This window comes from Haliotis cracherodii, unplaced genomic scaffold, assembly GCF_022045235.1.
Source record: "Haliotis cracherodii isolate W230 unplaced genomic scaffold, xgHalCrac1.p SCAF_1, whole genome shotgun sequence".
Classification (NCBI taxonomy): domain Eukaryota; kingdom Metazoa; phylum Mollusca; class Gastropoda; order Lepetellida; family Haliotidae; genus Haliotis; species Haliotis cracherodii.
Genome location: NW_027266264.1, coordinates 21,858,094 through 22,002,272, shown reverse-complemented (window position 1 = coordinate 22,002,272; position 144,179 = coordinate 21,858,094). Strand labels below are relative to the sequence as shown.

Genomic DNA, 144,179 nt, shown 5'->3' with positions numbered 1-144,179 from the left:
TCAAGATCAATATATGCTCACGTGTGGTACCACGTGTATAATGCAGGCATGTTGTTGTAGGTTGTACAAGTAATGACTGAAATACAATGGGGCAGTTCTTAAGCAAAGCTCTCGGCACCATCAAACAATCAGGAAATCATGTCTCAGGGATTTCAGACAGTGGGCGTACGCGTGTAAGGGTCTATTTCCAAAGGAAAAGGTAACTGCTGTTGAGTTCCTCGTGGTCGACATCGAGTTCAAACTCTACCTGAATTCGTCTGCTTGTCATATGCACCCTTGACATTAGTGAATGTAAAGATATAAAATAATGGACTTTCGATAATCAGTACGTTTTGTCATTTTATTACAATTTAAACAATCGATAGTCTAACGTGATATCAATATCAGCTTTTGGCAATTTAATTTGTTCTTGAATTGCCATCCGATCATAGGCATTAAGAATGCATCGACAGTTCATCACACCCTTACATTTAATATTGTTGATTTTCCAGTTGCATGTGGCAACAGTTTATTTCAGTAGAACGTTGGCGTTGGGGTAGCCTCGTGGTTAAAGTGTTTTTTTCGTCATGCTGAAGGCCCGGGTCCCTACATGGGTACAATGTGTGAAGTCCATTATCTTGTTACCCAGCCGTGATATTGCTTGGACACTCACTCACTTACTCACCCACTCAGGAGCACGCATTCAAAAGGTGCATTCTTTGTCACAAAGAATAATGAAGAAAAAAGCGTGTGTGTTTTCTCGATGAAACATTGTTATATCATGACGTCATTTCTGGAAATTCGAATATACGCTCGCAACTTGATGACGTCGTAAATTGGACGACGTTATTCTTGAGAGGGAGTTGTTCCCCATAGATGTAGCTTGGCAACGTACATGAGCGCAGTAACCTACGATCACATCCAAAAGTGGGCAAGAGATGATAATCAGTATTGGGGGAAAAGGTACAGATAATCGACGTGAGAATTATGAAAATATGCTATAAATACCAAACGTAACTCCCCTGTTCTTAAAATGGACTTGTCCGACATTACCGAAGTTGGATTGTATTCAATGAGTTATCATTACTAAGATTCGGGTAAATATTTGTAAACCGTGTACATTTTATAAACATCCTTAAAGAGGATATACAAAATGTTGACCTCTCATGTAAGAAATTAACGACTCGTGGACATTGTTTCTTGTACAATAAATCACTGCGGAGACAATATATCACTGGTGGCTACGCGCCTCATGGTTTATTCTCCCTGCAGTTTTTTATTGTACGATAAACAAAGAACACGAGTCGTTTATTTCTTAATTCAACAAGAAACATTTATCGCTACCAGGTATTGTCATTAGAAACAAAATACACAAGGGTCAATGCAAGGCTATATGTCCTTTTGACGATGATGACGGGTGACGACACGTAAAGTGAGATGAAACCGTCAAGGATAGAGAATGTCTGTTGTTCGGATAACGAAACACAGAATTATAAAAAAATCAATGATAACCAATCACATAAATACAGCGTTGTGAACACGAAGATAAATAAAAAACCGAGGCGTGGAATCAACCAGATAACTGGTGGCGATCTGTCTGCTGTTTGCATTTTTACAATTAATTCTTATGACAGGAAATTGAACCCTTTTTGGCAACAGGTATACATATTCAGAGGTGTTTGTAAATATCAGGAAATACAGATGGGTTGTTATCGACTCACTCAATGCACGGGGCTCATGTTTTATTGAAGGTCAAGGAACGGCATATAGAAAATACAAATAGGTGTTGGAGGTACGATGTTAGCGATAAACCATGTGTGGCGAGCTATGTTCAAGGGTAGAGAAAGACTATAACTATATCCCTCTTAAAACTTGTAATATATCGGGCCAGGCCAGTGGAAGGCGCTTAACCATTGCAATAGGCATGTGTGAAAGGATCCGCTGATCGTTGGTTCGAATCCTGTATTCGTCCCAATTCTAGTTCTTTCTTTGTCACCATAATCCACACTTGTATCACTACAGCTCTTCCTCACGTGATACAACACACTCTGACAACTGAAATACCCCTGAGCTCAACTTATTTTTGACATTTGTCAACACAAATATATAAACAGAAGCAATGTTTCTAGACGTCACATTGTCATTTACTTTGTAGTTAACGGAAGCTTAAGCTTTGAATAGAATGTCAAATGTAATGTTTACATATTTCCTTGTGGGTTTACGAAATACGCTTTCAGATTCAGAATTTATAATTCCATTAAACCGTAACCTTTTCATATGAATGAATTTGAAGACATGGTTGAAAAAGTTATAAACGTGCAATTTGAGCAAAGAACATAAAACTAATTAATCTAAAACCTATTACTAAGTTTGCCGCAAAATACCTCATTTGTCAGCATATAATAAAACATTGTAAAACTCAACGAGAAATCCGGATTAATACGACGAAGCCTAATAACCCCAACTAGTACTATCAGTTGTTGAAATCTAAATGTCAAACCTATAGTCAGTTGGTCCGTGTGCCGTTACAGTAAATCAACATTCACAGTGTATTTTGTTATAACTGGAGAACTGCTTCGTGATGACATGGAATGCCCAGCGTGTAATTTAAGCCGCACACTGTATCGTCATCATCTATCCATTGATGCCATGATGCTGAATTGTCTGTTACCTGCTAGCAGGCAGGATATAGTTTCCTTCCTCACACGTCTCTTCGTTAAGGTACATCATAGATAACATGTCCTTTGCCATAAATACAGCTAGTGTACTGGGAATGACATGTACATGTAGCTAGACAGCATTGCATGAAGGATAGTTAACAGTTTGTCCAACAAACTGTGCATTCGCATATATTCACACGAAACTAGCACGGGTATAGGGGGTACTGGGTTGAATGAGGATAGGGGAATACTAAGACCCTGCAGATGAGGAGTTGACCCCATATATCCGTCGAGATGAGCAAACGCTTTAAGCTCTAGGCTCCCCCGTCCCGTTGTCCGTCTGAGTAATATGTTACAAATGTATATTTGGGATAACACTATCTCAGTAAAGTACAAATTCTAGTACTTTTTCCGGGATTCGAACCCTAACTGCCAGAAAGAGGCACCTAATCGCCAGCACACAAAGCCAGCGATGTAACCCACTCAGCCACCGAGGCTTCCACAAAATGAAAGTCCGACAAATGATAGTCCAGATCGCGAACTTTGGATGGACCTGTGTGTCAAAACCAGAAGCATGGCGAAGACGGTAATAAAAGGATCGAGCCACTCCATCATGTCGCTTAGGATACTGTGTTTGTGCCAAAGCTGGGATTCAAATGGCAAGGTGTTTGAGAGTTGCTTGAAATGCATTGCGTATTCTACACTTCATATTTATATTTTGATGCCAAATCTCACATTGACGGTTTCGAGTGGGAAGTGACTGGTCCTGAGCAGCAAACAGAACGCCTTCCGTTTCACTTTTCATGCCAACCTACTTCATTAAAGCGAAAGGATTGCTGATTCTCTCAACACACTGCATTGCTGATTCTCTCAACACATTGCACATAAACTCGTGTTCGTTCAGACAGGCTCTCCTTGAAAAACTGCGTCTGGGCCCATTTCATATGGCACATCGCTTGGTTAACACTCATTTCTGTACCGTACAGCAGTACAGAACCTTCATTAAAATCAACAATGACATTGAGATTATGTCCCTCATCCTTGGCTCGTTTACGACAACTATGGAATGCCTTGTTTTCGTCATGACATGAGGGACAAACAAATATGTGCAAAAGTGCACAAAACAATTCTATCATGAAGAGCCCCAACGTTAATCAAACCACTCCAGCTCATTATAATTGGCAAAAAGTGATTGAGGAAAGAGCGAGGATGGGCTCTGACATGATTCTTCGTGTTAGTTTGTCAATTCCCTGAATTTCTTGTTTCGTGCAGCAATAACAGTAAAGGAAAACGAAAGGACGGATACAGCATAAGTATTTGTGGCTCTGACTTTATTGCGAGCGTTCACCTCTGAAGTCGAGATTTTTTAAAGTGTACATTTCTACTCTGCCCAAAGTTTGTCTTTGATATGGACATTCTGGAGTTTGTCCCTAACCTGCATCCCTAAGTACGTATAGGCCTGACCTTCCACGAGATGGTCAATAACTCCTCCCCCCCCCCCCCCCCCCCCCCCCCACCCCACCCTCAAGTAAAGTGACTGATGATCCCTTTTCTACATTGCCTCGTTTCACATGTAGAATGTTGCATTTGTCCAGTCAAAAGGACAATATCATTAGAAAAGGATTAAAGCAAGTAGTCGCTCGGAGAGGTAAATACATTCCAGTGGTTTCAAAATCCATCAGAATCATAAGTCTTTCTTTAGTGTATCCAACACATTGAGACGGTACAGTGGTAAGTTTTAGACTCTTCAAGAATCATTTTTTAAACCAGCAATTGATCCTGACAACCCCAACATACCTTTCTTGCACCTTTCTGCTCCATGTAAATAATGTTTTGGAAGTATGATTACACAAGATCTGTCAGATACCCCATAAATATTTCGTACTGTGTATTCAGACAAGTAATAAGGAATTTTTGGGGACCAGTCAATCACCTTGATTGTTTGACCTTTGCACAACCACGGTGGTACAATCCCTGTACCCACAAGAGAATTTAAACATTGAAGTAATGGGGTTTGGAGACAAGGGTACAGTTAGGTTTTGACTTTTTTATTACCTTTTTTTAGGCAATGGGGTGTAATAAAACACAACAATAGTGACCCTATTTTGTCGTGTACAATATCATTGTAATCCTTTACCAATGGTTCCTCGAGGTTACAGTTGCCTGATATAGACCACGACTGTTTCAAAAACATTTCACTGGAATGCATGGTGAGTCTTTTCGTAATCACTGCCATTGGTTGCATTTAATTGACTGGAAAAATGTTTCTCATAATTAGTCTTGAACAGTTTATTTTGTTTTGTGAAATTATTTTTCTTGACCCATTTTCTTTTTCTTTCTGTCCAAACCTTTATCTTTGCCTTCAAGGAATAAAAAAATTCCCTTGTGTTGTTTCATACTTTGTTTTCAGTTATTTTTCAAATTGATTTTTGACGTTTTGGCATTGAATGCCCCGAGAAACATAATTTCAAGCATTGTTCTATCCAGGATATATCTTTCCTTGTGTCAGTTAGTTTAATTTGGAACAAGTTTTTCTTTTGATGATTTTGTTTTTTCCCACATTTTTGGTTCATTGTCGTTGTAAACTGTATGGAGTTCCTCCTGTGTTCGAGCAGCAGCATACACGCAACAGTTAATGACATGCAAAGAACAGTCCGCATTGAGAGTGACAGAAATAATGACATTTAATTTATCAAGTTGATTCTGTGGAAATGATTGGTTAAATTGTTTAAATGACCCGGTTTCTCAATCGATTAATCACAAACGTGTTTATAAAATGACATTAACAAAATTTACCATCAGACAGGAGAGGGGTCGGAATCGGTAGAGAACGCAAAATCTTAAAGGCCCACATCGGGGATTTCATTTTGTTAGCCCATGTGTGGGTCATCAGTGACGACTGCTTCAGTTAATTAATGGGGAGGAATGCGAACGTTCATTTGCAATTTCGGGTCTGCAAAGCTGTTGGAACTGAGGGATCATGCAAAGACGCCTGACGAGTTTAGCCGTAAGCTCACCAGGTTCACGACGCATGTACAGCTTTATATTAGTCGCCGGAGCTGGTCACGAATATTGTACTCTGTCAGATCTGCATACATTGGCATGGCTTTGTCCCAATTCTGCTTCAGAAATTAGCCATTAATTTGTGGTATTCCGGCCATACAGTTGCTTTCGCACACTCAAGAAATGAGGGACTTAAGCTGGTCCAGTGACCGCACCGTTCCCCCGCTTTAATTGTCTGGGTTCCGACACCGCTCGGGAAAGTCCGGCTGTCGTCGTTGCACAGTGTCATTGCATTCTGCGTTAGACAAATACTAACCCAACTATTTCATTCACTTGTGATTTAATCGCACACTCTTACCATGTATTGACTTGATGTATGTTATCTCCTATATGTTTGCTACCTTATTCATGTATTGAAAATGTTTTTGTAGCGAGAAATCTTCATGTATGGGCAGATATTTCTAATGTTGTTATGATCGTTTTTGCCTCCTCAGGCAATTGTACATAGGTTGTTGTAAATCTTTAATGACACCGTTGGAGAGCTTATGTTCAGCGCTTTATGTTGATGGTTACATCTTCTATATTGATGTCGCAGTTAGTTTGCTATTCGTGTTTTTCCCATTTTATTGTATTCCCTAGTTGTCCAGGAGAGATTGTCCCTTCTGAGTACCGCAAAGTGTGTCAGGATCTTGTGTATTTTCCCCCAGGCTTTGTTAGATCGTTTAAGTGTCCGCATGCTACTGGGTGGTTGCTCGAAACTCTGGTTTCGTTAAATACCGATTACGGGGCATTTTGATCAAGTTCTGACTTACTCTGGTTGTACTGAACTAAACTTAGCTACGGTTCTTCATACTTCGCTTTTCTAGTAATCTGTGGATAACCAACCTCCCTGTCTTGCTTTTGGGGGAATTTTAGAATGTCCTTTTCGCAGTCAGAGTGGCTGAATCTTTACACTATTAGACTAGTTTGACATTCAGACGTTCACGTCTATTTTATTGCCCAAGAGACTTATTTAGGGATAGGCCCTCAGTGTGTATTTCCCGCTATTTAACCTAGACGAGGTTATACACTTGTAAGGGTGTTGAGATAATTAACTCAGATGTTAATCGGTCGCAGCCGGCTTAGTTGTCTGTCTATGCATCTTGTCGGCATGTTGTCAAAGTGTTGTTTCAGCCCTCGCAATTTGTTACTGTAATACGGTTGCTCAGCTAAACCGCTTGTGTCATGGAGACCGCCTCCGTGGTCTTGTGGTAGAGCGTCCGCCCGGAGAGCGGAAGGTCCGGGGTTCGATCCCGGGCCGCGTCATACAAAAAGACGTTAAAAGATTGTACTTGTTGTTACCCTGTCTGGCGCTCGGCATTAAGGGGCTAAAACAAGGACTGGTCGGCTCGGAGTCAGTATACTGTGTCTGAGTGGGGTATTCATGTTAAACTGCGGCATGGTATCTCAGTGAGCTAGCACTATAAATCGGCATCAGTCCGGACTAGTACAAGCAGCCACACACACACATACACGTGCATGCACGTCGCTATATAAGTGCAATAATCTTGGACGCGACGTTAAACCCCATTTCACCTCACCTCACCTTGTGTCATGGAATTATGGGGATGTTTGGTTGGTTGGATGGTTTGTTGTTTTACATCGCACTCAGCAATATTCCAGCTATATGACGTCGGTCTGTAAATAATCGAGTCTGGACCAGACAATCCAGTGATTGATATCATGAGCATGGAAATGTGCAATGGGAAAATATACCACAGGAGGACAAAACATGTTTTAGCTGACTAGTATTACTATCTACGAATCTGTTCTTTTCCATATAACTTGCGTAAGTTATGTATTCAAAAGAAGTCTTTTACAAGACCTATTGCGATACTACTTGATATGTTACTAAATACGGAAAATTTATTAGAACAAAAAACACTAGCACAGCTTCTAAGAGAAATTCCTGAAGATCTTTAATTAAATGTATGAGTGTGTTGCAGTTACACGTATAGCTGCCTCCTTTTAATATAAATGTCTTGTGCATTTTCGGCAGTATTCAAGTGTCATGGAATTATGGGGATGTTTGGTTGGTTGGATGGTTTGTTGTTTTACACCGCACTCAGCAATATTCCAGCTATATGACGGCGGTGTGTAAATAATCGAGTGTGGACCAGACAATCCAGTGATTGATATCATGAGCATGACAATGTGCAATGGGAAAATATACCACAGGAGGACAAAACATGTTTTAGCTGACTAGTATTACTATCTACGAATTTGTTCTTTTCCATATAACTTGCGTAAGTTATGTATTCAAAAGAAGTATTTTACAAGACCTATTGCGATACTACTTGATATGTTACTAAATACGGAAAATTTATTAGAACAAAAAACACTAGCACAGCTTCTAAGAGAAATTCCTTAAGATCTTTAATTAAATGTATGAGTGTGTTGCAGTTACACGTATAGCTGCCTCCTTTTAATATAAATGTCTTGTGCATTTTCGGCAGCATTCAAGTGTCATGGAATTATGGGGATGTTTGGTTGGTTGGATGGTTTGTTGTTTTACACCGCACTCAGCAATATTCCAGCTATATGACGGCGGTCTGTAAATAATCGAGTCTGGACCAGACAATCCAGTGATTGATATCATGAGCATCGATCCACGTAATTGGGTTCGATGACATGCCTCAACCAAGTCAGCGAGCCTGACCACCCGATCCGGTTAGTCACCTTTTACGACAAGCATAGTCGCCTTTTACAGAAAGCATGGGTTGCTGAAGACCTATTCTACCCCGGATCTTCACGGGTCTATGGGGATGGACATCAGCAGGTCAGTTGATGGGGAGCATGTTAGATGAAACAGAGCTAGCTACGAGATCATATGATGAGATATTGGTAGACTGGAGAATAAATTAACTTGCTCTCTCTTGGAGTCTGTTGGAGTCTTTTGATGATCCAAATCTACTCGAACTATACATCAATTGGAAACAAATATGATTGTCCAGATACTCTCATAACATTCAAACAGATTATACAATTGTAAAACACCTCGAATCTATCAGTATATGTGGACGGAACGCTGTCAATACAATGTTTTAATATTTTGACTTACAATCACGAGCAACGTTTAACCAATGGCATTCCGCCTTATCTTAATTGTAGATGATATTTATTAAGATAAGAGTTCTGTTAGTTCTTCTCCGTAAAGTCGATGGGATGCTCAGCTGTAATGGAATGGATAAACAAGACAGTGTAACTCCGCTGAAATACGGCTTCAGATAGTTCCTGACATGGATGGTGGCGGATGGATGTGTCACACTACCAAAGATATTCCAATAAGGTACACACGTTTCGCCTACATGTAACCAGCTGTCAGCTTTTTCCGTCTACTTGAAGAATATCAGTCAAGAAATAATAAGTTCCAGGTAATCTCTTTATGCAAATAATGCATGCTAAAATTGACTTTCAAGCTCCCAATGACAACGTATTAAAGATGCACGTGCATTATGTCCTTTATTCCATAGTGATGGCAGTTCTAAGGAGGAAGGCTAGCTTAAAGAGCCAAAAATGGAAGCAGCTAAAATTGTGACTGGATTACGTTCACCCGATGCATTGAAGAAACGAAACCGGATTTCAACTTTTGAATGAGAGAAGAAAAATATGAAAACTTTCTAATACTGATATTGCAATTATTTATTATTAATATTTCTCTAAAAATATCGTAAACAGTGCCCCACTTAATACCTAAGTGATTTGATACCCGAGACTGTTGTAGCAAATATTAAATAAAATTAGGTAACACTGGAAATATTAAGCTAAAATATTTTCATGCAAGCATTATAGCATATATCTTCATGCATTAAAGTTGGGAATGATAATGAAATCGTGCGGCCGAATGCATCTTATTTACCCTCTCTGAGCAGAGAAGAATATATCCATATTCGATATTAAAGTTTCTTCGCCCATAGAATCTTACTTCTACGTCTTATTATTCTCATGGTATAAGAAAATGTAATATAATAAGTACATTAAGTGAGTTGGGTTTAACGCCGCTTTTAACAGTATTCCAGTTATATCACGGCGTGTCAGCTTAATGTGGGAGGAAAGCCCGAAGTGATGCAGGTCTCTGACGTTTACCTCTTCGGTGAAACCCACGAGCACGGGTATGGTGCTGACAAACCTAGAAACATAATTGGGGCGAACCGGGAGTCGAACCCACAATCATAGGTTTCTGGCGTGCCCAAGGGACGCAACTCTGCCCAGCGAATCGCGGCGCCTTAGACGACTAGGCCACCCGTGCCCGCATATAAGTACATTGAATTGTGAACATTTCTCTGATATGATAACTTGTGCCCCATTCACTTAATCAGTCAAAAAAGAAACGTTTCAACCAAATCAAACCAAACCAAATCAATGGTTACAAATACCCTATCCTTCTCCGTCAGGTTTGAGGAGTGTTCACGTAAATCTTTATTCAGTACTTTTTCATACGTTCATTTAAAAATTATGTAAAATTGTTTTTTTTTTTACAATGAATTCGTCCGTAAAGCACAGAAACAAGACAAATCAATTCACATTATCGTTTGTGGATATATGTTACTTTAACAAACACGTATACGGTAATCGCATGAGTAATTAATTAGAGACAGTCCTGGCTCCGGATATCTGAACATAGTGCAGTGTGAGTCAGAAAGGGTGTTTTTGTTTCAAGAGAAGACCTGCTGCAACAACGCCACCGACACAGCGACAAAGACAACTCATTGACAGTAATTGGAAAACAAACACTCAAATAGTGAACCCGATTGTTAACATAGAAACCAGGGAAAACGTTTCTGAATTCACTTCCATTAGGTTCTCGAGTCTGCAGTGAAAACTTTGCACGACTGAATATCGTGGACATGTATCAATTAGATAAACCACTGGAGACATAAATAACAAGACCATCATCTTTCTGTTGTCTGTTTCATGATTTTGTGATAGAATTGATTATGTTTGCATTACGATCAATCTATATTCACGTGTGTGCCACAGTGTAGCTTACATGTATGTTGTGGATATATGGTCGCTCTGTCTAACGGTACAAGTAGTGATCTTAATGCAATGTAGCCGCTTCAGGGGAATTCGCGGGACCATCAAACAATTATTAAGTCATGTCTCAGCGTTTTCAGACAGTGGGCGTACCGTGTGCAAGGTTGTGGTCCATTTCCAAAGAAAAGGGCACTGCGCTGGAGTGTGTTTCGGTGCACGTGGAGTTAAAAGTTTACGTGAAATCGCCAACTCACCATATGCAACGTAGATATTGACATTAACGAATTGATTGAAATGATTTGAAATAATGAACGCAGTACACAGTAAGTTTTGTCATTTTAATTCAATGGAAACAATCAATAGTCTATTGTGGTACTGATGTCAAGTTGCTGGCATTTTAACTTGTTCTTGAATTGCCATCCGGCTATGTGTCATCATCGATAGATCATAACACTCATACATTTAAGATTGTTAAGTTTCCTTTTTGATGTGGTTCATTCAGAAGCACGCAATCAGAAGGTGCATATTTGTTTCACAAGAAAACATTAATCGCTTCCTGGTGTTGTCATTAGAGTAAAAACACACAAGGGTCAGTGCAAGCGTGATCAGTTTAGAACGACGTCTTTGGTGAGATGAACCCGCCTACTGAATCGGATGCACAGGGCGCGTGTTCTATTACTGATCAAGGTACGGCATATAGCAAATACAAGTAGGTGTTGGAAATATATAGGTACAATATTAGCGATGGAAACATACGTGGGGATCAAGGATGGGGGAACATTATAGTTATACACTCCCCCCCCCCCCCCCCCCCCCACACACACACACCCTTTAAACAAACTTGTCACTATATGGAACCACTGTCAGTGGGAGACGTTGTTTTCCGCTTTACAATTGAATACGCAACTGTGACAGGATCCGCTGATCGTGAGTTCGAATCCTGTACGCGTTCCTTTGTCACCATATTCCCTTCTTGCGGTTTTTCACCAACATTCATCACCTGTGTCACTTCAGCTCTTCCCCAAGTGACACACCACACCCTGACAACTGAAATATCGTTAAGCCCAACTCGCTCTGATAGTGGGAAAGACATTTAACAACAAACACACATATAAATAGAAAGAATGTTTTGAGACGTCACGAGAGCCATTGTAATTAAATTCTGTAGCTTATGGCAGCTTAGAATACAACGCCTGATGCAATCATAAATTTACTTGTGGATAGACAAAGGTCATTGTTCAAATTACTAAACATCGACATTTTCATATGATAGAAATGGAAGCCATGGTTGTAAATGTTAAACACTTGCAAAACAAGTGTTTTTCATTTCTACGATGGCAGTAAAATATCTCATTTGTCAGCATACAATAAAATAATTGAAAAGTTCAAGGAGAAATCTGGATAAATAGGGAGAAGCCTAGTTTACTCAACTAACGGTGTTGAAATCACAACGTGAAACCTATAGTGAGTGTGTTTGGGATTCGTCTGTGTGCCATCTACGTTACACTACGAGGGCTAGTCGACTAACTTTCATCTATGGACCATGACAAAGTGAACTAGTCAATGAAGTACATTGTCTGAGTATTTAATTGCAAGTGTATTTAGTCTGTTGTGGCCGTTTGTATTTTAGTGATAGCCTGTTGAACGTGACAGGGGTCTAAATGAACACAGAAATGGAAAAGAACGAGCACAAAGCAGTCATCAAGTTTTTGACTTTAAAGGAAAGTACTCCCCACGAAATTCATGACCGCATGTCACAAATGCATGAAGGAAAGTGCCCTCGCTACTCCATTGTTAAACGTTGGGCATTTATGTTTAAGGTTGGGAGAACAAGCCTTGAGGATTACCCTAGATCTGGACGTCCCTCATCGTCCATCAATGTAGATTCAATCAAGGAGATAGAAAAACTTTATACAGTCAGATAGACGTATATATATTAGTCTTGCTAAACATTGAGGAAGACACAGGTGTAAGTCATATATTCATTGAAACTATTATTCATGAACATTTACAGATGATATCTGCTCTGCTCGTTGGGTGCCCTTGTTTGTAAATTCTGATCTGAGGGGAAAAAGAACTGACAATGCCAGAGAAAAGTTAGAGCTAATTTCGTCAAATTCAAAAAGAGATTAGTAACGGGTGTTGAACATGGGTCTACTACTAAGATCTCGAGTTCAAACCTCAGTCAGTTGAATGACAACATTCCACTTCTCCGGCATCAAAGACACTCAAGTCTTCAAGGTCAGTATAGAAAGTTATGGGATGCAAAGGGTGTGATCCTTGTTGACTACTTAGAAAGTCAAACGACGATTACCGGTCCTTCTATGCTGATTTGCTTCATCGCGGCGAGAAATGCTGACTGTTAGAGTTCTACTACTTCATGACAATGCCTTTTCTCACACCTCTCGATCTGCAAAGGCTGCTGTGCAACAATCTGGGTTCGAAGATCTCCCTTGTCTACCATACTCGCCTGACACCAAGTGATTTCCACCTGTTTCCGAGACAGAAAGAACACCATCGTGGAAAGCGCTATGACGAAAACGATGACCTCAAAGATGCCGTGAATGGGTATGTCAGGTTGGCTTTAGATTAATGACAGGAATTTGAAAAGCTTTGCTATCGATTTGAGATTGTATTGAAAAGCTGGGAGATTAATTTAAAAAATAAAATACAAATTAAAGACCAAATTCTTGGTTTTGTTTGTTAGGCTTCGTGATGACATGAATGCACAGTGTGTAATTTACGCTGCACACTGTGTCGTCATCATTAAAGAGGTTGAATGGTCTGTTACCTGGCTAGCATGCGGGATATAGTTCCCTTCCCTAGACTCCTCCTCGTTAAGGTGTATAATGAATGGTATGTAGCTGGACAAGCATTGCGAGAGTGGTCGTTAGACCAAAGCCAACAAACTGTGTGTTCTCATACATTCACACCAATTCAAGACGAAAACAGCATAGGTGTAGGGGGTGAGAATATGGGAATACTTAGAATTGGCAAACATTGGACCCAAGTGAAGAATTGAACACATGTATTCGGCGTGACGAGCAAAAGTTTCAAGCACTGGGCTACTCCGTCCCGTTGTTACGACAGGTGTATCTGTCTTGTTACTAGTGATTTATATATGAAAAGTACTAGGGAACGTCATCTTTGTTTCGTACATATCTAGGTCGTATTAAACTTTTCTTTTCCTTGTTGTGCCACACATTGTTTGAAGGGAAACCAGGTTATTAAACAATATACCGGTTAATGCAGTTGTCCACGGCGTTATTTAGGAGGTAAGCCTGTGACATTTAACACTTTGTGAAATCTATGAGCATGGATATGATGTTGAAAAAACATGGGTCATAATCACGGCGAATGCTGTCACTATCACTATCATCAATATTTGTCACTATTAGATTTGTAACTGTATCACCAGTAAAGATTATATGTTATAAGAATTACAAAGAAGTCCCAAACTTTTAAATGTATTAGGGTGCCTTTGGCCCACCGGCAGAAATCAATCTGAGATCGAAATACCACAATCGTTCATCCGCTATGAAGCGAGGGAAGGCTACAGTCACGGAAAGGAATCAGTGAACGTTACAGCGTTACAGTAGAAAATGTCCAATATTGAAAGAGACGTGAGAGAGATATACAATGTGTCGTTCATGCATAAAACGACTACCAAACCAATAAAGCATTCACTTCTATCCCTATGTTTCCTACCTCGGTATCTGTCTCTGTATGTATTTTGTCAAGGAAGTCACAGCACAGATGTAGTAAATGAACAAAGGCCTGCTGATTTACGAGAAACCACTGTGCTCAAATAGTTAGTGATGTTAAACCCAAACACGTGCATGAAAAAACAAATACATAAGCAGGGACGTGACGACATTGGTTGGTCATGAATTTCCCTTGTTATTGCGTGTTACTGAACATTAAATGCTGAAATGAGGAAACACATTATTTTTATGAATCTAAATGACATGCTGCAAAAACACGTAAACATATTGATGAAGGTAGTTTTTCGTTTTGATTAATAAGAGACGTGGATATTGTGGCGCAGTTGAAGCTATAATACCGTAGCGTGGGCAGCACTGAATTTGTCAAACTGACTAATACGGTTTACATGTGTAAAATAAGAACATATCGGTACACTAATGTTTTCCATTGAAATAATAGGGACCCTTTTCGAGATTGTAGCAAGTCTCTGAAGATATAACGCTGTTGATACGTACAACCACCTCGGCGTCTTCGCAGTAATCGGTAGACAGGAGCCCGGCTCCAACGTTGAATATTTCGGTCTTACATACAGCTATCATTGACACATTAATCCAAGTCGTCTTAGAATAGCGCTACGATCGGAAGTGGAATAAAATATAGCTATGGGGACAACTAAGTTGAATGTCAGATGCTCAGTAGAGATTTCTCATGATTATGGAAATGGTTTTTCGCTTTAACATTTTTATACTTCTGTAATTCCAGTGACACGTGAGATACTCATTGTGTGTATCTTGTTTCATATTGGTCACCCTCCCCTAATACGTGACATATGAGTGTGTTGCAGATGGCATTGAATAGATCTCTCGTTGAGTTTCAGAAGGTATGTGGAAATATTTCAATGATTCTGGTGATTTTATCTTTCTGTTATTTTGTTGGGGAAACGATCGTCCCTGTCTTTGTGGTCACATTCCAATATATGGTACACACGTAGATAGATTGTGACTTGCTCTCCATGCCTTAGAGGAAAATTTGTGTTCCAGACAATGAGGTAATATTTCGCATAAACTATCTTAAGTTTAACATTCTTGACCGCCATCTCATTTGATATTTCGTTTGAGCGGGTCTGATGGGTTTAGTGATGGCAATTGCTTCATCTTGTTTACATACTTACACAACTCTAAAAACAGGCTAATGATCCTAAATGCATGATGTTTTAGCTCGAAAATGTATTACGACGTTTTGTGAACGAATACTACGAAGTCTTATCCTCTAAATCAACACAGTTGAAACCGATTCTAGACCGTAAGGACACTCAGCAATCGGGTACTATAGATGTTATGAGAGAATCGATTAGCTTTACTTCGTCATCACGTTTCTTTTCAGATGTGTCATGACGTCCATTATACTATTCGAACCATGACTACATAAACATATATTCCTCGGTCCAACAAATGACGTAGTATTAATAATCTAGTCTTGCTCGGTTATCTCGGGTCTGCAGCAGCTGAGCCAGTTTCTGTGATTCATAAACACAAGCTCATGCCAGAGTTGTTATTGCACAGTGGATTTCTTATGATTATGGTAAGGGCTTTGTCGCTTTTAGTTCTACATTCAGTTAAGTTTACGTAAGACCTCTTATAAACACTCACACCAAAACCTTGACAGAAACGTCTCCCTGGCACATAGCCATGTTACACCGGCAAACATACACTCATGTCATTAAGTTTTAAAGGGATTAAAAACACAGAAAACGTTTCGGCAATTACTTCTGTCTCTACTCGTGTCTGCAACGATACCATGGCAAGCATGCATTTAATGGACATGTAAGCACGGACTACAAAAAGGATATCTCTGAAATTATGTCTGACACTGAGTGTCATGATTGAAATTGACCATAATCATATAGAAGACCGGCGATGATTTTTGTCTGGACCTTGAATGACTCTGGCAAAGTGCCGTTGGCTATTCTTTAAGTTTATGTGGAACTATGATGTTTTATAGCTGTCATTATGTCAATGATGTTCATTGATTGAAATGAAATGAAATTTGTTTTCACTTGAAGTCCTTGGGGCAAAGATAATCATATCGTATGAAGTATAATCATTGTGTGAAACCTAAAGCTCAGATATGAAACAAAATTCGGATCATAAGATCATGGTATGATGGCATGGATTCCTGTCTTTTTTTAACATCCTCAAAGTCCTTGAACCCCCTGAACACAACCTTTTAAAGAACATTTGAAAGGTTTCTGTAGTCATTCTGGTATCTGATAATGACACTGGTGATTTGTGTAATTATTTGCCTGTTGAAAGAATATCCGCCTTGTAAACTGGTCAATAACACCTGCCGTCATGTGAATCTCTGGAACTACACAAAGTTAGATGTGAATAACTCTCTTATTGGGTCATGTAGAGTATGATTCGCTATCCGTGTTCATAGTGGCATGTAAAACGAGTGTGATGTTTCAGGGGACTGAATGTGAACATAAGTGAACCGTGCCCGGTGTTTCCATTAACCTCATTCTATATAAGTGGCCTCAGCGTTGACCAACTTATATATGTTGTCATACAACCAGTACGAGGTAATGAAATGTTACTTAAACAGGCAAGCAACTAAGCATGGGGTGACATCGCTCTCTTTGTCATAGTGAAACGTAAATCACTCGTTGTGTTACTTGTAAAGTTTTGTTTCGGTTTCTATCTGTGTTTATTCAAGTCAAAAAGGCCACTAACCCAGAGGACATACATTGTCAATATTAAAACAAAATAGATAGTTACAATATACACGAGAGGATTAAAACAATATATATACATAACAACAAGCAATTATTGATGAAGTATAGGATACAGTTTAAAAGCGAAAAATATGTATTTGCTTAAATTTAACAGTGTTTGAGGACATTTGGAATTACTTAGCTTTACAAATGTTGTAACAGAAGGATTTTTATTATAAATAGGTTGGATATAAGATTCTCGGTGTTGAGAGAAGGCTTTGCAGACAAGTAAAACATGATATTCGTTTTCAATTACATCTATTCCATAACGGCTACAGTATGAACATAATCTGATTTCTTCATCCAATCCCATTCTTCGTCCAAGTTCAATCATTAAATTGTGGCATCCGCATCTACATCTTGATAGGGCTTGTCTGTAAGTCCGTAAATTGATATGTGTAAGATAAAGTTCGACATTTAAAACAGATTTATAAGTAGAGTAGGAAGATAGTTTAGAGTTGCCTGTAATGTCTGCTTGCCATTGTTGAATATCTACGTCGATGATACGTCGTTTTATTTCTGATAAGAATACTGATTTATTTCCAGAGTCCTGCATGATCCAAGTGTATCCAAATCCATATCTAAATAAAGTTTCTTTAACATATGACACCCACGATGTACGGTTTACACTGTCCGGTCCATGAAACATTATGTACGTTTGCTTTGGAAGTCGATTGTTGTCCATTGAGATAAGTTAAGTCCAAAAAGATAACAATGTCATTACTTGCGTCACGAAGTCAGTATTTCTTCCAGTCACCAAGAACAGCAGCATTGCATGCATTTTGAGGAACATAGATAATCTTCTTGAAATATTTTAGGTTTCTATGTGAGACGTGTAAGGTCTGGTGTAACACCTGATGTCATCACTAAGTTTCAGTGATCCATTCATGTAATTTTCACTGCTATTTTGTGAAATCTCTTTCGTCAGATAATCGAGTCGTTTTTCACCTACGTTGACGTTTACGTTCCATATTTCCATCAACCTCTGAGCTACTCTGTATAACTGACGTCGGCATTAATCAACTTTTATCTTTTTGTCATACAAGCCATAGGAGTTAATGAATGTTATTTCAACACGCTTACAACTAGGCATGCTGTGACGTGGATTTGCTCAACTATCATCTAGTCAAACATTTCCAGCACCCTAAGCCAGATTTGTGTGGCTGGATTACTCACGGGTGTATGACACAAGTTTCGATTTGACAGGTTTCAGAAGCTAATCTACTTGTCCCACTCAGTACATGCAAATCCGATAAGTCCACACGACAGGCGAATTGGTGTTGTGGTGGAAGTTACTGCATATTGACTGTCATCACACAAAACTCTCGAAACAGACTAAATACACTCATGCCACTTAGGGGTAATGTATGTGCTATATTCTAGCACATTTGATCGATAATAGAAAGCCAGGTGTCCTAAATCAACATGGATGGGTTAGGACTGGTTCTTGGAAATATTGACAAAATTCTGAATGGGGGCTAGGTTCCTCGTTCTAATCTATGGCAGCGAGGAAGATGTAGCAAATTACTACATATCTTTTATGCCACATCATGTTCGGCGCCCTACAAATGCACATGGGTCTTGAGCGAGAAGCAAGGTTCTGGGAGTAAAGAACCGCGACATCAGGGTACAATGGCACTATTATCAGCATAGTTAGTTCAAAATGGATCTCAGTACCTTAAGCCGTTCACAGTATAGGGCACGTAGGTGACACGGACTGACTGAAGTGATTTCTGTGCTTCACTGAAACGTTTCATGAAAGACTTAAAATTAGGTTAATCTCCAATAACAACCTGATGAACAGTGATATTACCGAAATTCTGTTGAGAATAGTGCCAAACCCACCTACCTGTTGAGAGTAATAAGCACACAACCCTTAGGATGCGTATTCAGAAGTCAAGAGGTGGTGGATAGAGCGTCTGCCCAGAGAGAGGAACGTCAACGGTTTAATCCTCGTTCACGTGGTGCCAAAAGATGTTGAAATATGTACTAGTTGTTACCCTGTCTTGCGCTCAGAATTAAGAGGATAAAAGGGACTGGTCGGCTCGGAGTATACTGTTTCCATAATGTTTAAGTGCTGCTTGGTATCTCATTGGGCTAGCACTATACAACCGGCATTAGGCGCTATTTTAGTGAAGTAATCTTGAACGTTAAACCCCATTTCACCTCAATTAAGAATAAGCAATATGTTGACGTCGATGTTAGGGCAGATTGAAGCATATCAAAGACAGCATGACTAGCTTAATCGCTTACGTCTTTCCTCTAGAGAGCATTAGAACCGTATTGGTTGTGTTGTGTGCCTGCACAGCGATTCAACTTCTGATAGAAACAATTAAGCAATGTTGATGCACTCCCAAGATGTCTGCGTTATATCCACCTTGAGAAACACAATCCTTAAACTAAAATGACAGATATAACGACAGTAACTGCAGCTGCCCTGGTTTGGGGAAGAACATAATAAGAAAAGTGTGTTCTGGAGCCGAGACCTCACAAGTATCTTACAAAGGACAGGGAGCAAGTCATCTTTGAAGTGTTTACCTGTGACGTGATTAGCAGACAATGACTTTGGTAGAAAAGAAAACTGAACGTGGAAACAAGAAAAACATCAACAGACGATCCTTCTGTTCGTCTGCTACGTCTAACATCACACTGTCAGAAATAAAATGCTGTTTTCAACGTTCTGCGTTTTTGTTAATGTACCTCTAAAATCTGTGTTGTCAAAGCCCGCAGTAACTCTGAGGCATTCGGGGCTTTCTGTACCTTCATTAGCGTGAGCCTTGGGCATCAAAGAAATAGTTATATTCACTGATTTTCCTGTAATCCGTGTATATCCATAAAGTTTATGTTATGATACATTTTCGTTTATCCGAAGTCACAAGAGATGTTTTTATCCTTAACAGAAAGTATGTAGACACTTAATTATCAATAAACAAGTTAACAGATACATCAGGGTTACCAACGTGGTCAGTTTGCCATGGCCGGCTGTGAAGTATCAAGGGAACGGAGTTAGTTCTGTGATAGATACTGTCCCTTTTCAGTCCGAGTTCTGAAATGTAGACACCAAAGGCTGGAACTGCTGGAAAGTTGCTTCACTTGTGTCTGTGGGTCTGTTTCATTGGTCTCTTATATTTATAGTTCAGGTGGTAAATCAGTGGAAGGGCACTGGCTATTTGACAATATCAGATCATTGATAGATCTGGTATGGTTAAAAGAGGTGTTGATTGACAAAGAAAATACTACAAGTAAGGGGATGCGCATAAGAAGGTAAGTTGATAGGAACCCTATCAGATGAAATAAGAATAGATGAGATCACGGTAGACTGGAAGAATATAATTAACTTTCTCTCTGTTGATAGCCAGCTGCAGTTGAAGTCTTTTGATGATCCAAGTCCACTCCAACCACGACATCCGTTGGCACAAATCTCTGGATACGCTAAAGTGACCAAACAAACCACATGATTGTAACACTCCTCAGTAAGTGTGGAAGGAAACCTGTCTATCTATTGTTCAATAATCTAGACTTACAATCATGAGCTACACTTAACCAAAGGCTACCCAGTGGCAGCCTTATCTTTATGGTAGATGATATTTATTAAGATAACAGTTTAGTCCTTTTCCCCGTACACGGTCACGTTGATAAGTTGTTCATCTGTAATAGAATGGTTACATTAGAAGGTTGAACGGCGCTGAATTACTGGTTCAGTTGGTTCCTGAGATGGATGGTTGAGAATGGAGATATCACAACAGAGATTCTGTGTCAGACCACCAAAGATATTCCAGTAAGGTAAACCCATTTTCATGTCACCGGCCAGCATTGTTGATATCTATCCGATGCGTTTTCCTTCTACTTGCAGAACACAATTCCAGAATTAATCAGTACCAGATATCCTTTTTTGTAAGAGATCAAAGAACAGCAACGAAGAGAACGACAGGTCAATTAAAAATATATATTTAACGCTACTTACAAAATTATGTCCAGCATGAAAAGGTTGATTTTCAAGCACACACTGACACTCTTTTGAATTAGAACACGTGTTCTATCCAGTATTCCACAGAGGCGTTAGTTCAAAAGGACAGAGTGCTCACTTAAAAAAACCTACAGATGGAAGCAGCTAGGTTTGTCTCTGGTTTATTTACATGTATATATACCCCAAAGAGAGAAGAAATGAAATGTGGATTTGAACCTTTGAAAGGGAGAAGAAAAATACGGAACTTTAGTATTTTGATAATATAGTTAATTATTATTAATAATATTTCACAAACTAGATCATAGAAAATTGCCAACCAACTACCTATGTGATTTGATACCTGAGGCTTGAGCAAAAATAAATTAAAATAAGTAACACTGGCAAAATTAACCATTTATATTCACGTATTGAATAGCACATGCCTCTTCATTCATTCAAGTTTGGAAAGAGATTGGAATCGAAAAAAACGTTCTTACCATTATGGAATGAATTTTGTCCCTTTTATTCACCCTCTCTAAGCAGAGTAGAATACAACCATATTCGATGTTTAAAGCTTCTTCACACTTACAATCTTACTGCTCCGTCTTAGTATTCTCATGGAATACGAAATGGTAATATTATAGTTACATACTAAACGCATAAGCGAGTAAGGACAAGGTATACGGAACACGTAAGTACATCGAATTCTTTGTAAATTTAATGTATACATAACCTATTATGAAGGATCTAATAACTTGTGCCCCATTCAAATAATCACTGAATAAAAAACCCGTTTTTACCACACCAAACCAAATTAATGATTACAAGCACCCTACCCTTTTCCGCCAGGTTTGGTGTGTATTCATTTAAATTTATATTCAGTACTTTTTATAGGTTAAGTTATGAAACTGCAGAGGTGGTTCTTGCAATGAATACACGTGCCTCACCTCAATCTCGTTTATCTACGGTAACAAGATAAATCAATTCAGATTATCGTTTGTTTAATTAACAAATACATGATATCAAATCATCTCATGAGCATATATATATTGACTGGCATTAATATCTGAACAGGGTACAGTCTGAGTCAGGAAAAGTGTTTATGTTTCAGGAGAAGGCCCACTGCAACCCACGACACCAACACAGTGACATCTCTCTGACACTTAACCACAACACGTTAGGAAGCAAATATTCTAAAAGTTAACCCGATTGTGACATATAAGAAACCGAAAGAAAACGGCTCGGAATTAACTTACATTCAGTGCTCAAGTCTGCGATGAAAGCTTTGCAATACTCCATGTAATGAACACGTAGCAATTAGATAAGGAACTGGAGATTTTAAATAACAAAATCATCATCTCTCCATTGTCTGTTGCAGGATTTTGTGATGGAAATTGGCTATGTTTCCGTTACGATCATTCGGTTCTGCATGTGTATAATGCAGGCAAATTGTAGGTTACATATATGTCGTGGATAAAGTGTCGTTCTGTCTTACAGTAATGATTAAAATACAATGAGGCTGCTTTTAAGAAAGTTCTCGGTACCATCACACTATTATGAAGTTATGTCTCAGCGCTTTCAGACAGTGGGCGTACGCTGTGCAACGTACGTGTCCATTTGCGTAGAAAATGGGATTTCGGTGGAAAGTGTCGCGGCGCACGTGGAGTTGCACTGATATACTAGTATTAATACTTGCACAAGTTTTGTGATTATATTAAAATAGAAACACTTGATAATCATGGTGGACTATTAATCAGCTGTTGGCATTTTTTACTTATTCTGGAAGTTCCACAGATAGTTAATCACATAAAGCCATGATTTAATTCACAAATTGAAACTATGCAAACTTTTTTAGTTTTCGGCCTTCCTTCCACACTTTGTTAAAAACTGAATAGTGATACACTGATACAGTACGTGAACTTTACAGGCCAAGAATTTATTGTATGGAAAGATGTACATTTTTTGAAAACCATGTACCACAATTGTAGTGACATGACATGTATGTATAAATGCTGTACCTGCTGAGAGGGAAAATAAAAATAAATTATTTTTTTATTTGTTGTTGTGAGTTTCTCATTGTATGTGGGAACTGTTCATTTCAGAAGCACGCAATCATAAGGTACATATTTGAGTTTGAACTTTAACAACCCAAACACAAAAAAGTTAATGTGAACGTGATCAGTTTCGAAAGGTTATACATGTATGTCCTGTTGACGATGAAGACAGTTTTCACTACGTGACGACGTCTATAGTGAGATGAAACGGTCAGGTACAGAGAGCACATGGTTGAATCTCTGTTAGATCTGTTAAAAGTATCGGATATGGACAACAGAACTGGAAAATAATCACGATAAGCAATCACACAAATATAGCGATGTGGCCACGAAGGTAAATAAGAAACGTTTGGCGACGAGGCGTAGAATCAACGAGAAAGCTGGTGACGATCAGTCTGCAGTTTGACAGAAACATTTTCACAATTAATTGTTATGACGGGGAGTTTCAAGAGACGGGTATAGATAGGGACAGTTGGGTTGATATCAACACACTCGGTGCAACGAACGGCATAACTCTAATACAATCAGGAGGTGTTGAAAATTTATAAGTACCAAAACAGCGATGGACGCATCCTTGACAATCGATACTGAAGGATGGACAAAGATTATATGGAAACAATGTTTTGAGAAGTCACGAGATCTATTGTAATATTATTTTGTACTTAATAACAGCTTAGAATTTAAAGGACATTTATATTTTCAAGATGTTTTTCTTGTTTCCACGTTCAGTTGATACTTTCGTTATCAAGCTGGCAGTAAAAACTCTTTTAGCAGCATACAATAGAACAATGGAAAGCTCAACGAGAAAACATGATATGTCAGTAATACGAAGAAGCATAACTATCTTAACTAACGATGTTGAAAGCTGAATGTCCAACCTGTAGTGAGTCCGGTTGGAATTCGCTGTTTGCCATCTCCGATACAGTAAATCAGCATTCACAGTGTATTTTGTTATACTTGGAGATCTGCTTCGTGATGACACTGAAGGAATAGCGTGTAATTCAAGCCGCACACGGTATCGTCATCATCTTTCCATTGATGCAGTGATTTTGAATTGTCTGTTGCCTATTAGCAGGCAGGATATAGTTTTCTTCCTCTCACTTCTCTTCGTTCAGGTGTATAACGGATAATATGACCTTTGCCATATAGACTGTTGGTGTACGTTGGAATGCTATGTAGCTATATATTATATATAATATATATATGTTCGCATATATTCTCACGAATTGAAGACGAAACCAGCACAGGTGTTGCGGTTTGGGGTGGGACTGAGAATAGAGGAATACTAAACATTGGACCTGATATGTGTCACTATCACATTTGTAGCATTTGTAGCTGGAGAAATGGTTATATGAGTTTCATGTGACAAATACACATTACAAAACACCCATTCATACCTTCGTACACATTGGCATGAACTAAGTATTAACGAGTTTGAAACGATAAACACAAGTTCAGATAGGAAGATCCGGGGTAGAATAGGTCTTCAGCAACCCATGCTTGCCGTAAAAGGCGACTATGCTTGTCGTAAAAGGCTACTAACGGGATCGGGTGGTCAGGCTCTATGACTTGGTTGATGCATGTCATCGATCCCAATTGCGTGGATCGATGTTCATGATGTAAATCACTGGATTGTCTGGTCCAGATACGATTATTTACAGATCGCCGTCATATAGCTGGAATATTGCTGAGTGCGGTGTAAAACAAACCAAACCATAAGAAATGGTTCCCACATTTTGAAATTAATAAGGGCACCACTGGCACAAAACAGTCTTGGATCGCGAAATTTGTCCTCGACCATGACCATGATTTATAGCCAGCAAACTATAACTCAATAAGGGAATTAAATATTGAAAGCGATGATTGAGACACGCAATGAGAGAAATATACAATGTGTCGTTGATGAATGATGAACCGACTACCAAACCATAAACATTCTCTTGCATCCTTTCATGTATTTTGTAAAGGTGGTCATACCATAGTGTTCCAGTTATATCACGGCGTGTCAGCTTAATGTGGGAGGAAAGCCCGTAGTGATACAGGTCTCAGATGTTTACCACTTCGGTGAAACCCACGAGCACGGGTATTGTGCTGACAAACCTAGATACATAATCTGGGCGAACCAGGATTCGAACCCACAATCATAGGTATCTGGCGTGTCCAAGGGACGCAACTCTGCACAGGGAATCGCGGCGCCTCAGACGACTTGGCCACCCGTTGCCCGCGGTAGACAGGAACCAAGTTTAAGACAGTAGTATCTACATGGCAAACTCTTGCCTGACATATACTCACCCGCAAAAGAAACATCACCGAGGATAGATATATGAGAAACCATATTTGTCCAAACACTATAAATATACTTTGAGAACATACTTTGAGACATATTAAAAAGATGAAACTTGGCAAAACTGATCATCAAGGTTGAAATTAAAGTGTCAAATTTTCTTAAAGTGAAACACAACACTAGCCTCTGAGAAAATGGCATCACAAGTCAGTCTCTCGTGTGTCCGCCATGTGCATTGATGACTGCCGTGCAGCGTCGATACATGGAATTGATGAGGCGGTTGATGAAGATCATAGGCACTTGAGCCCACAATCAGAGGAACGCCTGACGCAGTTCAGCTGCAGTTGTCGGCCTTGGTCGGACGTCATTCAGCCGTCTTTGAATCTCGTCCCACAGGTGCGCAATGGGGACAGGCCACTGCATGGCTCTGATGCTATTCTACTGGAGGAAGTCTCTTGTTGCTCTCGCAGTGTAGGCACGGGCGTTATCATGCTGAAACTCGTGGTTGCGCCTACGTGTCAAATAAGGTATGGCGTGTGGTCTCAAGACTTGATCAATGTACCGAGCTGCTGTGAAAACATGCTGTGTGCCTCTCCCTGGACCGATGTTTTGGAAGACCACAGGGCCGACCCTCTGTGCACCCAACACCATGACGCTCGGACCACCCCACGAGTCTCAACAACACAAGCTTCCGAAAAACGGTCCCCTCGGCGTCGCCAGACTCTAGATCTCCTTCTGCCATCTGCTGTTGAGATACAGTAACGGCTCTCGTCTGAAAAGAGGACTCTTCTCCACTGCTGCTGGTGCCAATGCTGGTGCTGCGTTGCCCACTGAAGACGGTCCCGGCGATGACGTTGTGTCAGAATGGGTCCTCGGTGTGGCCTGTGACAGTGGAGGTGTCTGCTCGTCAATCGTCGACGCACGGTGTACGCACTAATGTGTCGCTGGTGTGTCCCCATGGTCTGTCGAGCAGTTTCCGCAGCAGTAATGGGTCCTTTAAACAGGATGGAGACCTTTGTGCCTCCCGTGTGTGACCATAAAATGTGCCAGGTCGTTGTTGGAGGCTCAAAGGTCGTTCAAATGTAGTACACAGGAGGTTCAGGCATCGCCATAAACACCATGGTCGCCGTCGATTTTTGAACATGTTCAAAACAGTCGCACAAAGGTCGCCGAGGAGGTTGGTTGCTCAAAGGTGGCTCAAAGGCGGCAGAAGGGAGGCACAAGTATTGCCGCTGTTGCAGAATAAAGGCACAGTGGTCGCTCAATGGTCGGCAGGTTACAGATGCGTTCTGCTGAAATATTTTTCCGCCAATCATGGGCGACGCTTCTGCCTCCTTTGGGCGATCAACAGCGTGCATTAAACGATGACTTTGGCGACCACCATGCCTCCATTCGACGACCACGGCAACCCTTGAGACACCATAGCAATGCTTCTGCCTCTTTTTTGCCTCCTTTGAGCTACCTGTAGTGCCTCCTCAGCCTGCCTATAAATAGAGGGCACGTACCTGCAGTGTTTCATTGTGGTTGCAGAACCTGAACAACTCGAGCACTTACTGCTGAACAACTGCTGGAGCAGTTACATAGAAACATGATTTTCTGGGTTTAGGCGACCATTGAGCGTCCTGCCCATTTTTTATCGCTCAAAGGTGGCACAAAGGTCGCAGCCTTGTGTAAAGGGGGCTTTACAAAGCGATCTTGAAGATGCTGTCGCGCAATCTGACGATCCTGACGTTGGGTGGTGACCCTTGGTCTTCCACTACGTGGTCGGTCATCTGTAGTGTTGGTGGTCTGGTACCGTTGCTGGAGCCTGTATATCGCCCTTAAGTGGACTTGAAATGCATTGGCTACTTGTCGGGCGGTTTGTCAAGCTTGCAATCGTCCAAGGGCTTGGTGTCGCTGATTTCTTGTCGATTGTGGCATGTGGTAGCAATTTAATAACGAATGAATAGTTTCCGATCTGGGTGGATTTTTATAGCGCAATAAATGGGGGAACGCATGTGCATTTCAGTTTGCACGGAAGTCACGTGCATCGGATTAGCATGGCCTTTGACGTGATGCGTATGGGCGATCGGTTTTATTATCATCTGCTTTGTTTTTTTATCATCAAATTTCATTTTTCCGGCCGAGGTAATGTTAAATTTTAGGAACTTTGACAAACTTTACAAAGATATTTAAATGACAACTTTTTAGGCAATGTTACTTGGGATGACGTTTCTTTTGCGGTTCAGTATATTTTAAGTTTAACAGGCAAACATTATTGTCCGCCATCTTATATGATATATTTTTTGAGTGGGTCTTATAGACGGATGAGTGTGTGATGACAATTGCTTCACCTTGTTTACCTTCTAACAACTCTAGAAACAGGCTAATTATTCTACATGTATGATGTTTTAGCTCGAAGATGTATTACGTTTTGTAGACCAACACAACAAAGCCGTATGTTCTACATCAACAATCCAGACCGGTAAGGACACAGGTGGTACAGATGTTGCTAGAGAATCATTTGGCTTTACGTCCTCATCACCTTTCTTCTCAGATGTATCAGGACGTCCATCAAACTAATCGCACCATGACGACACCAAAATATATTCCTCGGTCCAACAAATGACGGGGAGTTAGGTTTACTCATGTTCGGTTATCTCGGGTCTGCAGGAGCTGTGACAGTTTCTGTGAGGAACCTTCGGCGAGATCAGGCTACGGGGACACCCTGACTTACCATGTGATGATTCACAGCGAATTTGACACTCTTCCATTTCCTATTATAGTTGTTTTGTAAGACATTACAGGAATACCCAGGAGGTTGGAGAAAAAAATCTCTCTCTCTCTCTCTCTCTCTCTCTCTCTCTCTCTCTCTCTCTCTATATATATATATATATATATATATTATATATATATATATATAGACTCAACCTGAAAACATAAACAACACATTATATTGCTTATCCTTAATCTGATTTTACTCATTATCAGCTGATTGCCTTGAGGTGTATACAGTCATTTGTCAAGCGATAGCTGTCCATATATGTATTTCTTAAACCATCCGATCGATGAATCCCCCGAATACAAGACATCTTCCCGAGGCTAGGGCGTTAACTGGATTTGGATTTCAAAGTCAAGTTCCCACCTTTGCCGAACTAGGCTGGAATTTCAAAGCTCGATCGTAGCCCCACCAGTGGCCTTTACGAATTATGTCCTTTCTGTGTCCTTCCTATTTGACCAATCAGATTCCACCTCTCATATCACGTGTATATACTTAAAAAATGGACCTATTTTGCCATAAAACGGATCTTACCTTTGCTAAATGTCATCAAATCACTTAAGCATCTTGATTAAGATGTAGACAATATCTGTCGGTACACGTGCTTCACAAATCCTGCAGTCGATCGAAATCTGTACGTAGAAATCCATGCTTTTTCATGTACCGGATGCGTAGTTTATAACGCGATCCGGAACTCCAGTCTCGTTCGGCAAGGGTCGAAACATGACTTTTATAGTCAGTTAAGGAATGTAATTGTTCATATGTCAGTACCTCTTTACCTGTGCTCGTACTATATCTTCATCTACACATTCAAATTAATAAACACCCAGTTACGTCATTGAGAAGCAAGTAGTTCCCTTTAATACGTCATCGTTAACTTTCATTCAAAGTAGTTTGGAAAGAGAGCTCCTCCTTCCAGTGCGAGCGCAGCCCGATGAACTGAAACATTGTTAATGTAAAATCTCGACAAAAAAGCCACGAGAGAAACTAAACAATGAAAAACTAATCTTAATCTTAATTGTGCACATTGTGTAGGTGCCTATCTATCAAGACATCAACTCTAATGCGTCTTCGTCGCTCATCGTTTCGTTGATAAGTTGTTGGTGGAATGCTTAAGTGAAAATGTTAACCCGGCATTTCTTGCAATTCCTTGTTTTGTGTTTTCTGTCTACTGGAAGAACATCTTGCAATTGTTTATCAATACAAAATGAGCTCTTGGTGCAATTGGGCTCCCTAACTGTAACTATGACAGCGAAAGCATATACTGCTCCTTGACCATCGTCGCCTTCAATAGGTTATTGGTTTACACACTGGTACTTTAACCATGCGATGGCATTGGTTCAGATCTGAGATCCTTCTGCTCCTCCTTTAATAATGTACAAATAGCTTACCAATTTTATTTTTAAATTTCAAGGTTCTAAATCTTTCAAAGCTCTTTACACGCCTACTTTTATCGGTTTTATGTATTATGGATTCAATTTGAATTGCCTTCAGACTTCAGACATAAAACGTTTCGGCATTCCCTTCCGTTAAGTACTTGTCTGCAGTAATATCATGGGGTATTCATGTTAAACTGCGGCATGGTATCTCAGTGAGCTAGCAGTAAAAATCGGCATCATTCCGGACTAGTACAAGCAGCCACACAAACACACACACGTACATGCACATCGCTATATAAGTGCAATAATCTAGGACGCGACGTTAAACCCCATTTCACCTCACCTCATATGTAAAATCGTGTACGATACGATACTGGTGTTAACACTGACTTTCAGTGATCCATTCATGTAAGGATGGAATCTGTTTCTTCACATTATCGAGACTTGTTATTCTCTGGAGTTGACGCTTTATATTTCCAATAATCTCTGAGCCACTCTCTATGACTGACGTCGGTATTGACCATCTCGTCGGGATAACTACAGGTTAGCTAGGCCCAAACTAGGGTGTATGGCAGAGGTTTCAATTTCAAAGGTTTCACAAGACAACGGACTTACCCCGCCTGGTTGATGAGTCCACGTGACAGAGGCAACAGTGTAGTAATGAAAGTTACTTCATATGGACTGTCATCACACAAAACTCTCACAACAGGTTATGAACCCCTCATGCCACTTTAGCATGTGAATGTTAATGAATGAGTGAGTGGGTGGGTGAGTGGGTGAGTGGGTGAATATTGCATTATGTCGTAATAACCTTTATTACAGCTGTATCATGATGTCCAGTAAACTAATCTATTGATTAGACCATTAAGAAACATATGCTCCTCGCTCTTATCTATGACAGTGATGAAGGTTTGGCAAGGTAGCATGTGTGGTTTTGTTCCATAATCAGTTTCGGCATCCTAAATATGAGTCTGGGGTGGTGAGCCAATTTCTGCAGTAGGGATCCGCGCAATCATGGTACGACGGTACACCAACTTGCTACGTGATCATTATTATCAAACTTAATCATTTCCTTTTCCCATTATAAACGCTTGGTTACATAACAAGGGAGCCTAACCTATGACATTAAGCTGTACACAGTATAGGGCACGCAGGTGGTGCGGATTGCTTAAGCGATCGAAGTGCAAATATGCCTTCCATTGTCGTGCCCGGATCCGCTGATTGAAGTTTTAATTCTGTCAGCACCATAAATACCCGTTCTCGAGTTTCACCAAAACGGTTTGCGACCTGTTTTACATTGGCCAAATCTCCAATCTCCAAACCGTGATATTACTGAAATTCGGTTAAGCCTGTGAGTAATGGGCACAAAAAGCTTTAGAAGCGTATTCAGAAGCCAAGAAGACGATGGTTCGATCCCCTGTTCTCCATACCAAAACGTTAAAAGATGGTACTTGTTACACTGCCTTGCACTCGGAATGAAGTGGCTACGAGAAGGACTGGTCATCACGGAGTCAGAATACTGAGTCTCAGTGGGGTATCCATGTTAACCCGCGGCATGGTTTGTTTCTCAGTGGTCCAGCACCATAAACCAGCATTAGTTGCTATAAATGTGCATTTCAAGGCGACGTTAAACCCCATTTCACCTTACCTCACACTGTACAGACGGGGAATATGTTGACGTAAATGTTATGATAGACTGATAGATTGAACCACCAAAAATACTGACAGCTTTATTAAAAAGAGAGTATGGCTTGTTTCGTCGTATAACGCCTTTCCTCAAGACGTCATCCGAGCCGTATTGGTTGTGTTGTGTGTCTGCATAGCGATTCAACTTCTGATAGAAACAATTACCGAATGCTGATTCACTCCCACGATGTCTGACTTAGTTCACGTTGGGAAAAACACTCCCTAAACTTCAATGGCAGATATAACGACAATGGCTGCAGCTACCCTGGTTTGGGAAAGTAGCGTAATTACTATTAGAAAAGTGTGTTCTGGAGCCGAGACCTCACACGTGTCTTACACAGAACAGGGATCAAGTTATCTCTGAAGTGTTTACCTGTGACGTGATTACCAGACAATGACGTTGATAGAAAGGAACATGTAAAATCGAAGCAAGAAAAACTTCCACAGACGATCCCTGTCTTCCTTTGCCAGGTTTAACATCATACTGCCAGCAACAAAATACTGTTTTCAACGTTTGTCCTCTTTGTTCCTGTACCTTTGTGTTTGATCAAAGCCACGCAGAATATCTGAGGCATTCGGGCCATTTTGTACATTCATTAGCGTTAGCCTTTGGCATCAGTGGAGTAGGTGTATTCAATGATTTCCCTGTAATCCGTGTATCTCCGTAAAGTTTACGTTACGATACGTATTCGCTTATCAACAAGTTATTTTATGCTTAATAAAAAGTATACCAACACTAAAACATGAGGTGAAACAAGTCAGTTTCAGGGTTACGAATTTCGTCAGTTTGTCAAGGCCAGCCTTGGTGTATCAAGGGAATAGAGTTAGCTCCATGGTTGACTTAGTCCTTATTCAGTTCGAGACGTCATGTGGACATGCGGCAACCGGGTAATATATTCCGTGGAAAACTAAGGATCGCACTACAAGTATATTTGGATATATTGTTTTCCGGAGTCACTTGGAAAACTATTCGCGTGTACGTCTTTCCCGGCGTCGAGAGATACAATGCAGAGGGCAAATGCGGAATCAACGAAGTATTCACATGTGAAGTGAAGTATATAAGGCAACTTCTGCTTCTGTTGAAAATATAATGCTCAAAACGATCCAATTTGGAAATGTTTTCCACATGTCTACCATAAAACTGTGAAAATTTCTCTAAGGCCTTGAATGTTGCAACCCTGATCAAGCAGCTTTTGAGCAGCAGTCGTATGGGGTTCTTTAACATCTTCATGGAAATAGCTTGCTCTGTTGTGCCCCTAATGTTGTAAAATGTGGGCACCAAAGGTTGGAGCTGCTAGAGTGTTGCTTTTCCTAGATCTAAATATGAAAGGTATGATGCGGTTCCACTGGTCTCCGTTATATCTAGTTCAGGTGGGTAAATCAGCTGAGGGAGATGGCTACCTGATGGTAATCGGACGATTTCATATGATTGATACACCTGAGGCTAATTTTAAACTTCTTGGCAAATTACCTTGCTTTGACTTTGCCAATCCGAGCAGAAATTCCGATTCTTATGTATAAAGAAACAGTTCAGCATGAAGGGGAACACAATTGGTGTCCACGGGGATGCCTAAATGTCTTACCCCTAAGTTTTACATAGAAATTATCAATGAAGAAGTGCAGGACTTCTGAAGATAGATATGTAATTCTATCTATGGTCACCCTATTTTGTAACAAAGAAATGGGTCAAGGAGTGAAGTTTTGTCATGTGGACTGTGGTGTACAAAGTTTAAAAAAATGTTTTTTAACACATTAAGAAACAAATACTCAAATTGTTAACCCGCTTGCTAACATCAAACAAACCGAAAGACAACGGTTCGGAATTCTCTTCTATTAATTGCTCGAGTCTGCGATGAAAGCTTTGCAAGACTGCATATAATGGCCACGTAGCCATAGTATGGATATTTTAAATAACAAAATCATCTTTCCATTGTCTGTCTGATTTTGTGATGGAAATTACCTAGGTTTCCAATGTGATCAATCGGTAATGCATTTATAATGCATGCATTTGAAGGTTACATGTATGTCTTGGATGTATTGTCCCTCTGTACAAAGGTTATCATTAAAATACAATAAAGCTGCTTTTAAGAAAGTTCTCAGTACCATCACACAATTATGAAGTTATGTCTCAACGCTTTCAGACAATGGGCGCACGCTGTGCAACGTAAGTGTCCATTTGCATAGAAAAGGGGACAGCGTTGGAATATGTCGCTGTACACGTGGAGCCCAACGCGGCTACTCGACACATGTACCATATGTATTTAACATTAGCTAAGTGTTTGTAAAGATTTTAAAATAATATACTTTTAATGATACTTTTTGTCGTTATGCTGCAATCGAAACACTTTAAAATCTAATGCGGTGTGGATATCAGCAGTTATATGTTGGCAGTTTAAATTATGTTTGGAATTGCATCTGGCATCGACAGTTCATCACACCCATACATTTAATATTGTCGAGTTTCCAATTGCATGTGGCAACAATGTATTTCCGAAGCACGCAATCAGAAGGTGCACTTTTGTGTTTGAACAGAAAACATTAACCGCTACCTGCTGTTGTCATCAGAACAAAAACACACAAGGCGTAATGCAAACGTGATCAGTTTAGAAAGGTTATAGGTCCTGTTGAAGATGAAGAACGATTTCATTACGTGACAGCGTCTATTGTGAGATGAAACCGTCAGGGACAGAGCGCGCCTTGTTGGATGTACAAGTATTGGATATGAAAAAAAAAAAAAAAGAATAGGAAAATCAACAGTAACCAATCACACAAATATAGTGTTGTGGCCACGCAGGTAAATAAGAAACGTTTGGAGCGTCGACGAGGTGTGGAATCATCCAGAAAACTGGTGACAATCAGTCTGCAGTTTGACAGAAACATGACGGGAAGTAAATCCTATTTCTAGCAACAGGCATAGATACTCAGAGGTGTTTGTAAATGTCATGAAATACAGTTGGGTTGATATCAACTCACTTAATGCAATTGGTTCGTGTTTTATGAATGATCAAGAAACGGCACATAGCAAATCTAAATAGGAGGTGTTTGAAAAATAGCGCACACTCTGGCGCAGTGGTGACCTAGCATAACATCACTGCCACAGGCTAATTTGCATATCATGTGACCGGACTTTTCTCTTGTTTGTAAACAAACGCGCTTGTTCTGAAATTAGAACAGATTGGCCTAATGCAAGCCTTTTAGTGCGCTTTACATATTGTTTTGTATAGTTATATAGATATGCTACCACAACTGCGACAGTGAGATGCATGACAGTATGTTTTTATATATCAAAGGGACCGTATCGCTAGCTCTCCGTAGGTCTCCGATGGAAGGTCTCTCCGATGGAAACTTAATTTCTGATCGGGAGAATAAATCCCTAATGTCCCGCTTCGAAGGAAAAGGCCTCACGAGTCAGTGAAAATCACGTGCTGTTTCTACTAATTTTGAATTTATTTTAGTTCTTTTACAATCATTATGTCACATTTAAACATGCTTGCCGTTAAAGGCGACTTTGTTTGTCGCAAGAGGCGACTAACAGGATCGGGTGGTCGGGTTCGCTGACTTGGCTGATGCATGTATTCGATCCCAATTGCGTGATCGATGCTCAGGATATTAATCACTGGTTTGCCTGGTCCAGACTCGATTAATTACAGACCGCCGTCATATAGCTGGAAAATTGCTGAGTGCGGCGTTCAACAACAAACCAACCAACCATCGTGAGTGAAGATAGTCGAACGGTGTCCCAGCAGTAAATCTCGATGAAACTTCAAGAAATGACCTTAAATAACTGAGAATGAGAATGAATTTAATTCAAAGGAATGAAACTACTTAACACTACGAGCAACGTCCATCGGATAATCTAGTGGCCTGTCAACATTCTAAAAAAATAGTTTATGCCAGAACACACTGGAAAAGAAATACTTTTGCCTCAGGTTTAAAACACAACAGTTTTCCACTTGATGCCCTGACATAAACTGTGTTGGGGGCCCAAAACAAACAGTTCGACTTCTCCTCTCAGACTAAACAAATGTAGGTGTTGAAGCAATGAACTAAACATATTCCACCTCCAACATGCCAGCTCAACCTCCCCCTCCCGTCCTCACAATATTAAACAGTCGGCCACGTATGTATGCTACAGCCACAAATAAACTTGGAAACCAGCGCGGCTGATAACATGCATAACATGAAAGCCCCCATCCACTACCATCCAACCCCCCATGTCCATTCAATTTGAACACGAAATCTCAGACTGGCCAGTGTGTATAGTCTGGTACGATGGACTGTGTACATATAAGTAGGCGCCTTTCGAATTCGATTTCCAGCAATACGAAGTAAAACTGATATAGTAGTATTATCTAGAGACTGATTTCGGAGTTCGAATAACAAAAATGTAATGACTGTTTAGTGTAGTGAAATGCTCCATTACCGATATATTCTATGACATAAAAGTTTACTCTGAATATGAAATGTAAAATGCTTAATATTATTGTGTAAATGAAACAGAACGCATGCCATTTGCAAGATAAAGGATATATATTAGGAGATGCAGTCAACCGCTATTGTAAATCGAAAGTAAAATCTGAACACACAGAAAGTGCCGGCATGGCTGGACACCCAGGCGAATTACTCGATGTGTGTGTGTGTTTTGGTGGGTGCATGGGAAGCGTGTGTATGTGTGTGTTGGGGATGAGTGCGTGTGTGTGTTCATGTGTGCGTGCGTGTGTGTGTATGTGTGTGCGCCTGCGTGTGCCTTTAGTGTGCATGCGCGCGCACATTACATTTTCAGGCTCCTAATATATCAATCTAGAATGTGGTTCTATTCACTTCGTGATCTTTTTAAATAAGACAAATTGAAAAACCTGGCCTGTTATCTGATAATGAGCCCATATGTTTACAGCATACTGATTGATTGTGAAACAAATGCTGGCCGTCAAATGTATTCGCGTCATTTACTGGTGCCATCCTACTGATACTGAAAACATCGTCTAAATAATTTCTCAATTAATGCACTTTCTAGTGGTAACTAGAGACATCTCGACAGATTTGATCGTTTTGTTCCTATGTCATCATCACGGCAAGTGCATCCCATGTCATCATCACACTTATAGCCTATGTCATCACCACAAATATATACTATCATGTCATCATCACGGCAAGTGCATCCTATGTCATCACCACAAATATATACTATCATGTCATCATCACGGCAAATGCATCCTATGTCATCACCACAAATATATACTATCATGTCATCATCACGGCAAGTGCATCCTATGTCATCACCACAAATATATACTATCATGTCATCATCACGGCAAGTGCATCCTATGTCATCACCACAAATATATACTATCATGTCATCATCACGGCAAGTGCATCCTATGTCATCACCACAAATATTTACTATCATGTCATCATCACAAGTGCATCCTGTGTCATCATCACAAATATACTGTACGTCCCCATGGTCCCCAGTTTGGTGATCTACCTTCAGGTGTTGGAGATCATAGCCTGTTTTTATATTGTCTTGTTATGTCTCGTAATATCAATTTTATGATTCCATACTAGTTTTAAATATTTCTCTGTGATAAGTGTAGTTATTTTACTGCCCATCGTTGGCAGGTTTTTTATACGTTTTCACAGTATTTATAATATTTAACCTTTGATAGTCACGATATGGCTGAAATATTGCCGATGTGACTTAAAACTTAACTCACTCACTCACTCACTCATCACAAATATTTACTCTCAGGTCATCATCACGGCAAGTGCACCCTATGTCATCACACTTATATCCTATGTCATCACCACAAGTGCACCCTATGTCATCATCACACTTATATCCTATGTCATCACCACAAGTGCATCCTATAGCATCACCACAAATATCTACTATCAGGTCATCATCACCACAAGTGCACCCTATGTCATCATCACACTTATATCCAATGTCATCACCACAAGTGCACCCTATGTCATCATCACACTTATATCCAATGTCATCACCACAAGTCCATCCTATGTCATCATCACACTTATATCCTATGTCATCACCACAAGTGCATCCTATGGCATCACCACAACTATAACCTATGTCATCATGACGACAAGCATATATTTCCGGCAATATGTATACTGAATGACAATTTCAGTCAATTTTCACATTGCCTGAGTGCATCAGTCAATAATACAGTGATTTACTGAAGTTTTCAGTGAATATGCAATTTGCTGAATGTAGACATTGAACGTACAATGTAACATATAAACATATTGCCTGATTATTGACTTTAAATGTAAAATATATTCATATTGCCTGATTATAGACATTGAATGTAACATATATACATATTGCCTGATTATTGACTTTGAATGTAAAATATATTCATATTGCCTGATTATAGATAGTATTTTTGAATGTAATATATAATACATATTGCCTGAATATAAACATTGAATGTAACATATATTCATATTTCCTGCTTATAGACATGGAACATATATACATACTGTCCGATTATAGACATTGAATGTAACATATATACATGTTGCCAGTTTATAGACATTGAATGTAACATATATACACATTGCCTGATTATAGACTTTGAATGTAACATATATACATATTGCCTGCTTAAAAACATTGAATGTAACATATATACATATTGCCTGCTTAAAAACATTGAATGTAACATATATATATATATATATATATATATATATATTGCCTAATTATAGACATTTAATGTAACATATATACATGTTGCCTGCTTATAGACATTGAATGTAGTATATATACATTTTGCCTGCTTATAGACATTGAATGTAACATATATACATATTCCCTGCTTATAGATATTGAATGTAACATATTTACATGTTGCCTGCTTATAGACATTGAATGTAACATATTTACACGTTGCCTGCTTATAGACATTGAATGTAACATATTTACATGTTGCCTGCTTATAGATATTGAATGTAACATCTATACATTTTGCCAGCTTATAGACATTGAATGTAACATATTTACATGTTGCCTGCTTATATACATTGAATGTAACATATATACATATTGCCTGCATATAGACATTAAATGTAACATATATACTTACTGTCCGATTATAGATATTGAATGTAATATATACATATTGCCTAATTATAGACATTGAATGTAACATATTTACATGTTGCCTGCTTATAGACCTTGCATGTAACAGACAGAGAAACACGCGCATCACTATTAACACTGCGAGAGGGAGCAAAGGAAACTAATAACTGTCATTCACAGTACAAAACGCTTGGTGTGGTTGAAAATTGCAAGGTTTCATCTGTAACACTATTCGTAGCTGCATGGGAATTCAACTCGCTTTCATTACACACATTTTTTGCAAAACCTTTACGCTTCAGTATATATATAAATGGTGGTACGTTCGTTGTAGCATGTTCTTGGAAACCTGCCCACAAGTTCGCACGGTCTCATAACTGTGTGAATCTGATAAGGCTTCTTCGCATCTTGTCAGTAATGTAAAAGCTATAAAAGAGTCCAACGTCACAGAATTAGGTGTGTGTGGAGAACAACCGTACAGAAGTAAGATTGATCTCCGAAACTGTTTATTAGAAATTTTGTTTTGTACCGACCGTGATTGTGAAATCCATACTTTTGTAAATGTTGGATGTAAGCCAATAACATTTTTTTTATAGAAACAAGTCAGACGAAATCCTTGTTTGTCGAGCAGACAGCAGTAACACTAGTACTTGAAAGGAAAAACTGCAGTCTCATGCAATCACCGTTGAAGATCAAATATTTGATTGCATTAGTCTCAAACTAGTATGCTATGTTGGAGAGAGAGAGAGAGAGAGAGAGAGAGAGAGAGAGAGAGAGAGAGAGAGAGAGAGAGAGAGAGAGAGAGAGAGAGAGAGAGAGAGAGAGAGAGAGAGAGAGGTGTGTAGATTATCGTCTAACAATATTTGATAAGCCAGTAATGTAAATTATATTGGGGCCGGGTTCAACGACTTACGTGTCAACGTAAGACGTAAGACAGATCCATACCGAACGAAATGAGTTTCCGTTTTAATTAAAGAATAGAATTGATTGCCGGAGAGTGTTGGATAGACTGAAAACCGGGCCATTGTTTCTTGCCAAACGCTAGTCAACCGGATGGTGGACATTACAGCTGATATAAATAAATAAACACGCACACTGCATACAGAGACTCTTTTGGAGATGGAGATGTTTCTAGACCGCTGAGATACTATGCCGCATTTCTTTTAACATGGATACCCCTCTCAGACACAGTATACTCCGGGTCGACCAGACCTTGCTTTATCGCCTAAATGCGGAGCACCAGGCAGGGTAACAACTAATACATTCTTTTTAGCGCCTTTTCGTATGATTGGGCCAAGAATCACACCACGGATCTTCCTATCTCTCCGGGCAGACGCCCCACCCTCCAGACCACGGAGAAAGTCCTTCACCATAGGATATACTGAATATAATGACATATTGTTAAGCTCTATGTCGTATTCATCGTTACAATGATCTCTCATCTGACACCCGTTATGAAGCGTTATGACGAGGAGGCTCTGACCCAGAAACAACTTCACCAGATGACGTCAGCACGAAATGCAAGTTCTCAAGCAGAGCAACTCACTTCTGTGTTGTGTTGGAATGTGAACTGTTTATACTCTAACATAAACAATAATGACTTCCATGCTTTTGTGTGTAAGCAGAACATTATCTTTATGAGTGAAATGTGGGCAAAATGTTTAGATGACTTCAAGTTTGTTTTTTACTGATTTAATTTCATTTCAGTCAGTTCGACCTAAAGAGAAGAAGGCAGGTGGCTAAAGTGTAGGTGTCGCGGTAAATGTTGATGATAAACTTTCATCTTATTTTTCAAGGATACATGATGAATGGGTTGACTGGATTTTTTGTTGTGTCAAATGATGTACCCATTACTGGTAGAAGGCTAATAATTGGATTGTGTACTTGAAACCTGAAACATTGGGCTATAATGAGGGCATTGAAGTTTAAGAAAATGTTCTTGCAGTGCTTATGGACGAATTCCCGGAAAGTGACTACATCTTGTGTTGTAAACACACACTCTTCACCATTAAAGCGTGGAATGTCACATGGTGATGATGGAACAGAACTTTACAAATCTGTTGAAAATGTATTAACTCCATATCTTGTCATTTTGTTTAATGTAGTGTTGTTGTACAGTGGACATTATCCAAAAATTATGGTCAACGGTAATGATAATGTCACTGCATATAAAAGGTAGTAAAGGTGATCCTAATTACATTCGTGGTATATCACTTCTCAATATAATGGGTAAAATGTTTTCTCATGTTTTGAATAAAAGACGAGAATGTTTCATAGACTACCAAGGAATAATTGTTAAATATTAAGGAGGGGTTCGGGGTGATGGTTAAGGAAAATCATTCCACTATTGATTTCATTTTCATTTTGCAAGCTATTATACGAAGTATATCACTCTCAATAAAGGAAAAGTATGTTGCGCTTTAAATGATTTTCGAAAAACATTTGATATGGTTAATAGGAGTATGTTAATGTATATTTTATTGCAAAATGGTCTTCACGGCAAGTTTTTATGTATTATCCAGAGTATGTATAATCACGTTAAAGCTACTGTAACATACGATTATGGTAAAAAGATTACTAAGTATTTTGATAGTTCATGTGTGGTAAGACAAGGTTGTACTCTCAGTCCAGTACTGTTTTCTTTGTTTATCAACGAATAAGTTATATGTTTGAAAGTAAATTCCAGGATGGTGTTTTTATCTCAGAGGAAATGTGAAATAGAATTGCCCTATTTTTTGCCGACGATTTGATACCTGAGTCCAAACATATAACCATACCAGTGTTATAAAATGTTATTATCCATTGCTGATAGAAAACATCCTAACTGGGCCTCGCATATCAGATGTTTGCTAAATCATTATGGGTTGCACAAAGCGTTGGCAATACAGAATTATTTGTACATATGTTCAGCGAAAGGGTTAACGATTGTTCGTTTCAAGATTGGCATGCATCTCTAGGCAGCAAGACTCACTCATTCTATAAACTGCATAAATCTTATATCGTTTGCGAAAAAATATTTATCAAATGTTAAGCATTGTGAATATAGAAGGCTAATAACAAAATTTAGATGTGGACAAAATACTCTTGGTCTTCAACTTGTTCGTAGGGGTGTTGCTAATATTGAGGATGATGCAGTCTTATCTTAACAAACTCATGTAATTGAGGATGAACTTCATGTTATATACAACTGTCCTCTTTATGCAAGTCAGCGGGAAATGTATATCCCAAAGACACTCAATCATCATTATTTTTGTTTAGAAAATCTCTGTCATTTGTCCAACAATGATTCAATGATAAATTTTGCAATATTTCTAATGTACGTGTTATGGACACAAAAAAGTATCAGTTAGGTAACTCTTAGATGAATATGATGTAAGTGTATTTTGTATAATGGATTAAATGGCCTTGATATCACAATACTAAAAGAATACAAGGATATGATATATTTCATGGACCCTGAAACAGAAATCATACCTTTATCAATTTCTAGAAATTGTGTACGAAGAATGATGTCTTAATTTTGGAACCATGTACACGGCATCTCCAAAGTGAATTATCTGAAGGCATGAGTCACGCGTGCTGGAATGTGCGACAGAACCCCTTGTGGCACACCTGACAGTATGACTCCTATATTCCAACTGTCGGCGCTTTTTGCAGTTGACACTCCGATTCTTGAACATAAATTATTCTTGCACTCTATGACAACATTGCTTTACAACAGTGACGAAGACAAAATACGATAACAAATCATAACGCTTAGCATAGCAATAGTTTAATCAGTGTGATGAGATTTACACACGAAGAAAATACGTCGAACATTATAGCATTACCTAATGGTACATCAGTTGTATTGGAGCCGGGAACATCATTCGCTCAATATCCGTGAAGGTTCCGTGCAGCCAAATATCCTTTAACACAATTTGACTGGTACCAGGTCCAAAGCTGTAGTTTCGAAACTGGTTTCAATACCTCTACTCGGTGATCACATTAAATTCTGATACTATTTGGCTATTTCTGGTCACTCAGAATATTGATAATCTATTCTCAATTGATATTAACACAAATCTATGATTTTAAATAAGTCTTTACCAGCATTGACTCCAACTTTTGGCGTTTCTGATGGTCAGTTAAAGTCACTTGTTACAATACTTTATTTGATTTAGGGCGGTAACAATTTTTCGTTAATATGTGGACAACTGAAAAGATAACGTAATGTGCTGTTATATGAATAATTGATCGTGAGTTCTTGTATAGTAGTAATGTGTGAACATCACAACTGTCTTCAGCACTCTGACGTGTGGGCTTGTCAAACAGTTTAATCTAAAATGTCCCAGGCAATAGCATATCAACTTTTATTTTTCAAAATTTCAGTTTTACATTGGAAAATACGGTACCTACTGGTTACCATATACTGGCTACTAATATGCGTAGCCCCAACAGACATAGGTTTGTGAACAGTGAACAGACATAGGTTTGTGGTGTCATATCCGTTTCCACGTCATATAACACATGTTATGTGTCGATTTCTGAGTTGAAAAAATAAGCTTACCCAGAAAGTTGTACGCAAAAGAATTCAGGACTAGTCTTTTATGGATCTAGAAGTTTCCAGATTACACTAAACTCGACAAGCATCTAAATATAGCAACTTCCATACCACTGCTTACATTAGATACTACTGCATTCCTGACAACTAACCATTGTCAAAACACAATGCTATGATCGTCTACTGAATCTCAACAGAAACAATGCTATAAAATAGCAACATAGTTTAACAATAAACTACACTGCATACCTTGTGGAAAATTTATAGATTATATACTTTCAGATATCGTGGGCACGAATAGTGCCCCTGGGATTGTCTAAATTTTGTCTACATGTCCTATCGAAAAAAAATCACAAAGACTGTATCTGTCAGGAAAAGAAGCACTTCTCAAATTTGTCCTGAACTTCGGAAGATAGAGGTGTGCACACCACACTTCGAAACGAATGCCCCATGAAACAAGAATGAAGTTTTGACCCCAAATGTTTTGCAATAATTTTACTTATTTCTCTTCTGAGATTGGAATCAAAATGGTAAATTACTATTAATTCCACTTGTCTCAAATACTTACAGTGAACAAAGAGAAAGTCATTCCTTGATTGTATAAATGCTTATTGTTAATCTGTGTGACATTTGCTTGAACATTTGCTTGATCCAGCACTATATCTCTCTTTGCACGGATTTTTATCAAGATTTTGAGTCCAGGACAACCAACCCAGGAAGTGCGGAACGCGTCCTTTTATTTTCTATTAGGGGGGATTAACAGCTAAGTTTGTTTTGAAAGTGTCCGTAAATTCAACCTTAATGCAACAAATCAAATATAAACAGCCATGTATCGAGAAATAGCTTTATCCAGCTGTCTGACACCGCCCTCTACTGTCTGTCAGCTACCTTCAGTAATTTTTTCCCGGACGCAACTAAACGTAAAAAGAGACTGGGAAACCTCATGAACGGATAACGGCAATATGTATGCAACATCCTTGTTTCCTTATCGACGTGTCATGGTATTGCTCTATCTCGATGCAGTTCGCCTTCACCGGGGTAATGGACCAGTCCAAAAGCATATAGAGAAATAGACACATTGACGTTTCAAATTTGTTAAGACAAATATGTGTATCCTGCCCCACCGGTGGCACCCGCCACAAACACATGCAAAAGCAAATGATACGCGTCAAAATAGGGAATAGCATCGGACATCATTTTTGTCACTGGTGCGTTAAATTTGGAAATGTTCTACACATGTCTACCACAAAGATTTCAGAAAGCTTTACTGATGCATTGAATGGTGTAACCTTCATCAAACAACTTCTGAGCAAGAGTTCGTATGGCGTTCTTTGACATCTTGGTAGAAAGGGCATGCTCGATTGTACCTAAATATGTGTGTAATGTCAACACCGAAGGCTGGAACTGCGGGAATATTACTGGGAAAGTTGACTATTGGAAAGTTGAAGTCATCCCTTTTGTCGTACAGTCTTGTGGGGAGTGGTTTGTCACTCTGACTCTTTATGCATAGATCTAAATATGAAACAGACGAGGCGGTCCCACCATGGTATGAACTGCACAATCTATACATGATCCTAGTGATGATAACCCTACCTACATGAACATGTACATAAGTGCTTGTCCACATTCACCTCATGTCCATAGTGTATTACATGTGTTATTAGTAGCAGCACCGTTCAGTCTGTCTGACACAACCTATGTATACACGTGGTAACTGCCAGAGGAAGAAGAGGAAGACACAAAAAAGATTGGTCTATTAAAGTGTAAAACGTTGTACGATTCATGTGCACAGTAACAGTGCACAATGTCAGACCGTATGGCCTATGAGACACTCAACACAGCATACCTAGAAATATGAATAAAAAACCAAGAGGGGTATATATATATATATCCAATAGTCAACTTTCCCAGTAATATTATAGATTTCCGTGGTAAACATTAAATTTTACTGACGATAAGGTGGGGTTATAGTGAAAGGTTGTGTTTTTTTCGCTGAAACATTTCGGATAATAATGCTGCTAGGGTTTTAATTTACCAATCCCTCCCAAGCGTGGCTGAAACGTTGAACAGGTTGTGAATATCTCGTACTGAAAACGTTATTATAACTTACTTTTGAGTTGCAACAAACCATGATTTATACATCAGATAATTGTGTGCAATATCAGGGAACGCCAGGATACGGATGAGGATGGAAACATACAATGGCTGTAGGATTATATAACTGTACTCGTATCATACCTGTTGTACACTCTTAAATACCAACTTTACTACTTTGTAAAAGACCCGTGAAGATCATTCGTTCAATAGGTCTTCAGCAACCAACACTTGCCGTAAAAGACGACTATGCTTGTCGTAAAAGATGACGAACGGGATCGGGTGGTCAGGCTCGCTGACTTAGTTGATGCATGTCATCCAATTGCATGGATCGATGTTCATAATGTCGATCACTGGATTGTCTGGTCCAGACTCGTTTATTTACAGACCACCGTCATAAAGCTTGAATATTGCTGAGTGCGGCGTTAAACAACAAACATACAAAACATTGTAAAACCTACGAGCATGGGTATGGTGCTGACAGAGAACCCAATATTATAATCAGGGTAATTCCTTGCACGACTAATGGACAAATCGTGAGGCCCTGCCCACGGAACCCGTGCCGCCGTATCAGTATGCATCACTATTACAATTACATTACTGTATCATGTGTAAAACATTAATTTGATTGAATTGTATTGTGGAATAAATGGTTGACAAGGTTTCACTAGTAATAAATCACGGATATTACAAACCAACATTCCCGAAGCGGCATGAAATGTGACAAAACAGAGTATCACCGCGATACATATGGGATATGGATGCAAACATCAATGACACCGTTTCAAGGTTTGTTTTCGTTTTGGGTCACCCCAGCTCAAATGACATCTAATGGTTAAAAGGATTATGTAAGGGCACTCGTAGCATACCAGTAATATCCTCTTATATATGAGTAAAAGCGACAAAACCATTTCCATAATCATAAGATTATTTTGTCAGAATCTTAATCGGGGTGACAATATACTGTTAATTATCAGAAAGTCATTCGTGAAGAAATAAGAATTCTGTAGGTCTTTGATTGTGTTATCCTAAAATGTATTCAGCATAATACAACAAAATAACATAAGGGATGTTTCTATATATCTAATATGAAACAAAATCTGAAGAAAAATTGATTTTGTATATTTAACGACCTAACGAAATAACGTATCAAGCTGAAAGACTTAAAAGAAGGTAGCAAGTTTTGGTATATAAATACAAGCCTGTCGTAATTGACAGTCGTCCACCGGAGCAAAACCATAACCATGTCTATACAATGACAACTGGCCCGGCTTACGGCGACGCAAAGGGAGGCAAAGACCAGACGGTCTCCACCTACCGCCACACGCAGATCTGAGGACAGGTCACGTCAGAACGACCTTACGCGAACTTGAAATGACTAATGGAATGACTAACAAGAAGTCGACTTTAGTCAGTCAGAAAGCAGTTTTCTTTAGCTTAACTACACTAGTTTCAAACTGGCAACTTCCATTCCCGATTACCCTTTGAAAATATTTTGAGTTCTCTATTCAAAATTTGAAAACTTGACAAACGAAAATTCTGGAATGTCCCGCAGTTGGCCGAGATGCTATGCAGTTCTCACAGCGGGCTATGAAAGTCTCTTCCATTTGAAATGTTTTATCCCATTAAAGCGAGCGATAGACGATGATTTTGACGGAATCAGTCGTACGGTCCGTAACTGTAGTTCGGTTTACCCCGTGTTAGCCTTTTCGAGATTGCATGATTCAAAAACACATTCCGACTGTCACGTTCCCGATCTGGCAACAGACGCTCTCATTTGTCGGATGAAAGGTCGTTCTGACGTGACCCAAAACGGGATGTCCTCAGATCTTGTTTGGCTGTGGGGAGCACTGATTTGATTTTAATGAGATCGGTCCTCGCTTTCGCTCAAGGGACAAGCAAGGAAAATCAACAGAGCATTGTGGCCAGATGTGTCTCATCTTGACTCTTTATTGCAGAATGTCAACGGTTTAATGACAAATGTGATGTTATCGGACTTTGTAAAACACATGAAACAGCTGTGAGTTATGCAAATGTGTTTAAAAGTAGGATCAAATGGCATAAACTGTCTTTTTCTCGTACAAATATCTAAATAATTATTGATTCAAATCATCAGGTTGTTTCAACGTTCGTATTGATGAATAATTTGTACCAAGTGAATACATGAGTTGCAAATGTATTTTTCCGAAGTATTCATAGCCAGTGAACGTATGTGAACAATAGTTTCTCTGAAAGTAAATTGTGTTACTAAATTCAGAACAGCAAAATGTAATTATTTTTTATATAGATTTTGAATGCGATGGTTGAGACGTGAGAGATAGACATTTGTTGTTTCTATCATATAAAATCCAAACTCGTACGTGATGAAAAATATTAACGTAATGAAGGATGCGACGACAACTTCATCGGTTTGTTATGAATTTCCAAATGTTTTTTTCGAGTTAGTGATGAAAAAAATACAAAATGTAATGAGAAACAATAATTCATATAAATGTGAATGATATGTGTCACGAAAACTGGAACCATTTTCATGAAGGTTTCTTGGCGATTTTCGGTATTATCCCTTGTTCATAAAACGTTGATAGGATATATTACAGAAGAGCAGGATGAATTTACAATCTTCCTGACAAATTGGTAGAGGTGGAAACAACGGTATTATATAATTATAGTATAGTAACGTGGGCAGAAACGAACTTCATAAATTGACTTTTGGCATGTGTAAAATAATATCAATTTGGTAGAGTGTTTCAATCAAATAAATTGACCCCTTTTCAGTAGTCTGCATAGCTCTTTGAAAGACATTTCAGTCTCGACACGTTCATTCAGCTGTGTGTTCACAGCAATCGTAAGATAGAAACCCATTTTTAAAGACATAAATTACTCTAAAAGAGGCGACTAACGTGATTGGGTGTTCAGGCTCGCTGACATTGTTGATGCATGTCATTGCATCCCAACTGACCGATACATGTTCGATGCTCATGATATCAATCACTGGAATATCTGGTCTAGACTCGGATTATTTACAGGCCGCCGTCATATAGCTGGAATATTGCTGAGTGCGGCGTTAAACAACAAACAAACAACCAAAGCCATCTCCAAGAAACATGCCATCTCATCCTCTTCCCGTCCTCACAATATTAAATTGTCGGCAACGTATAAGAATACATGTTACAGCCTCAAATAAACTGGGAAACTGGCTCGGCTGATACCTTGCATATGTAAAGCTCCCCCCTCCTTTAAAGCCCACTTCCCCATTATACTTCCACTAAAGTATTGGCCAGTATCTGGAGACTAGAGCGATGGTCTGTGCACATATGAGTTGGCGCCTTTCAATTCAATTTCCAATAACACGAAGTAGAATTGGTAGCATTAGGGATCTATGAAACAGTTAGTATAGCATGAAAGGAATGGCTGTTAGATTTATTGAAATGGCCCATTATCGATGTATCCTCTGATTCAATGTTAATGAAAAAGAACGTACGCTTGTCGCAAAGAAATATGCCAATGCGTTTCTTTGGCGATCAGCCGTCATTGCTAGTCGACATGTACTCACATAATCGAGCTTACAGGAGACACAGACAATTGGGGAATATCACGTAGTAGTATAAAGTCTTTGAATGGCATTTAGAAGTTATACACATAAGGAAGAGAATATATGGATGTCAACTTCTTTATTAAGAGGGACACAACATTTCGGAGTATATACTTACGCCTTTATCAAGTGAATAAATGCTACGAAGCAGAGAACATATAATACATGTATTTGTAAGAACAATAAAAGTAATAGGTAACAAAAGACACTTAACAAGGGAAGCCAACAGTTAATGAAATGAAAATGGACAATTAGAAGCTTACAGGACAGCATTTATTCAGCTGATAAAGGAATCAGTAACATATACTTCAGTGTGAAAGACTGGGTTTGCCGAAGTTGAGAAAAGTGATATTTCATTGCAGTGAACATAACACTTGATATTTCACTGCTGTGAACATAACACCTTGACGGAACTCTTATCATACAAGAGTTACCTTCCCTCAAATTGTCTCCCTTTATCGTAAGTATCTGTGCACAAACTGTTGACTTCCTTTTTACGTTAGTTCCACATTGACAAGGCAAAATAATGACAGATGGTCATTTATGGAGTTAATATCGCTGCATGCCAATTGTTATTCTCTTGAAAATGTTTCGTTATAAACTATAAATTCTTCACTTAACTCGTCAATCGAGACTGTTCGTCTCGAAAAGTTTTTACTTGACTAGCGCGTATTCTTTCGCTTCAAACAGCGGTTTCATTGTTTTTAAGTATGTTTTTTCAAATCATGATTTTGTATATAATCATATCTGTATGTATGATACAGAATTTTTGTTCTTACTTTTGTTTATTTTTTTAAAAGTTATTGCAGAGACGAAACTACTTTTTAAGTTGTGTGGTGAACCGCCCCTGTGTGTTAGGGAGGGAGCATTCACGTTTCAAGGTTTTACATTTTTTAATGAACTCATTTAATTTTGCGGTAGACAAGTATACAAAAAATAAATATTAAATGGGATATTCCATGTGTCTCGTGAAATATCATGTTTCTCTCATCTCATGACGGGGGAAAAGCAGATATTTTCACGAGTGGCGTTGCCAGTTTGCAAAGACGAAACTACTTTTTTAGTCGCAAATACAAATGTGGTGAACCGTCCCTGTGTGTTAGGTAGGTAGCATTTACGTTTCAAGGTTTTACATTTTTTAATGAAATAATTCAATTTTCCGGTAGACAAGAACACAAACGGTAAATAATTAATAGGATATTGCATGTGTCTCATGTAATATCACGTTTCTCTCATCTCATGACGGGGGAAAATTCACTCGATGATAGCAGCATGATATTTCACTTGACACATGAAATATCCGCCATATATTCCGAAACGTAGTGTTCCTCTTAATATAGAAGTTGACATCCATAAATTCTCTCCCTTGGTAGCAGTATACATGGATCATGGGTCCCCAAATAAGGGAACTAATACATCACAATAATGCGATGGTTTGTGAGTATGTATGTGTGTGCGAAAATACGGATGTGTGAGTATATATGTCTATGTGTGTCGTATGTGTGTCGTATCTGAATGAACGTGTGTGTGTGTATATATAATTATGCATGCATATGTGTGTTGTTTGTGTGTGTGAAGGTAATGTATCTGTGTACTGTGTGAGTGTGTGTGTGCTGGTGTGTGAGTGTACTGTGTGATGGTGTAATAGTGTGTGTATGTCAATATTCTTTAAAATTTAATGTACCTGCAAATGAAGACAGAGGCGGTGAGGTAGCATTGTGGTTAGAGCGTAGAAGGAACGGCTTCGATTGTGCACATGTATGAAGCTCAATTTTGGTGTCCGCCGCCGTGATATTGCTTGAAGAGTGCTAAAAGGGGCGTAAAAACACACTCACTCACTCACTCACTGACAACGAGAAAACAATGTTTCAAACAGGACCATAGGGTAGCCAAGTCGTTCGGTTTCCCAAAAGGATACATGACGTGAAGCCAATAATTGGTGTCGCCGCTTAGAATTACCGAAATATATATTAGGGCAGTGGGGTGGCCTTTTGACTCAAGCGTTGGCTCGTGGACTCGACGTCTCACATGGGTACAGGGTGTGAAGCCTGTACTTGGTGCTACCAGCCTTAATATGCCTGGAATATTAAACGAAGGACAGACTTTGATTGAATCGTTGGCTCGTCATGTCGAAAACACGACGTACCATTACTACAATTTGGGAAGTCAATAATATAAGTAGGAGCAGTATCACGTGGGGCACATGCGGTTTTATGCGTCCCTCGTTAGTCCCTCGTTCCGCGTTAGGTTTTATACCACTTGCCTCCGGCTCATGGTATTAAGCCTAAAACGGAACGCGTAAAACCCCATGTACCCGGAGTGATCCTGCTACAACGTATTTATCTTACCGACATGTTTTAATATGACACTGTAAAACAATTCAAACAAATTAATAATCGATGGAAATCAGCTGTTCGATTGAGCAGAGGTTATGTCGCGTGGCTTCCTTTGACTCGAGAAAAGGCGTCAGGCTTTTTGCTTTGAAGCGGGGTAAAAGGGATTAATTTTGTCTCTCGGAAATGTCACGTGCAGCCTGACTTGCTCATGGTGGTGTATAAGGGATTTATTCGCCCGCGGAGAGATTTATTCCCCTACAAGGTGGGATACATTCTATTTATCAAGATCACCTTGACCAATCAGATCTCGTCATTCTGACATGGAGTTATGATAATAAGTGTGAACTACCGTGATATGACTCATTTAATGCTCACAGCGGGGACAAAACCCTTGGTATGATTGCAGATCTCATACAATGAAATTATAGTTCGGGGTAATCGTCCTTTTATCTTACTCATATGAAATGGTACAAGGAGAAAATGTCTATGGTGTGACATTTTGATACGTGGTAGATTATCAACGACAACATTCGTTCTGACAACACAACGATATCAGATCATAAAATGACCTTTGATCGGCTGTTCATGATCCTTCGACTTGTTACTTCAGGTCATCAGCAACCCATTCTTGCCGTAAAAGGCGACTATGCTTGTCGTAAGAGGCGACTAACGGGATCGGATGGTCAGGCTCACTGACTTGGTTGATGCATGTCATCGTATCCCAGTTGCGTGGATCGATGCTCATGTTGTCAATCACTGGATTGTCCAGACTCGATTATTTACAGACTGCCGTCATATAGCTGGAATATTGCTGCGTGCGGCGTTAAAAACAACAAACAAACAAATCTAAGAAAATTTCCTTCATATAAGTTTCTAATTTAGGACACATCCCACATCTAACATCATCGTGAAAATGTGATGACATATCTTTGATGTAACTTCATCTAGCAAATTTGTAGAATCATACTTTATCTAACATAATCATGAAACTTCGAAGACATCAAATCTGAAGCCACGTCCTTCCTCGAACTTCATCTTTCTAATTTAGGACATATCTCTCATCTGTTACTTTGTTTCTGACATTTGGATAACCATAATGTTTATTTCAACCTTTAGACACGATCGCAAACACCGACTATCAAATACCATCTGTACCATAAACAGGCTGTCGTTGATTTGATGCGTTTTGCCGCTTAATACTGTAATTTGATTTGGTTCAGTCACCACCCAGACTAATAAGTATGATAACTGACATTAAGACTGTAACATATGTCCGAGAAATGATTGACAAACTAATTGGAGTTTATTAATAGAGATTATTATACAAGCATGTGTGTCGTACTGATTTTCATAAACGTTTGTCAGAATTCTAGTATTTCCCTAACCACGGCGAGGTTAATACATCAATTCTTACACGAGTTTCGCAAAATCACATGCGAGTGTAATAATTTCTCTATTACCTATTATTTCTTAATCCTTTTGAGTTCCCCCATAAAAACACGCTGTGATGACAGTGTGCTGTCATTTTGACCTTACATAACAATAATGACGTCAACAATGCAGTCTGGATGATGGAAACAACAAAACTGTTACTTAAAATTCAAAGTCCATTGTAAGCTTTCGACTATATCTTTGTTTCAGTGTGTTTCAGGGACCCTAGACGAACACTGCCTGTGTTCTCAGCCTGAATACACGTCGGCTACACGTACATTAACTGCACCCAAAACTACGGCTGACATCGATTGTGTTATCAAATTCTCAGTAACACCTGAAGCTGCTTCAACAATTTGCATATGAACTGACATTCAGGTACCTAAACGATTTTTGCTGTTCGCATTTAGCATAAACGTCACTTCATAGATCGGGCCCTGCTTACTACAGATGAAAGAAATTATTGCAAAAACTTCGCTTCTTGTTTAAGTGATATATTTATACTTTTTTGCTAAATTAGGGAAATATGCGGATATAAACGAGGAAACCCTTTCCATATTCTTAAGCAATCTCTGCCAAAAGCAGAATCAATTATACGATTTAAACTACATCATGGGCATTTTTGTCACTGAATATTAATGAATAAATCTAAATATGAAACAGACGAGGCGGTCTCACTGGTCTCCAAAGAGGAACGGAATTGGCTATTTGATGGTCACTGAACGATATCAGATCAGCGATATCCTTAAACCCGAATCACCTCCCTTCCGCATCGCCCTCCTCTTCATAGGAAAAGCCTCCCACATCAGCAGCCGACTCCTCAAACAGCAACCCAATATTGACACCCACTTCAACAGCTCCAACTCCCTCAACACCATGCTAAGAGCCAACGGCAGGAACACAACCAGCCCCCAAGAGCCTAAATGTGTATTCTTCAAAATTGACTGCAACTGTGGACGATCTTACGTAGGTGAAAATTCCGCCCCATCAACACCAGAATCAAAGAGCACAAAACCTCAACCATTAAATCAGACAGTAAATCAGCCATCTCGGACCATATCAGCAACTGTCCTAATCACAACATCAACTGGGACAACGTCCAAATTCTCTCCAACAACCTCCATGATTTCACTAAAAGAAAACTAACAGAAGCAGTCCACATTCGCCACCAGAGGCCATCAATCAACAGACATCAAGTCTATTTCATCCCATCCTCCTACTAATCACTTATCCTGTTTAATTGGCTTCATGTCCCTATTAGCTTCCACCCATGTGCTCCCTGTCCATCGTGTTGTGACAGTAGTATCCTTCTGTTGTCAACATTTTACTCATGTCATCCCACTCATGTATGCAATTGTTGTTACTGTTAATCCCACTCATGTATGCTATTGTTGTGACTGTTATCCTCTACCGTTAATCCTTCACCTACTATATATATTCTGTACTTTGTCCCTCATTCAGTCCTGCTTGACAACGGTATAATGACCTATACCGAAACGTCGCTTTTTACAGTTATTAAAGAAGTTGTTATCAATAAAATTGTGTCTACCATGTAGATATTTCCAATGAAGAAGTCCAGCATATTATGCATTGTTTTCTCAGTTATATTCAGATAGCAGTTGTTTAATTTTTTGACAAAAATTGTCCTGAACCTCCGAAGATAGATATGTAACTTTACATGTGGTCACTACGTTTGGTCACAAATAATTCGGGGGCACGGGTGGCCCAGTCGTCTAAAGCGCCGCGATTCGCTGTGCAGAATTGCGTCCCTTGGGCACGCCAGAAACCTATGATTGTGGGTTCGAATCCTGGTTCGCCCAAATTATGTTTCTAGGTTTGTCAGCACCATACCCGTGCTCGTGGGTTTCACCGAAGTGGTAAACGTCTGAGACCGGCATCACTTCGGGCTTTCCTCACACATTAAGCTGACACGCCGTGATATGACTGGAATACTGGTAAAAGCGGCGTTAAACCCAACTCACTCACTCACTCACTCACTAATAATTCTTTTCCTGTAGTATCACCAACCAACTTAAAGGGGTCTAGATTTATTTTTGTAAATAATGATATTATTATTAGGTTACATTGTAAATAATAATTGTATCATTTTTGTGGTTATCAGATTTCTTTGCCAAAAGTACAGTGACAGGGATGCGCTCTGCATACCCGTGTGGCTTAGCGTCATCGGAACGATTGCTCTAATAGTGTTTACTGCATTACTCGAAATAATCAGTTTGGAAGTAATATTGAATCAGAAAAAGAGAAATAATATGAAGGGAACGAACGGTTTTATATTTCGTTTCAAATTAATATTGTTATGAATCCCATTGTGAACAGATTTCTTGCACAATAAATTCGAACCTTAAATTATGTAGGCTTTAGTGTTCACGTGTTTGTAATTACGTAGGAGATGGCGACAGATACGGACATTAGAAAAGTAATAAAACCATTCTGTTATTGGCTATAGCACAGCACGGAACATTTCGTGGCTAAAAAGTACCACATCGATTACTTTGATATCGTCTTGATACAGGGAACAGCGTCTCATGGTTCAATGCAGGTGTAGGCACTGCTTGTGTTTATGACGTTTATTGTAGTATGTGATATGAAAATACATCGATTTTCAGACTTGAGTGAGCGAGTATGGGTTTACACAAATTTTATCCATATTCCATCTATATCACAAGGGAAACACCAGAAATTGGCTCCACTCTTTGTACCCACGTAGCAGCCAAACCCGGGCCTTCGGCGTGACGACGAGCGAACACTTAAACCGCCAGACCACCCAATCGCTCCTTTCGGACTTGTATACAGCCTGCACCCTGTCACCTGCCCTGTTCCATTCATCATGGATAATGTCAAAAGTACCTGCTAAAAGATGTAATCATATTCCAAAGCAAGCAAATCTGTCATAGATATACCGAAATATATACGTAGTCTATTTTTAAAATGGATGAATGTCCGAGGTACATGGTTAAGAAATTTTGTGTGTGAATACCCTGAAGATAAGGAGTTGACAATTTTCCTGTCATGATATTGCCATGGGGTTTGAAAAAGAATCGACCCACTCCTGAAGCAGGATACAGGATAGAATGGTTCCCCTGTAGCACATGGTTGTCAAAAGAGGCTACGAAAATGAATCAGGTCATCAGACTCGTTCGCGAACTGGTTGGTTTGGTGTATTTTCCCCGGTCTCCATGGTGATAACAATAGTACCGGATTGTCAGTTGGGTCAAGACTCGGGTATCAGCAGGGTGCGGTTATATAACAGGAATATTGCTGACTGCAGCCTTAAAGAATATTAAAGCACACTGGTGATTGATTGATATAGTAGACTAAGTGATTGGTGCTTGACAAGGTGTTGATATAGGAATAACATAGGATTGACGTACATGACGATTGACAGTTTTATCTGGGATTGATATAATTTTAACATAGGATTGACATGCACATGGTCGTCATTTATATTTGACGTAGGCTTTATATAGAACATTGGAATGATATAGCCTTGATTTAAGATTGAACTACATGTAGGGTTGATGTGGGATTGGCCTTTGTGTACCTGTAGGATTTGGAATCAAAACGCGTTAGATTTTTTGTTATCTTTACTAATCTTATAAAGCCAAGCTTAGGGGGCATCCTCATAAACATCAGACTCCCAATGCAGTGTGTTTGCGGGTAATTTGTAGCTAGTTACAGAAGCACTATATAACCTCACAGCACCAACGCTCTGGGAAAGGGAATTTGAAATACCGTCGATGATGTCATGAAGAATGGTTGTATGTAAATGTATACCTGAACTGATACTAGTCCTTCAAGGCGGTGACAGATTAATCTATTCCTGGTGTTGTCCATACATCTGATTTCCGCATGACAACTGTGTAAATATTCACGATAACTAAAGAGATGCGAATCTTTAATATCTCCATCTAGGCAGTGTTCCAGTCGTGAAGTACTAAACATATCTGATGAACAATAAAACATTTAACAACCAACAGCAGGTGGTTATGCTGTAATTGTAATAAACTGATAGTGATTACATAGTAACGTATTATGGCACATTTTCTAATGTTGTCATAATATATATTTGTCTGTCTATCCATCGACATGTTTTCTTCGGGAAACTTAGAAAGTAAAACCTCTTTGACATATATGTTTTATTACACTTAACAATGTCATATGAATAATACGTTTTATCACAGAATAAATACTTTAACAACGCTACTAAACAGTTTAACGTGACAAACAAGCATAAACTACACAATATCCCCGACACGTTCTCACTTATTGAGATAACGATCAATATCAGAATACTCATTTATTTCTATTCCCGTAACATCTCAGTTGTATAGATAATAGTACAACAGACATGAACCAACAACCTTTCAATTCTGACGAAGCAGATCATAAGTTGCGACAATATTGATAATCAATAACTTAAATAATGAGTGAATTATTTTGGTTTAACGCCGCTTTGAACAGTATTACAGTTACATCACGGCGTGTCAGCTTAATGTGGAAGGAAATCCCGAAGTGATGCAGGTCTTTGACGTTTACAGCTTTGATGAAACCCACGAGCACGGCTTGGTGCTGACAAACCTAGAAATATAATCAGAGCGATTTGGGATTCAAATCCATGATCATAGGTTTCCCTGCACACTAAGTGGCGTCAATCTGCATAGCAAATTGCGAAGGCTCAGAAGACAGCATTTCGCAATGTTTAATGAAAACAGATGCGTGTACTATAAGGGTAATTTTGCGATTAGTGATACACATCATGTTGGTAAAATGAGTCTATTTAATAAAACTGTACAAACCAAATATCCCAATTGGACGATATGGCATTATTACAACAATGTGACAATTCAGTACTTTTACCATAACCTTTATTTAAAAACGCACATAACCTTACGACAATCATACAAGTAAGTGAAAAAATGTGTTAAAAAATTAACCAACAGACCTGCCGTCGGAGGAACACGTACAATCATAACATAACAGTAGCAATCATACGTATCTCGGATATGTAACACAAATTCATAACATTTATAGGCAAAACATTAGGAGGAAACCTATTTACCAAGCATTAACAATTTCTAGTCAAATATATGTAACATATTTCAGAGTAACATCTGTTATGATATTATTAATACACACAATAAAGTACACATTGTTTATATATCTACAAGAAATGGCAATTGACATGACATATATTAATTATGGTATGAATTCGAAGAGACAGAGGTTCCATCTATCCAGAATTAACATTACAATGACACATATTCAAAGTGGAGAAAATGAAACATTAGTGAACCTACGAGGGCTGACTGATAAGTTCTGAACCTCTCAAAGAAGGAATTGCGTAATGGTGAATACGCACTTTCCTCATGTTTGTCCATTTTTCTAAAGGACACAGACCCTGCTCATTTCACTGACTTGTCACAGCGAAACAATTTGCTCAATTGAATGACTTTTTGTGTAAATGTATATACCTCTATGACATCCTACAATGCCCACAACAAAAGATTTCACTATTTGGCAATTCCTTCCATGTGAGGCTAAGTTACAAATAGTTCACTCACTCGAATAGGGCTTGTGTAAGTGTGGCTTAATACGATGTTCACTCAAATAGCGAGTGAATTTACTTTGAAAGAGGGAATGGTTGTTGGGATATGTGTATCAGTGACAGATAGTGAGTGAATTTGCTCAAATAAATAAACAACTTAGAGTATACAGGCAGCATTCAACGTGAATTTTATTATCATATTCACTGTGACAAATCATCAGTTTGACTATAAGTTTTTCCAACTTGAGGACAACGTTACAACCCACTAGATTGAGGAAGACCATTCGCTGTCCTCCTGGTATTATTTCGAGACATCCTGTCCACGTACCGACAAGGGTGAAGGGCGAGATGGACAACTTTAGAAAGTCCTCGCCAAAGCACATTGAACGTGTTCGAGATGTTAACATACATTCAAGTAATTCGCCCTGTTCAGTACACTGCTGGACGACGCCTACCACCGACGAGAAGGAAGTTCTTTGATCTGGAACGTCGACTCACTGACGTGAAGCAGAATATATCGGCAGAAGAACGGAGTGTCTTGGACTATGATGACGAAGCGTCATGTGTATTGAAAGACATGTGAAACGTGACAAGATTGTTCTGTTGTGTGAATTGTGCTGATGTATTTGAATTAAGACTATGGTGATGTTTGGGCAGGAATATATTGCTACATTACATTGTGTTAATAAATATAATGGACGATATATCTTCGTGGAGAGATGGATTAAAGAATGACAACTGGAAGAGAAGCATGAACTAATAACCTGATGTGCATTCTATACACATAAACAATTAAACTGATCTGTAAAACAGAAGAAATAGAAGTATATTTCTTTTGAAAACAATGAACTATTCCATGTATGAGAATGGTTCACACTTCGATATTAAGATCTGGTACATATATGGTCAATATATAAATGCAAAACAGTTCACATCCATAAAAATATTGGAAGATAAATATTTCTCTATTCATTAGAGACAAGAAGTACATTTTGAAGTTCGAGTAGCTTGAGAGTAGGAGACGTTGGGTCAACAGCTCATGTTCGCGACAAACAAGACCGAAAAGAAACCTTCAATCAGGACTGAAATATTCATATAGGTCTGGATCACTGTCTAAATTAGAGATTTCGAATGACAAATAAGTATTAATGGTTTCCCCAGAGAGGTATAATTAGGACCTTCCCCCAATTCACAAGCCATAAACCTCTGCTGTATGCTGTTATTACTATACCTAATATTGTAACTAAAAGAGAAAGATGTAATAAATTAGTATTATTGTAACAATCATGACAACAAACAAATGGAATCGTAGACACACATATGGATTTGAAAAATATCTGATTTAAGTCGCTGCTTCACATGACTTGCTAGTTCACCAGAGACAGAACAACTATCAAGTTACCGAAGACGCCAGCATCTTCATGGCATTAAATATAGATTCCACCAATCGGTAGACTATGCCTTTAATGAGTCCTACAGCGAATGTAGTGAATTATTTACCACATCGCAAGTAGATTGTGTAGAAGCGATAATACTCAAAATGCACCTGCAATAATCTGTGCAATACGAGATCAGAATGTGCTTTAAAGAAAATTAGACAAACCTTTCACAATTCATTTTTTCATCTGAACCATTTTCTTTTTTATTTAATGGTAAATAACAATAAATATGTTTCAACCAATTAGTACCTAGAATAAAGACTCGCGTATAAGCATAATTATTTGAGTCGACTGGATTAAATATTGATCATATACAGGTCAGTTTAAGCGGCACCCCCTCACTGTAACGCGGCCTGGGGAGGTGAACGGAATGTCCAAATGACAGTTAACATAGAATTCTTCTCTTCATGAGCATCAAATCAACAACCAATCAAAATACCTCCTCTAAAACTGGATTCGGTATAGATTTACATTCAAAATAGCGGCATCATACGAACGAAACCTCGATGTTATAAATGACTTTATGCTTGGACATTGTGTTTGTGTTCCTGAATTCTAAGACGGGTGATGTCCTTATGCTACTTTACCTCCCAGTTGTATTCGCTACGACACGCAAGGGTTGAGAGGACTATTGGAGATAGTGCTGCTTGTTTAAATCCCGAAAGAGCAGTGTGATTAGATTGGATGTCTATGTTTAGCTACCTGTCATTCACACTGGCCAAACGAACATAAGTTGTCAAATGGGTCATGGGTATTAATAATAGAGTGGAGATATTCGAGGTTGGTCATAACTGGTCTTCACGATTTCATCCGTGACCCCATCCCACTCCACACCAACTTTCACAGAAGACCGACCCTTCATCATTTAACGCACCTGCAGTTTCCGATCCCTTATGTTTAACGACCCCAAACTATAGTTTTCAAAATATTGTGCTACCCAATAAACAAAAGCATTAACATATTTGCATTATAAGCACAAGAAATGGAAATACATGTGTATATTTCTACATATTCGATTGATATACAAGAAACGTTTCAGTGCCAAAGGCGAAGGAAACAGAAGAGATCGCGTCACGTCATACTGATATGTTGCATTGTTCCTGTCAAATCATCCAAAAGCACTCCCGAGATAACAATACGCCAATCTTAGTGTCAAGGAAAGTATGGCTTAGAATAGGTATGATTCCGCCAAACCATTACTTTTCTGGAATCTAAAATAACAATAAATCGAGTTTACTGAAGTAATTAGTAGATGAGCACTACCATATGTTCCTATTGTATTTGGGAAGACAAAAGGATATTACTTTTTTCTGCAGATCGGTTGTGATTTGTAAGAGATGCCAGGGATAGACCATTGTGTTATTTGTCCTTGGTGTTCTAAGCATTGTCAACATATCGAATTTAAGTGAGTGGGAGAGTTGGTTTTGACGCTGCTTTGAACAGTATGCTTTAATGTTTGAGGAAACTTATGCAGATTTACAAATAATTTGAAACCCCTGATCACGGGTATAATGCTGTTAGTCCAGGGATCATAATCAGCTAATTCGGGATTCGAACTTACGACTGCGACGCCTTAGACCAGTGGGCCACTTGTACCACTACACTGAATCTTAACTGTTACTGGTTTCGTGTAGTTGGTAAAGTGACATGAATTGTAAGATTACAGTTTTTGCATCTCTTCTGTTGGTAGAAAATATACAACATGTTGTATACAACATATATACAATTGGAGGACGTCTCACCAAGACATTACAATCCGTCGCTTGTAGCATTTGTTGCAATAAAATATCACAATATCACGTGGTATACACAGCATATAAAGCTATACAATTTCCTTTGTTTGCACAACACGAACTGGACGCAAACAAATAGACACTTTGTCAAACCCAAGACTGAGGCGTGGGTGTGTTTGAATTGTTCCGCGAGTATCTCCCATATTCCATGTATCTTTTATTCCTGTAAACGAACAACATCCTCAGTTCTTGTCTGAAGTAGGCTCCAGTTATGCTATACAGGAAGAAGTTAATACAATAGTTCATGTAGAATATGACTCTGGTAATGAGCAGAGATCCTTGGAGTCCTGGAAAGATCACCACTTCCGATGCGGACAATAGGAATTGTTTACACCACACGCAGAAGAAAGGGAGATTAAGCATGATGAAAACAAAAGACACCACAAGCAGGATGATGGTGAACTCTAATCTGATGATACTCTCCTCCGTGATGACATTACACTGCTTGTGGCGGCGATATCGCATGTACAGCTTTCGGATGATCATGGTGTTGAGAACGGTGATGATCATAAATGGCACAAGAGTTATGGAGACTGCAAAGATACTGTCCAGGGTGAAAGATACAAATTTAAGGTTAGGATCAGCCGTGCATCGCTGAACATTGGTCGGTTTCAGTGTGTAAACACCACTTAGAATAGGTTTATACATCATCAGACACATACCGATCACAACGAGGCTCCCAATAACCTTTTGCGCGCATCTACTTCCGCAGATATCCTTCCGCCGCAACGGATGACACACGCCGATGTATCGTTCCACAGTGAACGTGACGATGAACCATGCCGACAAAAATCGACAAACATAGGACAGATACAGAGCTATTTGACAAACGCCATGCGTCTCTAAAAACACCGGTTCATGATGCCCCGAGAAAAACGGAAGTCCCCGTCTCAGCCAATCAACAAGAACGTAAAACACGAGCGCCATGATGTCCGACGTTGATAAGGCAGCAAGGTATGTGCTCGCAGAGAGTTTCCGCATATTTCTGGAGACGAAGACACGGAGGGACAAAATGTTTCCAGTGAGTCCGATGATGAGGATGACGGGGGTGAAGTAGGAGTAGAATGCCTGGCTGTAGGTGATGAAGCCGGGTTCCTGGCTGTGACAAGATGACCGGTTGAAGGTCACGTTCATTTTCAGGAAGGCCATGACCTCTTCCACCCCTTCTTGGCGGCACGGGTCGTCTGTGGTGTTATCCTGAAAATAAGAAACGCAGCATTACATGATAGTATTATTTTCATACGTCAAATTATTGCATTAGTGCAAAATGACGTGAAAACCGGTAAAGTTCCGTTTTGGTTGCGAGTACTATAAGCAACGATCTAAAATGTTGCAGTCAATGTGTAAAATCAATCAATTTGGAAATATTCATATTCGTATTTTAATGCAAGGAAAAATAGATAGAATTAGAGCAGGGGCAGAACGAAATAGAAATGACGAAGTTAAAGGCAGGTAAGTAAACATCATTCATACATTCATAAATGACTAAAAATGCATAAACTACATAAAGGTATGTTTTAGCAAGTGCTATCTGATTTCTGACATGTGACCAATCAAAATGCGACCCTACGTCGGTAAAAAACGATTCTAACGTTTGAAAAACCTATTAAAGATCGCGATAATTGTATCACTATGCATATAGCTCCAACAAGAACAAGCAATGACGACAAATCACAATGAAAACAAAAATGCCGAAAAATGTATAATAAAAAAAGTGACGTAATTTTATTTAGCATCTTGAAGCCAGTTAAAATGAAAACAAAAAATAAAATAAAAAATTAGTTACGACAAAAAATTATCTGAAAAACTTCATTAGAAATTTAAAGATGGATGTATTCAACGAAGTTAAAATACACCTTGACAGATATCATTGAAGTATGCTCATATGTTAAGCTCCTACCATGATGGTGCAGATTTGTCCAAGGCACTCTAGCTGTCATTCATACGTCGACTACCTTCACAAGATTCCACTGCCTACTGTCGCCACTGCTAATGGTCTCGCAATGTAGCGACAGGCCTACACAAGAGTTCTTCATAAACATCCATGAAGATGGAAGTCATTGTAGGATGTTACCATGGTAACTAACTCATTGAAACAAGTGTCACATGTCGCTTCTCTCAAAGTGAACAGACTTTGATTGCGTTAGTACATAAGACACGTGACATCAGGTCGATGTAGACAGGTTATGTATGCAGGTGACATGATGTTACTGATAAAGATCATTCCGGTAACTGGAAACATATATCCTGTATAATGCTGTGATCGTAAGGCAGGGTGTAATATTACTTTTCAGGAGAGATTCGGCTAGGGAATATATCTCTTTGACATTAGGAGTTAGGATTAGCTCACAAATAGCCACGACGCCGAGGTGTGTCTCAATCGATACATGAAACATGACAATATCAAACGCATAGGTATTTTCTTTCATTAAACATTCTTAAGACATTAAAGGCTCAATGTACTGTCTGTCTACGTATATTCTTATTTTGACGTCGCGAGTCTTGATTGCTAATGCCAGTGACAGAAATATTCCAAATATCTTTGTTCCCGTTCTGCCATTTGTCATACAAAACATAACCATCCATTATCTTCAATTCTCGCGGATTCCATATTCTCGCCACTCTGCTCATTTTCGCTATCCGCACAACCTGATGTTTGTAAACCGTGAAATAAGATCAGTAAGACATATTTTCCAACATTCATTAACCAATCATGTGACAAGCGACATAACATCATTTGACTTCATGTACCCTCTATTAATCAGTTGTCAACACTTACGAAGGTAACGCCGACATTCGTGTTTACCAAGGTAAAAAAGAACATGGAGATCATGACCAAGGATAATGAATAAATAAAAGCGGGAAAAACACTCCATATTCATTAGAAATCAATGCCAAAAGCAGAGTCGATTTTACGAGTTCCTCTATATCATGACTATATATATGAATCACTATGAAACAGTGATGATAAGAGCTGTTCGCGAAAATGGGAGCGTATCCTGTCCCACAGGTGGCACCCGTCACAAACACATGCAAATACAAGTCAAAATAGGGATCACTTCGGACATAATTTTTGTCCTTGATGTAACAAATTTGGAAATGTCCTCCACATGTCAGCCATTAAACGTTTGAATGTTGTAACCCTGTTCAAACAGCCTTTGTTGACTATTGAGAAGTTGAAGTCATCCTTCTTGTTCTTTGTCACTTTAATCTTTACGCATATGATATACGAGTATATATGAAACATTTGAAGCGGCCTCTCTGGTCTTCTTTATTTCCAGTTCAGATGGGCATATCAGTGAAAGGGAATTGGCTGTTGGACTATTATTTAACAATATTTGATCATCGATATACCGGAACCTTCAGGAAAACTTCTTGGCCTTGTTTTGACCAACCCGAATCTTCAAAGGCATAAAGAAACAAATCAACAAATAGGGGAGCACAATTAGTGCTATTGGAGATGCCTACCTCTTGCCTAAATGTCTTACCATCCAATTTTACATAGATGTTTTCAATGAGGAAGTCAAGCATTTCACATGTCCTTTTCTCAGTAAACTTCAGGCGACATTTGCTTTCATGTTTTACTAATTGTCCAGAGCCTCTGATGATAGATATGTAACTATATCTATGGTCACTACGTTGCGTAACATTATGTTTGTCGTGTGGGATAGTTGTGTACAAAGTTGAAATATCAAATGTTTTGGCAGAATGGGTTCGTATCAAGAACCAACGTTAATTTTGAGACAGGGATTTTAGAGGTACATCTGCTGGCACCAGGAACATATGTATCTTTGTACGGATGGTTATGGGGTTTTGGAATCGAGTACAAAAGAGGAATGGACACGTTTTAGAGTCATGTCAACAATTGATAGTACTGATGCATAATTTTATCAGATTTCTTTCTCAGTTAACATGCTGGTAGAAAACACTAGTCTAGTATTTACATAACGAAGAACCACAAGTATTTACATAACGCAAAATTCTTCGGTTTCAAAAGAATCCGATATATATTTTCCCTCCCTCTTTGTGCGTTCCGAATGCATAATTACTCGGGGAACAGACTTCATAACTTTTGTTTGATTGCTTGTTGAATGTAACTTTATATTTATGTTATTTACATAATAATATAGAGACTGTTGATGAATATACATGATGTTACCAATGTTTACTCATATAGCTGTAGCTGTACAGCACGACAGGCTGAGTGAGTGAGTGAGTGAGTGAGTATGGTTTTACGCCGCTTTTAGCAATATTCCAGCAATATCACGGCGGGGGACGCCAGAAATGGGCTTCACACATTGTACCCATGTCGGTAATCGAACCCGGGTCTTCGGCGTGACGAGCGAACGCTATAACCACCAGGCTACCCGACCGCCCCCACGACAGGCTGACATTGTCTGGAGCAGACACGGAAAACACTTCAAGAGAGAAGTCTAGAATGACAGAGTAACACATGTGTTGTGGTGTTTAGACCACTCGTTCTCCGCGGACTTGTAGGCGGCGTTATCATTGACATTGATTGATATATGTACTAATAGTGTGTGATTTTGTCGATTCCTTTTCCAGTTACGTGAATGTTCCTACGTGGAAAATAATAAATTGTACATGAAGTTGACGTTGAATATACCAACATCAGGAAGTACAATATGATAAATTCTAAGCAGATCTGTTGGTTATGGCGGAACTATGAATTATCTAATGTGTTGTGTTTATATGAGACGGTGGTGCTGACTGGATTAGCAATGAAGATGAGGTTTCTATTACAATATAACACCGTTCATACAGTCGCAAATATCTGGGTTGACGAATCTGGAAGACATCAAATGAACAACTGGCAGACAGACAAACTACTGACATCGTCGGTTGCAAGTGAAGTGGTAACACTCTGCTGACCCCTCCCTCTAGATTATCAAGGGTATTTAGTCTGAGCGCAGATTCATTCCGTCTCGTGCAACACACCCTGACCCTTGCTGCCATTGATCATATACGCATTGATCTTACTGCCGAAAACCCATGTTCGAGTTTCACACGGGACGAAGGTTCATTTAAAAACACCCATTTATCATAAGTTTGCGCCTATCAGATTCATTGATTTTACGAAGCGTACCACAAAACATTTCCATCCAAGACAAGTATTTTTAATATACACAAATTCAAAACTATTGCATACACAACACGCCTGAAATTTTGAACAGTGATGGCAAACTCTAGAAAAAAACACAACTAAGACTCTGATATATTTCAGGAAATATCACCTGAAAACAAATCTGCTCCGATCCATCCAAAAGCGGCCCTAAATATAAACTCTAAAATATATTGTTCACCTGTATATACGTGGAGCGTTCAATACGTTTTGTAACTTCAATATAGACCATGTCGCAGAATATCTTTTGCACTTTCATTTTTCAATATAATCTCCATTCACCTCACTATACTTATTCCATTTGTCCTTCAAGCTTTTAATACCACTTTTATAGAAATCCACAGATTGGCCCTCTAACCACGCCTCTGTCGCAGCCTTTGTGTCCTCGTCATCCTGGAAACGTCTTCCGCGTAGGGAAGATTTCATTTGCCGGAACAAGAAATAGTCACTTGGGGCTAAGTCTTGGCTGTAGGGTGGGTGATTTAACTGTTCGAATCCACATTCACATATGGCGGCCACATGCGATCATGGATTTCTTTTGCTTTGCATCCCTGCTTGGTAAAGAACTTTATCACAGTGCGTTGTTCATGTTTGAGAGAATCCATGATTGTGACCACCCTTAGGTGAATGAGTGAGTGAGTATGGTTTTACGCCGCTTTTAGCAATATTCCAGCAATATCACGGCGGGGGACACCAGAAATGGGCTTCACACATTGTACCCATGTCGGGAATTGAACCCGGGTCTTCGGCGTGACGAGCTAACGCTTTAACCACTAGGCTACCCGACCGCCCCCCTTAGGTGAATGAAGCCATTACATCTAACTTATTGTTGTTTCTGGAACTTGTTATGGCACATGTGAACCTGATGTTATGACTAGTTTCACACCTGCCACAAGTTGACATTGTTTGTGTAAACATAAATGCCAAAGTTGCAAATAATATTGAACGACCCTAGTACGTCTATCCAAGTCCTAACACAATACTGAACATAATACACATGTTATATTTGGAAAGCTATTCCTTTTGTAAAAGAGACGCATCTACGCCGAGTGGTGTCGACATAGAACATACAACTACCTACATCCATTGATGTAGGAGCAGGCGGGTTTCTGGTTTAAAATGATTATTCCATAAGGAAGAGAATTTATGGATGTCAACTTCTTTATTATGAGGAACACAACGTTTCGGTGTATATGCTTACCCCTTCATTAGGACCACTTCTAAATGTCTTTTAAAGACTTGATTACTCCGTAGTCTTCATCAATGTATAAATGTACTTGCATGGACAGCCAACTGGTGTTTTCATAAGACAGCGTAATGGAACAAGGGTACCAACAACACACATCCCACTTCTACAATTGACATATAATGTTTACAGAAATGATCTGAAAATGCGCCTGCCATGTTATAAATCCATACTTCCTCCTAGCCATTTCCCAAATGAGCCAGCATTGAGGGATATCCATAAACAGTCTGCTGAAGCTCTTGAAGACTAACTTTACTGAATGCTTTTTTAACCCGAAATTGTTCCATCCCATACCATTAGCGGTGATGATTAACGTCATCACCGGTATTACCGTCAGTCCTGATAGCTCAGGTATAAGTGAAGGCATATTTGTGGACGTATTATCGGGGAAAGTCGCATATCTCAGCTTGGAGATTAGAATAAAGAAAGTTTAGGAAGATCAATATCATTAGTCGTTCATGTTAGAGGCAAGGTGATAAGGAGCTTCGCGATGTGATATAGGGATGCAACATTCGAGTTCAGCCTGAAAAATGATCAGGATAGATCTCAGCCTTAAACATGTTGCTTTCCATACATTACTGGTCTACACGTCAAATACAACGCACGTTAGAATTATTTAGCTATATGGGTTTTACTATTTTAAAAACTGATTGATCACGAAGAAGAAATAAGAGTATACGTAAACAGATACTTAACAGTGTGGAAATATTCTCAATGAGAACGCAAGAATTTGTGCCAATGACGCTCTTGAAGGTGTAAGACTTCAAACGCTAAGTAGACCAATAAGTCGACCATAATTAGCGTCCAGACGAAGCGAAGCTCAGGGAAAAAGCTCAATTGAGATTGAGAAATTGTGAAAAACATGTGGCTTCTCAATGAAGCTGTGTTGTGGCCGTCAATCAGTAGCCGACGTGTCCACCTGCAGGTCGGATCCGTCTAATTTGTTCTGTAGCCAGAAATGGCCAAAGGAGTAAGTGGATTAGCCGTTGTCAAATGTGACGTTAATCGCCCAGCTTGAGATTTATTGTTGATCGAGAACAACGATGGAGAGCTTTAACGCCCTATTTTTTATTTGCAGATTCGTCTTCAGTGGGGCTTCCGTGATTTCCGCGTAAATCCTTGCCTTCAGATTTCCCCAACGACGATAAAAACACGTTTAACAATATTTACAACACAATTTCGCTTAAAATATCCTTGACGTATAGTTTTATGCGGCACAGTAAATACGTAAAAATCCATGTCTGTTATCCCTTTGTGTCAATATTAAATAGAGAGTATGTACGTATTGTTCGAGTACAGCGATACATGCGTCTTGAAATGCTGTTTGCTATTCAAACCATAGTGATGGGGTTGTATTCGTGAGGTTCATGCTGTTATAATGCATAAAAGTATATATTTCATGTATTCGCTGATCCTTGGTTCGAATCCCGGGTTTAACCAGATTATGATCCTCGGTCTGTCACATGAAATGGGTTCATCAAGGTGATAAACCACCATAACACATGGTTTTCCTTTCACTTTAATGTGACTCACCGTGATAACACTGAACTACTATTTAAAGCGGCATGAAACCAAATTCACTCCATATATTTGACAAATACGTTTATGTACCTAGCACTGAGGATGAACATTAAAATCGCGTATTCCTCTGAGTCTTCACTGCCACTTATTAAAGTCAGTCATGCGCATGGTTGGTGCCATCCCAGAGCAAATAGCTCAACATATGCAAACACGATACCCGTGGCTGTACATAAGATATAGGATATATATGGTGATGCGACATTTGCAATGACAGGGATTCCTATGATCTCCGACACCAGGGAAATGACCTATGTGCGTTACATGACGCGAATTCACGACGATGAACGCAACACGAATACCACATTCACATAACTCATTCTACGACCTACTTCTTTGGTTGTTAATGTAATCATGAATTGGAGAGACATTCAGTTGGCTCATGTTGCACAGTTACGGTGAGATTTTCCAACAACAAAACGACAAAACAGATTTTATTATCTATTGTGTATGTGACTCACTCTAAACGCGCAGATCAACTGTTGAATATCTTTTCGAGAAGGAGTCAGGACAATCGGTTATGGATCGACATGGCTTTCTGCAGTTTTAGTCAAGATAAAATGGGAGGGAGCCTTTTTGTATTGTTTGCCGTAAGAGGAATGGGCCTTTACTGGGTGATCTCGGTGACTTAGCATGTAATCGTATCCCGACGGTGTGGAACCTTGCCGGGGCGGTCGGGTAGCCTAGTGGTTAAAGCGTTCGCTCGTCTCGCCGAAGACCCGGGTTCGATTGCCGACATGGGTACAATGTGTGAAGCCCATTTCTGGTGTCCTCTGCCGTGATATTGCTGAGAATATTGTTAAAAGCGGCGTAAAACCATACTCACTCACTCACTGGAACCTTGCCACTGGTTTGTTTGGTCAAGACTCGATTAGTTTCTAAATATCTGGAATATTGATTACAATGGCGTAAAACAGTTTCACATCCACACTTGCTGCCTCATTGCCTGACTCTAAGCAAGAACAATAATGGAGACAGTAATGAGCAAGATTTTCTTGTGGTACCTACTTTGACAACAAACGTAAATGTCAATGCTTACTGTATACGGTGTCTGTGTCGCGCATATTATTTGTTTGTTTGTTTGTTTGTTGTTTAACGCCGCACTCAGCAATATTCCAGCTATATGACGGCGGTCTCTAAATAATCGAGTCTGGACCAGACAATCCAGTGATTGGGATCGCAATAGGGATCGATGAAATGCATCAACCAAGTCAGCGAGCCTGACCACCCGATCCCGTTAGTCGCCTCTTACGACAAGCAGAGTCACCTTTTACGGCAAGCATGGGTTGCTGAAGACCTATTCTACCCCGGAATCATCACGGGTCGTCGCGCATATTAAGACAGGCAGATAGAGACAGAGAGGGTTGTAGATTATCACATAACAATACTTGATATTTACATGTGTAGTACTGTATCTGGTAATGTAACATATTGAGCCGGCTTCAACGACTTACAGGTCACGTGTCAGTGTACGACAGATCCGAATGAAATGAGTTTCCGTTTTTATCAAAAGACAGAATTGACATCGCGTGGTGGGAGAGGGTCGGAAAGACCGAAACCCGGTCAGCGAATGTTTTATTAAAACGCTATTATCGGTAACGATTTAATCACGTGATCGAGGATTTCACTTTTGACAATTACAAAAGATATGGCGGTCTGTGGAAGACTCAATTAAGTCGAACGTATTAGTCAAGCGTTCTGAAATGACTTCAAGTTGATATCTCTGCGCGTAAAACTGTCATTACCTTATCGGACACTGACATGGTGAATTACCCCGATACAGGTTTTAATGAAGAGTCACTCTATCAGAAGAGCAATATGCTAATAAGGCTAATTCAACTTATTCATAGTCCTTCTAAACAGCGTCCAGACACGGCGTGTGGCGGAATAGCGATGCAGGGATCCTTCGTGCTGTTTGTTAAACTCGTTCAACGAACCTAATTAGCTTTCTTTGAGGCTTCTCAGAAGCGAACAACATGCTGTTTGTTTCGTGTCCATTGCGGAAGTTAATGATGGACTCAAGGGCGGTCAGACAAACCCTGACCCTCTTGTTTTCTACATGGTCATGTCTCGATGATACAGTTGACAATGCACAAAGTGACCTGCTCTAATATTTCTGATACGTTAAATGTATACGACTATCTATTTTAATGGACAAGCCATGAAAACAACCGAAGGCATTCATGGGAGGCCATAGAAACAGGAGACGTTCTGCGTGGTATTGTGACTGCAATGTAGACTTCACTTTGCGTACCTTGCGGCAATGTCGTATCAGAACTGGTGATGAGGAGAACCAATAGCACACCGAGAAATTGAGAGTACTATTAGAGTTTTTTTTATGGCATGAATCGTGGAAGTTCGAACGCCTGATAGGAATTAGAATAAAGATGTTTGATTTAAAAATGCAGATACTTCAAATATGTGCATCTCAAATGACGAGATGTCGACAATATTTATTAGTTTTAGAGACAGTTAATAGTCATCGAAGCGGCGTTAAACCCAACTCACTCACTCACCCACACGCTCACTCATTTTATCGTGGTTATAAACCTTACAAACAAACAATGTACCTAATGTTTATATAGAACGTTAGAACTGCTGTCAATAAGGCACTATCACGGAATTATGACAGATAATAAATACACCGAGTCAAATCGGAAAAAAATAACGTGAAACAAATTTTGAATCGAATGAGTGTGATTGTTAAGTGATTGATTGATGAGTGTGATTGATGAGTAAGCGCTGCACGATTGGTTTCAGACAAACAACTTGAGACAAGGAACAACAGTTATGTAGGTTTACATTCAAGATCTGGGTGCTAAGGCGGTTGTAACTTCCATACTTTGACATGAACACGACCTGGATGCTAAGGCTTTTGTAGAATTCGACACTTTGACATGGACACGACCTGGGTGCTAATGCGGTCGTATCTTTCGTACTTTAACATTGACCAGACCTGGGTGTTAAGGTGGTCGCTACCTCTAAACTTTGACATGGTTTGTCACAGTTTGTTATGGAATGAAAATACATAATGAAGACATAGCTGCTTAGTTCTTAATATATTCATTTAGTATGAAGTTCTGTTCCACATGCTAGTGCCTTTTATTTATTAAGCGCTTGCATGAGACAACTATACTGAACAACAAAAGTTCCTGTGACATTGAATAAGATTTCATACAAAGTTATGTTTTTACCAAATCTGAAACAATTTCGGTTTGCAACAGATAAAAGACTCCTGTAAGTGTTCAAATGGTTTAATTTGTCATACTGACTTAAAAAATGCGTTATTTCATAAAAAACAACATGAACATGCCAAAATGTTAATTTACAAATCAATAGCGTGTGTGTCTACCTCTGGTTGCGATGCAAGCAACACATGTTCGTCTCATGGAATGGGCCAGGCGTCGCACAAGTCCTGTGGGATATCTGTCCATATCTGCTGGAGCATGTTTCGAAGTTCCTGGAGTGTCTGTGGAACACGTGGTTGACGTCGAAGGCGCCGATCGATCTCATCCCACATGTGCTCGATTGGTGAGAGATCAGGGGAGCGAGCAGGCCAAGGGACGACATACACGTTGTTTTGTTGAAGAGAATCCTGAACAAGTCGAGCAATATGAGGCCGGGCGTTGTCATGTTGAAAGGTAATGCCTGGGCCATGACGACGCAAAAAAGGTAGAACAACAGGGCCGATGATCTCGTCGCGGTAGCGCTGTCCATTGAGATTTACCTCTACCACTATCAAACAGGACCTCTGTCCTGCTGTAATCCCACCCCATACCATAATGCTGCCGCCCCCGAACCGATCTTCTTCCATGACACAATGATTGACGTAACGTTCACGTCGACGTCGGTACACTCGAATCCGTCCATCGCTGTGCCTGAGGTGAAAACGAGGCCCGTCAGTGAATAGGACTTGTCCCCACTGCATGACCTTCCAGCGTAGACGCTGTCTGCACCACTGTAGACGTTCTTGACGGTGGTTTCCTGTCAAAATGTGACGTCTGGCGGGTCTTCTGGCGACAATCCCTGCACATCTGAGGCGACGACGTACGGTTTGTGAAGATATTCGTCGAAGGCCATGAATGCTTCTTGCAGTCACTGTTGCTGGCTGGAATCGATTTCGTAGGTGTGTTGTTCGAAACCAGTTGTCTTGTCGATTATTGGTTACGCGTGGTGTGCCACTCCGAGGATGGTCTCTGCATTTGTCTCTTGCCAACGTTGCAATAAACACCAAATGGTGTTTCTGTGGACGTTAAATTGTTTTGCAACATCACGTTGACTCGATCCTGCTTCAAGCATACCAATGGCTCGCAGGCGCTCATTTTCGGACAGGCGTGGCATTTCGTAATGTTGAATAATAATTTTATTGTTTTCTGAGTGGTTGTTGTCAGCACGATGCTAAACAATGCACATGGAATCCCGTTAAAGCATTGTTTTTTTATACCCATTCTTGGGTAGTGAAATGCATGTGGCTTGCATAAAAGTCAACTTTTGCATGGAATGCATGCTTTTCTGTAGCAGTTGCGTTTTTGTGACTTGATTCCATACATGTACCCAATTTTATTTGTTTGAAAAATACACTAAAATATTGGAGTCACAGGAATCGCCATTACCGAATACGATTTTTGCTCCAAAGTAAAGCAAATCTTTCGGTAAGGTCCGCGATATTTTCTGAAGACATAATGGTTTGTTATCGCGAAGACCTAATCAGATGCCTGATGTCTTTCAAAATGATTTTTACTGATATATGCATCTCCATAAAAATAGGCTTAATTGCACGTTGTGTTCCCAAACGTTTCACTACCAACGAAGTGAGATTTCCTTAAACATTCACGTTGAGCTACTGTTAATCATTTAAAATATGGACATACATGTATATGCCGTCAGCATGATTTATCACTATCTACGAAGCACGACAGAAGAGAAATTGCTTACCCTCGAACCATCCTCCGACAAGGAATCATCCATTTCTCATTCAAGGACGTGTCACAACTGGTGTATTGCAGGACAAGCGTAATCTCGCAGTTAATAGTGTTCTAGATAGTGACTCATACTCGACAAAAGGGGTGTATGTAAACAGTGATTTTTCACCTGCGTCATATACAACTCCATCATTGATAAAACTTCTGAAAATGACTACAGTCACATAAATTCGTACTTAAATTGAAAGCAAAAGTGACATCTGGTGTTGTTTTGATAAACATTACAATAACACAGATGACTATGCCCTCCCGACACGTGCCGAGCTAGGGTAAAACAACAATTGTACACAGCTCATTGTTTCCCGCTGACCGATAAACCAGCTGTTTCGGAGATAGAGGCTGCTTCAAGGTTAATTCCCTTTGTCATGCTCCATCGCCGTCAGGTATTATCACCCATTTTGTGGAAGGGACAACAAACAATAAAACCACGAGGGAGAGGGTGCAGATATACAAAGTATGGGTGTAGGTTAACTGGGACATAAAAGAGAGATTTCGGTTCTCAAAGCGTTTGTTCATACGCGAACTAGACAGTGGTGGAAGATAACATGAGGTTCATGTTTGGGAATTGACTTCAGTACCAGTTGAACAAACAGAGAAACGAGCAGGTAGAGCGTTTTAATGACCTATTGTTGAAAGTATTGTGAAAATATAACGATTGAGACCACAAATAACCAAAGTATGTTAAATGTTGGAAATCGAACACTGGCATGTACGTGAACAATTCGAACGCATTCTCCATTAGATTAACGTCCTCCCCATATATTTATTCGTGTTCTGAATTTAAACATTTTGAAAGTACAGGAAATTACAAGTTTAATGCCACTGTAAATGATAATAGGTGTGTTTTGAAACATCTGGTGACATCCATCTACTCTGCAATACATGTGATAAATATTGATTGTGTATTCACAATATACTGATTGACATTAGCTTATATACTAATGCTAAATAAAGCAGAATAGGGAAATGATATTGGGACTAATATGCATCATTATCAACAAAATGTATTCACATATTTAGCACAGACAGACATACGGACAGATAATTTATTTGAGTCGCATCTCATATACACATGTAAAAGAACATGAGATTGTAATAATATCGATACATGAGCCACTCTGTAAGTGTTATGGGAGATTTGTGTATATATAAGTAGAAGTGTATATACACCACATAAAATACAAGGGTAAAATACATGAACATGAAGTAAATATAAAGCGGTATTACCTACAAAGTAGATATCTACGTCTCTTGAGAATATAAAACAGTTTTTTGCACATTTACACATTAGGTCATTATTGGTAAACAGTTCTGAGAGCTTGTCAATATCTGACCACGCTTAACAATCTTGACAGGTGGCTCTGGTTTCTTGGTGTAACTCATATGTAAGGTTCCCTATACAGGACACTGTAGCATTACATGCATCTCGTCATCGATACATACGCAGGGAGCACACCACGCATTTCGCCAAAGGGAGATCTTCATGCCGGCCTGTTTCCAATCTAATTGGTGCTACACCACACCGGAACTTCGATAAGGCACTGCGGTAACATCCGGAGAATCAAGCTGACCCATAGACCTCAGTACTGTGGGTGCGGTAAGTGCGGAATTTCCCTGTGGTATTTGCGACCCGGCGACTCCAGTCACCTGTAAACGAAGCTTCCAGGTGATCGATAACTGTTCTTGTTGCTGATAGTGGAACTTGATCTTGTGAATAGAGGTGATCACCATTGTTCTCGGGGAATAACCTATGTTCTCTAAGAGTCCAGTTTTTGCAGCAGGGAGATGAAAGGTTGCCATCCCACGTTAACATCTTCTTATTGAGTCTCTGATCATTCATGTTCTTGAATCTGCACCATTGTCGTAAGACCGATTGGCTCTGATTTATTCCATCCCAAATCTCCAAGGACTGCATCAGTGGATGTAGATCTTCCAACTCCCAAAAAGAAACGGCATGTTCGATTCTGAACTGCATTGATTGACGAGAACTCTCTTTGACCCCAGACTGCCGCTCTATATGTTATTACTGGTAAAACAAGAATGTCATACAATTTTGTGAATACATTGTAGTCAACACCTCCTATCCCGTTACACCTGGCAATTACAAGACCTAGTGCTCTACCTGCTATTTGGGCAACAGTTGTAGCCGTAATATTGTAGTCTAGATGCTCATCCAAAAGTAGAGTGAGTGAGTTTGGCTTAACGCCGCTTTTATCAGTATTACAGATATATCGCGGCGTGTCAGTTTAATGTGGGAGGAAAGCCAGAAGTGATGCAGTTCTCAGACGTTTACCACTTTAATGAAACCAACGAGCACGGGTATGATGCTGACAAACCTTGAAACATAACGGGGCGAACCGGGATTCGATCCAACAATTGTAGGTTTCTGGCGTGCCCAAGGGACGCAACGCTGCACAGCGAATTGCGGCGCCTTAGACGATTGGGCTACCCGTGAGCCCTCCAGAAGTAGACCAGGGTAAGTATATCTGTTAACAGTTTCAATAGGTATATTACCGGCTGTAAAAGTACATTGGGATCTCGGCTCAGAAGGGTTACGGAAGCGCAGAACTTGGATTTGTCGGCACTGATACCTATATTATTAGTTTTATACCATGTACCTAAGTAGTTGAGATGGTCTTGCAAGTCTGATTCTGTTGCTGCCATCAGGACAGTTTCGTCCGCATATAACATGCATACTAGCTTATTGTCAATCTGGACGTCGAAATTGAGGCTCATCAACATCAGTTCTAGGTCGTTCATGAATAAATTATTAAACAGAATAGACATCCGTTTCACACCGCTGTGCTCGCCTTCTTCTTTTTTCTGTTTTCCTCAATGTTAGTCAGACTTTTTAAATGATCTATAGTGCTTCTCCTCTTTCTGAATCCATTTTGCTCTTCAACAAAGAGGTTATTTTCCTCAGCTCAACTGGGGAATCTGCCGTTTAGAACATGGCAATATATTTTAAATACACAGGACGTCAATGTTATACCCCGGTACGCAACAGGGTCTCTCTAGTCCTTGGTATATGGATTGGGTACTGGAGGAACGATACCACGACTCTAGAGTTTAGGCATTCGTCCACTGTCATAACACATATTCAAAAACTTGTAGAGAAACGGTACAGAGCTATTGGGTTTAAGAATTTCAATGGGTAGCTCGTCCTCTACTACTGATTTACCATTTTTCATAGATCTGACTGAGAATTCAATTTCAGCCCATATTTCATCTCATATACCACAAACAGACACTGCTGACATCAGTCTACGTTGTTTCACCACAAACTTCAAAATGCAATGAAAACAAAGAAAAACAATCGTCACATCCACCTATACGATGTCATCACATCTCTAATTGTTATCAATCCTTGAACAGATACGCCAGGAAGAGATTGTGGCATCCACCTATACGATGTCACCACAATCTATAATTCTTATCAATCCTTGTACAGATATACCAGGAAGAGATTTAGGCATCCGCTAATACGATGTCACCACAATCTATAATTGTTATCAATCCTTGTACAGATAAACCAGGAAGAGATTGAGGCTTCCGCCAATACGATGTTACCACAATCTCTAATTGTTATCAATCCTTGAACAGAAAAGCCAAGGAGATTGAGGCATCCGACAATAGTATGTCATCACAATCAATGCAATCAAACCCTTCAACAGACAACCAGTTGTGCTACCATCGAATCACGCACTATATAATGCGTTCTTGAGAGGTAATAAAAACAACACGCAGTAGTGTTCTCACTTGTCCAGTGTGTGTTGATAACATTGTATTGTGTAAATTGAAGAAATGTTAAATACCTGTTTACACGGGTGGGGGGATATCTTATATAGCTTGACCAACGGAAACCATAAGTGGCAGGTGTATGACTTTCAGGCTATTCGGAGCCATTTGGTTGTGGTGTTGGTTGTTAGAGTTGGTCCATTGTGTTGACTACCACAGTTATGTCGATAGAGTTTGCCGGTAAAAATAGTATATATCGTTGGTTGATATAACTGGCTGCGTTAGCGTTAGTTAATGTTGTTAGAGTTGGTTGATAATGTTGGTTGTTTAGTTGGTTAATTGACTAAGCGTTGGCTGTTAGATGTAGTTTTTAGGGTAGGCTGTTGGAGTTGATATAGTTGCTTGATAGTTGTGATTGTAAGAGTTGGTTGACAGTGTTGACAGTTGGAGGTGGTTGATACAGTTTCTACCATGGGTCATAGCCAGGTGATCTGTTCTAATGCAGTCTGCAATGACTCAGATTTTTGCTTCTCAGCGAACAATTTTCGTTTTTGATTATTTATCAAAACAACGGGCCCGATAACGTTCCCAGATATTATGAGGAATATGTCACGTGAAATTAAAAAGTAGAGACCCATCTTTGTGTGTTGTTCCACCGCCAACACGAGAGCTGTATGCTGGTCCGTATGACATAACTCAACATTGGTTACCCACACGATGAGGAGACATCTATAACTAATGTTAAAATAAAGGGGCCCAGTCGTCTAAGGCACCGCATTTCGCAGAGTTGTGTTCCCTGGGCACACCAGAAACCTATCGTTATGTTCGAATCCCGGTTAGCACTGATTATGTTTCTAGGTTTGTTAGCACCATAACCGTGCTAGTGGGTTTCACCAAAGTGGTAAACATCTGAGACCTGCATCACTTCGAGCTTTCTCCAACATTATGATACATTATATAAACTGGAATACTGTTCAAATCGACATTAACCCCATCCCACCCACTCCATCAAAGACATTAGGAGAGCGTGGCTGTGTCCATCCCTTTAGAAAGACATTTTCCAGGGACTATTAAAGCATTTAACATAGTTTCAAACAGTCAACATCCTTTTATGTCGAGCAATATTCCAACAACTCCAGCCTTTGTTGTCTACATTGCACTACGTTGATGTACAATCGAGTATCTTTCTATGAAGATTTTAAAGTGTATCACACGCTTGTTCATAAGTCTTTCGAGTCATAACGTTCAAGTCCTTAGTAAAGCTTTCATTTCTATGGAAGACAAATTTGACGCATCAGTGACACAAATGATATCTTATGCAATTCTCTAATTATATTTACGCCATAATTATGTTCCCGTGTTTTGTCAAGTGAACACTTACTTGCCTTTGCATATGTTTGTGACGGGTGCCACCGATGGAGCAGGATTCGCTCACTATTTCGTGAATACCTGGTAACATCACTATACTATAGTAATTCATAAACACATGCTTATGATGTGGTCGGACTGGTACAGTTCATCTTCTTTGGCAGATATTTCTTATAATTGTGAAAAAGGTTTTGTCGGTTTTCTTGCTTTGATCAATTAAGAAACGCATCTTTTGTATTTCAAACCATCACGAACTCCGGCAAATGTGATGATTGTTTATATTATCAGAACAAAATATCAAATACATTTCAGTGTCGTATTACGAAGCTGACATTTCAGGTAACGATGAAGATTTGAGCTGCTTTGAGTCAGACATTCTACTCGACTGGCATTTATAAAATGGAAAATTACCAGCAATTCCATTATCTTAAATGCATTCCTTAAATGATTTCACATTTATGAGTGTACTGGAAGGTTTATACTGAAAATATATGGTTTTATTTTCGAAAGTGACAATAAGTCTGAATTCTTAAAACATAATCGTGACAGTTATATGGATCGTGAATCATGTGACCTACCATCAACACTGCCCACGTCAAAGTGTAGATACACTTTTCAAAAGAACCTTGATATATACAGTGAACTCACAAGGACCATCGGATATGTATTGAGATATTGATATTTCGTGACAAGCGGGGTACCGATATTAGACTATAGGATTCAGTCAGGATAATAAAGTCCCATCGTCCTAAACGATATATGAAAACAAAGGATTTGATTTGAACGAAATCTAATCATAAAAATTTAGAGTGACATGGAATCCTGGCAACAAGACTGTATGACAAGAGGGATTCAACTTCCCCTTTATGACGAGCAACATGACGGCAGCTCCAGTCGTTTGTGTCTACACTTAGCAACAGTCGCAGTCCGACGCAATTCCTTATTTTGACTTCTACCATATGTTCCCGTGATTTTTGCAGGTGAACAGTTGACTTGCCCCTTAATGTGTTTGTTCATGATATATAGTAAACTACGGTTATAACGAACTCAAAGGGACTACTTATTTTAGTTCGTTATAACCGTAATTCGTTATAAGCATATATACAGTATAACTACATCAAGTAGTCGGGACTAAAAAGTTAGTTCGTTATATCCGTTAGTTCATTATAAGCGTGTTCGTTATAACCGTAGTTTACTGTAGTTGGAATCGTACAGTCCACTCTACCTTTTGCAGAGATTTCATGACTGTGAATATGGAAAGGGATCTGAGTAGTAATCGTATGATGCTCTTTGAAATCTTGGCAAAAAGAGCATGCTCGATTGTACCTCAAAGGTTTTGTAATGTAGGGCTGGAGCTGTAGGAATATTGCTCGACTGAAGGGAAATTTGACTATTGTAAAGTTGAAGTCATCTCTCTTGTCATACAATCATGTGGAGAGTGTTTTGTCACTCTGAATTTTTATGCATTGATCTAAATATGAAACAGACGAGGCGGCCTCACTGGTCTCCTTTATTCTTAGATCAGGTGGTAAATCAGTGAAAGGGAATTGCTGATGGGAATGGGAAACGCATGCTTAATATGCTTTTAGCCAAGATTTCTTATGAATATGGAAAAGATGTTGTCACTTGAACGTTCAAAACACAACTGACACCTGTATAGAAAACATGGCCATGAAAGGACTATTTTTGCTTGTTTTATTTTTAGCCACTATCAAACCTGAGTACATACTTTCGTCTGCCCGGCAGTTAACGATGTCACAGAGAGCGAGCCTATGTTCAATGCATATGGCGTGCGTCCAGAAAAAAATGACAATCGTCTTACTCATAGTTAACACAATAATATCACACATTTAATCACAATGTTAAGTTAAACCTGCATATAGTTACGACGCTAATAATGATTACATCCTTTGGTGTGCCATCCTACAGCTGTAAATAGTGAACAACGTTCAAAATATATTCAAGTAACCGTGCACAGCATTTATACACAATTCATCTAAATTCTTTATTTTGCTGTCGCACACTGAGCGCATAAAAATGGTTCACAGAGATAGTAACAGAGGCTAAACTAAAGCGGATGCCAGTTCGAGAAATAAGCCGATTTATCTAGGATTGGGAGCGATAGCTCACCAGCTGGTTGTCGACAAAACAGATGCGACAGTGTCAACGTTAAGTGTATCAAATGTGTACTTCCCAGGTGCAAATGCCTGCATCGAGACGGCAGAGATGTTGTTGTTTGTTTGTTTATTGTTTAACGCTGCACTCAAAATTCCAGCAATATACGGAGTTCTGTAAATAATATAATCTGGACCAGACAATCCAGTGACTGACATCAAGAGCATCACAAGCAAATGGGACATAATTAACCATGTCGCAGATTTAAATGATCGTATAAAACACTTTGGTAGCGGTATTCAATAATCTTAAATGAAACACAATACTTCCTGTTTTGTCAGTTTATGTTGACAAAAGAATTTTGTGAAAGAAAATATGTGACGCTTGTGACATGTTTTGATCATATGTGTCAGAACAATTTGTAATGAAAGATGGAAGTTATAAATGCCTCATGAGAGAGAATGAATGATCGTATAGTGAGTGAGTGAGTTGGGTTTAAACGCCGCTTTACTAGTATACCAGTTATATCACGGCGTGTCAGCTTGATGTGGGTGGAACGCCCGAAGTGATGAAGGTCTCAGACGGGTACCACTTTGGTGAAACCCTCGAACACGGGTATTGTGCTTTCAAACCTGGAAAGATTTTCGTGGCGAACCGGGATTCGAACCCATATTCATAGGTTTCTGACGTTTTCAATGGAAGCAACCCTGCACATCGAATTGCGGTGCCTCAGACGACTCGGCCACCTGTGCCCCCAAATGTCCGTATATATACTTACATGAAGCTGAAGGGATGACAAGTTATTACGAAGCATGTAGATAGCACATGTAGAGCATGCATGTGTTCGAGGCTTAAAATGTCAAAGGACAACACTTTTGATACTTGTTAAAGACATTGTCATATTTTGTACGCTCATTCAATCACAAATCATCAACATAAAATGTATACAAATACTGTTAATTATACACAGTTAGCCACTTGCAGAATAAATATATATTGATAAGAACTGCCTTTATTATATACTATCAATACAACCTGGACCACAAGATGCAGACAACTATCAATTGCGATTCCTGACCATCATGCTCTGTCATCATGGACCTGAACCATCAAACATGCCAACACAACAAATCTAGAGTAAACTGTTGACAATGATCAATGACAATGTGAGGACATTTATACAAAGGCATGTAGCAAAGTCCATGGCGAATTATGCTAAATAACGTAGATCTGTCCTACTTGTTCGTCCGACAACTGCGTATTTCAACATGCCTGCCTATATTTATCTCTTATTGGTATTGTTGAAAAATATTAAAAACTTTGGTAGACTGATGTATGACGTTTATGACAACCGGCGGTTAATATGATAGAAATTACTGGGACGTGAGGCAACGAGAAATATTAACCGCAATATCTGTGTTTCTTCTAATATAATATCTACTCAGATTACTTTCTATTAAACCAGTCATCGCTGGCTGCCACAGACACGACAGTAATGTGAACACTTCATGGTGTTTCTGAAATAATTGAAGCTAAGATATATGATTTAGCCAAAGAATGGGTTGTATGGCGACACTGTGCGGCTTTGTGTTCAGACAAACACTTGTTTAGTAATTTTGGACACGACGAGAAAAGAATACTGAGTGATATTAATACATGTCTGTTGGGAAATCATAAACATATTACATTTGAAATAAAAGTCCCTGTAATTATGTCGCTGTGTCAAATGATTTTAACGATATTATTAGGTTTATAAAATATCTATTAATTCCCTTTAGTCACACAGTCATGAAACAATAAACAAAGTTCTGATGAATTGCGGGGCGGTTGGGTAGCCTAGTGGTTAAAGCGTCACGCCGAAGACACGGGTTCGATTCCAAACATGGGTGCAATGTGTGAAGCCCATTTCTGGTGTCCCCCGCTGAAAATTGCGTAAAACCATAGTTACTCACTCACTCTGATGAATTTCACTGTAGTAATGTTTGCCATTTGAAAATGCTTGTTTCTCCTCAGGTCGGGTTTATAATAGCAACCTTGACATTTGATACTGCCACATTTTGTGAGCAATGACATCCCTTGTGTCATGAAGATACCTATTGTATAGGGAACATATCACGTAAAAATGGTGCCGAAGCACAGCGCAATTTAATGCTGTGGGACTAATGCTGTTATACAGTCCTCTATGTCCCAGTCTCGAGCAGAAGGCATTAGACAGTGCTCTGTTCAAACATTTGGCATCTTAACGAGGACATAAAGACTCCCCGCAGGTATGACCCCTAGCACTAGATAAAAGGGACGGCAAACCGATACCCATCATCGGTCTGATAAGGAGTTTATGCTGTATTTTGTGTTAGTTGGATCAGGTACAGACGCTTTTTGTTGTGTGGTGAATATACTCTCCAAACATACGCGGGCGTATTCGAAAATAACAGATGATTACAAAAATACATAGTGGTATCAGTGATGGTAATGGCTGGATAAGAAAAGAGAAGGACTGTGTGTAACATGGCAATCAACAGACTGAACATGTTGGCGGGGTTTTGTAAGTTTGCAAACAACCAAGACAGCTGAAAGGGCTGTGCAACAAAAATCTATTCAAACATTCGTTTGTACGGCGTGGCATGGTTGGTTGGTTGGTTGGTTGGTTTGTTGTTTAACTCCGCACTCAGCAATAATCCAGCTATATGACGGCAGTCTGTAAATAATAGAGTCTGGACAAGACAATCCAGTGATTGACATCATGAACATCGATCCACGCAATTGAGATACGATGACATGCATCAACCAAGTCAGCGAGCCTGACCACCCGATCCCGTTCGTCGCCTCTTACGATAAGCATAGTCGCCTGTTACGGCAAGCATGGGTGGCTGCGGGTGCAGTCTGAATCAGTCTGCCAATTTGAGGGATTTGTGTCCACTGCTCTTTCAGCGCCTGGCCCAGTTTGGTTAAAGTAGCGGATGGCCTTTGACGTCGGCGTACACGTTCAGTAGGGCTCGGGGCGTTCAGGTAACCTAGTGGTTAAAGCGTTCGCTCGTCACGCCGAAGACCCGGGTTCGATTCCGTCGTGGGTACAATGTGTGGGGCCCATTTTTGGTGTCCCTCGCCGTTATAGTGCTGGAATATTGCTAAAAGCGGCGTAAAACCATACTCACTCACTCACTCAGACGGGCTCTATCGGACTAAGGCCAGGACTCATTGCTGGCTATTCCATTCTGGTGGTGTTTTGCTGCTGCAGATAGTCAGTTTCGATACGGGCACGGTGAGCACGAGCGTTATCGTCATGAAAACAAGACGTGGACAAGCATGGTTCGCAAACGGCACAACAATTGCCTCCAGTGTGTTGTCTCAGTAGTGCCGTGACTGTCATTGTGATCCCTTCCCACATCAATACAGACAAATTCCCAAATGTGTCATGTTGCCTTACGTTGACGTTCACACGACGTTCGTTATGACGCCCCAGACGCATTACACAAAACAATCGGCCATTCCCCCAGTCTATACGCTCTAAACACGATTGGCAAGAATGCAGATTAGCTGCATGCAGACGACTTCTAATCGCCTGGTCAGTAACTTGAACTCCGATGGTATGGCACAAGTGGTCAGCGACTTGATTGACTGTTTGGGTTCGATTTCTCTATGCCTGGTTTCTGATTAATCGATCCTGGACTTTTTATTGTTGATCTAATGCGCCCTGTTGAGGATCGATCATTAACTTTTTTGAGAAAGCAGAAGCCTGTTCCATAGTCTGCAAATCACTGACTGAGACACATAGAACATAATGCCTACATTTCGCTGAGTTTGACCAGTTTTTGAAGCATGTCAGTAACCCCTATGCGTTCATCACGTTGTAGATGACACATTCCCAATCTGATCACAAAGCCTGCATTAAAGCAGGTGCAGGTGTAGAGAAATTACGTGTCACTGCGGATAATGAAAATGAAAAATACTAATGGCTCGGAGCGATTTGACGACCTTTCACGGAAGTGTCAAAATAGGAATGTCCCCCAACTCACGTGCACGGTGAATTGCATGATCAACGTTCAATGTTTCAGAAGTGTTGGATGTTACATTTTGATCAGAAACCGTTTTCTCCGGCAGTCATTTTTCAAAGCTGATCTTTCTTCTGAGGACCGACCTTAACATGTATATTTCATGATCCCCTACTTTTTTTAAGAGTATATCAGGATTTAGGTCAGTGGTAACTTGTACAGATAATATGGACTAAATTTAACGTTATCAAGTGATAGAAGGTCGGTGAATCTCGTACTTTTAGTATTGGCGTATGGATGTCTCAGCTTAATACAGAAAAGGTCAACATAAATATTAAAGGTGATTTCCAACAGCAACCTTTAAAAGAACGAAACTTTAATGTCTAAGATTATTATCATCTTGAGGTAATCTGTATCTGTAGTCAGAATGGAGGTGTGTGTTGGGGGGGGGGGGAGGGGGGGGCGATTGAGGGAAGAGGGTGGTGTGCTCTTCTGAGGTTACATCGTTTTCCGCCACACATTAATTATAACGATGTTCGACTGCAACTAGGCTTCAATTTCTGGTTGGTTTCAGATAGCATTAATCTGGCCTCGGTGTCATGAACGTGGCTTTAGCTCAATTCTTGCTGTGCGTGAAATTTATATTTGTCAAAATTTGGTCTTAAACTGGATCAGAAAACGACCTCAGCAATATCTCACGTTATGTCTAAGTCTAAGATCGTCGTCCCAGGGATACATGCATTTGGTAGTGTGTACCACGCCAATCGCAGAGACATGAACCAGTTGTAATCAATGTCCTCGCAATGATCTGCTCGCATCTGTCAACGATGCAGGACAAGAACGGATTGAGGCATCTATCTCATGCATATATGTACGCACTACAATTCAAAGAAGACTTTGGCTATCGTTAGAATTAACGATGCACTGGATTGGAGAAAAAAACGTCCGTATTAATAATCATCTATAGATACGTACATATGGATTTTCCAACCTTATTGCTAAATTGTTTGAAACAATGAAAAGACGCTATTTGAATAGACGTGTGTATAAGATACAGGTGACATTTCAATTGTGAAGGTTTATAAGGTGATTGTGCCATGATCTGTATGTAGTGCTTGACGCCGCTTTTATCAATATTGCCATCACTGAAGGGACAACCAGAACCAGTATCACCGTTAACGAATGGGAACTAAACCCGTGTCGGGCAAACACTTTAACCATACTTTTACCTACTACCCGGTGGTGCCTTAGAAACGAGTTAAAGAGTTGCTTGATTCTATAATTGGGCAAGCGCACCGCAACTCCCTGTACGTCTCTGATATATCCGATGAGCCTATAGTTGCCACTTGTCACGGTTCTGAAAGCAAGTGGATTTCTCCAATCTTTGTGCTTTAAGCAAACAAGTCGTGATATACTGAAATACTGTTCAAAACACCAATTTATTTAATTTATTTATGACTTTGATTTTGGACACTCAGTATCATCATGACTCAAGGCAATCAGATGCACAGTCACACGTTCCTATTTAATACAACACGTACTAGTACACTGTCCGCCATATTAAATAGCCCTGCATTCATTTACTCGGACAGAGCTAAGTCTTCCGAGAGAGCATGATAATCACACTGATGACTTTCCAGATAGTATGATCGACCCATTTCGCCCTCCTGGCCTGCCCTAGATCTACATATTTACCTCACTATTACGCACATTAATACAAAAGTCAAACAGAATACCATAGCTATTTTCTAAACAGTTTCCTGCATTAGTTTCCTAACGTAAAACAATTGTTGCTATCTACAGAGTGACATGCCAATATTGAAACACAGTAACTCAAATCGATTAGTTAATTAAATGTTTTATGTTCACTGCTTTTGCGAATGTCTGGCATCATCACTATTCAGTAGTGATTCAGACCCTTGACGATCCAAGTTAGAATTGGTCTTCAGCAACTCATGCTTGTGTTAAGAGGCGACTAACGGGATCGGGTAGTCAGGCTCGCTGACTTGGTTCATACATGCTACCGTATCCCAACTGCCTAGATCGATGCATATGATGTCAGTGACTAAACTGTCTGGTCCAGACTCGATTATTTTCAGATTGCCGTCATATAGCAGGAATATTGCCGAGTGCGGCGATAAACAACAAACGAACAAACAAAAGTGATTCATAACACAGGCTCATGATATAGTTGGGATCGTATAATCGCCTCTGCTTTTAGCAGAGATTTTTTATGAATACGTTCAAGGTTCTGTCGCTTTTATTTTTATGTATTTGACGGTAATGGTTATTAGAATACCCGATCAGCTGCATCCTCTGCTTCTGTTTCATCTGCTGCTCTGCATCACATGCTATGACTTGGTCCGTGTGACCTTTTGAAAGGACATGCAGTCTTGTCATGCCATCCTAACAACAGGCATAGGTTGTATTTTAGATAAGATCAGATCAGATCAATGTTATTTGTAGATGCGTACAAGCTACAGCTGTTCGGGATATGTGAAAACAATTAATAGTGTTTCACTTTTTTCCAGGTGTGTTTATACATGAGCTGGTAGCGGTAATAGAAATGTAGTTTATATGTTAACACACATTGCTTGATATATATCACCTCACAGCCGTTACCTCTGTAAAGTAGTGTTATCATTTCGATTAGAAAAATGGTTTATTTGACTGTCATGCGAAATCTATACAACCGATAATGTTACTAAATAATCACCAGTTCTTTGAGAATAGCACGTAGAAGTTGTCCTGACTTCTATTTGTTTTGAAAGTAGGACATGCTATTGTTTAACCATGTTGTGAGTGATGAGTCATGAGTAAAGTTCACCAGTGCTCTGAAACCAGCGCGTGTATTTCAGATACGTCAAGGCGTGTCAGATGGAGATCTCCCAAGGGCAACAGGACAGTCGAAAGGTATCATAATAGTAGTTGCAGGCGTGGGCCTTGTCAGTCACTGTCGGGTTCGCTCATAGTCATACACGACATACCAGAATAAAACATTTCCGGTGAATTTGAACAATGAACACGATTTAAAATCTTTGAGACAGACATTGTACGTAAGGCTGAGTTTAGTCATAACATAATACAAAGTAGACGCAATTTATGGATCATTTATCATACCGTAATCGCTATGAAAGTAAAATAAACAAGTTGTTATCCATAAATGTGTTTACTTTGTCACCGGTCTACAAAAAATGCCTTTCAAACAATTCGTGACAGAATAGATTTTGATATTTCAATGTTATAATATTCGTGTTAGACTATGAAACGTAGTAACTTCCAACTTCCTTCGAATCCTCGTGAAAGTTCATTGCCTGGATCCTTAAACTTCAAGGCAGCTTTCTATTTTGATCTATCCCGTTTGTTGTAGATTTAATCTGTGACTTATGCCTCAAAGTTAGATGTACACTTGTACCTGCTCTTGTATGCTGTATCGTTTGTTCTCGGTGCAACATGGCTGAAATATTGCCGATGTGACGTGAAACATTAACTCACTCACCCAATCTCCCACTTGAAACTTGGAACGATGAGCACCATTCTAGAGTCATCAGTGTCACTCTGTTAAGGAAATATACATCCCTTTATCACCACCATCCCGTTACACAAGTAGGTTGTGCTGCTAAGTATGGTATATGGAGCAATAAACCATCAAGCACTTCATGTATATTTCAGACGTAGGGTGGTGGAGAAAGGAAATTGTATGTCTGGCATATGCTGCTGCTAAGTGAAGTCAATTAAGTGTCTTAATGATTGGCCTTTATTGTGAGCCTCCCTTGGCGTCCTAGCTTGCTGAACGTCAATAGCAATAAGCATACATAAGTCTTTCATTCTTCTTAGAACGCACACACATTAGAACTATTAGCCTAGGATAATTGTCTGTCAAGCGAATAACACAGTTAAGACTGTTGTTTTCTGGAATGGTGTTCAGTCTGAAACCTCCAGCCTTCGGCAGTTAGATATAATTTAATATTCCTACTCAAATGTCCAAAAACGATTAATCCAAATGTCACCTGATAAAACGAGTAGATGCGACAAGTGCAGCTTACCAACTTCGACGTTACTTGCACCTGTCACCATTGGCGGAGTCAGATACTTGTACGTTTCATTAATGATATATGAATGGCCAAATACCACAGCGGTTCAATGTATCAACCGAACTGTCATAGTGATGGTAGCTTCATTAGGTAGTAGTAACCTTAGAGTGATCAGAATGGCTATTCTGATACACTGATGGCTTCAGGTAAGCACTCCAGAACACCATTCATGATACGTTTCTGACAAAAAGGTCAAAACGGGATTAAAGTTCTTCTTTCGTCAACCAGAAGGGATTTAACGACTGAGACTCTAGATGTTTTGCAGGTGTTCATTGGCTCAACATTAATGATAAGGTACGCTATCGATAATTGACACCGGTGACACACAATAACGCTTCTTTGGGATAAACAAAAAATCGCAAGGACACAAATAATAACCACATACTGATACTTTAAAGACATTTTAAAGTAAGACATCAATGCCAGGATCTCTATTATCCGACGAAACAGATTCTGGTGGGCGTAAAAGGCAAAATAGCATGGATGACACCAGGTGTTCATGAAAAGGGTAGGCATGTCCTACCCTACCGATAATCCGCCACTTACACACTTTGCATAAAAAAAGTTTGTGGTTGTTGCGTGACACCGCATAACAGTACTCCTGCCATGCATACAATGAACCGCCGTCATATAGCTGGAATATTGCTGAGTGCGGCGTTAAACAACAAACAAACAAACAAACAGCATACAATGAAACCCCCCTGTTTGAAAAGCCATACAAGTATCCATTTTGAATTTGTAATAATCCGGGTACAACCTCCTTAGAACATACCTAAATATAAAATGTCAACGCCAGAGAGATTTGCGAGTATCTGCCGAAACAGATTTCACTTGGTGTGAAAGATAACATAGAAGTGAAAATGTCAGTACTGGTTGTGAGGATGGTGACTGCACCATAGGAAGGTGAAGGTATCGCATCATTGCTGCAATAGGGGTACAATTATTGCAATAGTCATCTTAATTATTGAACTACCATTGCAAGACATGGGTTATCCAGTCATCCATTATGTGTCGAGAATGCTTTGCCCCTGACTTCGAATCCAAGATTGGCCTTTATTAATATTCCTGGTTTGGCCGCACCATATCCTTCCTTATGGGTTTCACGAAAATGGTTATCCCCTAAGATCTTAATAATTTCGAGGTGTCCGTTCACCTTAAGCTGACACGCCGTTGTGTAAATGAAGTAATATTCAACTCAGCTGGTCACAATTGTGGAATTGAGATTTCAGTTATGAAGATAAGATGTTTATGAATGAGTGAATGAGTATGGTTTTACGCCGCTTTCAGCATTATTCCAGCAGTATCAGGAATATCAGACACAAGAAATGGGATTCCCACATTGTATACACTTTGGGATACTAACGCTTTAACCACTAGGCTACCCCACCGCCCAGTCAGATGTGTGTACCTATATATATTCGCATGGATGTTTATCACTCTTTTGTCAGTGTCAATGCAACATATCTACTTTCTTACATGTCATATTTTGACAAGGATGGGAATCCAGTCTTCGGCTGACACCGACGAACATTGTTCCCGTATGATAAAAAAACGTCAATAATGTATGCATCATGTACAGTGTGTCACTATGACCGACATAAGAGAAAAACGTGGACTTACCATAGATAAGAACAACCAGGAGGGACCGTACAGACTGACGTAACAGGGGTACAGTGCATGGGACTCTTCCCGATCTGAACTTCTATATCCCTAGAGCAACCCTTAAATGTCATAAGTACATCACACGACTTAAAACTTATCAATATTTAAAGAATTAATGGAGACGAGCGCACGTATTCAAGCCTTCCGATAATGGTATTTTGTGCAACAGCTGTAATGTATAATGTACAATCCAATCGATCTAGTATCCTAGTCAGTTACGAGTGGTTTCTCAAGTCAGACAATATATCATTTGCGGTATTATTTAACTGTTTAGCTGATACAATAATATATGTGCACAGATACAATAAAATGAATGAAAAGGCGCATTATCATTGATTTGAAAACAACTATATATGATGCATTTAGTTTGAGCGGGAAAGGCGGAATGATGTATTGCGTCTATGCATGCAACACACAATGATACATTACGACCGTGCATGCAGGGCACAGAGTCAGGATGAAACTTGAATGGTAACGTCAACTGTTTTTTCCGAAAACAATTCTGGTCAATGGAGTTATTCAAAATGACTCAAAAGGGTTATAAATTTTTAAAGTTCTCTTCAAAATCATCAATAGATTTTACTTAACCTTCTTTTGTCACTGTCAGTAGGGGAGGTGTTTACAAATGAGGCTGTAGAGAATCTGGAATATTTCATGCAAACATTGAATCTCTGCAGCAACGGTTGTTGATAAATCATTCTGTCTGGCAAGAAGACGAACATCTTATTTGTAATCATTCCATGTGTTGTTTCATGTTTTCTCGGGTAACATCACCAGGTCTATAAGAAGCTTTATATCGCGTGGGAAAAGAATTTATATCTAATTTATACTTCCTTAAAATAATTATGTGTTTCTAAATATTCGCCATTTACGCACCTATCTCTTCTGCATGCATTTGATTAAAATGACACGTGGTATATATGAAGCACACCTTGTCGCCAATGATATATTGTAAAATGGAGTTGCTTTCGACATAGCGTTGAAACTATATCGTTTACCCTTTTTAACACACATCAAATCTCTAAATATGCCAAAGATTATATTACAGAAGAACATAATGTGCCCAAAGGGCGTTATGATAAGTCTTTAAATCTGAATGTACAACGCCTGCCCCTTTTTATAAAGTATCACATTCGCTTCAGGTATTTTACTTGCCATTGCGAGTCAGAATACGCTCTACGCGATACGTGAATACGCGAACACCTGGTATCATCACTAGATGGTAGTGATTCATAAACACCTGTTACAGTCGGAATCGTATAATGGAATCGTTTTTTTATTAATATGGAAATGTTGTTTTGTTGCTTTACTTTGGCAAAGGTCCCAGTAAGATAACGCTATGAAACACGTACAGATTTCTTATTTCTTCAAGAATGACTTTCTGATAATTATCAATCTATTTTAATACCAATTAGATTCTGACAAAACGCTTACCAAGATACCCGTGAAGATTCGGAGTAGAATAGGTCTTCAGCAACCAATGATTGCCGTAAAAGGTGACTATGCTTGTTGTAAGAGGCGACTAACGGTTGAGGCATGTCATCGTATCCCAACTGCGTGGATAGATGCTCATGAAGTCAGTCACTGGATTGTCTGGTACAGACTGTGTTTGCTTTTTTGTTGTTTAACGCAGCACTCAGCAATATTCCAGCTATATGACAGCGATCTGTAAATAATCGAATCTGGACCGGACGATCCAGTGATTGACATCATGAGCATCGATCCACGCAATTGGAATCGATGACATGCATCGACCAAGTCAGCAAGCATGACCACCCGAGCATGGGTTGCTGACGACAATCAACGTACTCGGTTGTTCAGCTTACATGAACAACTCAGCCCAGGTCAGCCACCAGTTCACACACTGACTGAGGAGCAGGTGCTCGTCTGTTTGAACACCTATGCACGTTCAACTGGATACCTGGACTTGTTCTACATCTATTCCAAGACAGGTGATTCATAGATATGAACACCTGTGACAAACAATAGAGCCAGTGGGTAACCAATGATACAATCTAGTCATCGTATAGTCAGTCATACGATGGGCCTGCCTTTAGCACAGATGTCTTATGATAATAGGAATGAGTTTGCCCTTTTTATATGCATCACTTGGGAAAAATGCAACTTGTAGCAGGAGCCTGGACGACTGATAAGGTATACCGTGTATGTCAGTCGGTATATCATATATCAACATACAGATTAAAGATACGGGGTAGAATAGGTTTTTAGCAACCCATGCTGGCCGTAAAAGGCGACTACGCTTGTCGTAAGAGGCAACGATACTCAACAACAAAAGTTCCTGTGATACCAATATTTTAGTGTATTTTTTCAAACAAGTAAAGTTTGGTTTTCAATATTGTAGTACATGTATGGAATCAAGTCACAAAAACGCAACTACTACAGAAAACCATACATTCCATGCAAAAGTTGACTTTTATGCAAGCCTCATGCATTTCACAACCCAAGAATGGGTATAAAAACATGTGCGTTAACGGGATTCTATATGAATTGTTTAGCATCGTGCTGACAACAACCACACAGAAAAACAACAAAAGTACGCAATTCTTCAACATCATGAAATGCCACGCCTGTCCGAAAATGAGCGTCTGTGAGTCATTGGTATGCTTGAAGCACTGTGATTTTGCCAGACAATTTAACGTCCACAGAAACACCATTTGGTGTTGTTGGCAACGTTGACAACGGACGAATGCAGCCAGAGACCATCCTCGGAGTGGCACACCACGCGTAATCAATAGTCGACAAGAAAACTTGATTCGAACAACACACCCACGAAAACGATTCCAGCCAGCAACAGTGACTTCAAGAAGCATCCCTGGCCTTCGACGAATATCTTCACAAACCGTACTTCGTCGCCTCAGATATGCAAGGATTGTCGCCAGAAGACCCACCAGACGTCCCATTTTGACAGGAAACCACCGTCAAGAACGTCTACAGTGGTGCAGACAGCGTCTACGCTGGACGGCCATGCAGTGGGTACAAGTTCTATTCACTGACGAGTCTCGTTCTCACCTCAGCCACAGCGATGGACGGATTCGAGTGTACCGACGTCGAGGTGAACGTTACGTCAGTCATTGTGTCATGGAAGAAGATCGGTTCGGGGGCGGCAGCGTTATGGTATGGGGTGGGATTACAGCAGGACAGAGAACCCGTTTGATAGTGGTAGAGGGAAATCTCAATCGACAGCACTACCGCGACGAGATCATCGGCCCTGTTGTTCTACCGTTTTTTCGTCGTCATGGCCCAGGCATTACCTTTCAACATGACAATATTGCTCGACTTGTTCAGGATTCTCTTCAACAAAACAACGTGAATGTCATCCCCTGGGCTGCTCGCTCCCCTGATCTCTCACCAATCGAGCACATGTGGGATGACATGGATCGGCGCCTTCGACATCAACCACGTGTTCCACAGACACTCCAGGAACTTCGAAACATGCTCCAGCAGATATGGACAGATATGCCACGGGACTTTGTGCGACGCCTGGTCCATTCCAAGAGACGAAGATGTGTTGCTTGCATCGCAGCCAGAGGTGGACACACACGCTATTGATTTGTAAATTGACATTTTGGCATGTTCATATTTTTTTAATGAAATCACGCATTTTCTGAAGTCAGTATGGCAAATTAAACCATTTGAACACTTACAGGAGTCTTTTATCTGTTGTAAACCGAAATTGTTTCAGATTTGGTAAAAACATAACTTTGCATGAAATCTTATTCAATGTCACAGGAACTTTTCTTGTTCGGTATATATTGTTGAGTGCGACGTTAAACAACAAATAAACAAGAAAACAAACAAACGTGTGTCTGGTCAAGAAGCGATTGTTTCAAGGGCGCCATCGCAACAAACAAATAGGCAACAAACAAACACTTCTTTATGCAAATTGTATATCTCGAGATAGAGCTGCTGTGTTTCTATGCATGTTTCCATTATTAGATCGCGACAATTTTTCTGAAAGTTGGTTAATTTGAACCCTGGAGAGAAATTCCAAAAACTCGGCAAATGAACTGTACCGTAATGGGTAGAATGATATAAATGATTAATAACCAGGAAACATCATTTATATTGTCCGCCTAACTTGATGAGATCTGCAAGGTGTTCTCCCTGGCTTGGTGTGTACAGACAATGACGTGATGTACGCCTACCTGTCCAGGTCTATGGTTATTGATCGCTCAATGTATCACTGACTCTAAACACAGTTATTTCAATATTTTTAAACGAGCCTGCATATTCTAATAGCACATACATGACTTTATATGTTGTTTATCCAATTCTAGCTTGTGAACATGTAAATGAATAAAAACAATGATTTATATCTTGCTGAAAGGCTGTTTTCGGTTTTAGAAACGATGCACGTAAAAAGGAAATTTATTACAAAGGTGATCTCAGACACCGCGTCAGGAACTGACATATATCACTGATTAATCTATTGTATGATGTCATGCGCCATAATATGTTTTATATTTAGTAATTCGCGGGTGATTGTTTCGCTGTAAACAAATCCATAAAAAAACCAAAATAATTTTGTGATGTGCATATATTTCAATCACAGTTTTTTCTATGACATAAATAATATTTAATCAGGATGTTCCATATTTCTCTTTGAGGTTCACACTTGTTGGGCTAGACTGAAGTTCTTGTATTGCTTCAATGAAAGAGTCGGGATCGTGTCCCGATGTCAGCGAGGTGACAGTTTGACAGCGGAACAAAGAGGATAATGGGTACTCAAAGCCTACCGGACCACACACATGTAACAACGAGCGTTTCGCTGACATGTAAATGCTTCACCATGTAATTGACATCGTTACTTTTAATTAAATCGTATCCGTGTGACCTTTTCAAGAATCCAGTAGCTGTTAAGCTGAAGCTTTACATGATTTTTCAAAACACGTTTCAAATGAGGAAGTTCAGATAATAGTATCAGTTTTCTTGGTTGATATAACCAGAAACAATTGTAAACAATGTGTCATCAAATATACATTTTACTTTACAGTGTTGTAAAAAACAACAACTTATGTTATATGGTTATGAAAGCGAAGCGCATTGCAGTACTATTTAAACAAACCCCAAGAACACATGTGATGCAGGTCTAAGACTTTGATATGGGCCTGACAATGCACAAAATATAATCATGGGGAATCTGGGATTCGAACCGAGGATCCTAGGTTCCTAACGAACCCAACGCTGTACAGTAAATTGCACCATAGATGACAAGGCCGCACGTCCATCCCAGTATATATTTGTATATTTGTAAACATAGTAAATGAATAATGGAAATATATCTGAGAAAACCCAAGCATATTAATACATGGTAAAGTTAATTGAAATGAAATTTCGCATTTCTCATGTTCATGTTTTTAATTATATTTCAATTGTCGACATTCTTTATATATAATTAGGGTTTGATGAAGGGCTTCTAGGGTGAGTAGGAAAAATCACAGGCGTAATAGCAGCATAAAAACGCTAAGGCCGTTTGTTTAAAGTGGAACCTTGGCGTTATTACTGAAAGTTCTCATTTCTAGGATGCAACACAATATTGAAAAACAAAAAATCTGCAAGCTGTCGCCACGACGTCATCGCAAACAGTTCCAATCTGTAGTGAAAGATCCGTGAAAGCTAGTCACTTTAAAACATTGATCAATCATGTTCTTAGTACAGTGTCAAATTTGAGTCATTTGTCTAAACTAGAAATCTATTAGACATGAGACATCAGGACGAACATGAATGGCGTTCCTTCCACACGACATCCGGCTTGTTGCTATACCAGTAACAGATTCATCACTAGCTACACAGTGGCGCCACTCGTACCCCTTCATTGATATGAACGGGAAAATAATTACAAAATGTATGAAAGACGAGTGTTTTGTCGACAGCCTGTTCTACAGGACGCCAGCGCCAGGTAACGTCGGCCGTGACTGACGGAGAAGAACCTTCAGGCACAGCAGAATAGATAAGAACTAAAATGTTTCCATCAATCCTCATTACAGACTGTCAGCGGAAATGTTTAATGTTGGTGTCTACATTTCACTACATTTGAGATACATTCCAGCATGCTCTTTCTACGAAGTGCGTCAAACGACTCTTTCTCAAATGTTGTTTGATCAAAGTTACAACATTCAAGGCCCCAGTAAAACGTTCAAAAGGTTCTATGGTAGACACGCAGAGGACATTTCTAATTTGAAGCATCAAAGACAACAATGATGTCCGATGCAATTCCTTATTTTGACTTGTACCATATGTTCACGCGGTTTTTTTCAGGTGAACAGTTGACTTGTCTTTGCATGTGTTTGTGTCGGGTGCATCCGGAGGGGGAGGATGTACACTGCTCGCCCTTTCGCGAAAACCTGGTATCATCTTTGTTTGATAGTGATTTATAAACACATGCTTACATAGTCGAAATCGTACACTCGACTCTGCTTTTGTTGCACAATGTTTTCGGGGATTTAACTACGCATTGCTAACAGAACATAAAATGTATATGGATGGTTTACAGTGTGTTTATTTGCTGCTTTGGCCGCTCTACGCAATATTCCAGCTATATGGCGGCGGTCTGTATATAATCGAATATGCACCAGGCAGTCCAGTGATTGACATCATGAGCATCGATCAACGCAGTTGGGATACGATGACATGCATCAGCCTTCACACCCACATTGTGATTGCGTCTCCAGACAATGTAATCTAAAAGTATGCAAAAACATTGATGGATGAATATAGAAGAAATAAGAAGAATCGGCAGATCGAAATCACATTAATCATTTAGCTTTCATCGCAACATGGCACCATGACACGCAATCAATTGAACTATCGGTTGAACTGTCTTAGATTGTGGAAGTAAACGGGTAAACATTCAACCAGATTATCTTATTTTTATAAAAATAGTCTACGTCTTGAAGAAATCACTATATATGTATACAAAGAAATGAATACTTATAGAGAGAGAGATTGTTCAGAGACAAAGACAAAGAGAGGGTAACGGGTATACAAACGTCGATACATTATGCCTGTTTAAAGGATACAGTCTACGTTAGGCAGACAGACAAACAGAAAGACAAAACAACAAACATTATCATACCTCCATGTCAAAAGATCTGATTTGTCCAAATGATCTTGATAAAATACTGTGTAACCCGCCTTGTGGGGAATAAATTTCTCAGCGGTGAAATAAATCTCTTATTCACGAGCAAATAAGGCTGCACTTGGATGCCTGAGAGACAGAATAAATTCCTTATACCCCGCTTCAATGGAAAAAGCCGTGCAACACCGCAAGGTACCCTCAGCTCATTCGAAAAGCTGTTTTCTATCAATTTTGAATTTGTTTGAGTTGTTTTCCGGTGTCATATTAATAACATGTCGGTAAGATAAATTCGCTGTAGCAGGTTTTATACGACCCTCGTTAGGTTTAATATCACTCGCCTCCGGTTCGTGGAATAAGAACCTAACGCGGGACGCATAAAACCCCATGTAACCCTCGTGATCCTGCTTCAACTTATAGTGTCCACTGCACTCCACGGGAAGTAATTAATGGTCGTGCCTACTCAAGCCAAACCGATGTACATTCATGAGTACCACACACGTTCCCTGCTACCATCGATTCCACATAAATGCGGATCATGGTCCGTGGAGCTGGAGAAGAAACAGCCATAATCAATATGCGGGTATGATCGAATACGACAGGGTCTAGCTATCAGATGCTGCCTGGGACATCCTGACGGTAAATCAAAGTAGCACTTGAGACTCGGTAAGCCCATGCACAGATACTACCGCTGACTTTACTTGTGATGAATATCATTCCACTGAATCGTGTCATTGTGTAACTTGCAATATTAACTACGATGTCAATTTGCCACTTCAGTTAGTGTCCAAATACTTTTATCCAAAGTTTCTTAGGTGCTTCTTAGGTTACAGACAATAAATGGTAGGAAACGTTACTGTCTAACAACTGTCTTGGATCACTATGATTGCCTTCTGAAATTGTTTCAATGTTACCTATAATATGATGGGGGGCAAGGGGGGGGGGGGGGGGGGGGGGGGGGAGGGGGGGGGGGGGCACAGTCGTCTAAGGCGCCTCGATTCGCTGTGCAGAGTTGCGTCCCTTGGGAACGCCAGAAACCTTTGATTGTGGGTTCGAATCCCGGTTCGCCCCGATTAGGTTTCTAGGTTTGTCAGCACCATACCCGTGCCCGTGTGTTTCACCTAAGTGGTAAACGTCTGAGACATGCATCACTTCGAGCTTTTCTCCCACATTAAGCTGACATGCCGCGATATAACTGGAATACTGTTAAAAGCGGCGTTAAACCCAACTCACTCACTCACTCCCTATAATTATGATGACGGGTTTGACATTGGGACTTAAGAATTAAAGCAAATGACGATATAAACCACAAAACTGCAAAAGTGACTACACCCAGTTGACGTGTGTTCTTAAGATCACATATTTGTTTGGTTATTATTTACAGTTTATTCACTTAATGATAGCGTTTACCTTATTAAAACAAAACATTAAAACAATACCAATTTCAAATGCATGCTTTTGGCAGAACAATTACCTGCCCTTTGCGTGAAATGAGCGAGGTGGTTGTCCATATTGTGAAATATTTGGAGAATTATTTTTCATTCAGAACTATTGCCCATTGCATGCAATGAGGGACTACAATCGGTAACAGTATGCAAGTGCACTTTACTGTCATAGTGTATTCAACTGTCGCTGTGACTACTCTCTGGTAGCGGTATGCATATGTATTCAACTGTCACGGTGACCACAGTCAGGTAACGTATGTAAATGTGGTCAAATGTGTGACTGCATCTAGACAGGTAACACTGCGCGTGTGTTCTAGTCGTCAGTAACTATACCACAACCACATAACGTTACGGGCTCTACTGTGACAGTGACGATAGTCAATGACTGCAATGATGGACATACGATGTGGTTGGGGAAAGATGGCGTCTTCTGCCTATGATCACGCAAAACCCCTGTGATCATGGGTTCGAATCCCATATTCATCTTTGTTTTTTGGTATCATACTGTTCAAATGGTTGTCATAGCGACTGATTAGGGACAACCATTGCCTGCAGAACATTTGATTCCTAAGGCTAATTACCCTGAAACCATACTCCATAACTTAATTGTCATTACTTAGTAGGCGTTAATCCCATTTTTAATCCTCACCAAGATTTCGTTGTATATTGACCGTCAATCAACCTGGGCTATTTTATCGCTTCCCGTTCATTACTGTTATTTATAGCATGACATTTATTGCCTTAATTGTTCAATCACTGAGCTGTGTCGGTTCCTCATCCCCATAAGTCACATGTCCAGAGCAACATCATTGTATCTTTGTCTGTCAATTGTTGTCCATTACTATATTTGTGTTACTAATACACTGTTAGTCAGATTTGTATTCCGAGCGCTGGTGTAAGGACGACCTCGAGCAGGATCTGCCGCTCGTAGGAAACGTCCTTAGGTTGAGCTGGAGCTCCGCTCTCCTCAAGTATGCCTGAGCTGGAAGGTCCACCCATCGCTGTGTTTGTGTTGTCAAAGCAGTTATTCCGCTCATTTTGTATTTGTTGTTTATTGTTTATATGTGCATAAAACGTTCCGGGACAGTGATTTTTGTCTTTGATTCCACCAAGAGCCAATTCTCCGTTAACATGCACGCTTACATCGTTACTGAACCTCACTCCAGTACTTGACTGTCCAGATGTATCTGCATCAGTTGTGACAAGATCGGCATATCGCGAGTTCTAATCCAAGATTCAAATCTAATATGATTACTGGCTCTTGCCTTTCCCCTAACATATTCATCACACATTAAACTGACACTCCATGATTATGCATGTCAAACTGACTCACTCATTCCATTGTGTCTCTCTTAGCGTATTTGAGTAGTTGAGTTTGAATTAAGCAAGCGGAAACCTGCGCATGGCACCTGGTGGAGGTGGTTGTTAGTGAAAGGCCCTGCTGGTAGATAAAGTAGTTTCGCCCACCTGTTTCAATTATCAAGTCTCTAGAGGAATGCTAATAAGCTTATCAAGCTAGGATTTCATGGCAAGAGATTCTGTTAATATAGCTACTCCAAACAGGAACAGCTGCTAGAGGTCAACATGGTTCCGTTCATCAGTTTGTAAACTTTCAAACTCATTTCTAAATATTACAATTTGTTTGATGATCACCAATGCCAACTGGTGTCTGTATGTGCAATACATCGATAAGCAGGATGATGACGATGATGAAAGTTATTGTGATATATATAGCGTATAATTCCTACATGTTAAATGAAATGTAATTAATGATACCTTAATGTCTGATGAAGACTCAGTTCTGATAGCTGCATTTAGGATTAAATAGTATTAATGACACCAGCGTGTAGGATGATATAGTATTAATGACACCAGCGTGTGGGATTAAATATTATTAATGATACCTGCATGTAGGATTAAATAGTATTAATGACACCAGCGTGTAGGACTGTATAGCATTTATGATACTTGCATGTAGGATTAAATAGTATTAATGACACCAGCGTGTAGGATTGTATAGCATTTATGATACTTGCATGTAGGATTAAATAGTATTAATGACACCAGCTTGTAGGATTATATAGTATTAATGACGCCAGCGTGTAGGATTGTATAGCATTAATGATACTTGCATGTAGGATTAAATGGTTGGAATGCATGTGTATGAACAAAATGATGAAGGGAAGCACAGCTTGTACCAACGATGGCACTGTGCAACTCCTATGGCTTCCATACTTGAAAATAATCATGAAAATGAGTACTGTCTGATCTAATGTGCGTTGTTTTAACAATGGTGGAATGAGCAATAGCATGTGTACCAAGGAAATAATAAGCTTGAAAACCTCAATATATCTTAAAATATGAACCCCCGGATTATCGGATATAAGAGCCCGTCTCGGTTTACAATAATGTCAAGTTGTAATGTTGGGCTGTCACATCAAGAAATCAGGATACATTGTATAATATTCCGCTGTGACGCGGGTGGCGGTTCTTCGGTATTGTATAACACTACTGCCGAAGCAAATGCCACTCAGACAGACATTTGCAGTAACGACTGAAAGGAAAGAGACAGCTGTTGTTTTCATTTCTGAGAAAGCGTGTGATATTTAATCGATAGATATCGTGTCAGTTTCTCCTTCAAGAATCCTTGTCTGACAACACTAGGCTGTTGAGCATATGTTGTCCCTGCAGAAGCTAATGGCTACAAATAGGTGCAAGGTTTACATTGTTCAGTAACATATCAGCACCATTTGTACTCCTTTCCTTGCTGACCTGGTGCATATTATAAATCAGGAATCAAAACATTGGGAATTGGCCACACGAGAAGACCCAAAAGTTTCCCCCATTGGTTAATTTGCCAATTCGTTAATATTTATGAGATTCTTGGTTGGAAAGGTAGTCCCAGTTGAAATAACAACATGTGAATGGGGTTACTTTAGGGATATGCCATTTAGGCAAGAAGTGGGCATTCCCTTGGAAACCAATTGTGCTTCCCTCCTTGTTGATCTGTTTCTGTATGCATTTGAGTCAGAGTTACTGCTCGCATTGGCAACATTATAACAACTGCAAGGCTTTAGTACAGCTTTCAAAAGGTATGTGGTAGACAGGTGGCTGACGCTTCCATATTTGCTACCAGTAACAAAAATATAAAGGTTACAGGCCGCCTAAGCCACATTTCGAAAATAGATAGTCAAAATTGATGTAGCTCTCGTGGCAATGGTTACGGTTGCGTGATTGTGGAATGTGGCTCTCGTGGCTATGCTGTCAAAACATGCTTTGTGATTCTAACAGGTTACCGTAAAAAATGTGGCGCATTCGGCAATAGTCATTTTTGAAATGTGGCTCAACCGGCTAGACACCAATATAAACGATGCAATTCACTATTTTGACTTGAATGGGGTACCACAAGTTCCCATGTTTGTTCAGGTGAACACCTGACTTGCATTGGTATGTGTTGGTCACGGAGGCCACCGGTGGGGCAGGATACGCTCATCTCGTCATCACATGTTTATGATATACATATAGTCGGAATCGTGCAGTGGACTCGAGACCAGATATATATTACCATTATGGAAATGGTTCGTCGCTCTTACACTTGTTCCATCAAACTCATTTGGCATTTAGAAAGAACTTCTGGAAACACTGACACTTGATATTTGTTGAAGGACATTTCAGTGTTCACGTGTTCTTGCGACACGAGGATGGCAGGCACATAACAGTTTCACTCTAGCTATAGAAAGGCTATAACATTCTTTATATCGCCTCTACGAAAGGTTATTTCATAGTTTATATTTCCATTATGGATAGATAACTGTTTTGGTCGTATACGGAAATATTATCACACTGTTTCTATCATCATTATAGAGGAATTATTAAAATTATTTATCACCCTTAGAGAAAGGTTATAAGTTGTTTATGTGTACAATGAAAAAGCGAATTACCATTTGAACGGCGCCATAGCAGGCGGTTTTACATTACAGATTGTTTTTGTCACCACTGCAGACAGATGGTGCAGGGAATCTAAACCTTTACAGACGGGCCACTACATTGTTTCCATCACCATAAGAGGATTATTACAGTTTAATAATACCACCACTGAAGGAGCATTACACAGTTCATACCGCCATTACAGAGTGGTTGTGTATCATGTTTGACTTACATAAGGGACATCACGTTGGTTCTGTACCATTAGACGAACTATTGTCGTCCACTAATCTAACTTTGAGGTTGGGATTTTCGTTATCGTGGAACATGCGATGAAAATAACATACGTCACATCCTTGGTTGGGAATCTACCAGGTTGATTCGTTTGCTTCCCGGGTGGTTTTGTTTGGTCACGTAAGAGAAAGTATATAAACTTTATGCTGAAAATTGTGGAGCATTCGCCAGCTACAGGAACATATTCACGTGCCATCGTCGAGAACCAAACGTTGGAAAAGATGGAGTTAATTGTCAAAAGACATTTGTGAAAAGGCAAAGGAAAAGCCATAATGAGTATCGTGGGTCAAATAAGAAATGTATTTGTGATATACATGTCCAAAGCTTGAAGACTTGACTTGGCATTTAGAAGTTGAAAAGAAAATCTTGATGAAAGCTTGTGACGACAAACGTGTGTTTACTTTAAACTAATAAGGACGGAAAATACTCATAGCTCTTTCAACAGATGATCAAATGGCGAAGAGCAGCAGTGACATGTCAAAAGAAAAGAACCTCCATAACGCTGCTTGTCTTATCTATTGATCCATTCTGCGACAACTCAGCGATGGTAATCGCATCACGTTTTGAACAGGTGGAATGGTTTCATGTTTGGTAGACATACGCACCTAGAGGCTGCGGGTTTATATATTTGCTTTAAAAAAATACAGGAAACAATCGTCATAACAGCTACCAATGGGTATTGGTAGCCATACCTCACCTAGTGTATCAGGTGTGATGTAGCCTCAAGAAGCTTCTAGATATTGACAGTAGAGAGAGAACCACTTCCCCTTTTAAAGTTAATGCTATATACCGAGTGGGCATTGTGACTGTGCACATCAGTTTAAAGACATTTTATTGTAACAGTATTGAGGTGAGGTGAGGTGAAATAGTGAGGGTTTAGCGTCGCGTTTCAAGATTATTGCACTTATGTAGTGACGTGCAATATGTGGATACTTTTCAAATTGCAGCGTTATCAATCAAATTTCGGATACCTCTTATTTCGTCAAATACAGAACAATATCATACCTGTGTAAACTGGGAAAGCTAACTCAATTAAGTCATGCAGCTGCTTTGTGGTATGTTGTGCTTGTAAAGAAACGGGTAGTTAAGTGCATGGACAATATAGGTTTGCCTAACACTCAAACATGTCGTTATCATCAAATCCTCCGTCGCTACGTGTTTAAGACGACAGATTGGATAAACTAATATACTACTCACTGTTCGTGACCATGCCCTGCGTTTTGCAATGAGAGAGTGAGTGCCTATTGCTAACGCCACATCAGCAATCTTACAGCTGTTCGCGTATTTTTCAAGAGAAAAACCTCTCCTCGGAGGGTTCTATAATAGTTACCTGTACAATATATTGAGACGTTTATGATGATATTATTGATATTAAGATATCAACTTAACAAAGACGCTTGTCTCGTTTCGAAAACCGGCTGTCGGTGTGCGTGAGAGCACAGTGCAAACGTTTAGGTTTCGTATTGTTGATAATTTCACTTGTTTGAATTTTTGTTTAGGGTGATAGCATCTTTTGCTGACTAGTTTAAGAAGGCACAGTGAATGTGCTTGGTAGTATTCATTCATAAGAAAACTTATTCATTTCTCGGACGGTAAGTCGGAAGAGAATGATTTAATCACCAATCACTCTTTTCACTAACATTTCAGATCACTGTATCATAGGAGTTTAAATACATAGTACCGTCCTATATGTATGCGAACTATAGGTGCATTACCACCTGGGATTCGGGTTATAATAGGTCCCCAGCACGCAGTGAAGCGACTAAATCAGATCTGTAAAACAAACAGATACTGCAGTCACTTTGGCTCTTTAGTTACATAGGACTTCCATTGACATTTATACGGCAATGGGAAGACTGAAACAGAATGTGTCGTTTTGGTACAGATATGTTAAACTAGTGTTATAATAGCGGAAATATCTACTTTGTCACTTCAATAGCTTCGTGTTTTCGAGTGAAGCATTTATACATTTTAACTGATTGAACATTGTGACATAACAAGTGTTGTCGTCAGCTTCGGCTTGTTGAAACAAAGAGAGTTCGTTGTTGTTGACATATTGATAATAGCGATATTATTCGCTAAATATAAAGATAAAATTAACAACCATTCAATGTTGTAATAGAAGTTTTAACGTCATATCAAACGTTAAAATCGTAATAGAATAATATTTCGGACTGGAATATGTACACCACGTAATACATTAGTTATGAATTCTCTGTTTTCCTTTCCCTATTGTCTCCCACCAGCTTGGATCATGGCATGGGTAAGGGACGTAACTCTCCACGACAAATGTCAGCACCTTAGACCACTAGGCCATCTGTGACCATTAGACCATCCATTGGACACCACATTCATACACTGACCAAATAGAACAATTGGACCTGTCCTATTATCACAATTATTTGAGCAAAGCGAATGGTATTCGTTGATGCAGAGCGCTTAAAATGCACACGCAAAGACATTTAGTTTACCTTCGTCCGTCATTTTTTGGTTGCGATGAAGTCCGGTAGAGGACAACATTCCTGCTGGTAAGACGTTTTGTAACGTGCGCGATAATCTCGTTCACGGATATTTTTCGTCATGTGAAGCTGATATTCATTAGAAAACGTATTCTCAATGTTGCAGTGTTTCCAACCTTTCATAAAAAATAATAAACCATTTTTATAAAACATCCTTGCACAGACAACAATGGTTGTAAAATGCAGAGGCGTGCAGAGATGACTCTGTAATGAGGTAAACATGAACGCAACATCCGAGTGTACTGACATCACCTACAACACCTCCTTAGCATGCGTGCGTATCAAACGTTGGCTCAGCTTTTGTGAGTAGTCATTATGTCATTGGAAAATCATAAAAGTACACCTGAAATAACTGGTTGGCCTTAAAATGCCACAATCCGTTCATATTTTTATCTCCGTGTCAGGTATTTAATTTCACCACCTCTTGTCGTGCATGACTCCATTCCATGTTATGTATTTCCACTTCTACCCCTTGCTGTGTGGCATTATAGAATATCTCGTGCCACTCGGGACCACTACGAGGGACATGGAAAGGGTGCTGAACTCGCTTTGATGTTTGCTGAAGAGACGGCGTGAGTGACTTCCGGTCTGGGAATAAAGGGATTAACTGTACTACCGGAGGTTCTCCTTGCAGCACAAAAGCACGCACTCTAACTGATAAGGTTATATGGTGTTTTAGCCCCAAGATATTAGAAATGTTTTACATTGGGGCAACTTGTTTCTTTGTTCATTACAACGAAACAGCAGTTCATGTGTAATGTACTTTTTTTCATGAATGCGAAAGCTCTCCTACTTAATTAGTAGTATCTTACAAGCTTATAGCCCTAGTTTCAACACGAAACGAGAGTTAAGTGATTTAATTGCTTTTCATTCTCGGGAATCAAATTAACATATATGAATATAGGAAATAAGTGTAAATATGTCTATTCAAAATGAGTTAATTGAAATCCTCATTACATAGATAAGAATCTAGTTTGGTAAATGTTTCAAAAATGTTGATAAAAAATAATTTGTGATTATTTCAATTAGATGCCAAATTCTCTAGAGGAACTAATTTATTTATTTTGGTCAGCATAAAAAAATATATTCCTTACGAAGGCAATTCCATATCTATACACTATTCAATCTGAAATCTATGATAACGTTCATGTTCGATTGTATGTGATTACGAAATATTTATTTGAACAAAAAATATTTCTAATAAATGACAGATTTCAACGCGGCAAAACAATGTACGTCCAAATATTTTACAATACCATGTTTATGAATATATATAGAATATTAATAGAATATTGTTATACTTACATCCTATTCACTGCACGATCAGATTTAAATGGAAGCATACAAATGCTGGTAAGGTCATTCAGTATATCTCAAACGCACGGTCTTCCAACATAAGTAAATAGAATACAGTTGTACATTTCTACTTTCCACTACTTTCAGTGAAAAGCTCAAGGATGTTAATAAGTGGAAGGTCTTAGTCAAGCCTAGCCAGCTAATTAATTTGCTGCACTCCCTCAGGCCCATTATGGCAGTCGGTTGCTGTCGGGATGAACACTCTATCTCCAAATGGAGTCGACATTAATTAACACAGTGAATGTTGACCCACAATGGCTGTCACCCGACACTTCTACGACTATTGTTAATGGTGTGCCTGTTCCTTGACTATTGAATTATACTCTTTTTGTTAATTTAAAAAAATGGTTCCATTTTACACTTTTAGGTAAAAGGTTGGAAAAAGAGTCAAGAAAAAAGTAAGTTGCACTCATTTTGACATCCCTTTGATGTAAGTGTGCATGTGCTGTTCACAAAATCCTATTACATTGTGAATGGTAAATCAAAGGCACCCAGACATAGCTGTTCCTGTTGGGAGACATCTGGTAGCAAGACGAGTGAAAGAAGACGTCATTAACGGAACGATTATATGACATCAGCTTCAGGCTGTTCGAGGTGGATGAGGAGAAATTGTCATACATCCCTCTTCATCTTACAAGCATCAGCGATGGATACGACTGTCATAAATCCAGTGATGTACATATTATCTTACAGCACATAAGAATATGAAACTACTTAGTTTGTCTGCTAAAGGATAGTTGTTACCGATGCAAATCAATTCACACAAGATTTGTCAGATAGTGTCAACACTGTTAACACATATTAGCGAAGGTATGCTTTTGGCAACCATTGAGTATGTTTAGGCATACATTAGGATTATTCAAATTGCGAGAATCATATCCATCCAACTCACCAAACTGATTCTGGCACCTGTAATCATTATGATATATCCTTCGCGGTGCAATTGCTACTATATGAAGCAGGAGCGTGTTATTCACTGCAGTCGGGCTCTGTTCAATGGAATCTGTTTGGGCGGATAATCAAGACTGGTTAATTACAACATTTTATACTTAAATGTTTTAAAGCATACTTCACTCTCAACTGAATATTTCTGCTATTATTTCCGGCAGCTCTTAATACCTGAAACTGTATCACAGTTTAGGACATGGGTGTCGTTTGATTGCCATCCGCCATCAATCGCTCTGCTTGCTTCATTTTCTGTTACGTTCTTGAGTACAGTGTCGAAGAACGTTTCTTTACATGTAGGTTCGTAGTGCGACAATTTGCTTTCAGCTTTCTATTTAATCAACTTGCTGCTTAAATACGCTGTACATTGTCAGTCACATAGTTTACATACGTTCTTAAGGACCAATATGTCACTTTTGCTATGTAATAACAAAATATGGCACGTTCGTACGGTAAATACCCTGGTAAATACATCGTTTCTAATGTATTCCTTTATTGGTCCTGAGTCTTCACAGACAAAGCACTAGAGTGTCACTCATGGGCCACGAAGACATGGGAACGCAAGAAACCTATGATTATGGGATCGAATCCCGGTTCACTCTGATTATGCTTCCAGGTTTACCAGCACCATTCCCGTGCTCGTGGGTTTCACCAAAGTGGTAAATGTCTGAGACCTGCAACACTTCAGGCTTTCCTCCCACATCAAGCTGCTCTGATATAACTGGAATACAGTTAAACGCGGCGTTAAAACCAATTCACACACATATGATTGTTAATGGCATCATTTATGAAGAGCGCATGAAATATCGAGCCTTGATTCCGGTATGCTACACCCAGAAGTTAACCGGACAGGTAACCGCCTTTGAAATAAATTCCGCGAACTGACTAAATCATTCGAGCTGTTGCGCAAAGTAACGGTTTCTAGAAGGCTGGTTGTACCTATATTAGAGCCAGACGAGGATAACTGGACGCCTTCCGCGGGTCTGACTTTAGACTTATCTGCTTGTCCAATGTGGTCGTTTACCGATTTCACGATTGAGTTCTAGGTTAAACTTCGTTTTTCAACTTGGGAATCAACTCTTAATACAATATAAACGTTTATCGCGGTCAACTGACCCGCAAGAATTACACGATCTGAATGAAGTCACTCCAGTCAACGGATCTCCGAGTATCCAAAAAACAAACTTTAAGACCTTTAAGTGTCTCCTACATAAAGATGCTCTTGTCAGTTTACAATGAGTTCCTCATCCTTTTAAAGCTAGTCCGATTACATTTTCTGACAAGAAAACAATGTATTACAATGGGGCTGTACTAACAACAGAACCTACTCAATAATGTTGCCATTCCACTTCCTGACGCAGCACTGCGTCTTCGGTATAAATACCTAGATGGCCGCCCTGTAACAATAGCATGCTGGCCTTAATATCAGGACATTCAGCACCTGAGTGTAACGACAAATGGCAGCTTGAATCACCTCTAATATTCAGGGTATAGAATACTCATGTTATCATTCAAGGTTTTCTCAAATAGTCTTATCTGTCAAAACGGGTTATCTCGGGAACATCAGATCCCAATGACAGGCACTTGGGTGATCATAGGCCATAGGTTCTAATCTAAATGCTAAAGAGTCAGTTTCTTCTGTAGCAATTATGTTTAAGGTTAGCCTGTATTCATTTTGATGTTGGCTTACTTCTTTCTGCAAAAAGAATTGCTGAGGAGCGATGAGGAAATTGTCGAAAGTCTTACCATGAAGGCGTCCAGTAATTAGGAATGTTGTCAGAATATTTCAAAATTTTTAATGACATTCCTGGCTTTTGATTTACATTGAACAGTGCAAGATATGACATACATTGTGTGTTATTGGTGGAAAGTCTTTGTCATGCGTCTTTATACCTTCTAACGGGACTTGTAATTCTCTTGCGTCCGTGCTTGACACAAAGTTAATGCATCTTTGTGACTTAAGATTGACATCAATTGAAAACAAATGGCGTTACAACGTGAGTGGCAATGGTTTGAATATCATTAAACGTTACTTTGTGTCTCCCTTAGCTCGGAGCAAATATTTGTGATGACAAACGGTTCCCTCCAGCGATGTAATGTCAGCAGAACGCGCCATGACTGTTTGTTGTCTGTTAATTAATATCGGTTTCTGCTTGTCTTAAGCAAATATTTTGACCAGTATTTTGTATTGAGAGCTATAACCTTCCGCAGACCCATGTTGACTTGAATGGTATTTACAGAACCCATGGCCAGATTGATATTAAATACCTGCTGGAAATTAGTAATAATACGTATGCTTGTTTATTGTTTAACGCCACACTCACCAACATTCCAGCTCTGTGACGGCTGTTTGTAAATAATCGAGTCTGAACAAGACAATCCAGTGATTGGTATCAACGAGCCTGACCAACGATCCCGTTTATCGTCCTTTAAAAGAAGCAAGGGCTGCTTAAGACCTATTCTAACCCTGAGCGTCATGGCTCTAATAACGTGTAAATAAATGCATTTTGGAAAGATTTCAAACAAACAACATATACCCGTGGGACGTAAAATGGATTGTTACTTATTCACTTTTCAAAAGTCATGTCAGTCATTTTCGTAGATATTACTGATAACGAATACTGTTCTAAAAACTATTATAATTACACACTTAGAAATCCATGAAAACGACATTGGCTCAATAATACCCTTCCTTTCAGAAACTGGTACGTATTGTCATACATGTACATATGTGTACGGTCCAAAAACATTTCCATAATCGTATGAAATCTCTACAAGAACAAAGTTCATTGTACGATTCCGACTGTAGGATGTACATGACTTGTACTATCACATAGTGAGGATACCAAGTGTTCATTGCAAGGTTGGTTGGTTGGTTGGTTTGTTGTTTAACGCCGCACTCAGCAATATTCCAGCTATAATATGACTGCGGTCTGTAAATAATCGAGTCTTGACCAGACAATCCAGTGATCAATATTATGAGCATCGATCCACGCAAGTCAGCGGGCCTGACAACCCAATCCGGTTAGTCGCCTCTTACGACCAGCATAGTCGCCTTTTGCGGCAAGCATGGGTTGCTGAAGACCGATTCTACCCCGGATCTTCACGGGTCGTGCCGTTCAAAAGGTAATACGCCTTTTCATTGTTCATAAACAACTTTTAACACTTCTCTAAGGACGATAGATAGTTCTAATAATACCCCTATAAGGATGATAGAAACAGTGTAATAATATTTCCGTATACGACCAAGATAGTTATCTATCCATAATGGAAACATAAACTATGAAATAACCTTTCGAAAAGGTGATATAAAGAATGTTATAACCTTACTGCAGTTAGAGTGAAATTGTTAAATGGGTGTCAGCCTTGTGTCGTACGAACACGTGAACACTGTAATGTCCTTAAACAAATATCAAGTATCAGTGTTTCCAGAAGTTCTTTCTAAATGCCAATTGAGACTGACGGAACAAGTGCAAGATCGACGATCCCATTCCATAATGATAAAATATCTCTGACGCCGTCCGCGTCATACCAAAAGACGTTAAATGGGTATACTTGTTGTTACCCTGCCTCACGTGGCTGTATAAGCGCAATACAAGTAAGTGTTTGCTGCCTAGCGCCGCACCCAACAATATTCCTGTCGAATAACGACGGCCTGTTAACAATTGAGTCTAGATTAGGCAATCCAGTGATCAGTATCATGAGCAATGATCCACGTTGTTTATTTACGACATCACGATGTCAACCAAGTCACCAAACACTACCACTCATTTCATTAGAGTAAGTGCCAGTGAGTAAAGTGGTCTCAACACTCCCTGTAAAGGCGATAAAACATGAACATATATGTCATTTAAATTTCAGTTTTTAGGTTGCAACGGGGCGCGGGTGTCCCTGACGCCTAACTTGATGCAATATGCCGTACAGAGTTGGTTCCCCTTATTGTTCCAGGATCCGTTGATTGCAGGTTCGAATCCAAGATTCGTCTTGATTATGATTGATTTGTCGGTATCATAACTGTGCCCTTGGTTTTCACCGAAGCTTTAGACGTCGACAACCTCAGTCAACTTCGGCTTTCCTGTCACAGTGAGCGAAATAAAAGCAACAAAAAACATTCCCGTAATCATAAGATGCGTCAAATTCAAACATGTCATCCACATGTCTAACAAACTTGCACTTGAAAGTTTTACTAAGGCTTTGAATTTTGTAACCTTGATGAAATCGTCCTCCAGCATAAACATGCACTTGTACACAGTGGAAGTGACAGCTGGTCAAGACAGGAAGTCAAGTGCCCTGATCAGCCAGTTGATGAGCCGTCAACATCCGCTCGACATTTCAAGTTTTATTATGACCAAAGAAAGCACCACCAAACTGTGAGTACCCAAGATTCATGGCAAGTAAACCCATTCACCTGCCGATTTAGAGACCTTCTTTTAAAACAAGCTTATTTTATTGCCTCGTTCACCCTAGCCGCTCGCGAGAATGTATTCTTTCGGGCGAACTTTAGTATCCGTTTCAATGTTCTTCTGTCGCTAGAAAGGATTTGCCTGCAATAATGTGGAACAAGTCAATAAACATTTATCGAAAAATTGTATTAAGCTTATTAGATACGACCATTCCCAGCTACAGCGTAGATTATGTGCTGCAAAATGAGATTTCTTGTTTAAAACCGTGAAACGTTCTTTTCGATTGGAACCGTCGGCCATAGACGGTGTTCATCTAAAACGTGAAGTTTACACTCTTATGTGATGTTATCGCGTATCTTGGGCACTGATGGCATCGTGTGCAGGAGATTCACAACGATGGTCAACTAAATGGCTCCTCGTACAACGTTACCGTGGCAGCCAGTCTGATTGGGTGTTCCTATTTAACCAATGTGAACCTACAATTACTAGAATGGCAATAATATTAAAATGAAATGTAGAATGGGGTAACTCTGTGGTCGTTGAATATAAATATTTATCTTAAGTTAGACTTAAATAATTATCTTTATGTGACGTAATAATTAGAGGATTTTCCCGTGTGTATACCTGATTAGGGCTAGCGATATTCAAAACGTCTCGTTTATATGCCGAAACAAATTCCATTGAGCGTAAAAGGCAAAATAGTGATGACAAGTATATGAATGGATCATTGAAAATCAGTGATGGCACCATGTTTATACCAAAAGGCCCTGCTCTATCGGTAGCACCCGGCCCAATTTCCATAACGAAGTAAGTGTCTGTTACCTATAACCGCACTTCTGCCATACGACGACGACATGTTAACAATAGAGGCACGATCCTGTCACAGTAAGCTAAATAAAAGGATTAAATAACTTTCCCGTAATCATAAGATGCGTCAAATCTTGAAATGTCCTCCACAATTACATTTGAAAGCTTTACTGAAGCCTTGAATGTAACCCTGATCAAAAAACTTTTAAGCAAGGGTGTATGAGGCTTTGTAAATCGCCGTATGAGGCTCAATAAGCATGCTCGATTTACCTCGAACGTTGTGAAACGTGGACACATAGAGCTGCTTTAATATTGCTTAACATAAAGGAATAGTTGACTACTGGAAAGTTGAAATCATCCCTTCTGTCATCATCATGAAATACCTGGCATTCTGTTAAACGTAACTTACTCAGGCATGAGCATTTACGGCACGACCTCTATATTTACAGCCTCTCTATGAAAAACAGGAATTCATGTTGTCCATTTTCTATTCTAGTAAATTTGTAATAGTCCCAGTTACCAGGCGTAGTCAGGCAGTATTATTTGATTCGAGTGACATCTATGTTAGAAATGTGTCACAAACACCAGGATTAGACATGGTCTGAACAGACAAAATAGAGTGTTACAATCCAGCAATACGTCCCTGCAGTACAACGTAATAGGACGAGACTAACACAACAGCGGGACATTTCACTTCTGTCGTTTGGAAGCTCTAAGGTTGGGGTTTCTTCCATAGGAATGGAAACTTCAACACCTGGCACCTCTAGTTAATACGACTACATTGTCCGCCACGATCATGAAGTTGATGTGTTTTGCTCTCAATAAGGAATTATGATTTTTGTCTGACATCGAACTTTTGAACTGTTCCTTTATTTAGAGACGTGCACTTGTGTGTGTAGTTGCTTGCACTAGCTCTGACTTATGCCAGTTTTATTGTGCTGGTCTACTGAAATACCATTCCACAGTTTAGCATGGATACCCTACTTAGACACAGGAATACCTTCTCTTAACGTCTTTTAGTATCGTGCGACGGGGGATTGAACTATCGACCTTCCACACATCTTAAGAAGTTTAGGCTGACCATGATGACATACAGACAAAATCAATCTTTCAATATTCATTGCCTTTGTTGCACATCCATCATGGGGACAAATGTTCGATCATCGATAGGAAATATGTTATGGAAGTGTGAATGCAGCAAGCATCCGAATCCTGATATGGGTATGAGTCTTATATATACATCTGGACCTTGGCTGTATATGTCTACATTATTCTACTCTCATGAACATGGCCTTGGACTAGGACTTTCCACAAGATCATCGTGACACATACACAGGAATACAGCGTTCTGTTCATGTATAACAATGTATGGTGATGTAGGCTTTATTGGTTTGTTATAACGATTGTCATTAAGAAGATATTTCAAATTCAAAGCATCTGAGAGAGACAAGTAAAAGTGCTTGTCATTCGTTCGTGTGATTTTGTCACTCAACAGGGACCAATTTCATAACGTTTTAAAGAATAAAAATAACCCTACGTCAATCAAGATTCTTTTCGAAAATACATTGTCAACACCCTGTGATGTGTTAACCATGGAATCTGATAATGTCGATTACATCAAACGCACAACCAATCGCACTCCCACACTCAAAACAGCTAACACTTCTCCCCTTCAGTGAAACAGTGACAAGGAGAGAAGTTTATCAAAATAACAAATGAACCAAGTGGAAAAATGCGTTCAGTTTTGTTTTTATCACAAGCTGTCTCAACTTCATGTACAATTACAATGAGTGAAGCGCATTTTTTGGTGATACTGGTGAGACTATCACTAAAAGTGAAAGAAAACCTTACTCATCCTCCCATCTATCCTCTCACTCACTCACTCACTTACTTATTCATTAACAAGTACTCATTGAAGCAGATAAGCACTCACTCAAGCCCCCCACCCAAGCAAGCAAGAAATATCAAAGTAACATCAGGTCCATTTTCTACTGTAACAGTTGAATTCACACCTCTGCATCATTTCTGTCCATGTTATAGACACGTCAGTATTTAATGTAGGTGAAAAGTGCCAGGGTTTCACTTGGCTTAAAATGTGTACTTTATGACTTTATCAAAGCAGAGTAAAGTTATATAGATGTGGTATGAATTAAATAAATGATGCTGTGAAGTAGTAATGGATGTCTCTGAGGGTTGGGTTTTTGGAAACCTGGTAAACAAATTCAAGTGTTTATTAGATAAATATTGAAGCGTCAATATCAGGGATGGAGAGCTATTACTCACATTTTAACTCATCTATTTCATACACGCGAAGTTGTGAATAACATGTAGTCAAGTAGGATTAAGGCATTAAGCAAAGAAATGTAAACCCTTGGAGCCTGTAAGACAGCGAAGGCTTCATTGAGGTGTGCGTCAGCTCTACACAAGGACCATGTGGCCCTCATCGAGAAAAACGCACTGATAATGACGGGCATCTATCGTCTCTGATAGATATCCGCTCCTCACTACACAGAAGCATCATTCAAGCTGCTGGGTGTTTACGAGTCGTGAGCTTTAAATACAGGTTTCACACAAAGACGTTTAACAAGTGCAAAGGGGAATATGTATAAAGCCATTTAGTGCCCAGAATAGAGAGTTCAAAGAAGAGTCTAGTGTTTGAAGGTATGTGCTTACTGGGAGACAGAAACAATTATATTGCCAGCGTCTGCGATGCTGGATTACCATGGGCTATAAATGTACTCATATAGGTACCAGAACAACGAAGATGTGCCCAGAAGATTAACAATGATTTCAATGGAAACGGTTTTTTTAGTTGTTTGGTGTGAGCTGGAGATGACAACAGAGGACCACGTAGAGGTTCCTGAGATATATTACCACGACGATGACACAAGCACATTTGATATAGACACCCACAAATTAATAAATAACCTCAAACTATGTATTACCATATATATTATTCATGCTGTATTAATGTCCTGACGACACCCAATTTCGTGTTTGTTTACAAATTGACATACCGATATTGATATACGGAGACCGAAATCAATTATGTTATAATATTTCGAAACTACTCTAAGGCAATAGATGTTTAACCATCCTTTCAAAAGGTTCATCTGTTCCTTTGTATTTTATGGTATGACCCAGTTCTTGGAACTATGTTGAGGAAGATGCAGGTTTCTAAAACCAACGTTTAAACAGGTATCTTAGACAAAATGTAGTCAACGTTCTGTTAATGTTTCCACCTCGGAATATATAAAAATAAAGCAGAGATGTAGTGTTTGTATTGTTTCTCCTAATATTGTCACGGCGAGGTAGCTTGGAGATTTAAGCAATTACGCGTCACGCCTTGTTCTCCAATTGTGAACAAACAATTTCTGAAGACTTTGATTAGCGACCTGGTGCTAAACGTGGTGTTACAAAATCACTCACTCACCTGCTCTCATCTTATTCAGGGTCACTTTCGCCTGCATACCACACAGGACATAAACACCTGCTTTCAGCAAAGGAGGTAGTGAGTTGCTGTAGTACATTCTCCGCGATTAATATTTCTCGGAACAACATTATTGTTCTTTGCATTCTGCTTACCAGACGGTCCTGTTATCTTGGTCCCCACCCCCTTATAAAATGACATCACGTCTGTCAAAAATAGTGGCACCATTATCTTAAATCGTGTTGATAAAAAAATGTTTTTTGCCTCATCACATATGTGGCAGACAAGTCTGACAATCAACATATAAAACATAGCTCATCATTCATATTCATCATTGGCTTTTTTATTAATTTTGTAATATCAAAAACACCATGACAACCTATCATCCATTAATAAAAATTATGGTGTTTTCCATTTCTGTACATAAAAGAACAATCCATCATTGGTTTAGAAAAGGCCATGTAATGCATAATGTATAAGCTGTTGGGTGAGATACAATAGTATCACAAAATATCCTGGGTATACATATTGCTGACGGAGGCTGTTCTGGAATGGCAAATACCGCCACACAACGGTGTGCGAGTGATCAGCTATGCAGGGTGAAAACAGGAGTCGGCTTGAAAAGAAATACCTTGAATGTCAGAACGGAACACGGTGATTAGTCTACATTATATCACAGAAATCTAAATGTTACTCCAGCCACGATTTGACATCAGCTGGCACTGGATATGGTCACGTTGTACGCAACTTGACGAGTGTCGACTATGAGGACACGGGGATATGATATCTAAATACATTAAGTTTTTGCATTTGACAATTACTTTTGTTCAAATTCTTTATAACGTCTTACAGATGAACCCATAGTAGTCAATTTACTTATTCTTAAAAAAAGACGTTTCGGTGAGAATGCGAGTAAGATTACCAAGCCATCATGTCAGACCCAGTTGATGGACAATAGCTTACTAGGATCTGTACCGAAACTTCACATTAAAGAATACAAATACTGAAATCCCAAAGTCATCTCAACCAAGTTTTCATTAGTACTTATGCTTATGCTTCCAAAATGCAATCTAAAGATTTTGTCTTCCACAGAACACTTTGCCCTCGATTTCAGTTGTCATTTAAGAAACATCACAGTTTAGTATGTCTTCAGTATTGACAGGATCCAGCTTAACGGGACGTTTTTGCATAGAGAAGAAAAGTGTCATGACATTAGATGTAACGTGGTGCCCTGTTTGAGGTACATTCTCCGACAGACAGACACTGATTCTCAGTGATTACACACTGACACAGAACAATAGATCATAGAGTCGTAAAACCTACACCAAAACCATCCAATTCCAAAAGCCTGCTGCATTGGGTATTAGTTTGTATGTTGAATGGGTTCGAGATGACTTCACTTATCTGTTTGTAATTGTGAAATTGTGTTTTATAATGAATCAAGGTTCTCTAAACCGCTATTGTCAGCACCTGTTTCCTCACATGAAGCCGTTACCTCTCCTTTCAGAGCACCGGAGCAATGCTATTGTAGCAGTCTGTTTGTGTCAAGGTGTGCTAAAATATTGACAGTAATTATGTATCAACATTGAGTATAAATTAAATTATGGCATAACCGAACGAAACATCGTCTATCGTTAAACAAAGATAAAGTGAAGAGTTAAAACATAATGGAAAGATTAAATCATTCTGAATGCATTGGCGGCAGTAGAATATGAGGCTGAACACTAACATGTAATTGCTTCATGAATATTTACAAATGTACGTTTCTATATGTATATACACAGTTGGTAAATGCACGCACTAATGTGTACATACATGTAATTGGAACCAACACGAAATATTATAATTCCTTTTTATAAATGGGTTGTGTATATGCCGAATAAGTGTAACAGTTAATGTTATATATACATATATTACAGGTTCAGCATTACATACTTAGGATCGGACGTGTTGGAGCTCAGGGAAATGTGCTTCAATGACTTAAAACATTATTTTATGCCACAAGACATTCACATCTACTTAAAGGGACGTTTGGGCACCAGGCCCGAAGGGAAGCTATTGGTATTAGCATCTTACTACTTTATCACTTATGCAATATACATTTATACGTCGAGAAAACAGATGCCATTTGACATTTTTTCTGAAGTAAGGCAAGTACATATGTCGTTAAATGACAGTTTATGACCATGTGGCAAATAGCTTCTGGAGTAGGCTTAACGTGCCCGCCACTTGAGGTTGTGTAGTTAAGTGGACCGGAAGTTTTTCGCTTCATACCTGAGCGGATGAGAGGACTTGCTTGCTAAACAGCCGGTTTACATGAAGACGCTCCTTCCCTGACTCCTTCATTAAGGGGAGTGGTGATGTTTACATGCAGTCTGTAATTTAAGATCATTCCAGGTTACGGCGTCGTAAACATTCAGAGTTATTTGCCTCTGGTGCTACATCATCGTTATCTGGCCCACTTCATAAATCCACTCTGGTGTTGTGTAGCAGTACCACAAGTATATCAGTATAATGTCACTTTAAAAGGGAGTGAAGACTCCCCATTTGCAATGGAACCCTGTTCAAAATGTTGATATTTTTATCCCTCAAACGTCCAGAGAACTATCACCAAGAAACATTACCAGTTTCACAGATTTCATAGGTAACCTCAAGTGAATTCGATCAGTTACAGACAGGTCATGAATACAATTTACAGTGCAATTTCACACTATTCTTTCTTTCATATAGCGGAATATTCATGTACACATGCATCAGTGCCCACTCTCAATGACGCGATCACAAGTCTGTTGATCAAAATTGATTGTATGTATTATATTTATCCGCGCCCGTGGTTTCATCAAAGAGGCAAACGTACAAACTGCACCACGTTGGGTCTTCATCCCACATAAAGCTCATACGCTTATGTACACTGAATAGTGTTCAAACCAGTGTTGAGTCAAAATCACTCCCTCACTCAACACGAACCAACTTTCCCCAGTGGAATGTAGGCTAACACTGAATGTATTATGATTTAGGTGTGCGCCTTTCGGTATAAAAGCGTAGATTATAAAAAATGAAGAGACTCATTGTTCTAACACATATCTACTGTAAACATAAATGTGTTATTCTAGAATGAAAAAATCAACCAACCGACCAACCAACCAATAAACCAATAAACCAACCATCCAACCAACCAAGCAACCAACCGATTAACCAACCAACAAACAAACAAACAAACAAACAAACCGACCGACCGACCGACCAACCAACCAACCAACCAACTAATTAACAAGCCAACCAACCAATTAACCAACCAACCAACCAATGATCATTGTATATGTTATGTACTGTCAAGGGCAAAGAAATATCAGTCATATGCAAACTGCATAGTTCCCGATAGGATACAAGTTAATATATATTCATTGTGAACAGATTATCGTGGTAAGAAGAGCACTGATCCTCGTACTGCGTCATGTGGCCTGTCGTCACTGGGTAAGTAATGTACATATAACATGCACGTTGTGCGTGCTTCTGTAAATAGTGAATGAATACTTGCTTCCTCTTGTCCTATGTAAAAGAAACAAATTAACTGTTTTTTCCTTTACGCTAGCCATCTCAGTACACGACACGACACTCTTGATAGGCAAACGCGATCCTACAGTGAGGTGAAGACTGACTTTTTATTATCATAAACTCTATGTGTAAAGAAACTATTCTAAACTACAGGCGTTCAATTTTAAACTACAGTAAACTACGTTTATAACGAACACGTACGTACACGAACGAACTGACGCATAGAACAAACATATTATGGGTCCCGGCTATCTGCTGTATATATGCTTACAACGAACTACGGTTATAACGAAATAAAGTTTGTGGTCCCTTTTAGTTCGTGATAAAATCATGATTACCTCTTTTCAAATCAATTGTGTTGCAGGCAAATAACAGAAGAATCATCTTACTGTATTGTCAACCTCTCCATCATTGTGCGCGAAGGTCTAGTTCCTGCAGCATTAGTTCAAACGTACTTGTATCTCGATCTGTACTATCGATTCATTTTGGATAAATTAACCCAAACAAATGCAAAGTATACTTAACCAGATGGTCGCCGTGGATACACGCCATGGTCTAGCATGTGCATGTAAGAGATCTAGCAATCCTCCAGTGTCCTCAACCAGTCAGTCAGATGACAGTTGGCTATGTCGTTGTCATGCTCATGTTGAACTTAATATTGTAATGAGAGGCACGGAGGAGATACACATGCATGACTAATCCCTCAGTGAGGACCTATCACACTCAGTTTGTCACAAATAATTCTACCGACAAAACGGCGGAGGTTTGCAAACAGGGTGGTGAAGAAGCCCGACGAATTTCTGTTCCAGCTAGATAGCCATCTGTCCACATTGTGCATGATAGTTATTGACTCAAGTATTATTTGTATGACGCCCTTTTACATGATTGTTGTCAGCTGGGACTGAATTATCCCCAAGTTGTTATTTGGGGAATGTGGGGAAGGAACAAACAGTTAAATAACGTTTCAGTAATCGCAAGGGATCGAGCGTCCTTCAGTGTGCAACACTATAATTTGTTCCAGGTAATACTGGAAACATATAGTTTAAGGTATAAATACCAGTGGTCTCTCGGTGCACTGTTGTCCTTACATGGTGCCACCATCCTCTAATCATCATCCACATCCTTCCATGTACATATTGAAAGTGACTTGTCATTTACTGGATTAAATATTTTGAAGGTCGATGTGTGGAGGACATTTCGAAATTTGACACATCGATCAATGACAAAAATGGTTTCTCGATTTTGACATTTACCAGTTGTATGGCCCAGTTATGTTTTTCAGGTGAAGAATTGACTTCGCTTTGCATGTATTTGTGACAGCTGCCAACGGTGCCACCTTTTCTCGAAGACCAAGTATCCTCACGCGCGATGGCGCGCAGTGATGTCACCTGGCATCTAAGTCGGCAGGGGAGACATTATCTAATTGATGTGATTGATATGATATATGATGCGACTGCGTTCAGAAGTCATGTTTCTAAAATAACTTGAAAAATTCCTGACGATCATGATCGTGATCCTTACCAATCCTTCATCGTTATCCTTCTTGAACAAATAAAGCCAAACGTCAAACGAAACGTAACATCATATTTCTACTATTTGATAGTGATTCATTAACACCTGCTTATGATATAATCAGAATAGTACACTGGCGTTCTTATGATAATTGGAATGGATTTTGTCACTTCTATTTGAACTAAAATCTTTCTGGTTGGTATGTTGGTATATATTTAAGGTGTTGAACTATTTAGGGATGTGTAATTTTGATTCCAAATAATATACCCTCATAATATCAGATACCGATCTCCGTGTGTCTCTTTCCATACTCACACTGCTATTAAAGACACCCAACATTGCTTGACTTAACCTTCTTGGAATGTGACCCGCTTTTCCTGGACACACTTCCATTATCTTAATGCCGAGTGTGAAATATTTCAATAATTTAGCAATCTGAATCCGGAGTTACTCCCATTTCCCTCGACGTGATTTTACCCCGACTGAGATGAGTCCCATATTAATGAGATTATGTTCATACCCGCAGACGCTTATATCCGTGGCCAAATAAAGCTTGAGATCCCAGTTATACTTGCGTCCAAGCTCAAGTGATGTGAATTAACTCTTTGTAACACATGACAAGTGGCTACCGCATCATATTCCTTACATCCGCCCAACAGATGTAGCTAAGTGGATCGGAAAAGCCTGCTTACACAACGGCTGTTAGATTCTTAAGTCTTGGTGTTCTTTTTCCTATATACATCACGAATGTCTACGAACAGGTATCATTCTAGGAAAGAAAGTACAGCACAGGGCCCCTATCCACGGAGCGAGCGATCTTAGCGCTACTATTCGCGACACAATGGCAGTTGCGATCATTTTAGCGCTGAGTAAGAATGATTATTGCTTAACGCCGCATCAGCAATTTTGCAGCTATTTGCGGCGATCTAAGCGCTTAGATCACTTTGTGAAACAGATCTTAAGTGGGCTTTAGACTCTGTCACACATGGTACAAAAGGAGGTATATCGAAATTCTTGTGGTTCGACATACGAGAGACCTGCACCTCTACTGGAGAATAAATGTACAGTAAACTACGGTTATAACAAACTCAAAGGGTCCACTAATTTTAATTCCTTATACCCGAAGTTCGTTATAAGTCATACAGAGCATATATGCAGCAAATGGACGGGACCAAAACAGTTCGTTATATCCGTCAGTTCGTTATAAGGGTGTTCGTTATAAACGTAGTTTATTCTAGTCTAACACCACAACAGCGATATTGTAGCAGCATCACAGCGGCCAGTAAATAGTGCAGTTTGAGCCAGATAAACCAGTGACTAAAAGTATAAACAACAATCCACTCTGTAGGGGCACGATGGCGCGCAGTGATGTCACCTGGCATCTAAGTCGGCAGGGGAGAGATTATCTAAATCGATGTGATTTGTTATATGATGCGCCTGCGTTCAGTAGTCAAACATGATGAAATCTTTCTAAAATAACTTAAAAAATTCCTGCCGATCATGATCGTGATCCTTACCAATCCTTCATCGTGAATCCTTCTTGAACAAATAAAGCCAATCGTCAAACGAAACTTAACATAATACTTCTCTCATGAATACTTTCATTATACTAGGGTCGTCGGTATATCTAATATATATTTGTATCGAGGCTTTCATAGGTAAATAATAAACATTATGCTCTATTGTTACGGGAGCTACTTCGTACATGTTGTTTAGTTAACGGAATCACCAGATGATGTGTGTCAATTGTCCAAACCCGGACATCCATATTGTAAATGGGCAACGTCTGATTGAAGTATAGGTTGACATGTGCCTTCGTGTATGTATGTCTTGACATTTCATAAATTTGTGTTTCGGTGTACACTTCTTGTACAGTTTGTGTACAGTGTAAACTCCATGTACTCTTTGTGTACAATGTAAACTCCGTGTACTGTTTGTGTACAGTGTAAACTCCATATACAGTTTGTGTACAATGTAAACTCCATGTACAGTTTGTGTACAGTGTAAACTTCATGTACTGTTTGTGTACAATGTAAACTCCATGTACTGTTTGTGTACAGTGTAAACTCCATATACAGTTTGTGTACAGTGTAAACTTCATGTACTGTTTGTTTACAATGTAAACTCCATGTACAGTTTGTGTACAGTGTAAACTTCATGTACTGTTTGTGTACAATGTAAACTCCATGTACAGTTTGTGTACTGTGTAAACTCCATGTACTGTTCATGTACAGTGTAAACTCCGTGTACTGTTTGTTTTCAGTGTAAACTCCGTGTACAGTTTGTGTACAGTGTAAACTCCATGTACAGTTTGTGTACAGTGTAAACTCCATGTACTGTTCGTGTACAGTGTAAACTTCATGTACAGTTTGTGTACAGTGTAAACTTCATGTATAGTTTGTGTACAATGTAAACTCCATGTACAGTTTGTGTACAATGTAAACTCCCTGTACTGTTTGTGTACAGTGTAAACTCCATATACAGTTTGTGTACAGTGTAAACTTCATGTACTCTTTGTTTACAATGTAAACTCCATGTACAGTTTGTGTACATTGTAAACTTCATGTACTGTTTGTGTACAGTGTAAACTCCGTGTACTGTTTGTGTACAATGTAAACTCTATGTACAGTTTGTGTACATAGAGTTTACATGTAAACTCCATGTACAGTTTGTGTACAGTGTAAACTCCATGTACTGTTCGTGTACAGTGTAAACTTCATGTACAGTTTGTGTACAATGTAAACTCCATGTACAGTTTGTGTACAATGTAAACTCCATGTACAGTTTGTGTACAGTGTAAACTCCATGTACTGTTCGTGTACAGTGTAAACTTCATGTACTGTTTGTATACAATGTAAACTCCCTGTACTGTTTGTGTACAGTATAAACTCCATATACAGTTTGTGTACAGTGTAAACTTCATGTACTGTTTGTTTACAGTGTAAACTCCGTGTACAGTTTGTGTACAGTATAAACTCCATGTACTGTTTGTGTACAGTGTAAACTCCGTGTACTGTTTGTGTACAGTGTAAACTCCATGTACTGTTTGTGTACAGTGTAAACTCCGTGTACAGTTTGTGTACAGTGTAAACTCCATATCTAGTTTGTGTACAGTGTAAACTCCATGTACTGTTTGTGTACAGTGTAAACTCCATGTACAGTTTGTGTACAGTGTAAACTCCCTGTACAGTTTGTGTACAGTGTAAACTCCATGTACTGTTTGTGTATAGTGTAAACTCCATGTACAGTTTTTGTACAGTGTAAACTCCATCTACAGTTTGTGTACAGTGTAAACTCCATGTACTGTCCGTGTACAGTGTAAACTCCATGTACAGTTTGTGTACAGTGTAAACTCCATGTACTGTCCGTGTACAGTGTAAACTCCATGTACAGTTTGTGTACAGTGTAAACTCCATGTGCTGTTCGTGTACAGTGTAAACTTCATGTACAGTTTGTGTACAATGTAAACTCCATGTACAGTTTGTGTACAGTGTAAACTCCATGTACAGTTTGTGTACAGTGTAAACTCCATGTACTGTTCGTGTACAGTGTAAACTTCATGTACAGTTTGTGTACAGTGTAAACTCCATGTACTGTTTGTGTACAGTGTAAACTCCATGTACAGTTTGTGTACAATGTAAACTCCATGTACAGTTTGTGTACAGTGTAAACTCCATGTACAGTTTGTGTACAATGTAAACTCCATGTACAGTTTGTGTACAATGTAAACTCCATGTACAATTTGTGTACAGTGTAAACTCCATGTACTGTTCGTGTACAGTGTAAACTTCATGTACAGTTTGTGTACAATGTAAACTCCATGTACAGTTTGTGTACAATGTAAACTCCATGTACAGTTTGTGTACAGTGTAAACTCCATGTACTGTTCGTGTACAGTGTAAACTTCATGTACAGTTTGTGTACAGTGTAAACTCCATGTACTGTTTGTGTACAGTGTAAACTCCATGTACAGTTTGTGTACAATGTAAACTCCATGTACAGTTTGTGTACAATGTAAACTCCATGTACAGTTTGTGTACAATGTAAACTCCATGTATAGTTTGTGTACAGTGTAAACTCCATGTACTGTTCGGGTACAGTGTAAACTTCATGTACAGTTTGTGTACAGTGTAAACTCCATATCTAGTTTGTGTACAGTGTAAACTCCGTGTACTGTTTGTGTACAGTGTAAACTCCATGTACAGTTTGTGTACAATGTAAACTCCATGTACAGTTTGTGTACAGTGTAAACTTCATGTACTGTTTGTATACAATGTAAACTCCCTGTACTGTTTGTGTACAGTATAAACTCCATATACAGTTTGTGTACAGTGTAAACTTCATGTACTGTTTGTTTACAATGTAAACTCCATGTACAGTTTGTGTACAGTGTAAACTTCATGTACTCTTTGTGTACAATGTAAACTTCATGTACTGTTTGTTTACAATGTAAACTCCATGTACAGTTTGTGTACAGTGTAAATTCCATGTATTCTTTGTGTACAATGTAAACTTCATGTACAGTTTGTGTACAATGTAAACTCCCTGTACTGTTTGTGTACAGTGTAAACTCCATATACAGTTTTTGTACAGTGTAAACTTCATGTACTGTTTGTTTACAATGTAAACTCCATGTACAGTTTGTGTACAGTGTAAACTTCATGTATAGTTTGTGTACAATGTAAACTCCATGTACAGTTTGTGTACAATGTAAACTCCTTGTACTGTTTGTGTACAGTGTAAACTCCATATACAGTTTGTGTACAGTGTAAACTTCATGTACTGTTTGTTTACAATGTAAACTCCATGTACAGTTTGTGTACAGTGTAAACTTCATGTATAGTTTGTGTACAATGTAAACTCCATGTACAGTTTGTGTACAATGTAAACTCCATAGACAGTTTGTGTACAGTGTAAACTTCATGTACTCTTTGTTTACAATGTAAACTCCATGTACAGTTTGTGTACATTGTAAACTTCATGTACTGTTTCTGTACAGTGTAAACTCCGTGTACTGTTTGTTTTCAGTGTAAACTTCATGTACTGTTTGTGTACAGTGTAAACTCCGTGTACTGTTTGTGTACAATGTAAACTCCGTGTACAGTTTGTGTACATTGTAAACTCCATGTACTGTTTGTGTACAGTGTAAACTCCATATACAGTTTGTGTACAGTGTAAACTTCATGTACTGTTTGTTTACAATGTAAACTCCATGTACAGTTTGTGTACAGTGTAAACTTCATGTACTGTTTGTGTACAGTGTAAACTCCATATACAGTTTGTGTACAGTGTAAACTTCATGTACTGTTTGTTTACAATGTAAACTCCATAGACAGTTTGTGTACAGTGTAAACTTCATGTACTCTTTGTTTACAATGTAAACTCCATGTACAGTTTGTGTACATTGTAAACTTCATGTACTGTTTCTGTACAGTGTAAACTCCGTGTACTGTTTGTTTTCAGTGTAAACTTCATGTACTGTTTGTGTACAGTGTAAACTCCGTGTACTGTTTGTGTACAATGTAAACTCCATGTACAGTTTGTGTACATTGTAAACTTCATGTACTGTTTGTGTACAGTGTAAACTCCGTGTACTGTTTGTGTACAATGTAAACTCCATGTACAGTTTGTGTACATTGTAAACTTCATGTACTGTTTGTGTACAGTGTAAACTCAGTGTACTGTTTGTTTTCAGTGTAAACTCCATGTACTGTTTGTGTACAGCGTAAACTCCATGTACAGTTTGTGTACAGTGTAAACTCCGTGTACAGTTTGTGTACAGTGTAAACTCCATGTACTGTTCGTGTACAGTGTCAACTTCATGTATGTACAGTCTAAACTTCACAACTTCATGTGCGGTTTTTGAACAGTGTAAACTTGATAATCTCATGCACAGTTTGTGTAAACATCGTGTATCCTGGTACACAAACCTCACAATAATTGGTCACACTATAAATCAAATTCTCTGCTCAAAGAGAACGTCATTGTTTTTTCATTCCATATTTCTGTGACAAAATAACCATGTACGTCGATCAATATCGGTGAGGCAGCAGAAGTCATGTCTTTTTAAGGTATTTGATAGTTAATGAATTGAAAGGTAGACATATATCAAAAGATGACTTGATAGCAGAACGGTAAAATATGTACATAAATTATTGATCAGTTTAAGAAAACAAGAACATCATTATAAAAAAACCATGCGAATTTCGTAACAAAGTAAACCATGCACGTCTCCAATACGACTATTGTCACTGCATAGCATTATAACCACCTATGCTGACATTCCGGCTAATAAGAATGGGATATAAGTGAACAGTAAACGTCACCGCCATATGTATATGTGAGTCGAAATGTTAGTATAACATTTTTCATACAACACAGCTATGTCATGAACATTTCTCTTTTCAGGAAATCAATGAAAATTAATCCCATAACATCTGTATCTGCTGGGGATATTAGTGAAGGAGATCATTTTAAATGTTAGATGAACACACGTGGGCGAAATCAAGACTCCTTTAACCTTTATTGTCTTTGCGATCATATATCTCCCATTTCTGCTTCAGGTGATCAAATGTCCGGCTCTGGTCATCTGAGCGTCGAACAACGTGGTCACCTTGTCTGACCAGATGCACTGTAACACTGAGATTGGGTACTGTTAAGAGTAACGGCGTGGTCGCGTTATCGGACAAGGTTTTCTGGAACAAGAAGAATGGGTTCCATAACGGTGGACGCGTCGTCACCTTGTTTAACTAAGTGGTCTACAACAAGGAGAATTGGTACCGTAACGGTTGACGCGTCGTCACCTCGTATAAGTGGTCTACAACAAGGAGAATGGCTACTGTAACGGTGGACGCGTCGTCACCTCGTATAAGTGGTCTACAACAAGGAGAATGGCTACCGTAACGGTGGATGAGTCGTCACCTTGCCTAACTAAGTGGTCTACAACTAGGAGACTGGCTACCGTAACGGTGGATGCGACGTCACCTTGTCTAACTAAGTGGTCTGTAACAAAAAGAATGGGTACCGTAACGGTTTGACACGTCGTCACCTTGTCTAACTAAGTGGTCTACAACAAGGAGAATGGGTACCGTAACGGTGGATGCGTCGTCACCTTGTCTAACTAAGTGGTCTACAACTAGGAGAATGGCTACCGTAACGGTGGATGCGACGTCACCTTGTCTAACTAAGTGGTCCACAACTAGGAGAATGGCTACCGTAACGATGGATGCGACGTCACCTTGTCTAACTAAGTGGTCTGTAACAAAAAGAATGGCTACCGTAACGGTTTGACACGTCGTCACCTTGTCTAACTAAGTGGTCTACAACAAGGAGAATGGCTACCGTAACGTTGGATGCGTCGTCACCTTGTCTAACTAAGTGGTCCACAACTAGGAGAATGGCTACCGTAACGATGGATGCGACGTCACCTTGTCTAACTATGTGGTCTGTAACAAAAAGAATGGCTACCGTAACGGTTTGACACGTCGTCACCTTGTCTAACTAAGTGGTCTACAACAAGGAGAATGGCTACCGTAACGGTAGACGCGTCGTCACCTTGTCTAACTAAGTGGTCTACAACAAGGAGAATGGCTACCGTAACGGTGGATGCATCGTCACCTTGTCTAACTAAGTGGTCTACAACAAGGAGAATGGCTACCGTAACGGTGGATGCGTCGTCACCTTGTCTAACTAAGTGGTCTACAACTAGGAGAATGGCTACTGTAACGGTGGATGCGACGTCACCTTGTCTAACTAAGTGGTCTGTAACAAAAAGAATGGGTACCGTAACGGTTTGACACGTCGTCACCTTGTCTAACAAAGTGGTCTGTAACAAAAAAATGGGTATCGTAACGGTAGATGCGTCGTCACCTTGTCTAACTAAGTGGTCTGTAACAAGGAGAATGGGTACCGTAACGGTTTGACACGTCGTCACCTTGTTTAACTAAGTGGTCTGTAACAAGGAGAATGGCTACCGTAACGGTTTGATGCGTCGTCACCTTGTCTAACTAAGTATTCTGCAACAATGAGAATGGGTACCGTAACGGTTTGACACGTCGTCACCTTGTCTAACTAAGTGGTCTGTAACAAAAAGAATGGGTATCGTAACGGTAGACGCGTCGTCACCTTGTATAAGTGGTCTGTAACAAGGAGAATGGCTACCGTAACGGTAGACGTTTCGTCACCTTGTCTAACTAAGTATTCTGCAACAAGGAGGATGGCTACCGTAACGATAGACGCGTCGTCACCTTGTCCAACTAAGTGGTTTACAACAAGGAGAATGGGTACCGTAACGATGGACGCGTCCTCACCTTGTCTAACTAAGTGTTCTGCAACAAGAATGGCTACCGTAACGGTAGACGCGTCGTCACCTTGTCTAACTAAGTATTCTGCAACAAGGAGAATGGGTACCGTAACGGTAGACGCGTCGTCACCTTGTCTAAGTGGTCTACAACAAGGAGAATGGCTACCGTAATGTGGTGAGGCGTCGTCACCTTGTCTAACTAAGTGTTCTGTAACAAGGAGAATGGCTACCGTAACGCTTGACACGTCGTCACCTTGTCTAACTAAGTGGTCTGTTACAAGGAGAATGGCTACCGTAACGATTTGACACGTCGTCACCTTGTCTAACTAAGCGGTCTACAACAAGGAGAATGGGTAGCGTAACGGTTTGACACGTCGTCACCTTGTCTAAGTGGTCTGTAACAAGGAGACTGGGTACCGTAACGATTTGACGCGTCGTCACCTTGCCTAACTAAGTGGTCTGTTACAATGAGACTGGGTACCGTAACGCTTTGGCGCGTCGTCACCTTGCCTAACTAAGTGGTCTGTAACAATGAGACTGGGTACCGTAACGATTTGACACGTCGTCACCTTGTCTAACTAAGTGTCCTGTAACAAGGAGACTGGCTACCATAACGGTTTGACACGTCGTCACCTTGTCTAACTAAGTGGTCTTCAACAAGGAGATTGGCTACCATAACGGTAGACGTTTCGTCACCTTGTCTAACTAAGTATCCTGTAACAAGGAGAATGGCTACCGTAACGGTAGACGTTTCGTCACCTTGTCTAACTAAGTGTCCTGTAACAAGGAGAATGGCTACCGTAACGGTAGACGTTTCGTCACCTTGTCTAACTAAGTATTCTGTAACAAGGAGAATTGGTACCGTAACTATTGACGCGTCGTCACCTTGTCTAACCATGGGTCCTGTAACAAGGAGAATGGGTACCGTAACGGGTTTACACGTTGTCACCTTTCTTAAATTCCACGTGTCCTGTAACTAGGAAACTGGGTAATTTGTATCGGGTTTACTCTGGTCACTTTGTGAAAAGCTGTTCTGCCCTTTAGATAGAATCGCTTTGGTAATGATAGGTTGATGTTGGTATACCAATATAGAGCATCGCGTCATCAACAGTTACTGTGTGCTAGCTTGGTGTCAGTATTCTGCACAGGGGAAACGAATAGCCACATATCGTGGTCCAGATATGTCAGGTCCAGATTCAAATATCTAATGAAACAAAGACATCCATGGCGCCTCATCATCGTCCCCGATACAGAAAGAGAATGTGTATAAATAACGATGCAAATTTAAATATCTTAAAAAATAGACATACACAAAAATGTTTTAAAAGCATTTTCAGCGTTTTCTTAGAGTTATTCTTTCACGTTATCATATACCTGATAATTTTGTCGTAGAGAGGAAAGTTAACGGGATTTAGGATGAACCATCCCTGTCTACGGATGTCATTTTCATATAAATCTCCAGCACACAAGTATAAACGGCGGTCCTATTTATTCAAATATATTCAGACCTTCAGTCTATCAGTTACTCTGAACATTAGTAAGGATGAACCAAAATCTATAACATTCATAATGACAAAATCAGAAATGAAGGTGAAGTTTAAGAACAAACTTGAACCAGTTTTAAACACAAAGAAAGTTGTATTTCTCTACCTTCAGAGGAGCCATCATTAGTTGTGCCAGGTCCTGTTCTCCGATATATTCCTCCGCCATGGTTCCACTAACTAGATGGAATCCGGTACGTGAATTCTGCAAGAGAGGCTACCTCCAGTTGGCGAGAGATCGTTAAAAGCGATTGTCAGTTGTGAGAGAGTATGTCCCTGGCATCAGACTCGCTCGTACAACTGGAACCACTCATCCTCGCCGATTCTACTCTCTCTTTCGTGACGTCATTGACTCTGATTTTTGGAACCAATCAAATCGCCAAACAAATAAACAATATTTGAGCTCTCATTGTATTATATTATGTTGTATTATGCCAGTCGGATTTTGACATTGTGTTTTTGATTTTATATGAAGTAGTCTGAGGTGTACAGCATAAGTAGGAGCTGACATGTGCCGCGAGTGTACGCCGATCACACGGAGAAAGCATTAGTCAGTTATTTTAGGTGCAAATCATTTGTCTGTGATATTTATACATCGCTTCTTGTTGCGGAGTCAGTTATTTATCCTCATGGGCCTGGCTTTGGCTCTATTTCCCGCCAATCCCGATAACTATGACCGATATGGTAATAATCAGGAAATTAATGTTGTAACGGTACGCCTAATAATGGTAACAATGGTACCTGAATCAACAAACATTTATTTCAACATAAAAAGGATTCCAAAAGGAGGGATTTGTACATGTTGTTTACGTGTGAATATGGTTTTACGCCCTTTTAGCAATATTACAGAAATATCACGACGGGGGACACCAGAAATTGTCTACACACATTGTACTCATGTGGGGAATCAAACCGGGTCTTCGGCATGACGAACGAACGCTTTAACATCTAGGCTAGCCCACCGCCCCAGCTGAAAATGAACGTAAAACATATCCCAGTGTGTGTGGTCGGAGTGAGTGTCTGATGTATCTCCAAACAGCATTACGTGTCAGCTACACTGTGGAAGGGAAGCCAATAGTTAAGCAAACCGTACACGTTTTTGCTTTGGTAAATTTCAAAATACCCGTGAAGAGCAGGTGTGGAATAGGTCTTAGGCTACCCATGCTTGTCTTAAGAGGCGACTAACGGGATCGGGGGGACAGGCTTACTGACTTGGTTGATACATGTCATCGAATTCCAATTGCGTGGATCGATGTTCATGATGTCAGTCATTCTATTATCTGGTCCAGATTCTACTTATTACAGATCACCGTCACATAGTTGGAATACTGCGGTGGAGTTAAACAACAAACAAACAAAAATCTGAAATCATGACACGGTGTTGATGAAGGATCGTAATCGGCGCGAATATATTGGATGACCCCACTCATCTATTGAATATGCAGTAACTGTCGCAATTGGGGTCATGTTCTTTAATAGTTGTTTTATTTGTTTGTTGTTTGTTTTACGCCACAGTCAGGAATACTCCATTTACAACCAGCTTTATCACGGAGATTTTTCCATGCGTGAGTCTTGGCCAGGCAAATCTCGTGTAATGCCTCTTTGAACAGAATTTCACTTATACCACGGCGTGTCAGAAAGCCCGAAGTGATGGGCGCGTATACCATTTCAGCAAATTGGCGAGGACGGGTTTGATGCTGACAAACTTGCAACATAATCGGCGCGAACTGATTCCGAACCCGCAATCTTACGTTTCTGCACTGTTTTCCTCTGCACAGCGAATTGCCGCGCCTCTGACCACAGGGCCACCCTTGACCCCTCCAGGATCAGGGTGTCGGGGACGTATTCTCGACCAGCTATTCACGAGGACATAGTTGCTTAAATACCAAGGACAAAGAGAGAGCTGCCAAACATTACCAATAACATGTATACAACTTCGGTGTGTAATTGAAAGTTTGATGTCAGGGAAATGTATTTCGACACGTTTTCCAGAATGCTAATATGTTTTACAACAATTGAGCTCGTTTATCTCTTAAACACATACAATAAATAGACCTCTGGTGGTCTTTCTTTGCCGACCGGCAACGGTTTATTATTGTCTCAATGTATTTCGTACAACAAAGAATACATAACAATTATATTTGATACGAATATTTTTAAGATATACTAGTACTTAACAATAGCTACAGCCAGATTATTGTAACTGCACTTATACTTCTAAAAGATACTCTTCGTTTCAAATAGCGTGACTGCACGTAAACGTCTAAAAAGGACTCTTCGCTTCAAATGGGGGACACAGTCGTCACCCGTGGCGTCGCAGACTTGATCAGAGTTGAGTACCTTACGGGTGCCAGAAACCTATGATGGTGGGTTTGAATGCCAGCTTTGCCCTCTGTATGTTTCTTGTTTTGCCACACCTACCAGTGATTTCCACCATAACGTCTTACACCTGCAACACTACGGCCTGACTTTCAACAGGGCTGACAAGCTGAGTTGAACCAAATTCATCAGGCATTCGTTTATTAAAACGTATTCCTTCTGTATAAAACGTATGTCAGGACCCAGGTTGTGGGAGTTGTCTGTACAATACGTACAGTAGAACATGGATATATCGAACTACAAGGGACCAGAGAAATCAGTTCGTTATATCCGTTGTTCGTTATATACGTTTTTGCTCGGAAACGTCCGCCATCTTGGATACAACAAAACACAATACACGCAATTACAGCATAATCCCCTGGTCCATCGGCTGGAAGTTGTGTTCGGTGGCAGAAACACAAGTTTACCGTCACCGCGATTGTGTTGATTCACCTCTGATTGCGTACAGCCAATTGTCAGTGGGTGACCTCTTGACACTGAGTGAGATTTCTCAGTTCGCTATACACGTCACTAATTAGTGGTAGATGGGCTTGTCGGTGATCAGATATCAGTTCGCTATGTACGTTAGATCGCTATGGAGAGTTCGTTATGTACGTAAATTTTATATGATATTATCTAGGAGATAAATCGGGGATTTTTTACAGTTTGTTATGCGCGTTTGTTCGCTCTGTCCGTGTTCTACTGTACCATCTTTTAACGCGTTCGGGGGATCGAACCACCGACTTTCTACTCCCCGGGAAGATACCTTATCCACTAGACCATGGAGGTGGGCATCACCACTAGACACCATATGCTAATCAATTAGCTAATAGAAATACGCAAATCCAAATATAAGTACAACTATTACAAGAACTGTTTGTAGTATTACCGAATTTACCTGTTCATTACCTGAAATATAAATACTTGTTTTTGACGGGAGTCTTGTTCCTGCTCCTGACAGAGGCGACATCTGCTTTTCGTGGATAAGTAACAGAATGTTGTTTCACGCCGCACCAACAATCTTCCAGCTATATCACGGCGGGGTAGCCTAGTGGTTTACGCGTCTGCTCGTCACGCCGGGCCCTGGTACATTAGGCCTATTGTGTGAAGCCCATTTCGGGAGTTCCCCGTCGTTATATTGCTGGAATATTGCTAAAAGTGACGTCAAACCATGCCAACTCACTAACGCATTCAAGCTATTTCACGGAGGGGTGTAAATAATCCATTTAATCCATCTACTTCTACTACGTGACAGAGAACACCCAGAAATACAAATTGTCTACAACCATTACACGAAACATAAAACATTGATAAAAAGGAATATCATCTTCATTCTGTAAAGATTTTTTGTGTAATATGATAACCTGCTTGCTTTTTTTTGCCCTTGTGGTTCATGCTCCGTCAATAGTAAGAATCGTCTTGTTTGTGTTAATTATACACCAAACGTAGGGCTCATTACCGTTTATGTACAAGAACCGCGTTTATATGCATAAGATTCTTTAGATCAATTAAACGAAACCTTGTTAGGACTAAAAATCAATGCATGGTTATGATGCGTGTGCCGAAATCTGAGAATAATTGGTTACATCCAAATATTGAATATTTACAGCAAGAGAGAACAAGAAAAGTGTTTTTTTATCAGATCGGACCCTAACAGAATCGATCTGATTCGGGGTGTAGAAAGCCGCCATTTTTTTCCGATGTCAATTATTCTCAAACCCTGTCAGGTTTTGTGGTCCTACATGGCTTTTTGTTCTGGTAATGTTTTTTTTGTTCAATTAACTGAAACTCTCACATGTAGTTAAATAAACATTGTTGGTGGATTCGTGTATGAGATGACTATTATAGGGAAACAACAAAAACAGTGATCAAATCTGTCACTGTTATGTACCTATTTTTCTCCACACCAATACAGTAAACTACGTTTATAACGAACACGCTTATAACGAACTGACCGATATTACGAACTTATGTTTTAGTTCCGGACATTTAATGAATATATGCTGTATATATGCATATAACGAACGACGGTTATTACGAACTAAAATCAGTTTTCCCTTTGAGTTCGTTATAACCGTAGTTTACTGTACATTAAAATGTGTCGTCTCCAACTGTTGTCTGCTTAGTGTTATCCAAACTATGTTCCGCAGGGGACCTCGACAAGGAATGGCTGGTGTTACAGAACTATGGCTTCTTTTGAGTGGAAAGGGTTAGCTGTAGTAAACTTTTCGCATATGCCGCCTTCGCGTTCGGCATTCCACACCCAGAGGATTCCACAGGCGTTCTATGGTGATGTTTAATACTACTTGTGACGCTAGCGCACCATCACAACAACGTGATGGCAATATGATAACATGACATAAACTAGTCAATATTCATACAATTGGCAAATGTTTTTTATCACTTACCGAATTCTTGGTTGAACAACGTTAGGATATCTTTTACAAAAATGTGATAGATCAATACAGGGTATTACTCGAATTGTTTGCTTGAAGAGCCTCTGAACTATTTTAAACTTTGTGATTGACAAATTGATTGTCATGAACACAGACTAAGGGAGTGTGAATTACATTTGTGAAAGAACATGACCTATAGAAATCGTTAAAATAGAAAGCAAAACGGTTTTGGACAATAACTGTCAGTAGCAAACCATGAAACCACCTTTGTAATTACGACGTACGCTGCTTGAGATTCAATCATGTTTCACAGGGATTTAATTAGCTTATTTACACTTTCCAATCAGTGGCAAGCCCGATAGCGTTGCCCACTATAGAATGGAGCGCCATCGATTAAAGGGTCAACTGTAGCTGTGTGCATCTTTCAGCCATCCAATAGTTCTTGTGCAACAGTGTGTTGGGGGGTCTTGGATTATTAACACTGCTTCCCGACTTGATTGTCCCTTGATGTCAGTTAACTGTACCAATATTTATTACAATTGACGTGTTTCGTGGTGAGTTGTGTTTCCTAGTAACCTCCATACTGAGACATGTTTCTTGTTATAATTCTAACCGAATACGTTTCTAATTAAACGATTCTTTGAACTGCCTTTACCAGAAGGAAATCAACAAACCGCGCGAGAGGGAAACGCATGGGTGTTTTCAGTTGTCACATAGCTAGGTTTAATGTCACTGATAATTGAATGGGGGCGATTGAAAAAAACGTTCCTATGAAAGGGCGTAACGCTGAATTAAATGTCAGCATGGACCTATAAGATAGGGGACAGTCATTGGAACTGGAGTTGTTCCAGGCAATGGTAGATTGGCACGGGTGCGTATCGTACATGGGTTTTTCTCTTCAGACATGTTCAAAAAGATGGGATAAAAAAAACCATAATTTCCTCTATCTGATAGTCTCAAGTTTTTCCACGCGACAAGAGTAGATGTTAAGAGCGAAATGTTGGTGCATTTGGAGTAAACAGAATAATTGTTTTGAAACATAATTATTTCGGTAAAGGGTACGAGTAGTTGATAACTTGATGAAGAACAGGACCTGCGAGTTAACCTTCGGAAGGATCATACATAAGTCATCCAAAAACTAAAGTTCATGGAAATGAAACCGATCACGATTGCATTCCTATTCTCGGAACAACAATGTCCAGTTGGACTGTTAAGTATATACCTAATGATATTGCTTCGTACATCCATAATCAGATCACATAGACACAGACGGGAACCATGGTAACGTCCATACACAGGTGTACCCGACACATCGGGTAGCTAGAGTCACGAAAAGCGTAGGTAGTCGACATAGTGGCTGCTGTATAGCGCTGAAGTAGTAAATATAGAGGCTGTTAGTATCTCTATATGGCGCTGATATAGTCGACATAGGACTGTGAGTGTCAATATGGCGCTGATGTAGTCGACATAGAGCCGCGAGTGTCAATATGGCGCTGATGTAGTCGACATAGAGCCGCGAGTGTCAATATGGCGCTGATGTAGTCGACATAGAGCTGCTAGTGTCAATATGGCGCTGATGTAGTCCATATAGTGCTGCTAGTGTCAATATGGCGCTAATGTAGTCGACACGGAGCTGCTAGTGTCAATATGGCGCTGATGTAGTCCATATAGTGCTGCTAGTGTCTATATGCGCTGATGTAGTCGATATAGAGACTGTTAGTGTCAACATGGCGCTGATGTAGTCGATATAGAGACTGCTAGTGTCAACATGGCGCTGATGTAGTCCTTATAGTGCTGCTAGTGTCTATATGCGCTGATGTAGTCGATATAGAGACTGTTAGTGTCAACATGGCGCTGATGTAGTCGATATAGAGACTGCTAGTGTCAACATGGCGCTGATGTAGTCGATATAGAGACTGCTAGTGTCTATGTGGAGCTGATGTAGTAGATTTAGACCTGCTCGTGTCAATATGACGCTGCTAGTGTCTAAACGCGCTGATGTAGTCGACGTAGTGGCAGCTAGAGGCTCTGTATGGCGCTTGTGTAGTTGACATGAATGTAGAGGCCGTTTGTGTCTACATGGCCTTACGGGGGTTTGTTAGTCGACAGGGGTGGCACTGCATTTGAATTCCTTGCAACAGTTAAGCAAATGTATAGCTCTCTCTGCACATAAAGATAGTTATCAGTAAACTGGTGTTGGTGTATTGGCTGTTTATGAGATGGACGCGCCGATGAGCAGTCAATGAACCGCCAGGAAATACGAACCATAAACTGTACCGACTGGGCGAGGAGATCGAAGCCAATGTTCATAAACACACAGCCTCATAGACGATCCCCCACCACGGACATTTAAATTTGTATTTATTGGGAAGATTTGTAGTGAACTCTGGTTAAAAGAGTTGCCCAGTGTCTGGTTGAGATGTCGGTTTGTGATATAAAACATCGCAGCCACAAAGTGGCGGGCGTACAGGTTCAACATTCAGGTTGCAGTTAGAACACACACTGATATGTTTCTGCTGGTATGACTGAGACTGTTATTGTAATACATGAAAATGAATGTTTGTAATTGGCAACACGTATAGGTATGATCATCCTACAGAAGTCCACCCTACAGGGATCTCCCGCCACCCGAGAAGTCCATCCTACAGGGATCTCCCGTCATGCGAGAAGTACATCCTACACTGATCTTCCGTCATGCGAGCAGTACATCCTACAGGGATCTTACGTCATGCGAGCAGTACATCCTACACGGATCTCCCGCCATGCGAGAAGTACATCCTACAGGGATCTCCCGCCATGCGAGAAGTACATCCTACAGGGATCTCCCATCATGCGAGAAGTACATCCTACAGGGATCTCCCATCATGCGAGAAGTACATCCTACAGGGATCTTCCGTCATGCGAGCAGTACATCCTACAGGGATCTTACGTCATGCGAGCAGTACATCCTACAGGGATCTCCCATCATGCGAGCAGTACATCCTACAGGGATCTTCCGTCATGCGAGAAATACATCCTACAGGGATCTCCCATCATGCGAGAAGTACATCCTACAGGGATCTCCCGCCATGCGAGCAGTACATCCTACAGGGATCCCCCCCATGCGAGAAGTACATTAAACAGGGATCTCCTGCCATGCGAGAAGTACATCCTACAGGGATCTCCCATCATGCGAGAAGTACATCCTACAGGGATATCCCGCAATGCGAGAAGTCTATCCTACAGTTATCCCCCGGCATGCGAGAAGTACATCATACAGGGATCTCCCATCATGCGAGAAGTCCATCCTTCAGGCATCTCCTGCCATGCGAGAAGTACATCCTTCAGGCATCTCCCGCCATGCGAGAAGTACCTCTTACTGGGATCTCCCGCGGAGAGAGCACGTCCATCCTTCAGGGATATTCTGTATTATCCTACATGGATTTGTTACCAGGTTGTGCTGGCATGTTCATCCTGAAGAGAGGTCATGTCTATCGAAGATGTACAATGAACGTTTGTCATAGTGTATTCTACAATTATAATTCACCCTGAACGTCATTGACCGTTCACCATACGTTCTCAATTCACTCTACATGGGTTTCCATACAATCGCCGTTCTACCCTCGTTATTCACTCTCACGATCATTAGTTTCCATGTGGTGAGGGTTCACGTTATTGTCACAATTCACTCTTCTGACACTATTTACAACACCGCCATTATTAGCACCATCGCCACTATTTAAAAAACACCGTTACCATATCATCGTCAATATTTACCGAAATGTCATTGTCCAACATAACGCCCTTATAACATTCAATATTCAAAGAACGGTAACGATGTTTGCCAAGGCTCGGAGAATTGGATAAAAATTATGTTTGACTGTGTCCGACTTTGCACTGGCAGAAAGATCGTAGGATTTTGAGAGCAGTTAAATCCTCTCATAACCAATGTGTTATTTTAGTATGTATCTAAATGACGTACGTAAAAAAATCGTAACATACAGACAACTACATATGTTCTTCAATCGTGACGTGTCAGGATTGCGGCTACATCTTTTTTGTGGGCGACGTGCCAGTATTGTCTGGCTACTGTTGTAAATGCGATTATGCCGTGATACCTTGACAACAAGATGAATTTAAAGGTGTCCCTGCTAGCTGACACCCTCTGCAGATTCAGTCTGCTCATGGCATTGATGTTCGTAGGAGTGGCATAGTGGTGAAAGCAGTTTCTCGTCTCGCCGAATGGAAAGGTTCGCTTCTCCACATCCGGTGTCTTTAGCAGTAATATTGCCGGAATATCGTTAGAAAAACGTAAAATACCACACACTCACTGACTGACTCACTCACTCACTCTCTCATCGTAAAAAATCCTTCTTGACCTTTCATATTTTTCAATCATTATGGGATTAAATACTCTCACTGAATGTTATTTGCATCCGCTTACATACATAAATATATACTTATGCCACGCAAATATTTTCAACAAACATGTGAATAAAAAGATAAAATAAAAAGTCTTAATATTCTCACGTGTACGTCCTCCATGAAACAATAATGCTCCTGACGACAATGTTAAAGTATGACGTCATCTGTCTTGTGATGCGATTAACCTTACCCAGCGATACACACCTCGATATACTAAACTTGAGATCCTATTAAGAACCAAACCAGCACCAATGTTCTTATTTGTTCCAGTTCAATTGTACTGAACTCTGTAAATCATTCCACATCTGAAGTGACACAGTTTTGTGTTTTATTTAGACTCATTGTGTTGAATTTCAAGGAATTTCTAACGTGAGAGGACAGGCTCCGCACAGTTGCACGATATCGATTGTTGAAACGGCTATCATCCAACGCAGTTACTGTGTATATAAATAAACAGCTCTCAACGCGCATCATAGTTCTATTAATTTGATAGTTTCACGTGGCAATTGTTGAAATGGAAATTTCAATTACAACCGAGGGAAAAGGATTTGTGTCGAGCGTATGGCTTAATTATAGGTGGAATGGATCTGACTTCACCAAATGGCAATACTCTGTTTGGAGTGTTTTAACAATGAAATGGATATGGCTAATATATAAACGGTATCAGTTGTGTTGGAAGCTCTTGAACCTGATGTTGTAGATTTGTCTTCAAATCAGCACAAAATTGACCTTTGTGTTGTGTACCGTATATAGAGCCGAGTGACGTCTAAGCGACTCCTGGTTGAAACCGGATACAAGCGGATCATATATCCGTTTAGAGATTCCCTTAAGTACTAGGATGTAGTTTAGAATTAGAACGTGGATCAAATATGGTACTTTTTCCATCCTGCGAGTGATATTACAATTTATATACCCTTACTCCGCAGAAGTAACATTTCCCCCAACAATCCTCCAAATGCTCGTCCTCTGCGAAGTCACGTTCCTTTGGCTTTGCAGAAATCAGAAATTGTTTTGGTTTCAAATCCCTCCTGTCTCCAGGTTTGTCAGCACGACAGCCCATTGACCTAAGCGCCAAATTCCACTTATAGTGAATGATCATGCTGCTACATTATCATTAGCTCGGTCACTGGATCTGTGTACACACGTTGTATCCATTCTCATCTCCCTGTGGAGTATAACTGCAATACTGTCCTAAGCGGCATTAAACCAAACTGACTCACCTCCTCCCTCATAATGAGACGTTTCCTTCAGTCCCATTTAGATGTCTTGAACATTCCATCGTATCCACCTGTGATGGTTCCAAATCATGCATAATATTTAACCCAGTTTCGAAAGAAGTTAGAGGTGTAATATAAACAAACCAACATGTTATTTCACTGATATGTCAGTATCATAATCTGTAAAACTTTTACACGTCTAAGTGTCATTGACCCGTGTGAACTATCCTTTGTCATTACTACATAGTAAGTGGTTATTTCTGTAATCCTACACTAATGGTCACTAACAGTAGGCCTAATTAGTCCCAGTTGGGGTAATTCAGCATCTCTGACTGACGACCTTCTAAGTCCTTATTACTTGGGGGAGTGTCTTTGGAAGAGAGTCAAGTAGTTCGTTACTGTATGTGCCTTGTCTATCTCTGTGTGCTTATGATGTACCATAGCTCTAGGACAGTGGGAGTTGGTGCTGGTCTGGCAGGGAAGGGAAGGGAAGAGAAGGGAAAGTAAAGCCCTACAACGGGGCCTTCGGCATGTTTCAACTTACTGCGCACAATTTTCATGCTGGATTTCACCCTCAGCTGAAGATCTATTAGTCTGCTAATGCAAGTCACCATGGGGACGTGGCTGCATGACTGCATGACACAGTGAGTGAGTGAGTGAGTGAGTGAGTGAGTGAGTGAGTGAGTGAGTGAGTGAGTGAGTGAGTGAGTGAGTGAGGTTTTACGCCTCTTTAGCAATATCCAGTAATATCACGGCGGGGAACACCGGAAATGGGCTTCACACATTGTTGCATGACACAGGGCAACAATGGTCGAGGGGGGTGTGATGAGAGCGCAGGATGTTCAGCCCCCATGTCATGCTATTGAAGAGCTTTACAAAACAATATTTGGTAAATGTATGAACATATATTAAAAACATACGTTTTTGTTTCAAAGTACTGAACGCATCCAGTGCTATTGCAAAGAAGTCTTATTACACAATATTTGATAAGCGTATGTAGACATACTATATACATGGTATATGCTGTGTGAGTACGGTTTTAAGGCCGCTTTTAGCAATATTTCAGTAATATCACAGTAGGGGACACCAGTAATGGGCTTCACACATTGTACCCATGTGGGGAATCGAACCCGGGTCTTCGGCGTGGTGAACGAACCCTTTAACCACTCGGCTACCTCACCGTCCCTACATGGTGTATGTATTTTTAAAACAAGAGTCATCAGAAAGATGACATATCCCCCCGGCAGCTGTCTGTAAAGTAACCACAGGTAAATGTGCAATTCTGTATGTAATCAGTCTAGAGTTGAATGTTCTTGAAGAAGCCCACAAAAGATCTACCATGGTCGCATCCATATAAAATGGAAAGTAAAAGAAGTGTGTTTCTGTGGGTTTTTTATGCAAACAAATGACAAATTACAAGAAACAATAGATTAACAATCGCATAGTCAACAAAGTCATCTATATCCCCCGCCCAGTTTAACACGTTATGGTCCAAGACTAGGTAACTGACCCAACATTTCTCTTAGCCCATGTAAAAATAGCTGCAATGGAAATTGTAACATAAACATTTCTAAAATTCCTTAACATCAAATGGCACCAGTTCAGTATGTGCTTTATATAT

At 39.7% G+C, this 144,179-nt stretch overlaps 1 protein-coding gene across 2 annotated transcripts; it reads right to left on the bottom strand.

Moving 5' to 3' along the window:
• Positions 1-59,564: 59,564 nt before the first annotated feature.
• LOC139461944 (thyrotropin-releasing hormone receptor-like) lies at positions 59,565-132,445 on the bottom strand. 2 transcript variants are annotated; one of them, XM_071243434.1, is made up of 2 exons: positions 132,293-132,445; positions 59,565-62,336 (listed from the first exon to the last, which is right to left on the bottom strand). In XM_071243434.1, exons 1-2 carry the CDS (start codon positions 132,350-132,352, stop codon positions 61,227-61,229), a joined length of 1,170 nt encoding a protein of 389 aa, XP_071099535.1. In that variant the 5' UTR covers positions 132,353-132,445; the 3' UTR covers positions 59,565-61,226. The 2 variants fall into 2 exon arrangements, with proteins under 2 accessions (XP_071099535.1, XP_071099544.1); XM_071243443.1 differs by lacking the exon at positions 132,293-132,445 and adding an exon at positions 74,042-74,129.
• Between the last annotated feature and the right edge of the window lie 11,734 nt (positions 132,446-144,179).

What these genes read in the sequence shown, in the direction of transcription:
- LOC139461944 (XM_071243434.1), bottom strand. Translation starts at nt 132,352, where the DNA reads ATGGCGGAGGAATATATCGGAGAACAGGACCTGGCACAACTAATGATG. An exon ending in TAATGATGGCTCCTCTGAAG is followed by an intron (nt 62,337 to 132,292) that starts GTAGAGAAATAC and finishes TCTTATTTTCAG; the next exon opens with GATAACACCACAGACGACCC.